This window comes from Rhodamnia argentea, chromosome 7, assembly GCF_020921035.1.
Source record: "Rhodamnia argentea isolate NSW1041297 chromosome 7, ASM2092103v1, whole genome shotgun sequence".
Lineage (NCBI taxonomy): Eukaryota > Viridiplantae > Streptophyta > Magnoliopsida > Myrtales > Myrtaceae > Rhodamnia > Rhodamnia argentea.
Window position 1 is genome coordinate 8617773 of NC_063156.1, and position 142809 is coordinate 8760581.

At 39.5% G+C, this 142809-nt stretch overlaps 11 protein-coding genes, 1 long non-coding RNA gene and 4 pseudogenes across 22 annotated transcripts in view; 8 read left to right on the forward strand and 8 right to left on the reverse strand.

The window, feature by feature from the left end:
* The window catches only part of LOC115752454 (tyrosine decarboxylase 2-like), an 8641-nt gene extending 364 nt beyond the window's left edge, over positions 1-8277 (forward strand). For all 3 annotated transcript variants that reach the window (XM_048283144.1, XM_030690649.2, XM_048283143.1), the window contains exons 2-13: positions 22-145; positions 701-773; positions 1032-1262; positions 2091-2254; positions 3210-3350; positions 4344-4403; positions 5131-5295; positions 6343-6399; positions 7112-7176; positions 7322-7445; positions 7632-7769; positions 7868-8277. In XM_048283144.1, the coding sequence (XP_048139101.1) occupies positions 44-145; positions 701-773; positions 1032-1262; positions 2091-2254; positions 3210-3350; positions 4344-4403; positions 5131-5295; positions 6343-6399; positions 7112-7176; positions 7322-7445; positions 7632-7769; positions 7868-7999 (1452 nt within the window). In that variant the 5' untranslated portion in view covers positions 22-43 and the 3' untranslated portion in view covers positions 8000-8277. The remainder of the gene's footprint in view (positions 1-21; positions 146-700; positions 774-1031; positions 1263-2090; positions 2255-3209; positions 3351-4343; positions 4404-5130; positions 5296-6342; positions 6400-7111; positions 7177-7321; positions 7446-7631; positions 7770-7867) is intronic.
* A 14650-nt stretch (positions 8278-22927) lies between these two features.
* On the forward strand, positions 22928-33274 carry LOC115752542 (ABC transporter C family member 5). 4 transcript variants are annotated; one of them, XM_030690780.2, is made up of 12 exons: positions 22928-23161; positions 23879-26143; positions 26238-26558; positions 26637-26723; positions 27078-27767; positions 27918-28082; positions 28624-28918; positions 29534-29748; positions 30627-30932; positions 31483-31546; positions 31629-31868; positions 32615-33274. In XM_030690780.2, exons 2-12 carry the CDS (start codon positions 24023-24025, stop codon positions 32725-32727), a joined length of 4617 nt encoding a protein of 1538 aa, XP_030546640.1. In that variant the 5' UTR covers positions 22928-23161; positions 23879-24022; the 3' UTR covers positions 32728-33274. The 4 variants fall into 4 exon arrangements, 3 of the variants coding, with proteins under 3 accessions (XP_030546640.1, XP_048139082.1, XP_048139083.1); XM_048283125.1 differs by having other exon boundaries at positions 23900-26143; XR_004016756.2 differs by lacking the exon at positions 22928-23161 and having other exon boundaries at positions 23207-26143; positions 32615-33148; positions 33181-33274.
* Positions 33275-34570: 1296 nt separating this feature from the next.
* Positions 34571-39868, forward strand: LOC115752544 (NADH dehydrogenase [ubiquinone] 1 alpha subcomplex subunit 9, mitochondrial). Its single transcript, XM_030690782.2, has 12 exons — positions 34571-34732; positions 34867-34963; positions 35503-35567; positions 35817-35902; positions 36028-36112; positions 36195-36265; positions 36698-36829; positions 37905-38020; positions 38130-38253; positions 38331-38399; positions 39191-39311; positions 39412-39868. Exons 1-12 carry the CDS (start codon positions 34654-34656, stop codon positions 39549-39551), a joined length of 1185 nt encoding a protein of 394 aa, XP_030546642.2. The 5' UTR covers positions 34571-34653; the 3' UTR covers positions 39552-39868.
* A 410-nt stretch (positions 39869-40278) lies between these two features.
* LOC125316081 lies at positions 40279-40957 on the forward strand. The gene has a single exon (XM_048283186.1). It carries the CDS (start codon positions 40311-40313, stop codon positions 40743-40745), a length of 435 nt encoding a protein of 144 aa, XP_048139143.1. The 5' UTR covers positions 40279-40310; the 3' UTR covers positions 40746-40957.
* Positions 40958-42957: 2000 nt separating this feature from the next.
* LOC115752543 (xyloglucan galactosyltransferase KATAMARI1 homolog) lies at positions 42958-44524 on the forward strand. Its single transcript, XM_030690781.2, is given in 2 exon segments — positions 42958-43701; positions 43703-44524. Coding segments are annotated over 2 exon segments (1566 nt in total).
* Positions 44525-44543: 19 nt separating this feature from the next.
* Positions 44544-47605, reverse strand: LOC115752545 (photosystem II reaction center PSB28 protein, chloroplastic). The gene is made up of 2 exons (XM_030690783.2): positions 47424-47605; positions 44544-45353 (listed from the first exon to the last, which is right to left on the reverse strand). The coding sequence occupies exons 1-2, from the start codon at positions 47497-47499 to the stop codon at positions 44884-44886; spliced, it is 546 nt and encodes a 181-aa protein (XP_030546643.1). The 5' UTR covers positions 47500-47605; the 3' UTR covers positions 44544-44883.
* Positions 47606-56288: 8683 nt separating this feature from the next.
* Positions 56289-60047, forward strand: LOC115752472 (MDIS1-interacting receptor like kinase 1). The gene is made up of 2 exons (XM_030690674.2): positions 56289-59298; positions 59477-60047. Exons 1-2 carry the CDS (start codon positions 56643-56645, stop codon positions 59884-59886), a joined length of 3066 nt encoding a protein of 1021 aa, XP_030546534.2. The 5' UTR covers positions 56289-56642; the 3' UTR covers positions 59887-60047.
* A 660-nt stretch (positions 60048-60707) lies between these two features.
* Positions 60708-65417, reverse strand: LOC115752471 (auxin-responsive protein IAA11). 2 transcript variants are annotated; one of them, XM_030690673.2, is made up of 5 exons: positions 65395-65417; positions 64921-65362; positions 62732-63063; positions 62336-62471; positions 60708-61013 (listed from the first exon to the last, which is right to left on the reverse strand). In XM_030690673.2, the coding sequence occupies exons 2-5, from the start codon at positions 65268-65270 to the stop codon at positions 60914-60916; spliced, it is 918 nt and encodes a 305-aa protein (XP_030546533.1). In that variant the 5' UTR covers positions 65271-65362; positions 65395-65417; the 3' UTR covers positions 60708-60913. The 2 variants fall into 2 exon arrangements, with proteins under 2 accessions (XP_030546533.1, XP_048139129.1); XM_048283172.1 differs by lacking the exon at positions 65395-65417 and having other exon boundaries at positions 64921-65381.
* Positions 65418-69643: 4226 nt separating this feature from the next.
* Positions 69644-71225, reverse strand: LOC115752470. The gene is made up of 2 exons (XM_048283188.1): positions 70880-71225; positions 69644-69774 (listed from the first exon to the last, which is right to left on the reverse strand). The coding sequence occupies exons 1-2, from the start codon at positions 71216-71218 to the stop codon at positions 69748-69750; spliced, it is 366 nt and encodes a 121-aa protein (XP_048139145.1). The 5' UTR covers positions 71219-71225; the 3' UTR covers positions 69644-69747.
* Positions 71226-73011: 1786 nt separating this feature from the next.
* LOC115752476 lies at positions 73012-76603 on the reverse strand (annotated as a pseudogene).
* Positions 76604-99603: 23000 nt separating this feature from the next.
* LOC115731685 lies at positions 99604-102280 on the forward strand (annotated as a pseudogene).
* On the reverse strand, positions 102265-103281 carry LOC115731684 (annotated as a pseudogene).
* Positions 103282-105314: 2033 nt separating this feature from the next.
* On the forward strand, positions 105315-123716 carry LOC115728150. 5 transcript variants are annotated; one of them, XM_048283181.1, is made up of 7 exons: positions 105315-105437; positions 105645-105856; positions 106426-106524; positions 106809-106901; positions 121670-121774; positions 122307-122378; positions 123536-123716. In XM_048283181.1, the coding sequence occupies exons 2-7, from the start codon at positions 105827-105829 to the stop codon at positions 123662-123664; spliced, it is 528 nt and encodes a 175-aa protein (XP_048139138.1). In that variant the 5' UTR covers positions 105315-105437; positions 105645-105826; the 3' UTR covers positions 123665-123716. The 5 variants fall into 5 exon arrangements, with proteins under 5 accessions (XP_048139138.1, XP_030514345.2, XP_048139139.1 ...); XM_030658485.2 differs by lacking the exons at positions 121670-121774; positions 122307-122378; positions 123536-123716 and adding exons at positions 107733-107807; positions 108016-108321; XM_030658489.2 differs by lacking the exons at positions 105315-105437; positions 105645-105856; positions 106426-106524; positions 106809-106901; positions 121670-121774 and adding exons at positions 119415-119926; positions 120123-120333; positions 120903-120995; positions 121249-121353.
* Positions 111070-115541, reverse strand: LOC115728151 (annotated as a pseudogene).
* Positions 123717-133247: 9531 nt separating the features above from the next.
* LOC125316083 lies at positions 133248-134114 on the reverse strand. Its single transcript, XR_007199402.1, has 2 exons — positions 133827-134114; positions 133248-133463 (listed from the first exon to the last, which is right to left on the reverse strand). It is a non-coding gene; the product is annotated as an uncharacterized LOC125316083 (long non-coding RNA).
* Positions 134115-134509: 395 nt separating this feature from the next.
* LOC115728156 (disease resistance protein RUN1-like) lies at positions 134510-138306 on the reverse strand. The gene is made up of 4 exons (XM_048282583.1): positions 137810-138306; positions 135947-137048; positions 135634-135837; positions 134510-135510 (listed from the first exon to the last, which is right to left on the reverse strand). The coding sequence occupies exons 1-4, from the start codon at positions 138292-138294 to the stop codon at positions 134542-134544; spliced, it is 2760 nt and encodes a 919-aa protein (XP_048138540.1). The 5' UTR covers positions 138295-138306; the 3' UTR covers positions 134510-134541.
* Positions 138307-142809: the final 4503 nt, after the last annotated feature.

Here is a 142809-nt window from a genome sequence, read left to right on the forward strand (position 1 = left end):
TCTGGTTGTTGCGAAATGCAGGGATGGAGGAGGTTTGAAGCCAATGGATGCGGAGCAACTGAGAGAGAATGCGCACAGGATGGTCGATTTCATTGCCGATTACTACAAGTCCATCGAGAGCTTCCCCGTCCTCAGCCAAGTCGAGGTTTTTGGCTCATTCCCCTTCTCCTTGAGTTTGCATTTCCATATGATAACTGATTGGACACAGTGTGTGTGGGAGATAGAGATATGGTTACTACACCTGTGGAGTTTTTACTGTAATTGTATGAGCATCTTTTAGTTTTCATAAATGGTGCTGGTGACAGATGGACTTCTACATGAGTGATAGCGGTCCCTGAGCTTTAAGTCAAAAGCAAGGCGCTTGCAAAATCTTTGCCTAGAAGTATGAAAGGATGAGATATATGATTCTTTTTGCTTTTCCTTAGCATCAACAGACTTTGAAGCAGAGCCAGGGGGCGGGTGCAGGGGAGGGGAGTTACCCTTCCTGGACCCCATGTATACATCGAATGTTAATCCGGTGCAGTGAAGGAGTGACCCTTTCTTAAATTGAAATGCCTATGACTCATTTATCTACACCATGAGTTGGGATAGAATTTTCCCACAGGCGGTGTAACAGAAAAAAAAAGGAACTTTCCTTTCACTTCTTTCTCTAAGCACGTCGGAGTAATACTAAGAAAGTCAATCTGGCTCCTCCATGCAGCCTGGCTACTTACGTAAACTTCTTCCAGATTCTGCGCCTGACCATCCTGAATCATTGCAACAAGTTCTTGAAGGTGAGGTTCTCCTACTGCTCTTATTTATAAGATCAAGAGGGGGCATTTTTTGGATGGATTCTTTACTAACGCTTGCAGAAGTATTTGTCACTTCAAATCCCAGATTACATAATCCATAAAATTTCAAATGGGTATTTGCGGTTTATAATGTGTGTAGATGCAAACGGAGAGAACATGCAACACTTGCCAACAAGAAAAGTTAGTTAAAGTGGCTGTTGATCTAAATTAAGCATCTTTCTCTGTATAATGTCATTGCAGATGTACAGGCAAACATATTACCTGGGGTGACCCATTGGCAGAGTCCAAATTATTTTGCATATTATCCTTCTAACAGCAGTATTGCGGGTTTTATGGGAGAGATGCTCAGCGCTGGCCTCAACATAGTTGGCTTCAGTTGGATTACTTCTCCTGCTGCAACAGAACTTGAAATTATAGTTCTGGATTGGCTCGCTAAACTTCTCAATCTGCCTGATGACTTCCTCTCAACAGGTCAGTTTGTATGCTAACAATCTTGATGGCATTAAATGGCCCGGTTTTTATTAAATTACAAACGACATGAAAACAAAAATGTACTTCTCACCATTTAACCAGTCAGTAGAAGAATCTTTTTATCTCACTCATGATGATTGCTGAAGGAGAAATCAAACAAACTATTTCATCTTTTTTTTTTTCGTTGTTACGGCATGAATAGTTTTCATTTGACATGTGAAGTGTGCAATATTGTCGGAAGTTTTATGACGTGGTCTACATACAATAACAAAAAAGACATTCCCTGCCATTCCTTATTCCAATGCGCTCAATGAGAAGCTAGAATTCCATGCCTTTTCTTTTCTCTGTGACGAGCTTACTTAGCATGAGCGCTATAGTAAAAATATGGGTTATCAGAGAGTTATGTGAATAATCTGAATCCTGTTTGGTAATGTCTTGGGACCACTATTAAATTGAATGACATTTACTATTTTTCTTTATAATTATTTGACTTGATGAATACATTAAAGAGTCACATATTACTTTGTGATTGTAAATGGCACTGGCAGAATTCCAGTATCTAGTGGCTTGCATTTTAATTGATGATTTCGCTTTCAGAATAAAGTGTCATCTTTTCAAGTTCTTCCAATTGATAACAATAGTAGAATGGGTCACTAACTTGTCATGCAGTACTAATGCTAAACTTTGAAAATCTTTGCATTTAAACTGTTTTGTTAATTTTTTCTAAGACAGGCGCCAAATATTTCAAAGCCTTCAGAAATCCTCTTTCCAAAAGTCCAAAAAGTACGTGCGATATTGGATAGCTTACTGTCAAGTATGATGATGCAGGACCAGGTGGTGGAGTAATACAGGGTACTGCAAGTGAAGCTGTTCTAGTAGTTCTATTGGCTGCTCGAGATAAGTTTTTAAGCAGAATAGGGAAAAGTTCCCTCAATAAGCTTGTTGTTTATTCTTCTGACCAGACACACTCAGCCTTGCAAAAAGCATGTCAGGTACTCTTGCATGCACTCTCTCGTATATACCTGGGGAAGTTTTGAGACCACAATTTCCACATGAAAGAAGCCAGTGGCTAGTTCACCTAGGAGGACCTAATCTTTTTAGTTCATTCACTAATTAAAGTATTTTATTTACTAATGTTTTAAGGACCTACTTCTGGTCTTCAGCTGGTATTTGATATTACAACACAGGATAGGATGCTTTAGTGCTGAAACATGAATTGGTCAAACCAGAAGAGTAGATCTGCGAGCCACATTATACTGGATTTGGTTAAATCTTTACGAGGATATCTTGTCATTGGATTTAACAGGGAGGCTGAGAATGTAGGGTTCAGTATTTATGATGGAAAGGATAATGGGTTTTTCCAAGACTTCTGAGAGGAGTTTTGCAGAAAACTTTACTTTTTTAGTCTCTAGTATTGGTATTAAACCGTTATACTTTTCTCTCAAAAAGTACGCTCAGTTTTATCAATTTGATGTACTGGCTTGAATTTATAGAAAGTTAAACAAGAATATTATCTATGAAAGGAAGCATTCTATGACCAAAAAAAAAGGAAGCATTCTTAAGTTTCTACTGGATAGGATGATTTTCTGCATTTCTGTAAGGAGAGCTTTATAGATTTGAGATATTCCATTTGATTCAACAAATTTATCCCTTTTTAAAGTGCTGGATATCTGTCCTCGAATGATGCCCTCAAATATTTCACCTAAACGTTTCTCCTTCCCTCCTTATGCTTTTTAGATCTTTTATTAATCTTTCATTGGCAAATGAAACACTGTCGTTGTGAGTGCTGATGCATAAGACAGAATGCATCTTATGCCGCAGCACACACTAAGAAATGGTAGAAGATGCAAGAACGATTCTCTAGATCATCTATTTTCCTTACAGAAGAATAGTTAGTGGACAGTCTATGAACTTGTAGTTCATTGAGCATTTTGTTTCTCATGGCAGATAGGAGGTATCTATCCTGAGAACTGCAGGGTTCTAAAAACAGATGCTTCTACCAATTACGCACTCTCTCCTGATTTACTTAATGAAGTGATTTCTCAGGACATATCCACTGGTTTAGTTCCCTTCCTTTTATGTGCTACAGTAAGTAAGAAGCTTGAGATTAGTTCTCATTTTGCTTTTGTCCTTTGGCTTCTCGATGCAGCCAGTGTACTGTGGACTGAGTTTCTATAGGGCTGGTCAAGATAGTAGAAACATAACTTGAAAAAATTGCTTTGTGTAACCTAATTAGGTCAATATTTTTAAAAAGCATGCTTTTCATAGGCACAAATTGCTTTTATGGGCACAAATTGTATTGGGCAGGCATACACCATGTACAGTATCACCATGAATTTGCAATGGTGTTACGTGTTTGTTAATTGAACTATCAGTAGATGCAAAGATGAGTGTTTTAGTGTGGAAGATTTAATGGACTCTTCTTGTCCCTTGAGTAGACTTGGTCTGCTGAAGTCTTTTTGGATAAATCTTAGCTGTAAGTTTTTATAATAGTGACATGACCAAGGATAGACAAGTTCTCCACTGGGCCTTCTTTGTTAAAGAAAGTAGTGCGGTAACTGCTAGATTTAGTATTCAAGGATGCATTTGTTATAAGTGAAAATTGTCTAAAATAAACATAATGAGCAATTATCTAAAGTTTCAAAATGTCAAATTGCCATACTAGGTTATGGTAGACTATCAGATGGACTGTTTAGAATTCATCTCAAACAGGAAAACAATTGAAAAGACGTATACATGGAGTGAGATAAATCCCTTTGAATCTCAACATTTCTTTTAAAATGCTTCCTTTTAGTTTTTTAGTTCCTTTGCATCCAATTTTTTTTTTCTCTCTAAGATTATGATATCAAGTTTCAGACATGCTAAAGAAGCTAAGATTATCCTTTACTTCAGATCGACAGGTGGTGAATTCACAAAAGGAACAAGCTCTTTCATTTAGTCTAACTGGTTTTAGTTTCTATCCTTTACCAAACAAAATTTCATTTTTTGATTTTGGCTAGCGAATGTTATCTAGTTGTGAATTTATTTCCTGCAAATACACTAAAATGTCCATCCAGTTGAGAATCTTCAATTCATATTCAGGTTGGTACTACTTCTTCAACAGCAGTCGATCCCTTACCTGCACTAGGAACAGTTGCTAAGGTGATGCATCTAACTTTGTATGGTTATGTGCCTCTTATGAAGGTCTTAATTTTGGCTCAAATTGTTAAACCTGGTTTGAAATGTCTTAAGGATTTGTCCAGTACTATACCTTAAATTTATTGCTCAAAGTTGACCCCGTCATGCAACCTGTCTTCTAGTATATGATGCAATTGAGAGCTAGCTTTTCAAAAACTTCTGGGCTCCATGAACTTATGCTGTATTGGATGGCTTCAATGGATAATTGAATCCTGTTTAGTTAGACTAATACAATTAGCTGGTTTGTGATCATGATGAGCCACTTTTGGGCGAAAAATATGCTTTTTGGACAAACGCCATTTCTTTATCCAGCTTTTAACCTGGGATACTCTGCATCTCCTTTCTCAATTTGAGTTTTTGCCTCATAACAAAGTAAGAAATTTTCTGTTGATTGCAATTGCTTCTTTACTAAAGAATGCACCCAGGACACGATAAGGTGGTGCACTCCTTCACTCTTGTTAACCTTTAGGATACTTAACCCTCGTTAGTTGAGGTAGCCAGTATCAAATATATACTCCCAAGTTTCACCGTATTTTTGCTCTTATAATCAACTATGCATTTATCAAACATAAGTTTAGTGTTCTTGTGTAGCATGAGAGCTGAATAGATCAGGCTTTTATTGAGCAATGTTTTGATTCATTCATTGTGTGGCAAGCGCATATGTGAAGAGGAATTTTATGAATTTTTTCAGAGAAATGGAATGTGGTTCCATATTGATGCTGCATATGCTGGAAGTGCTTGTATTTGTCCTGAATATCGGCCTTTCATTGACGGTGTTGAAGAAGCTGATTCATTCAACATGAATGCACACAAGTGGCTTCTGACAAATTTCGATTGCTCGGCACTCTGGATAAAAGTAAGCCATATATGCTTTCTTAATTCTCTTCTGTTTAAGATTGTTGCTCCTTATCCTTGTTTTCGTCATGACCCTCCAACATGTTTATATCTTCATTTACACTGCCCTATTCTGTTTTATTATTTTAAACAAATCAGGCATGTCTGAATCCTGTACTCAAAGTGAACTTGTCATGCTCCAATTGTCTTCCCTTAAGATTCTTTGGGAGACGTCCTTTGATATTGTCCATGTTACTGCTTTAATGCAAAATTAGATGGCACTGAACAAGTCTTTTGCATCTTGATCAGTGGCTAACCTGTGACAAGATAGAGCATGGAACTCTTTGAGAACAATGTCGAACTTATATCCTTTTTCTTCAACTACATGTTCTACGGACTACTGAGTTTTCCACTCAAATGATCAGTCAAAATTATAAATAGTGACAGGATTGAAATAGAGTTTTTTCTTTGTTTGTCTTTCCAGTTGGGAAGATATTTATTTATTTCTTTTTTAGCATGAGCTTTCGAGCTCCCCTGAGATTTAGAATTCGCTATCTCATCTGTTTTCTATATGGATTTCTTTGAATAGTTTCTCATTGCAATGCAATACCACAACTGAGATTGATCTATTTTATGGGTGAACATATTCTCGAAGTTCATCGGCAACTATGGCATCTATGGAGCCACCCATTCCTTTTTTATATAGTCGTATGTGCATCATCTGAATAGATAGATCTGCCCCATTAGGGAAGGGAAAGCATTAGTAGCATCTTGCCTTCATCCCCCCTACAGATATAATCAAGCACTTTAAACTGATTGAAGTTGACATACTCTGTACGAAACTCTGCCAAAGAGAGGAAAGTTATACGAGATAATGATGGGGAGCATGCTGGTAAACATTGTTAACAAATAAGAGGCTTGTTTGTCTTGGCATGGTTCACCTCAGGAAGATGACCGGCTGTGCTTTTATGTAGGTGGTATAATTTTGTTATAAGCATTGAGGAATAATGCAGTTGCATGTCATTTGCCTTTATCTTTTCTTTCAAATGCTTTTTGTTTTCTTTATCAGGACAGAAAGGCATTGATTCAGGCCCTTTCTACCAATCCAGAGTTCCTAAGGAACAAGGTAACCTTTCATGGTGATTGATGTGTTACGATGTCCTTGAAGTTTCATGGAAAAGTAGATATATGATTAGTCTATCAGTCCCTCTTTTCACTATTGCGTTCTCCTTTATGCCGCAACTGTTTTCAGAACTTTTTCCACCAACGTTAAGACACAAATGCAAAGATTCACAGCATGTGGTCTACACGTTATATCTTGGCTTATTTTTTACATTTCATTTGTCATGCAAGAAAGGGAAAGTGATCTTTACTCCAGAAGAAATTGCATTTTCACCATTTATACTTGGGAAAGTTTTAACGAGTAAGGTACAGATCAAGAGGTTCTGCAATCCTTCTAGAACTAATTCGATTGAATAGCTCTTAGATAGTTTTTATTCACTACATTTTCCTCGTGAGTTTTTGAAGCAACTATCATACATCTTATGAGACACTAAAGAGGTTAGGTCTTTTCTTATATCAACACTAAGACAATGGCATTCAGTGCGTTTTGCAAGTATAAATTCATTTAGTCTTGTCTTTTCCTGATTTCAGTAGAATCCACATTCCTCTGGAACTGTTGTGCTCACTACAAGATGGATAAGACGGTCCTGGGCATGTCTTATCGCTATTGTGCGGTCCATCTTTAATGCTAGTAGTGCTGCATAGAATGAATTCGAACTGGAAAATGTGGAAGCATCTTCTTTGTCCTGTTTTACAGCAGACAAGACTATCTGCAGGCGTCACAAGCAAACATGGTTGTGGACTACAGAGACTGGCAAATTCCTCTTGGGCGCCGTTTTAGGTGGATTTTCTCGACATTTTATCAACTAGTCCTTAGTTGTGTGATGTGCCCATGGCACTACAAGGATCGTTCACTAAATATTTTCTTAGTTTTTTGCCTACTAGTTTGTGTGTTACATTGTATCGATTTCTTTTGTCCTTCATAGATCACTGAAACTATGGATGGTTTTACGGCTTTATGGCATACAACACCTTCAGCAGTACATCAGAAACCACATTGAGCTGGCCAGACAGTTTGAAGATCTTGTCAGCCAAGACCATAGATTTGAGGTAATTGTTTGTCTGGTTAATGTTTTTCTCGTAGAGTGTGATTTACGTTCCTTGACTGATCTGATACCGGCTACGCATGTCCAAAGCCAGACCTCAATATGTGTACATATAGGCGCACAAGCAGTATTATCTCTGAGGCTTAATGTTTTACAATCATAAAATTTCAATATTACAATGTACAAGCAGGTTGTCACCCCTCGAGTATTTTCATTGGTCTGTTTCCGTCTTCTCTCTCCTGACGACGATGGAGATAAAGGGAACAAATTGAACCATGATCTATTAGATGCAGTAAACTCAACTGGGAAAATCTTCATTTCTCACACTGTAAGTTCATCGGTTCCGTAGCACCATCATCAAAGATAAAAACGCCCTCCAGCATTTATTTTTCCAAGTTACACATCTCACGTATCATGCGGATGCAGGTTCTCTCGGGTACATATGTCTTACGCTTCGCAGTCGGGGCTCCGTTGACAGAAGAGAGACATGTTAATGAAGCATGGAAGGTTCTGCAAGACGAGGCATCTAAGCTGCTGGCTAGTGTTCAAAATAACTAAGATGTGTTTGTGCCCATATGTAATCTCAGTATTGACTCCATTTTTGCAGAGGCCACTAGGCTTCTCTTTAACTGGGAGAAAATTCATCAGTCAATTTTCCTAGACATGATACACCCCGGTTGAGGTCCTGCAGGTGGCCAAAATTGCAAGAGAAAGAGTAGTATTTCATTGAAACAGGATCCAGGATCAGGGCATGAAGTGCATAGCTTCAAATAGTACAATCATTATCCCCATTAAGGATGTGGATTATTAGGGAAAGAAGTTATAGTTTGATTGTCCAGTCAGGTTCAATCTCTGAGTTAGGCCTCGAAAGCCGATCTTCACAACATTTCTTAGGCTCCGTTTGTTTCGGGAAAAGCAACTTTCAGGAATTTTTTTGGAATTTTTGACATTTGGTTCCCGGAAAATAAGCTAACTTAGGAAAACATTTTCCACAACTATTAATTTATTTATATCATCCTCTTTTAATAAAAAAAATCCTAAATAAAAATTTATTAAAAATTTTGATTTTTTAAAAAAGAAAAAGATTTTCCACATTACCAATCCTCGTGCAACATCAGCAATTTTCGACCAAAAGACAACGTAAAAAATCAAATTAGATTTTCCTTACAAACGAACAAAGATATTTTTTAATTCATTTTCAGGTTTCAACCAAACACTGTAAAAATAGTCATTTTCCTGAAAATTGATTTTCTAGAAAATATTTTTCAGAAACGACTCATTCTTCGCCAAAAAAAGCCTGGAGCCTTAGTATAGAAAATTCTACAATCCTAGGAAAAAGAATCATGGAAAAGAGGGACAGGCAGAAGAGACAATAAGCAAATAAATGAAATTCTATTCTCACAAAAATGAAGTAGAGATTTCTATTCCTGATGGGCTGGATTTGCCCATATCTGCATTTCCCTCTCTAGGCTCGATTAAAAAGGAAAAAAAAAATAACTCAGGCCTAGTTGGCCCGACCAAGATGAACTCTCTTTTTGTCTGGATCGAACGAACAATGGATCTCTTCCATCATATCATAGTCGAATGAGAAGGTTATGAGTCGAGTAATGCTATGGATACTAAGACAACAAGATACAATTTGCTTTCTTTCCATCAAATGAGTCGGAAGACCAAAATTTTTCCCGCGCAGAAAGTTCCTTTTTATGGCATAAGCAAAGTAAGACGGTTAAGACAATCGAATCTTTGACATGTACCGTCACTATCGTGCAACAAGCGATACTTAAACAGTTTACCTGATATAAGAATCCTTTCTTTGTTAGGGTAAAAATCACGTCTCGACGATTGCAAATTTCACAATTGTACTTCCCCAATGATTGTATTCAATTGACGAGACAAATATGTGAAATGTGAAAGCTTTTCCTCCATTCACTCAATTTTGGGGGATGGGGGACTCTTTACTCTAGACTTGCAGTTGAATTTGGCCCTTTCTGAGATGCCATGTCGTACCTTCTTTGTTGCCTTTCATTTGGGAGGGCATCGCTGGACAAAATTTTGTCAGTGAATGAGAGTTGTCGCATGTGGAAAAACAAAGAACTCCCCTTGAATTTGGAAGCTTATGTTTGGTTGGTGGCATTTGCATATTGCCCCAAAATCCGTCTTCATCAAGCGTCATGTACGAAATATCAAAATTGGATGGCCCTCGAGATTGGAAAATGTACCACAGCTTACGTCGAGCAGAAATTATTTATCCACTACCATTGTGTCGTGTCCAAACTACTGTGGACACATTTTTGTGATTGCTAGAATCAAGCGATGGAGACTTGTCTGTAAGACAGACAAAGGCTCTGCGAAATGAAGTGTCAATAGGAGGGAACCGAAAGCAAAACGTGGCTGATGGTGACAAGGGATATATCTAAAGCGAAAGATGAGGGGGAGATTTTCTAAAAAGTCTTGAATCTTTCGCATTTTTATCAATTTAATCATAAACTTTCTAATTGTGTTAATTGAATCTATCACCTTCATTTGGAGAGGGCATCGGAGGACAAAATTTTGTCAGTGAACGAGAGTTGTCGCATGTGGAAAAACCAAGAACTGCCCTTGAATTTGAAAGCTTATGTTTAAATTCGTCTTCACCAAGCATCATGTATGAAATATCAAAATTGGATGGCCCTCGAAATTGGAAAATGTACCACAGCTTACATCGAGTAGAAATTATTTATCCACTGCCATTGTGTCGTGTCCAAACTACTGTGGACACATTTTTATGATTGCTAGAATCAAGCAATGGAGACTTGTCTGTAAGACAGACAAAGGCTCTGCGAAATGAAGTGTCGATAGGAGGGAACCGAAAGCAAAACATGGTTGATGGTAGGGGTGAGCGATTCCGGGTTCCACCTAGAACCTTGAACCTACCTGTTGAAATAGGTTCCTCATTTTTTGAAATTTGGAACATACCCGTCATACCTTAGAACCTGGAACTTACCATATCACGGGTTCTAGGGTCGGTTCCAAGGTACCCGAGAACCTATTAATTTTTTTATTTTATTTTCTTTTTTCATTTTTAGTTAACCAAAATAAGAGTGAATGGTACAACATCTAAGAGAAAATAGAGGTGAGTGGTTTTAGGTTCCATACATATTACATTTAGAACCCGAAACCAATCCATTGCAACACGTTTATCATTTTTTGAAACTTGAAACCTAAAAGTTTATTTGGCTTCGGATTATACACTCAGTATCGGACGCAATAGAACATTGCGGGATCGTGCAAAAACATATACCAAGAAAAATATAAAAATTTATTTCATGATCTAGGGTCTAGGTTCCGGGTATTGGAACTTGAAACCTACCCATTCGAACAAGTTCCTCGATTTTTGAAACGTGGAACCTACCCTACATACCTTAGAATCTGGAACCGGACCGGATTCTGCAAGTTCCGATTCCAGGTTCTTGGTTCTACCCCGGAACCATGCTCACCCCTAGTTGATTTGGTTCGACTAGGGATAAGTATGGTCTCCATGGTAGAACCGAGAACCGGAATCGAAACCGTAGGATCCGGTCTAATTCCAGGTTCCAAGGTATGTAGGGTAGGTTTCAGGTTTCAAAAATTAAGGAACTTGTTCTATTTAGTAGGTTTCGGGTTCCACTATTTAGAACCTGGAACTGGACACTAGATCCCGAAATAAATTTTTATATTTTTCTTGGTATGTGTTTTTGCACAATCCTGCAATGTTCTATTGCATCCGATGCTGAGTGTATAATTTGGAGCCAAACAAACTTTTAGGTTTCGGGTTTCCAAAAATGACAAACGTGTTCTAATGGATTGGTTTCATGTTCTAAATGTAATATGTACGGAACCTAAAACCACTCACCTCTACTTTCTCTTACATGTTGTACCGTTCACTCTTATTTTGGTTAGCTAAAAATGAAAAAAGAAAAGAAAATAAAAAAATTGATAGGTTCTCGGGTATCCTCGAACCGACCCTAGAACCTGTGATAGGGTAGGTTCCAGGTTTCAAAGTATGACGGGTAGGTTCCAGGTTCCAAAAAATGAGGAACCTGTTCCGACGGGTAGGTTCCAGGTTCTAGGTGAAACATGTAAGGAACATGGAACCGATCATCCGTAATGGTGACCAGAGATGAATCTAAAGTGAAAGATGAGGGGAAGATTTTCTAAAAAGTCTTAAATCTATCGTATTTTTGTCAATTCAATCATAAATCTTCTAATTGTGTTGATTGAGTTTAATGTTGTGGTGAGAAATCATTTTCGTGAATGCCGGATGTCCTACGAGGCACAATCAACGCTTACGTGGTCAAATTTTAACAATATTTTAGATTATTTCTTTTCTTCTCCTTTACTTATTTAATTTTTTTATTTTTATTTTATTTTATTTTATGTTTTCCTTTTTCCCTCTACCGGCCATCACCGAGCCTCGTAGGCCATTGACAAGGCCCAATGATGGCTGACCGAGGGAAAAAAAGGAAAGAGAGAAAAGAAAAGAAAAGAAAAGATAAAAAAAAAAGAAAAATAAATAAATATACAATACAACTTTCAATACCGGTTGTGTCACGTAAGATGACCGACGTGCACATCGATTACTTCCGATCAAAATTAGTTAGATGGACTCAATTACCAAAACATGAATAGGTTTATGACTCAATTAATATAATTAAAAAATTTATGATTGAATTGACAAAAATATAATAGGCTTAGGATTTTTTTGGATAACTTTCCCATCATTGAGTGGAAGCCAAAAAGTTGTTTTTATTCTCATGAATGAAGTGGAGCGCCAAGAGAATAAATGCATGGCAAATAAAAAAAACAGAATATTATCCCAATGTCAGGAACAAAGCCAAGAAGAAGCCTCCGAGTATATTCTTCTTTTTTTGCATTCCTTGATCTCGTGAGATTCTGAAATTGGACCCTCCTTCCACAAAAGAGGCAGCCATGCATCCATGCAAAATCGCATAAGTATCATTCCTTCGAAGCTTGCTCTTTAGCTTTATTCAAGATATTTTCTTTGATAAAAAAGTACGACTGATCTCATCGATGACGTATTCGATAGTGATCGTGTCGCTGTCGTAAGCATCGGAAGATAATGCGACGTAGGACGATCTGCGCTGCTTTGGCATAGTTCCGAAATGACATTTGCATGGAATAACTTTTCCATTAATACGTGCCATATTCACCTGTAGACGTGGCCAAACCACAATGCAATTGATTCTTGGGTCTTCCGAGCATAACTTTTTGGGCTGCCCGCGATCAATCATAATCATCAATCACACGGTTATCGGAAGATAAAAGCGAGATTCGAGAACGAGATCACGGCGAGGGCCTAAAAAATATCTAAGGCAGACGAAATTGGTGTTGCCAAGCTATGGATATTGAGATCCGATGTACTAAGAACTGTGCGAGGGAATCTATGTTATCCACTAGTAATTGCACTAGGATGGATGTTGTGGGTGTTTGTTTTGCTTGTCTTCCTCGAAGGTGGCAAAGAGGATATTGTGTAATAAAGAAGATCAGTGAAATATACCAAGGATGTGCTGTTGGCATATATGCTTTTTCCAAGTCCTAAGGAATAGTATGATGCATACATGGCCCAGGGAGAATCTAGTTCTGATTCATGGTCAGGGTGAGCATATGTTTGTGTATTGGGTTCTGAGGATATACCAAGTAGCTGCCTTGTGAAGAAGAGACCATCATCCGTCTCTCTTCCACTAGGTACATATACGTATGTATTGGACAGAATTGATTGTTTTTTGGTATATTTTATTGGAAAGATTATTCGAAGAGTCCCAAACCTTTTTATTTTGTTAATTGAGTTATAAACATTTTTCACGTTTTGTTAATTGAGTTCATTCGATTAATGTTGGCGAAAAAAATGGCGTGGATGCCAGTCATTTTGCTGGGCATAGCCGGCGCCGATATGGACAATTTCATATTATATTTTAATATTTTTTTAATAGTTTAATATTGGAAGTGGCTGGCGAGGGTCGTTTGTCCCTTGCCGGCAACTAGGCGAGGGTCTTTGCCCTCACCGGCCAATGGGGTCATCGAAAGGCTTATCGACCCTCTCGGTGTAGACATTGGAGGTTGGGCGGTATGTGCAGCTTGTCCATGAGATAGAGTTGTGTAGCTCAAGATTGAGGCAACTAACACGGCGGGCTCTCGGCCTCCGACACTGTTCGACTTGTACGTTGTGGCCAATGAGGTCGCATGTCCCTTGCAAGCCACAGGGCGAGGGTCGTCGGGCCCACGCCGGCCAATGGGATCATCAAAAGCCTTATCGACCCACTCGGCATAGAGATTGGCGGTTGGGCGGTATGCGCAGCGTGTCCATGAGATAGAGTTGTACACTTCAAGATTGAGGCAACTACTAACACGACGTGCTCTCGGCCTTCAACACTGTTCGGCTTGTAGACGTTATGCCAAAACGAGAATTTTTCTATGGATCAAAAACTTAATAATTCGTATCTGAGTTCATAAAATTATCAGAGGTGAACAGTTCCATACCCGTTAGAACCGGTTCATGCATACCTTAGTTTTTATAATATGACCGATTCCCACCTGTCCGATTATTTAATTTTCAGTTCTATTCTAAAATAATGCTCACCTTTATAAATTATTTAAAGAAATAAATAACAAGAAGAAAACTCGCTGAGTCTCGCAAAAAAACAAAAAAACAAAAATTTCGCAAATGCTATATGGTGGGACCAACTCTATCCGTCATGTCAAACATATGATCGGTGGGTGCAACACTGATCCATAATCATCCAAATTTGTATATTTTCTTAGCTAACTAACGTGGTTAAGAGCCTCTTAAGGGCGAAATGCGAATTACGCGGTAGCAACCGAATGATTGTCATGCGTGCTTGGAGTTAATAAGCACTGATTCGATCGTCGCACCGGCATCATACAGAATAAAAAATAGCATCATCTTAGCAAAATAAAAATAAAAATAATAACCATATACGTGTTGCTATAATTGAAAGAGATTACAAAATCGCAAAACGAATGGCCACGTAGAAGAGGAATGGGACCGCCATGGACGCTTGCATGTTGAGCACATGCATGCATCCGTCGCACCAAAGTGTCTTGGACAGCCGTCACGTGAGCTGACTTGGACGTACGCGTTTGGAACGGCATGCCGTCCCTCTTGCCGACGCTGGTGGAGCGCGTTTGACATGAGAACGTTTTGCACAGAAACGACAACAACGGGGCACCGCCCACCATCTCCTATACCTATCACAAAGTGTGCTTTTTTTTGTCCTCTCGCCCGTCATTGCCACCACTACAAACTGGCATGCATTCATGAATAAAGAAAAATACTTTCCTAATAATACTATCAGAAACGATATAATCTTAATCGTAAATTCACACGTTATCATTGCATATTTTGCATAATACACTCATTATTTGATCTGAACGGTTGTTTGTATTCCCTTCTTTATTCATTTTTGAGAGATCGCATGGTAAAAAATAATTGACAAGATTATCAGATTGTTAGGTTAGCAGCTCCCATAAATATTATAGGGTTTAAGTTAATTTGTGGCGTTTATGGATGGTAAATTTTCTTTAGAAATTGAATAGGTTTTTTTTTTCCTTATTTTTGCCATGGTAATATTTGCTTCACTTTTATTTATTTTTATGTCAATAGTCGGGGAAATTACGGAGACTGCCCGTATAGTTCACGTGCAAGGCTCGTGCAGACAGATGTGCAAAGTCCGTGCAGACGTGACTCTTAAAAAGTCTAACAAATGAATTTAAATTGAGAGGGGGATAATATGTTGTGCATGTAAAGAGCATATGAATTTCGTAAACGAATGATGTTGGATATTTCAACAAGAAAATTTAATATCCGTGATAGAAATATGATCCGCCGAATTCTTTCTAGTTTTTTTACCAGCTATCTGATGTCTACATCTGATAGATTTTATCAATATAATTTTGATTTTGGAATTTAACGTGGATACCTAAATGACAAGCCAAGTCCAGCAAAGCTCACGCAATGTCTTTGTCACTAAGTCAAAAGTTGTGTCCTTTTTTCTGTGAATAGTCCAGAGTTTTTATTAATAAGGCCCATGAAGACATATGATCTAAGATCAGCCAATTTTTTTGTTAAGATCACAGGAAATTGTAACCCTCCGGTTAAAGTTATCATGTGTTTAATCTAAGCTATTTCAACATTGCACACGTCATGCTGAGTCATCAGTGGACCGGCTTTTTTTGAAAAGTTCCTCCTTTTCGATGGGGTATCCCACAAAAAAGGTAAGCGATTATCAAATAATATCTCGCATATGCTGTCCAGCATGCATGGCTTTAACCTTAGTGTAAAATAAAAATAAAAAAAAAAAAAAGCTTTATTCTTGTCTGGAATACTCAACAAGTTCCTTCATCACCAAGCAACTTCACAACTCTTGTCGGTCTGAATCACAAGCCCAAAGAGAATTTCATTTATGTCTACATTTAATCTATACATCCAGATAAAAAAGGAAAAAATAATAATAATACTCGGCATTATTCTGAATATATTATATTATTCCATGGTTGAATGATGATATGCTATTTATCTGGAAACCAACTTGTCCCAATATGCTTTTGGAGTGTGTTCATCCGACATGGGATATCCACAAGACAAAGGCACACAAATCTCTGTGAAAATCAGAGAAGCATCATCATAGGTTTCGTAGAATTTGTGATAAGGTCATGATTTGGTTTATCGTGTGCTTTTTATATTCTTTTCGATAAGGGGGCATCTTTTGGATTCACAATAATGATGGTGTCACCCATTTTTCTGGTTTGATACCCGACCGAGGCTATTGGTTACTTACCAACTTTGAGACACGCTCAATACCCAAAAACAAGAAAAATTGCCTCGCATGGTTTATAGATTTTGGTTCAATAAGCAATAGGAGTGAGTATGGTCTAGGTGGGCGGTTCCCACCCCACTAAGGGCCGATTCCGAAAAATTGAAATCGAAAACCGATGGTTGGTTCCATGGATCCATCCCGGAGCCAAACCGCTAATTCACTCCAGCCTTCGAGTGGCTCTATGGAATCGGTCTCACTAAGCAAATGGAAGCAACCAGTCATGAGTCGATGGGAGTTCAAAATTGAGGCCGTGAGTTGATGGGAGTCGAGGTTGTGAGTTGAGAGATGGAGATAGGGAGACTAAGGTGAGAATAAGAGTTTGAGATGAGATGAACAAGCTTCAAATAAGAGATTTAAATTTTTTTATTTTTTAAAAATAAATAATATATATTATAAATTACCCGTCTAGGTGGGCGGGTGGGAGGTTCCACACTTGGGGCGGAGAACAAATTAGAATCGGAACCGAACCTTTTGCCTTAGGAACAGCTGGTTCCAAGCCGATTCGGTCCGATTCCGAGTGATCCAGGTGGTTCTTAATTTCTTTGCATACCCTTAACCTACAATACCATTCCCGAACTTTTATGTCGTTCAATGTGGTCCCTGAATTATTGGTAAATGTTCAATCTATTCCTTAAACTATTTGAAAATGTTGAATGCCATCCTTTTGTTAATTCAAGTTAACACAATCTACTTCCAATTCTTTAAGTTTGAACGGTGGTCAAAAAAAGAAGTTGCACGTGGATTGTCTACGTAAGATATTTATCTCAAATTAGGAAAAAAAATCTCCACATGGAATATTTGAAGTCCCTAATTTATTTCCTTCCTTTTGTAAAGTAGATGGGATAAAAAAAATGGAGATGTTGACTTTTTTTTTTTTTTCGAAATACAGTTATGTACATAATAATCCACATCATCGGATAACGTTCAATTTGTAGTTTAAGCAAACGAAATGACTATGTTGAATATTTACCAATAGGTTATGGACTATATTGGGCAAATTAAAAATCTATGGATGACATTGCACATTTGATCAAAGTTTGTGGACTAAGTTGAATAAATTTAAAAATTCAGGAATGACATCACACATTAAATCAAAGTTCATATACGATTTGCATCGTTTTTCCTAAAGAATAATTGTTCAGGAGTGCCTTGAGCACATCCTTAAACATAGATTTTCAATCATTGCATGGGAATGCATGCAAACTAGATTAAAGTTGCCTCCCTAGGTTGGTCAAATTTAGGCCATTTACACTGAAACTAGATCCTCCATCACGAATGAATCTTCGGTGGCCCGGAGCGGAATTAAATTTGAGTGCTAACGCCTTAATTAATGAGAAAAAAATGCTAAGTCTCCGTTTATTTGGTTGAAAATAAATGATTGAAAAGTATATTTTCAAAAATAATTGCTTGGATAGTTGAAAATAATTAGTCAATGAAAAATGTTTCCATTATCGACATCAATTTTATGTTTAAACATTTTGTGGACAATGGCAATATTTTTCTTTCATTAATTTTTACAATTGATACAAATGATTATTTTTAAAAAAATATTTCTCAAATTATTTATTTTTTGAGAAACATTAATTCAACAAGAACCCCATTTATTTTCACTAAAAAGCACCTAGTACAACTGAAAGAAAGTTTGACAAGTTACTAAGAAAAGTTAAGTTTTCCTTTATAATTTAGGACCACAGAAATACCATAAGGCCTATGAAGAACCCTGCAAGCCCTATAAACCAGCTTAGTTTAAATATTTGACTTGTGAAAATACCCCTAACATAAAGTAGTTTGCATGTGACTGGTAGAATTCGCACAGACGACCGTCAGTTCGTGGCTTGCATATTTCTCAAAATAGGCCAATCCTTGAGATTGTAATTTAAGATTGCGTTAATCTCGCAAAAAAAAAGTCTAAAGTTTGCCCTTGCTAGATGCCAATACCCAAATTCTTTCTCGTTCACCAACATTCAAAACTTGTACTAGTAATTGAAAAATACCTTTAGTCACGCTTCTGTCCGTGATAACTATATGAAATCATACTACGGCTATTACGAACGAAACTGTTGTGAAAGTTATTTTTAGGTCATTAATACAAGTTTGGGATATTGGTATCCGGCGAATAAGACAGTAGGATGATTTTTCTTTTTGTGGGTTTTCCATTTAAGATTTGATGAGTTGTCATTTGCCAAATGATTAGCTTCCAAATTATAGAATATAAGCTAAAATTCCTCCACTTTCTAGTCAATGTTTTTCAGCTCGAGCTACCTATCCTTTGTGAAACACCCCCCCCAACACACACCCACCCCCCCCCCACCACACACAAAAACAAAAAAAAGCTACCTATCCTTCGCCACCCATCTGCCATCTTTAATTTCTATTTTTTCTTGAGTACCTCTTTGTCATTAATCATAATTAACAATACTATCATGATCCGGGTTCTCCCGTTACATCGAGATCGCTCTCCAATGTGACAGCAGGTAATAAGTTTTGCAAATTGAGCTAACTTACCTTTCCATAAGCCCCATTACCAAAGATGGCATCGAATCACCGTTTAGCTCACACCTCATACTTCTTGAGATGGAAAACCCTAATCAACTTACCTACAAATCCAGTGGCTATAGTTTGCATTTCTTTTCCGAGTATAGAACGGTAGGTTTGTCGGCCGGCGTATGGTCACATTGCAATTCTATCCATTCAAATCGAGACGGTGAAAGCCGACCACATTTCCCGTTTACGTTAAATTTTGGATTGTTCTGCCATCTTTTGGCTCATAGATGGTACTCAATATATTTCTTTTCAATAGAAAATTAAGAAAATCTCCGCCATATTGGATACTTGCACAAATTATCAGATAGATAGACTGGACTTTTTTTTTTTTTTTGGTCAAACAATATTCTAGAGGTGAATAGCATGAGAATCTCTCCATCATTTTCCCATGCAAAGAGAGCGACTGCTTGCTGGTCTGATTCATGGCCGCATCAGATCGATAGTGACAGTTAAACCTACCAATCCTGAGTGACTGGAACCTCTCCGGACAGCGAGATTTTCCTAATTTTTTTTTTTTTTTTTGTTTTACCATCCTAAACTTTTCCTAGAGAAGAAGAAAAAAAAGAAATGAGAAAAAAAGTCAAAAGGATGTCAAGACCGGAGGTTGAGATCGGGTGGGGAATCAAATAACAAATTAGCTTCTGTTAATTATCCATTAGGGACGCATATAGGTCAAGATCACGTCTTCTTCGTGGAGTATTTTGACTTTTTAGTGGAAATTCTCTTTCCTCTTTTCGAGATTTTGGTTTTGATTATGCCAATTTATTCTTATACAAAGTCGTGGTCTCGAATGTTTGAGATTATTCTCAAACGGAATGAATTGAATCATAACTCAAATAAATTCCAATCTCGAAAAAGCAAAGTAAAACTAATTTCATTCCTTCCCTATTTCAACACATGTTAATTGTTGGGTTAATACCACAACAATACATATGTGACAAATTTACCTCAAACTAATTTGGTGATCATCAAAAACCTCAAATTAGTATGCTTATGACAAATTTATCCTCCGTTAGTTTCTATTAAATTGGACTAATCCAACAAAAAAACCCAACATAGTATATTTGTGACAAACGGATGGTAAAAATCATAAATTGGTATACCCGTCAACTTAGCAATTTAACAAAAAAAAATTTAACGGATGGTAAATTTCTCACTGGATGTACCAATTAAAAAATTTTTGTGATCAAAAAATTAATTTTAGATAAATTTATTGCATTATAGTAGTTTATGATTTTTTATGTTATTAACCGTTATTGTTGCCTGAAAAGGCTCATGAACCCGATCCTTCATAATTGCAATTTTGTCACCAAAGCGGAGTTCCCAAGAAAATTCTGTATTTTTTTATCCTCGAATGTTGATGTCATTGCTTGACAAGATATAGTTAAGTAAGGCCATCCTCGTCATCATGTCCATAAACCCACTTGATTTTGCTTCTTACCTTTAAGGTAAGTTTTGTCAGTGATTAAATGGGGAAGGGAAGCGGTTCGGTCCTACTCTTAAACTTTTAAGCTAATTAATGTAACCTCGAACTTTACTTACATGAAAAGTCCAATGATTTATTTGTTCATGCTGCTTCCAATACTTGTATGTTTAAAAGACATGCTACAGATCCCTAGAATCTCTTATTCCAGTCTTAATTTTTCACAGCCAAAGTAACTTTTTTTTCCTTTTAACTTTGTGAGCTAGTTTAGTGACTAAGAAATAGAGACATATATGTGGATTAAGCACATGGCTAGAGTTCGATTATTCACAAGTGTGTTCCACATGTGTTTCGGATCAGTAAGATATTTCGTCCCAATTTGAGAATTACCTTCACAAGAAGAGTTTTCTTTGAGAAAAACGAATTGGGAAGTATGCGCTTAAAGTCCAAAAACTTGTATCCAAAAAACGCAATCACATAATAAAAGCTTTCAACTAATGGAATCAAATATTGATACTTGTATAATTTTGCGACAAATTCCTTCTGTTAGCTCTATCTATTTCGTTTAACATGCAAAATTCTATAACCTGCTTATTTTAATCGTTTCTCTCTCGTATATGGTCGTCAGAAATTGACCTGGTCACGAGCTTAGCGCCTCGCTGGGCTCGCTCGAGCCACAAGTCTAGGTGAACAATTTCTTTCTTGGCCCCCTTTGCCAGCATAGGGTCTCTCCCTTTGCCCCCTCCACGGAACGATCATTTTATGAGTGAATTCTAATGTTTCTTTCCATCAGGGATGGAACGGATCAATGACTTGCAAACACGGGGATCAGACCCGACCGGCGAACCGATCGGGTCGAGCCAGAACGAACTAGTGCCTCCCGCATTATTCATCAAACAAACACACGGCACTTGTCCTTCTCTCTTTTTTGGCCAAAGGCATACGTAACTTAGGTTGCCAAAAGGCAAAACCTAAAAGACAGGTCGTGACTCATGATGTCCCCCACACTCTTTTCTTTTTTTTTTTTTGCGCTTTTGTTTTATGTTTGGTGTCGCGTAGACAATGCCAAAGATGGGGGTTGATAAGTGGGGTAACGAATCGTAATGGCTGGGCGGTGATTTTAACCTGCTTTTCTTCAGTGGGGATGGAGTCCATGCATCGCACCGACGTACCATTTTGAAATGACTTGCTGCTGATTTGGCCCTCACTGGCCTAATGACGCACTCCCCCCTTCCCTTTTCAACCACACACACAAAAAAAAAAAAATTGAAATTCCACGATATTTGAAATTTTTAAAAATTAAAATGGTAGAAGAGTAAATACAAGGGTGATTTTTTACTGGTGAAGTGACCCTCAAAAGGCAAGAGAGCCATAATGGCTTCGGGCTCGTCTATTCTCCACCGATTCCCTCGCCCCCGTTATCCAAGCACCTTTGAAAACGAAGACCCTGCCTAGAGAAGGCACCGGAATATGATTCCCAAGATTATTTTTCTACAAACAAAGATCGGAATTTCGACACGATCGCGAATACAATTGATTGGAATTCCCATGATTTGACACGTCCTGACTAATTGATCATGGAAATTTAATTTAATCATGCAAAAGAATCGGTTAATGTATTTTCTTATATACGTATGAATTTTGCTTCTTGTTTAACGTAATTCATGAACTCAATGGTATATCTCATGACATGAGGTTTACTCAAAAGTAATATTCCTCCTTGATTAAAAGAACTTCATTACGTGAATCGGTTTTAACACGTCGTGAATATGTGGATTACCTATAAGAACATGAGAAGATTGAGAGAGTATTTACTTCAACTCTTTATTTATGCCTAGGCACCTACTTCGGTGGGAAACGGGTCAGCAGCGTATGCATTCCATATCATTTAACGCCTTTTCATCTATTTTTCTAATTACGACTTACGACTCCATGAAATTAGACATTATGAGGTCGTTCATGATGGCTTGTGATGTAGCGACAACAAACCAACCTCGGATTAATGCGCACACACGAGAGATTGATTTGAGGAATTACAATATTTCGAGTGTGTTTCTCCAATAAGGGCATCGCCGTTTTACTCATGCAACTCTACGCACCTTGCATCCCTCTTGTATCACTCAACTTCATGCGATATATATAGGCTTAAGTCCAAACCGCCAATAAAAATATGGGTTCAAATTATAAAAGCTCGATGGTGTCTAGGGCTGCAACCTTTTTGTAGATCTCCACTGGGATGGCTTCCATAAATTCTTATCTACTTATCAAGGAGCGGGACCCTGTGTGTCCTTGTCGATGAAGAGTATGAATCCAATCCAAACATATTCTTTCGTGATCCGACGATCATGGGTACAAGGGTCGGATTCTCGGGTTATTTATAGAATGTCCATTCCCCATCAACCCTTTTCCTCACATGGGCAATACAAATACTAAAAACAACCAGCACCGACCGCCATTCCATAAAATGGAATATTTCGTGTTCAAGACACTCTTGGGACATCGCATTCACATCGCAATCACCAAAACGATATGGGAAATTGAATGTGGAAATAATATTTTCCTCTGCATCTTGGATATCTTGCCAACATGCGCAGAACAGAAGTTATTCCCTCTCGACTGTCCATCAGGCATGGCCCCTATATAAATTCTATTCGAACTGGGGTGAAGATGAGTTGCACCCGAGCTCAAATAAAGAAAACCCAAGAGAGGAAAAAAAAATTTGAACTTTATGTTATTTTTATGTATGCGGAAAGAAGAAGAAGGAGGAGGAAGTCTTCAACTTCCCTTCAGCGCAACTACCCTTCCATGGTAGGAGGGATATAGCGAAGCGTCGCATTATCACACGGAAGTGGGCAGGGACTTTACATCGCATTGCGTAAGGTAAAGCAAGCAAATTTAGCAAATTATATCGCATAATATCAAGTATAATGCAACAATATTGCGCTCTCTCTCTCCTCTCTCCTCTCGCTTCTCTCTCTCCCCTCTATCGTATGCATTCGGCGAGGGAGAGTTTGGCCTGCTTATTGTCGTCATTCTCGTCTCTCCGTCGAGCTTTCAAACGACGTTGTAACTTTTTATAGTGCAGCTGGAGAAAGCTTCTTCCTGTCTGCAACATATGAACAATAAGCTGACCCCCCCCGTCTTTTTTCTTTTTGGGTGGTGGGTTTATTGCGTTTCGCGTTTCTGTCGCAAGCTTCGGTCGCCAGAATCACCCCTTTCTTCTGCGAGTTGGGGAGATTCAAATTTCACTCATTATCAGGAATCGGGTCATTTCCTTCGTAAATTTCTTCGCTTTTGTGATTCGTTTCGGTTGTTTCTGTGACGGGTTCTCTCCGGATTTTGATTTTGCCGAGTCGCGTTTGTCTCCTTCCCCTCTTGCGTCTGGCAGTAATATTGCGAGATAGAGGAGAATCAGAGAGAGAGAGAGAGAGAGAGAGAGAGGCAATTTGCTTTGTTTTCTCTTTCTCTGACCATCTTTCTTCTTCGTGTTCGGTGCTGATAAAAATCTGTTGGCATCTTCTGCTTTTCATGTGCAATGTGTCTTGAGATTCTATCACCATGTAACGCACTTGTTTCTCCTTCTCTGAAACCCCTCAGATGGTGAAATGCCCTTCTCAGACCGATTCACTCCTCGTCCTCATTGCTTAAGTCGCCAACACAACAACCCCCACCGAACTAATATTACTACGATAGCTGCTGCTCCTGCATTCAATTCTCTTCACTGCGGACAGAGCTTTTTCAATGATGGGTGTTCCCTTTTGGCTCCATAAATTGGCTTCTTTATCATCAGCTGTCACCCTGAGGTCGCCTCATGGTAATAATGCCCTTTTGAGGACCATCCGTGGTTTGCCCGTGTGGGAGTTGTCTTCAGTTTGCATCAATTTGACACTCTGTCTGGTGTTCCTCTTTGTCGTGTCGGTGAGGCAGATATCGGTCTGCATAGGCCGGATACGGATTGCCAAGGATGACTCTATCGCAGGTTCGAGCCCGATCAGGCGTAGCTTCGATGGGGAGATCTTTGTGGTTAAGATAGGTAACGGGTTCAAGCTATCAGTGCTTAGCTGTTTCTATGTGCTGTTTGTGCAAGTTCTGGTGTTGGGTTTTGATGGGACTGGTTTGATCAGAGAAGCCTCAAGTGGAAAGTCTGTGGATTGGTCTAGTCTCTGCTTGCCTGCGGCTCATTGTTTAGCTTGGTTCTTACTGAGCTTCTCGGCTTTCCATTGTAAATTGAACGTGCCTGAGAAATTCCCTCTGTTGTTGAGAGTATGGTGGTTGGTCTCATTTTTTATTTGTTTGTTGACTCTGCATGCTGATGTGAGAGCATTCTTGTTAGAGGGCTCTGGGCATTGGAGTTCACATGTCGTCGCAAACTTCGCTTGTGCCCCTGCTCTCGCTTTCCTTTGTTACGTTGCAGCAAAGGGTGATACTGGAGTGCAAACTTGTAGAAACTCTGATATTCAGGAGCCATTGCTTCTTGAGGAAGAAGCTGGGTCTGCAAAAGTTACCCCGTACAGTGATGCTGGCTTGTTTAGTTTGGCCACTCTTTCTTGGCTGAACCCACTTCTTTCTATTGGTGCCAAGAGGCCACTTGAGCTTAGGGACATCCCCCTTCTTGCTCCAAAGGACCGAGCCAAGACCAATTATAAGGTGTTAAAATCAAACTGGGAGAAACTGAAGGCTGAGAATCCTTCGAAGCAGCCCTCCTTGGCTTGGGCAATACTCAGGTCATTTTGGAGAGAAGCAGCATGTAATGCCATTTTTGCTGGCTTGAACACTCTAGTTTCATACGTCGGTCCATTCTTGATAAGCTACTTTGTGGATTACCTTGTTGGACAGGAGACCTTCCCTCATGAAGGTTACATTCTGGCTGGAATCTTCTTCGGTGCGAAGCTAGTGGAGACTTTAACGACCCGGCAATGGTATCTTGGGGTTGATATCCTGGGAATGCATGTAAGATCAGCTTTAACAGCAATGGTGTACAGAAAGGGCCTTCGGCTCTCTAGTGCTGCGAAGCACAGCCATACCAGTGGGGAAATCGTTAATTACATGGCAGTAGATGTCCAGAGAGTCGGGGACTTCTCATGGTATCTCCATGACATATGGATGCTTCCAATGCAAATTGCTCTTGCCTTAGCTATTTTATATAAGAATGTTGGAATTGCTTCTGTTGCTGCTCTGGTTGCCACCATTGTGTCCATCATCGTCACCGTCCCAGTGGCTAAGATCCAAGAAGATTATCAAGATAAACTCATGGCTACCAAGGATGACAGAATGAGGAAAACATCAGAATGTCTTAGGAACATGAGGATTCTCAAATTGCAGGCTTGGGAGGACAGATATCGAGATAAGCTTGAGGAGATTAGGAATGTCGAGTTTAAGTGGCTCCGCAAAGCACTCTACTCTCAAGCTTTTATCACATTTATATTTTGGAGCTCTCCCATATTTGTTGGTGCTGTCACTTTTGGAACTTCCATATTGATGTCCCATCAGCTCACTGCTGGGAGTGTTCTTTCTGCATTGGCGACACTCAGGATTCTCCAAGACCCTCTTAGAAATTTTCCTGACTTGGTGTCAATGATGGCTCAGACGAAAGTTTCACTTGACAGGATTTCTGGGTTCCTCCAGGAGGAAGAATTGCAGGAGGACGCAACTATAGTCCTTCCACAAAGTTCCACTAAGATTGCAGTGGAAATAAAAGATGGCGAATTCTGCTGGGACCCATCTTCTGCAAGACCAACTCTATCAGGAATTCAATTGAAAGTGGAGTCAGGGATGCGGGTGGCTGTCTGTGGCATGGTTGGCTCTGGAAAGTCAAGTTTTCTCTCCTGCATCCTTGGAGAGATTCCCAAAGTTGCCGGTGAAGTATGTCTAGCTACTGATGTTTCTAAGATTCTTTCAAATGCTCACATTGTAATGGAACCTTTTTGCTAATTGTTGCATGATGGATGATTTTCAGGTCAGAATTTGTGGTTCTGCAGCTTATGTCTCTCAGTCAGCTTGGATACAATCTGGAAATATCGAAGAAAACATTCTCTTCGGTAGCCCTATGGATAAAGCGAGATATAAAAATGTGATCCATGCTTGTTCACTAAAGAAGGATTTGGAGCTCTTCTCCCATGGAGATCAGACCATTATTGGCGACAGAGGCATAAATTTGAGCGGTGGGCAGAAGCAGCGAGTACAGCTTGCTCGGGCACTCTATCAAGATGCAGACATTTATTTACTTGATGATCCATTCAGTGCGGTTGATGCACATACAGGATCAGAGTTGTTTAAGGTTGAAATTCTCTAGTGCATTGCCTTTCCTTTGCTTTAAACCGATGGATCTTTATTAATCATGCTGACCTCATTGCAGGAATACGTTTTAACAGCACTAGCTACAAAGACTGTGATATTTGTGACCCATCAAGTTGAATTCTTGCCTGCTGCAGATATGATACTGGTAAGAAATTGTTGTTCGACTTTGTGGGTCCCTTCTTAAGGTTTTACACTTAACTTTGTTACTGTAGAAAATTGCTTTAAACTACTTTTAACATGTAAATTGTTTTACATGATGCAACAAGCTTTTTTTCCTGTGAGTGGGTTAAAACATCTTTACCGTTGAGTAAAAAATACTTGATTTGTGATTTCCCTTTCCGTATTGGGAAGGAGCAGTAATGGTTTGTCATCACCGAAGAAGGTTTGTTGAAGCACTTCCTGCACTTGCTGGAAACGACATGGTTATTAGCATTTTATACATGAAAGGATGTGAATGCTTGATGTATCTCATTTCTATGTCCGTCTTCCTTTTCTGCAGGTCCTAAAGGAGGGGCGCATCATTCAAGCTGGAAAATATGATGATCTTCTACAAGCAGGAACTGATTTTGAAACACTGGTCTCAGCTCACCATGAAGCAATTGGAGCATTAGACATTCCAAACCACTCATCAGAAGATTCAGATGAGAATTTGCCTGGCTCTGTCATACTTGGGAAAAAATGCAATGCAGGAGGTAGTGACATCGACATTTTGGCAAAAGAAGTGCATGAGGGTATAGCAGCTCCTGAACAGAAAGCAATCAAAGAGAAAAAGAAAGCAAAGCGGTCAAGAAAAAAGCAGCTTGTTCAGGAAGAGGAGAGAGAGCGGGGACGTGTCAGTATGACAGTTTATTTCTCATATATGGCTGCTGCATATAAAGGCTTACTAATTCCACTTATAATTATTGCTCAAATGTTATTTCAATTTCTTCAAATTGGTAGTAATTGGTGGATGGCCTGGGCAAATCCCCAAACAGAAGGAGACCAACCAAAAGTCAGTCCCATGGCGCTCCTGATCGTTTATATAGCACTTGCTTTTGGGAGTTCTTGGTTTATATTTGTGAGGGCTGTTCTTGTGGCTACATTTGGGCTTGCTGCAGCTCAGAAGCTCTTCTTGAGGATGCTGACAAGTGTGTTTCATGCTCCAATGTCTTTCTTTGACTCTACACCAGCCGGAAGGATTTTGAATCGTGTATGTTTCGTTTTCTTACAAGTAACTTGCATGCCCATTAACTGTTGTTATGAATATTCTAGAGAGTCAGACCTTGAGAGACTCTCCTGCTTGGTTATATCCGTTCGGTATATTGCTGACTGATGAATGGGATTCATACTCTTTTTCTAGGTGTCGGTTGATCAAAGTGTCGTGGATCTTGACATTCCCTTTAGACTTGGTGGTTTTGCATCGACAACCATACAGCTTATTGGCATTGTATGCGTAATGGCTAAAGTTACCTGGCAAGTGGTTCTTCTTGTCATCCCAATGGCGATGGCTTGCTTGTGGATGCAGGTGACTTTGAGTTCTGCTTTAACATATTACTTACAGTCTTATTTTTTGAGTACCAAACAGCGGAACGTGAAGTTATTTATATATGCTAGTCCAGTGGCCCTAAGAATTTGATGGCAAGAGATTTTCAAGGCCTTAAAGAAATTGGATTTGATAAAGTTGTCTCATGAAGGCATGAAAGCTAAACAATATGTCAAACTAGGCCTTGCTGGCATTGATCGACTTAACAGTTTGTTCTTTCCTGCTAAGTCCTAACGCTGTTGCACATTTTTGTGTTCTGAACATAAGCGAATGACATTGAGCTCATTTATACGATCTTTTATAAGAGAGGGAAGTCGTGAGTAAATAACAGAAGCAGGTGAATTTTCCCTTCTTGTTGCTGTGATTATAATAGATAGGTTCAGATTGGTCTGGCACCCCCTTTGTGCCAATTTGAGTAGAAGTTCTTGTTCTTTTGAAGGAACAAGATCGATGCACTGGATTACTTAATGAGCACATGATAGATCAATTGATGTCTCTTTAACTGAAGAGTATTTTAATGCAGAAATACTACATGGCTTCGTCAAGGGAACTTGTCCGTATTGTAAGCATCCAGAAATCCCCAATCATGCATTTGTTTGGGGAATCAATTGCTGGAGCCGCCACAATAAGAGGTTTCGGGCAAGAAAAGAGATTTATGAAGAGGAATCTTCATCTTCTCGACTGTTTTGGTCGCCCATTCTTTTATAGTATTGCAGCAATAGAGTGGCTTTGCCTTCGCATGGAATTACTTTCCACTTTTGTGTTCGCTTTTTGCATGATTCTACTAATCAGCTTTCCGCATGGAAGTATTGATCCAAGTAAGTATCGAATTTTTCTTCTTATCCCCAATCAATCTCACGTAGTTTTTGAAGATTTTCTTTTGAAGCATGTGTAGATCAGACAAAACAATGCATTACAAGTGGTAGCTTGAGCACATTTTTAGCATCAACTTGTAAACCCTGTGGTGTCTTTGAACCAGTTAATCATCTTGAGATTGATTAAGTTCTCTGTAGATTTTGGTTTGGCTGATTTTCTTCTTATCCCCAATCAATCTCACGTAGTTTTTGAAGATTTTCTTTTGAAGCATGTGTAGATCAGACAAAACAATGCATTACAAGTGGTAGCTTGAGCACATTTTTAGCATCAACTTGTAAACCCTGTGGTGTCTTTGAACCAGTTAATCATCTTGAGATTGATTAAGTTCTCTGTAGATTTTGGTTTGGCTGATTTTCGGTGGGTTTTCAATTTTGATTAAAAAGTTTCCTTTTGTGTATCCTTTAGTCCCATCAATCCAATGCTGTTAGAGAAAAAGGGTTTTTACTGCTGGGATAACTATTATGCACTCTCATGTTGGGTGGCTTAAATGGAATTATAATAGGTAGGATAGGACTTTGGGAAGTTGACATACTTTTGCTTCTCTATTATTTTCATAGGCATGGCTGGCCTTGCTGTCACTTACGGTCTCAACTTGAATGCCCGCCTTTCAAGATGGATACTTAGCTTTTGCAAGCTTGAGAACAAAATAATATCCATTGAAAGAATATACCAGTACTGTCAAATCCCAAGTGAAGCTCCGCCAGTTATTGAGGACTCTCGCCCTCCATCTACTTGGCCAGAGTGTGGGATGATTGAACTAATTGATTTGAAGGTATACTGAACTTTTTTACTTGTTAACGTTCTATTTTCAGAGTTTTGAGTTTTTATCTGCTGCTGTTTGGTCGGCCTATATGCACTATTTTCATCAACCAACTGGCCATCAGCCCGGTTGGTGGGGGTTTGTGCTGCTTGCACAAAGGCTGGGTCCAAATCCAAAAAAAAAAAAAAATAAAATTTCCATTCCTGTCAGTTTGTGTCTAAATGTCTCATAAAACAGGTTATAAATAGGCCTAACATGAGTATGTAAAATTAATTTATTGCGGGATTGGTCCTACGTGTACCCTGAAGAGAAGCTTGGCAATATGCAGTTCTAAATATTACTGCTTGCTCTATTCCTATTTGATCAGCTAATATCGAAAGACTTACAAGACAGGTTTGACCAACAGGCAATAGCTTGTGAGGGCCACTGGCCACCATTGCTTGTAAATATAATTACACCTAGACTGCCATTGCATTTAGTCTGTATTTTATTGTGACCAACAAGCAGTCTATAATTTAAGAAGACCTACTTGTTGATATTATATTATAATTTGCTTGTAGAATCTTTATTCGAAGCTTGTCTCAACAAAGATAAAAAAGATGGTTTCAGTTGCCTTTACCCTTTTATTGTGGTTATTTGGCGATACATGTAGAATAGGTTCTTGCTTTCAATCTGACTGCTAATATTAGACTTACGTGTCTTTGAAATATTTACCAAAATGTGACCGTCTTGATGTTATACTGGATAGTGTTAGAGGAGAGTGAGTGGGGAAGGTGTCCACTAGTGGAATTTTCTAGCTTAAAAGGTTTTAACTTCTTAAACTAGGTGCTTTTAACTTCTAAGTTTCCTAATGTCGATCACAAGATGCTGATTGTTCCAACTTTCTGCAGATACGTTACAAGGAGAGTCTCCCCTTGGTGCTCCATGACATAAACTGCACATTTCCTGGGGGAAAAAGGATCGGCATTGTCGGGCGTACTGGAAGTGGCAAATCAACCTTAATTCAGGCCCTGTTTCGCTTGATTGAGCCATCTAGTGGGAGAATTGTTATAGACAAGATCGACATATCTAAAATAGGGCTCCATGACCTTCGAAGTCGGTTGAGTATCATACCCCAGGATCCTACATTATTTGAAGGAACTATAAGGGGCAATCTCGATCCCCTTGAGGAGCATTCAGATGTTGAAATTTGGCAGGTTCTGTTCCTTTTGCTTGCTCCATTTCATTTTTAGGTTAATGTCATGTCTGCATGCCCCGTATTTTATCATTGTGAATGTTAAGCTCTGAAGTTTTCCTGTAAACAGATGGCACCATTTTACTTGATGCTTATGACTTTGGTTGTTGAATTTTACTCATATGATTGGTAGCAATGACTGTCATCTGAAACCCTGATGGGAAACTGACATAGCTTGGAAGTGGGCACATAGGTAAGGTGCCACATTACATCTCAATTAGATCGGAGTGACCTCATTGTAACATCAAATAGTTGCTTGCGATAAATGATGCCAATTGATGTCGCTTCCATGAATTTCTGTTCTATTTTCTATGCTCATGTAGTAGCTAAGGCTCATGGTCATAATTCTGACTGCAAGCACTTGTTTGTAATTTGTGTGTCCATCCATTCGTCAGTCAATTTGAGTTTTGGATCTGATATTATATGCTTGTGAAGCATTAACACGCCAATAATCTTTGAACTTTAACTTCCGAGGCTTGAGTTAATAATCCTTAAACTTTGATTGAGTGCAGGCCTTGGATAAATCTCAGCTTGGGGAGATAGTGCGTGAGAAAGAGCTAAAGCTTGATACTCCAGGTGGGTAGCCACTATAGAAATATTTGCAACTTCTTCGTTTTGATTTGTTTTGAGATGCTTAATCTGCTCAATCTCAATTCAGTTCTTGAAAATGGAGATAATTGGAGTGTGGGGCAACGGCAATTAGTTTCTCTCGGTCGGGCTTTGCTCAAGCAGGCAAGGATATTGGTTCTTGATGAAGCTACTGCTTCAGTCGACACTGCCACTGATAACCTCATCCAGGGAATTCTCCGGACAGAGTTTAAGGATTGCACGGTGTGCACCATAGCACATCGTATTCCAACAGTTATTGACAGTGATCTGGTTTTAGTCCTCAGTGATGGTATGTCCAGTTCTCTCAAAGCCCTTTTTTCATTCTTTTTTCCCCTCTTAATTTTATACTACAAGGAAAAATAAGGCAAGAACGAATGGGAAATACATAGGAAAGAGAAAGTCACCACATCTTATGAGCATTGCTTAACCTATTTTAAGATATCAACTTTTATACTTCAAGTTAAGAGGCCAGAGGATGCTCAAAGCTTTAACTGTGTATATATGTTTCTAAGGAACCGTTAAAAGCATGTTCGCATTTACGACCACGTAGAAGGGTTTCACATCTGAGTTGTGGCACTTTGACAGAGAGTCATGAGCATCCTATGCTCATGCCTATCGATATTGTGGGAGTCAATTTCTCAAGGGATAGCAAAATCCTACCACACGGTTCTACTCATTGATGTCTCCACTGAACCGATCCCACCAAGTTGAATCCCCTCAACATAGCAAAGTAGAAGATCGGGAAACAAGGATGCTATGACATTGAGACTTACCAACACTTGTTGCCCACAATTGTGATCCCCCTTTGCTCTGAATAATCAAGAATGAACTGTTATATTTCGACAAGGACCTCTAATCAGTAATTTATTACTGGGAAACATGAAGGCATCTGACCTTTATTTTCCTTTTTTGGGTGTTGGGGTTTCTCTCTATCAGGACATGCATGCACAATTGAAATCATTAGTGGACCATAAGCAAGATAATCGTTAGCAGTGTCTCCGCAGTTCTGTACTTACCTTCTGAGATTTTCTCCAGGTCGAGTAGCAGAGTTCGACACTCCTGCGCGACTACTAGAGGACAGATCATCTATGTTTCTAAAGTTGGTAACCGAGTATTCATCAAGGTCAAGTGGCATACCCGATTTTTAGTTTGTGCGGCATGCCTGGGAGGCCTTAAAGGGCTCGGAGCACCAAAAATGTTGATCCAGACTGACTCACCCGATTCTTCTCCATTCGGCACTGCTTCATTCAGCCTATAAGAAAATGGATACGAGAAGGATCGAAATGAGGGAGTTTTCTGGTTCCAACTCATCACAAGTAGCCAGGAAAGATCATACGAAAGTCATTCTTTGGAGTGCCAGCGTGGGGAAGTTCGTGCAGGCTCATTTCAATGGCTACCGGAATAAGAAGGATCAGTCAGAGGCGGGGTAATAATCTAGGACAGAATAGGAGGGAGGTAATGATTCGGATTTTTCGCAATAAAAGTAGATTGTAAATTGGTGCATGTCGTCGTTCCAATATCGCAACGAAATTTTGTAGGGCTGTTATAGTCATTGTGAATACACTTAGGGTCCAGTGGCCAAAAACCCATTTTGTGGGTAGTACAGTACAGGTTTTTTTTTTCGGTCTTTCTGATCTTTTGCCCTGCTTAATGTGCTTCGGTATGGTAACAAGCAGGTCCGCTTTTTTCCTTCCCAATCTTTCGCGTCCAAGACGTTGCCATCGTTTCATGGGGGTGACTATTCTTCTTGCCTAGTTTCTGTGTTTTAAGTTATGCAGGTACGTCATAAGGCGGCCGATTGCCCGACGGCAACTTCAAGCCGAGGGTACTGTGAAATCCAGCATCTGCATCTTTATTACAGCCGAAGGAAGTTGGCTTGACCGGCTAACTTAACAGGACTCAATGTACTAGATAGGTGCAGAGAGAGAGAGAGAGAGAGAGTCAATCCACCCAAACAAGGCGTACCCTACCCTTGGTACGTTCGGCGGGATGGGACGGACCGGGGCGAACAATTAAGCCTGGTGGCATTTCGATTCCCGCATCTGACGTTCGTAAGGAAAGCATTAACAAGCATGAATCGCCAACTATCGAGTAGGGAAAGGGACGTCGTTCTTGCTAGTATTCACATTCCCCCCCGTGCACCAAACATCCAAATAGAATGGCGCTGCAGTGGCTGATCTGGGTGGATAAAAACGTGATTCGTGACGGACCGGTCGTTCGGGGCTGGAACGCTCCCCACACGGCAAGAAATGCAAAAGAGAAAATCCGAATCTGACACGACACGTTATATTTGACTCACATAGACGACGTGAGTTAAAAGTAATGTCAAGTTTCGATATAAACACAGTTACGATCTTCCGTCACGAATTTCGTGAGTATCTAAAAAAAGGGCGAAAGCGACCAAAAGGTCCAAACTATACCTATCGTGACACATTTACTTTAAGCACTTTTTTTTTCGTGACATCAAAAGTTCCAAACTTATATTCATGTGACACATTTACCCTCATCCGTCAATGAGGACCTCTAAAAATCTGCCCAAGGGCCGGCATGAATGGCGGGAAGCAGGCGCTATAGACATGGTGCTCACGTGGTTTAAGTGAAACGTCATTTTTTTGGCTGAAGAATTATCCGACGGAATATTAATAGAGAGTAAACGTGCATCGTAACTACAAGTTTAGAATTTTTTAATGTAAGAAGAAAAAATTTAGGGTAAATATGTTGCGGATGGCATAGTTTGAGATCTGTGACGGCATAAAAGAGGTAAATATTTATTGGTAGTGTACTCATTGTACCACAGTAGGCATAGTTTGAATTTTTTTTTTTTGGGGGTGTTTTTTTTCCCCCTAAAAACAATCATTTCTTTCTTTGCTTAAGTCGGAGGCCCATTCCATTGAAGTAAGCTTTGTAACTTGCAGGCCCAATCTCAAATCCGAACCGGCCCAAATCCAACCCCCCCTCGATTCTGAGCTTCTCGCTTTGGTCTGCCTCGCTCTCAGACAGCTCTCTCTCTCTCTCTCTCTCTCTCTCTCTCTCTCTGCCTTCCATTTCTGCAGTCACGCTGTGGCAGAAGCACGATGCAGGCCATCTCGAGGCGCTTAGGGCACCAATCCTCCGTCCACTCGCTCAAATCAGTCTACCCTCTCTCCAGTCACTGTAAGAATCCGCTTCCTCTTCTTCTTCCTCGCTGCCCGCGAGCCCGATTTCTGGCTCTTCCTCCGGTTCTTCGATCTTCGCCGTCGGCGTGGAATCTTGAAGTTGCTAGATCGGGAATTTGGTTTGTTTCGCAGATTATGGAGCTGATAACGAGCGGTATGTGTCCACGCTTGCGACCAAGGGCGTGGGGCACCTGGTGCGTAAGGGAACTGGTGGGAGATCTTCCGTCAGGTGATTGCTCTTTCCTCTGGTTGTGCTCTTCTTCGTTTTCTGTTTGGTTTTGAAGATAATGTGTGAAATTGGGGTGGGGCGGAGGAGGATGTTGAGCTTTGGGCTACTGCAAATGGGATTGTCAATACTGATTATTGTGCTGCTGACATTGATGGGAGCGTGCATTTTCTCCTTGGCTTTTAATTGATTTCTTGAGAAACCGTGGATTACTATAGAATTTATTCCTTTATGTTAAGTGCTTTGCACTAAATCCACCATGTCCAGCAAATGAGGCGCGGCACAAACTCAAGTTTTGTCAATTTCATGAATGGAAAGATAAAGAGTTGATTCTTCCTTGGCACATTACTTAAGTTCATAAAAGAAGTGTTCACAGCATACGATATATGAATTATGACCATGATCAGATTGCGGAATTCTTTAAGGTCTTGTAGTAAGACAATCTTCTGTTGCCGTAAGCATACGTTTTTACCATGCTCCATCGTCATTATATTTACTCAATGGGTTGAAGCAGTTGCTCATTTAACCTGGAACTTTTGCAGTGGCATTGTAGCTACGGTTTTTGGAGCAACCGGCTTTCTTGGTCGTTATGTTGTGCAACAACTTGGTGAGTTCACGAAAAAGAGCAGCTTCTAAGACAGTTTATGTTAAGTAAAATGTTTTCTGGCGCTGGGTATGCTGCATTATTTTGCCTTCATTTGCATGGTTGAAGCAGTCAACATTGATTGGTTTCAAATTCAAAATAGGGTTAGCTAGGAATTGGCCATTACATTCTGTTAAAGTTTCTCGGTGGACGTGCTTATCTATGACAGTTTTCTGGAGTTTCATAGGTGTTAAATATATCTCTTTTTTCCAGCAAAAATGGGGTCACAAGTGTTGGTCCCTTTTCGTGGCTCTGAGGATTCTCATCGTCATCTCAAGTTGATGGGTGATTTGGGTCAGGTACACACTGATAATTTATCTTCAAAGTTAACATTGTTTGGTCTTATGTGGTTATTAACATTTTTCTTCTCTTTGTCCATCTCAGATATTGAAACTTTTATATCTTTTGTATTTGATTTGCTCAGATAGTGCCGATGCAATTCAATCCAAGAGACGAAAGCTCTATCAAGGCAGTTATGGCAAAAGCTAACGTCGTGATAAATCTCATTGGTACTTGCGCATTGTTGTTTCTTTGCCTTGTGATAATGGATATTCTGGGGTTTCTGTTACGTATTAATCTTCCATTTGGCAGGAAGGGAATACGAGACAAGAAATTATAGTTTTGAAGAAGTGAACCATTCTATGGCTGAAGTACTAGCAACGGTAAGCTCTCAAATTACATTATGAGGGTTCTGGTGTGAGAGTTTAGTCCGGTGACAAGGCAATTTATTGGTATGATTTCCCTGTCAACTTACCGGATGTTGATGTATTGTGGCAGTGCTTGAATTCTGTTCAAAACTTCTATCCTTTGTGCCACAGCTTTCCTAAGAGTTCTGATTTATTCCCTTAATCTTCCTCCTACTCCTGAACTTATTCTTGCACAGAGTGTGAGGGTGTATTTCCAGGGATTGTAAGTTTGCCATGAACAACATGTCAGAGTTGTGATTTCAACCCCACTTCTGATGATTCGACCCTAATGCAGAACTTTGCAAAACCAACCCTCCCTCCCCCAGTCGCTCTGTGTGCGTGTGTAGTTTGTAATTGTTTCATGGAACTTTTCCAGCTTCTGGATATTCTCTGCTTTATGCGCTGCAGATCGCTAAACAACATGGTGGTATTTTGAGATATATTCAAGTCTCTTGCTTGGGGGCATCATCTTCCTCCCCATCAAAACTTCTTCAGACTAAAGCTGCTGGTGAGGCAGCTGTTTTGAGAGAGCTACCTGAGGTGAGCTGACCGTTTCCTATTCGAACAACCTGCTGCATTAATACATGCCCAAGATTTATTTTCTTTTTGTAAGTCTGTTGTGCAGTTTTCTAATACATTTGGTTATCTATTTGAATGATACAACCAAGAATTGAATTTTAGAGTGGATATTTTCGACATCTTTTCTTGCGCAGGGCAATTGCTGATAGACGCTATTGTGCACTGAAATTTTCCATTAGTATGCTATGTTGAAGGATACTGGCAGAGTTTGACAATTGAATTCACTTCTGCTCAGTCATTGTTGCTTTTGAAAATATAAATGGGTTGCACTTGGGGAGAGTCAACCCTCCTTGTATGTGGAGGATGTGTCTCCTTGTCATTGCTGGGCCTAATACTTGTCATTCTGAAATCAACTTTTTCATGATGGTGTCAAGTAAAATGAAACTTATGCCCAACAAAATGAATAAATAAGTAAAACTGACTGGTTAATTGCCTATCATGATTCGACCAAAAAAAAAAAAAAAAAATTGCTGTCATGACCAATCCTGTTAGGTCTTTGAGATGGTTGTGAAACTTTTGGACATTCTCTTAACCTTTTGGCTGGGATTTTTGGCCTCCCTTAAATAGTTTACAATGTTGTAGGACATAATTTTTGCTTTGAAATGTTGGGAAATGCTTGCAAGACCCTCAGAGTCAATGAGAGATGACGGTGTCTAATTTCTTGAGGAATCAAAAACTGCTTTGGAATGTTCCACTATGAGGAGCCGTTGTCGTTTCCTCCTTTCTCCTTTCTTTATATTTTCTAGTTTTGGAACTTCTTTCCAATACATTTTGTTTCTTGTCAAAAGAAAAAAATAATTATATACCTCAAGTCGCCGTGGGTTATATTGGTCGGAATACTTGTTTATTAATTGAAGCTATGCACATTTTGATGCTTCGCAATAATTTTCTATTCCCAGAAAAAAATAACGTTAGCTTCAGGGTTGTTGAATGATGTTTTTACAGTCCTCACTATGCTCTTTCTTGTTTACAGATGTACTCCATAGAATAAATAAAGCTTATTTTTTTATCAGTAGATCTGAGATTTGATCTGCAGGCAACAATTTTGAGACCTGCTGTTATGATCGGCACAGAGGATCGTATTTTGAATACTTGGGCACATTTTGCTAAAAATTACAGCTTTCTTCCACTTATTGGGGGTGGATCTACCAAGTAAGACTTGATTGTAGTGATCTATTCACTCATGATACACTGCCTTGCAAAAAAAATTCTGGATATGTACTTTAAATCTGATTTTACTACTGGTCCTTTGCTTTTGCAGAATTCAACCTGTATATGTTGTTGATGTGGCTGCTGCTGTTGTTTCGGCCTTGAAAGATGATGGTGGTAGCATGGGCAAGATATATGAGCTTGGTGGGCCCGAGGTTTTTACTGTTCATGAACTGGTAATCTCTCCCCATTTTTCTGCAGTTATTAGATTTGAGAATGCTTGCTCATTTACTGAAAGTCAAGCACCCTGCAGGCGGAGCTAATGTATGATATGATCCGTGAATGGCCTCGTTATGTATCAGTTCCTTTCCCCATTGCTAAGGTACTACCGCAGAATAACCAGTTCCTTAATGTTGTATCTCGACAACGAAATGCATAGAACAAGAACTACATATAACACTCGTTTCCTATTTGTTACATCAGAATGTATGTGCGTGTTAACATGGATGCATGAATAAATCAGTACCGATTATTTGCAAGTCCACTATGTTTCAATCATTTCTACCAGATTATGTTCTCAAATGCATGAAATAAATGCTTCACAAGGTCCCATTTGCACAGTAAAAGTACATTCCTAGCTAAAATAAACACACACATATATATTCTCTTTTTGTATCTTATCCTTGCATTTTTCATGACAAGCAATCTGCTGTGTTCCATTAATGCTGAAGTAAGCATAAATCCATCGATGAGAGTTTTTTATGCGTTCTGAATTACTTAACAACTTTGTTTATGACAAATGGTAGGAACTGGTTACTTCTGATAATGTGCTTTTTAGCATTGTTATGGCATGGTTCTATTTTCAGCTGCAGATATTTGGCACTGATGATGCCTTATTTAAGTGGTCTCTCTTTGGATCTTTTAGCCATATTGGCGCATTGATGTAACTTCTGCAGATTTGATAGAAGAAAATAAGATGTATAATTGACTGTCGTGCAGAGTTTCACCAGATTGATGTTTATTTTGTTATGCCATCCAAATGATTTCTATGGCTTACTGTACAAGAAAGAGGACTCGTTTCTGGCCTTTAATTATGCTCTTTTCATTCTTTGTTTGTGGTGCTAATCAATTAATTTGACTTAATTCTAACTCTTGGCATCTTCATTGTTTCAGGCCCTTGCGACGCCTCGAGAACTACTACTGAAAAAAGTTCCATTTCCTTTGCCTAATCCTGACATCTTCAATTTAGATCAAATAAATGCCCTCACTGAGGATACAGTTGTATCCAAAGATGGTTAGTCCTCTAAGCATCTAGTATCATTCATTGTGTGCCAGAGTAACTTCTTTCATTGCTTAATGTATGTGTTATAATCATGTGTCGGCGGATCTTGCAGCTCTGACTTTCAGTGATCTCGGAATTGTGCCGCACAAGCTGAAAGGATACCCTGTTGAGTTTCTTATCTCGTACCGTAAGGGTGGCCCAAATTTTGGCTCTACTGTCAGTGAAAGAGTATCTCCAGATGCATACCCTTGAGGCATTTTCTCTGTACTACTTCTGAATCTTTCTCTTGCCAACAACCCGGCAGAAATCATTCAACAGTTTTTTTCCACCTCAATTTCTTCATAAGAGCAGAGAGATTCTGATTGGAAGAACACTACCCGTCTCCCGCAATCAAAAGATGATGTGTTAATAAGATATTGGGGAACATGATGTCTGAACCTCATTTTAGTCGTTGATTTTGTAAAGTATGGAAGACATTGAGGCCTTTTCTAGTTTTGATCCTTTATTGGGTACTAATCTGCCGCTTCGTCTTTCCTACCACTTCAGTGAGCATACTTTAAGTTCGTATAGTGGCTCTTTGGGACATTGGGGCAAAGTTTCTCATGATAATGTGGGGAGATTTACGTCTACACGTTTTAACAATGAATTTGATAATTTGTTTGGTTCAACGGATGGAGAGAGAGGCAACAGTTTCAAAGAGAAGAAAATTGTTGAGAATGAGCAACTGAAGTTTAAACCGCTGATGGAAACAGTAAAAGAGGATAAATCATAAACACAAAGAGACGTTTGTATGAACTTGTAAAATCTGGGACAGCTAGTTAAGGCGCAATTTGAGCCCGATCTGCCCTCTCCATCTGACGAGCTTTTGTTTTGGTCGCCAATCTCTTGGCTCATCTTCTGGTGCTATATGTTTTGGAGCAAGAGTGTGCTCCAAGTCATTCAAACAAGCATCAGGCTTTCCTTGTAATTGGAGCAAAGTAAAATTGCACTAGACTAGTTGCCTTCTGCAAGATGAGTATAAAGAGAAACCAGACACTGAGCTATCGATGGGGAAGCGAGTTCAACTCTTGTGCGATCTGGAGAACTCCAGTGATGGCATCGGAGATGAGCCGTGCTTCTTTCGACCATGTCAAATTGGAAGAAACGGGTTTCGGGGCAGCAATGTTTGTGCGGCGTGGCTGTGCAGGTGAGTCCAAAGACAGCTGCTGCATCAACATTTACATAAACAGCAACGTTCAGGGGGTGAGCAACTCCATATTGGTCGGGAGCGAGGTGAGAATGGCCGATCCCGGCGTTTCTCTGTACTTTGGAGACATAAAGCTGGCGAATGCGCACAAGAGGAGGAGGAGACATCAGAGAAATAAGTGGAGCTTTGGGCTCGTTAGTCTTGCGATCTCGTTACTAGTGTTTGCACTGCTGCTCTTGTTGCTGCTCCTGATATTGTAGTCTACACTTTCACCACAAAAGAAGAAAGAACTATTCGTTCTCAATTTTTGTTTCTCCTCCTTTTCGGTTTCTCATTGCATTCTCAGTTTCTTCTCTCTATGTTGAATGGCGTTTCGTCGCCATTGAGAGTCGAGACCGCCTCTCCAGGCTGCATTTGTTCATATTGAAATCACAGTCTAGGAAAGGAAGTACCTCGAGGCTACATACATGAAGAACGGCGGTGCACCTGCTTCTAGCGGGCTATTGGAGGAAGTACCTTTTTTTTTAGGTGCAGTCTGACGTTTGAGTCTTAAACAACTTGGCCGATCCTTGAGATGATTAGAAAAAAAGAAAAAAATAAGCCTTGCTTTCAATAGATCGGTTGTGAGAGTCATAAAAACATGAAAATGCGATGTGCAAGTCTGTTTTGCGAACCAAATCTCGAGAGCTCATAGATTGCTTTTCTCAAATAATGAATGGGATCCTACCATCAAGGCGTGCAATGAAGAAGGGCATTGTGCGCCAACTCTGCAAGGCGTAGCCGAACATATAGGGGAGGGCACGGCAAATATTTGGCGAAAAGTGGATTGCTCCGACGAAAGGGGATCCAAGTTCAATCCATTACATTGAAGTCACCAATTCCGAATCTGAATAATGTTTAATCTAGTGTTGAATCTAGCAATATCACCTAAAAGGGGGAGGGTGGTGAATAGGTGATTCTGAATAAATTTGATAATAATTTGCGAAATTAAATGAAACAAGTCAAATAAGTTGCCAATTCAGAATCCGACCAATGTTCAAGATCTAATTCGGAACGAGAATGTGCAATATTTAAACATGGCAGAAGGAGTTTAGAATCTGAGAGAATTGCACACAAGGTTCATAGTGGTTTGTCTATATCCACATGAACCAACAAGCCCTCAAGCATGGATCGAGCAAAGCCGAATAAGTGATTCTCTCTCCGTGGATACATTGACTCGGACTTCTTTATACCTCATAATCTCCATCTATCATTGTGAATACTTCATTTCGTCTCACGATCTTGTCTTGTGTTGAAAGTACACATTGTATTGGTTGATTGCTGTTGTCTTGTAAAGTCTTTTAAAATAATGTAGAAAGTACCTCAAGAAAGCTTTGGACTTAATACCATCACCTTTGACATGGAGGATTTCGAATCATAGACCCGAATCATCGCCCGGTAATGTCTCGTTTTACTTTTAGGGTCTGTTTGATAACAATGATGTTTTCAGAAACAATATCTAAGTAAAAATGATTTTTCTCTAATTCCATTCTCGGAAAGATAGAGAAGTAGATTTTTATTTTCTTTTTTGCTTCTTGTTTTTGTTCCAAATATGTTCCTTGGCTAATGATCTGTTCTTCGAACATAAAAAATTAACCGACGTTATCAAATATATTTATGTTCTTTTATTGTTCCCGGTAAAAGCACAAAAAAAGTCTTAAATCTATTACTTTTGTACTGATTCAGTCCATCTAGCTAATTCTGATCGGAAAACACCGACGTGGACGCCGACCATCTTACATGGCACGTCCGGCGCTCACGTCAAGACATTTCTTAATAAAATTTTAAGTTTTTTTTTTTATAAATATTTTTTAAGTTGGACTCGCGTGGTTTTGTACGGTAAAGCCCTCCACTTCTGCCCATTTGTCTCCAATGCCTGGAAAGGCCAAAAAAAAAAAAAAACAAATGAAAATTGACCAAAATCAAGTTGCCGCTGAATAACTCCGGCATCAACACTCCCTCTTTGACCCATCGTCACTGCGCCACGTGTCGAGCCCACAACGACGCGACAGTCTCATTCCTCCACTCTCTCTGCCCGAATCCAAACACACATCTATTACATAAACAAGCGACCAGGAAATGAGACACCGCGGTCGTGCAAACCAGGAAAAAAAAAAGTATTTGATGTGTTTGGGGATACGTACAATACATGAGTCGAAATGCATCTGGACCGTTAGCCCCGACAACGGGTCGCGAGCAGCGCCGCTCCGTCTATTGGAGAGAGGCGAAGCAACCGCATCTCCTTCGGACCCGAGTGTTATGACCTTGTTATGAATCCGATTCTGGAAATGTATCCATTGGTACTGTGATGGATGATGCGTAGAAATTGTTTGTTTCGCACTTTTGTTCACTCTCCCACAACCTTCTTCTTCTATTTAACTTGAGACACAAGGCACCTAGACCATCTTATAATCTCCCTCTCTCTATGATGAGATGGCGAAGTCGATGGCTAACCGGGACGGACAAATTGCCCGCTTCTGTCTCGTAGCTTCCTTCTCCGCTCTTTTCTGGGCTTCGCTTCTCTGCTTCCGTTCCCAACTCCTCGGCGGTCCATCCGCCGGTGACAACAGACTACAACCACTCACATTCCCTGTCCCTGCAGCTCACAGCAGTGTCCCTCTATCTGATGACAACAAGGGCCGTGGCGACACCGACGTAGATGATGACAAGTTTCCGTTCATGAAAGCTCTGAGGACAGCTGAAAACAAGACCGACCCTTGCGGCGGTCGCTACATATACGTCCACAGCTTGCCTCCGAGGTTCAACAGCGACATACTCAGGGACTGCAGGAACTTGAGCCCCTGGACCGACATGTGCAAGTTCATCGCCCACTCCGGTCTCGGACCTCCCATGGTGGACAGCTCTGAAAGCGTCTTCTCTGGTGCCGCCGGATGGTATGCGACAAACCAGTTCGCAGCCGACGTCATCTTCGATGCCCGGATGAAACAGTATGAATGCCTGACTGACGACTCCTCTGTTGCGGCTGCTGTTTTCGTGCCATTCTATGCAGGGTTTGACGTTGCCAGGCACCTATGGGGCAGCGGCAATGTGGCGGTCCGTGACGCCGCTGCGCTTGATTTGGTGGAGTGGCTAGCGAAGAGGAAGGAGTGGAGAATCATGGGAGGGAAGGACCACTTCCTCGTCGCAGGACGAACCGCATGGGACTTCCGGCGCCTCGACGGACAAGGACTCGGACTGGGGGAACAAGCTCCTGCTCCTGCCGGCTGTCAGGAACATGTCAGCGCTAGTTATCGAGTCCAGCCCGTGGGACTCAAACGACTTTGCGATACCTTACCCAACCTACTTCCACCCCAAGAAAGACCGTGACGTCCTCGCCTGGCAGGAGAGGATGAGGAAGTCCGAGAGGAAGTGGCTGTTCTCGTTTGCAGGCGGGCCCCGTCCCGGGAGCCCGAGGTCCATCCGGGCACGGATCATCGACCAGTGTGATGGCTCGCAGCATTGCAAGCTCATGCAATGCAGCCTTGGGCTCAGCAACCTCCAATGCCATTCGCCGAGCACCGTCATGAGGGTCTTCCAGGGCTCGCGGTTCTGCCTGCACCCTCAGGGTGATTCCTACACCTGAAGGTCGGCCTTCGACTCTATCCTGGCAGGTTGTATACCCGTCTTTTTCCATCCCGGGTCTGCCTACACTCAATACACATGGCACCTGCCGAAAGAATATACCAGGTACTCTGTTTTCATCCCCGAGGACGACATAAGGAAGAAGAATGCAAGCATCGAGGACAGGCTCGGCCAGATTCCACCTGAGAAGGTGGAACAAATGAGGGAGGAAGTGATCAGCCTTATCCCAAGGATAGTGTACGCGGATCCGAGGGCGAAGTTGGAGTCCGTAAAGGACGCATTCGACGTTGCTGTGGAGGCAGTGATTGAGAGAGTGACAAGGCTGAGAAGGAACATGGTTGTTGGACTCAATAAGTCCGATGATTTCCTGGAGGGGAACAAGCAATGGGATGCCTTTTTCTCAGAGCCCAGGGACTGAGAATTGCAGATTCTGAGGAATTTCAAGCTTCCATCTTGCAACATCAGGGTTCAATTTAGGACTGCACAACCTTACTAACAAAAATTCATCAGTTGATTCCTCATCATCTCGCCCTCGATTCGAGTCTACTCGAGAGATCTTACGTCAATTGCTACCAATCTAAGGAGAGGAGTTTCTGATGCACGGCGAAATCAAATACACTGCAGCATGCAAGGAAATCGTACATTCAGGATATTGCTTTTGCAAGAGCCAATATGAAGGGAAACAAATTTCTTGAACTATTGCCTTGACAACACTACCAAAAAAGGGGACGCCGAATGGAGACGAATGGGGCCGCTGGAGAGAAGAAATGAGGAGCTTCACTTTTTGATAAATTGCAATCCGTTCTCATTGGAGTATCGCTCCATGAATCTCATGAATCTGTCCCATTCTCTAGGCGACCGCATTATGTACTTAGCCTCAATCCCTGCTGGTTTCCCGTTGACAAATTTGGCACTGACATCGACTGACTGAAGAACCCCTTCCTCGTCAATCATGTAAAAGCCAGTGATCTCACCGACATCACCGGATGAGTCGAAGACAGAGGGCTGCTCAAACCTGAATATAGCAACACCATTCGTGCCGTCTCTTGATTTGGTCAGCCTAACATCTGGAATCGTTTGCTCGTCTGTCCCTTGAATGAACTGAATCGTGGGTTTTACCATCATAACAACAGGTCGAGAAATCTTTGCATTCGCTTTTACAGAGGCCCGTTGAGTGTGAGACAGGTGCAACGTCCGGCCATGGAATGAGGAGCTCGCACATCGATGAAGAGGCGAAGATATGAAACCTAGAGAACAAAGCAGAACATCATTGGAATTATAGCATCCATGACATATTGCAAATATTTTTTTAACAATTCAATCCCCAAACTTTACATTGCTCAAAACATCGAGAAAGTTAAGACTGAGCTGGTAAGGTACGATCCAGAGAATACCCTGTTTCAGGTTTTTAACTTATTGATCTTCAAGCATAAAAACTTATCAGGGTACTCTACATTCCCTTCTCATGCTTATTGGAGTATCTATCGGCTAATTCCATTACATTGTATGCATTAAGTTTGTATAATAGTTCTCTGATCCCACCAAATGTATGTCATGTAATACAGAAGAGAAAGAACTGCCATACCAAATGCAACACGGCTTAAAGAAGATTGAGATAAGGACCAAAGCATGACTCTGTCAGACTTAAGTCAGTCACGAAGGAACTGTCATAACATCTTTTGCTATCAATAATGACAAATTGGAGAGCAGGATTTCGAAACCAAACTGATTAAAGCCCGTTTCAGCCAAGAATTGCAGCGGCCTTGTCTTTTAGGATTCTTGGGGAAAGTGGATCCATTAGTTAGGGATACAATGCAACTTCACCATAAAGTACTTCTACAACTTTCAAAAGTAAAAACAGAAAAAGCCTAGGTGAAAGTCCAACAATGAAAATGAGTAGATCATGTTAGGAGTCCCCAATGTCGGGTAAACACCAAGTACAACCAACAGGTGCTTTACTCCTCAGAGAGGTGGAGGTATAAAAACGACTCATGGCCATACCCTCGAGACTGATCAATCGATGAGGATTGATGATCGACCACAGAAAATGGACAATGATCTGTCAAGAAAAGCAACTCCATTTTAACAGTCACAACTTCTATCAGTTGTTTATACTTTGCGGTATATTCAATTTGCCCTTTCTCTAGGCACTTGCCATCCACCATTCAAAAAACTTCTAACCTTCCTGAGATCTCAATTTCATATCAATCAAAATTTACAGCCATCGTGCAAATCTATAGTCAAGGAGGCTTAGGATATGCACGAATTCACATACGTTTTAAGCAATATTGGTCAGAAGTAGTTCTCAATATGAGAATATATGTTATTTAAAAGTTCGGTTTTACAGTTAACCTATTTCTACCCCTTGAGGTGAGGGGAAAATTTTTTCCAAACATAATGCTTTGTATAATGCTTCACTGTCATTATTGTTTCTTATGTTTGAGCAATGATTTTTTTTTTTTTTTTTTCCCATAAGTATGTTTGAGAAATGTCAATACTCTAAAAAAAGCAACGTGTGTGTTGGCAGGCTCCGTGTTGGTGCATCGAACTGCTTCCCTCACTTTCGATCAAGTTTTGCTCCATGAGCTAATGTGGATGCAAAAGGAGGGTTCCCATGATGCATACCCTATTGCGACGGAAATTTGTGCCTATAATTGTCGCTTTCAACGTGACATCCTCTTTGGGTGCTCGGTTGGACTAGATAATGGGGCTTGTGTTCCCCGAACATCTCATTTGAGATGTTCGGATGGACCGCGAGTGCTTACTTGTTCTCTCGGATGCGGAACTTTCTTCATGGGTGTTGGGTCATTGCCCGTGTTTGCAATCTATTGCAGCCGCATTACATTTGCACGATATTTCTTTCAGAAGCACCCAGAGTCCTTTCTTAACCACTATATCCTCGACAAAAATGCGAAATTCTCATTCAGCTAACACCTTAAGCGCTTCTGACCAAAAAATAAATTAAAAAAAACACCTTAAGCACTGACATTTCTCAGTTCACAGCACATCTAGAGGCCCCTGTTATATTGAGTTGAAACAGTGCATGCGACGCCTAAAGCTTGAACTGTAAATGAAAAGGCAATACAGAACATCTTCTCAGATGAGTAGATATCTTATTCCTTTAATGGAAAAATGCACATCACATAAGCATTGAACCCCATTGATTGGTTATCAGATACTGAACACAGAAGGACAAATATGCTCATAGAAGATAAAGGGTACACTCCAAATCACTTTGAGAAAGCTGCACTACCACATTTGGCACTCAAATCTTCACAACAGGAAGTGAAGTGCAGCAAGAAGAGTGAAGAATCTACCTGAGTGGGTGCGTGGCTGTTGCTGATGGTAGTGAGAGACTGGGGAAGAGAAAGAAAGAGATTGAAGAGATGCCATTGATATGGAGAGAGAGAGAGAGATGGGTCTGAAAAGGGTGTGGTATTTTGGGGGAATTGTCTTGTTGTAGAATTGTCAACCATTCACTCACTTCAAAGACGTTCTTAGCTTTTGGATAGATTGAGTGGAGAAGATAACAAGTTGGCCACAGGGATTCTCTGTTCTGTGTGCACCCATGCAATGCCCGGAAAAACAATGGGCTTGTCGGATTTGGGCCATCTCATTGGGCCTGTAAAATTTCAGGAGTCCCATGTTGGCCCAAAATTCTTGTCAGAACACGGCCAGCCAACCAGGGACTAACATTTTGTAACATGCGCAATAAATATTAGCAAATTATTAGAACAGTTGGAGATTGCGGAACATTAGTAACTAGCTCAAATAAATGTAGGTAATTTCATGTAAGTTGAAACTAGACGGCAATTTGATCCGTGAAGAATTGGTAAATCCCTCAAATTAATATTGGCAATGTGCTGAAAGAGACGATAACTTTAATACGATGGTACTTTAACAAATAAATATTGGCAAGTTCTTCTAAGAAATGATAATTTTCAAACAGTCGCATAAAAGTTGGTGAATGACTCAAATAAGGACTGGTAATTTTCTAAAGTATTAGTAACTTTAATACATTGATAAACTGCGCAAGTAAATATCCGTGATTTACTATAATAGTTGGCAATATGAAATAGTCAAATGGTTGTCGGTACTACTCCCACAAAAGGATGACAACTTACTGACATACTATATATTAAATTAATTTTTAACTTCCATAAAATTGTTTATAACTTACTCAAATGTTACATGTTAGATAAGTTACTGGTCAAAATCTAATTCACCAACAAGGGAGAAAGTTACCAAAACAATCTCAAACCTATTGCAATTGTGTCAATTTAGTCCTAAATTTTTTTTTTAGTCAATTGAGTTCCTAAATGTTTTGCATTTGTACCAATCCAGTCCATTGAGTCGGTGGCGTGATGTGGCGCTGATGTGGCCAATTTTGATAGTACTTTAATAGTATTTTCTTAATTTCTTAATTTTTACTATTTTATGAATTTTTTTAAATAAAATTTTTTATTTCTATTTTCTTTTTTTTCTTCTTTGCTTTTGATTGTGGCTAGCAAGAGTCACTAGAGTTGCCTGCCGTCGACGAGGATCGTCGCCCTCGCCTTGCCTTGCCTCGCGACCCATCATGGCCCAGATATTGTCGAGGCCGGCCTTACCCACGACCTTACGAGCCTTGCCCGGTGGGTGAGGCCGGCAAGCTCCGCCTACCCTCGTCGGCCACAAACAGAAGGCAAAGAAGGAAGAACAAAAAATAAATAAAATTAAAAATTAAAAAAATTAAAAAATTAAGAAATACTATTAAAAATTTTCATATCAATCCCGTCAAGCTAAATGGAATGAATTGGAATAAATGCAAAAAGTTCACTCAATTGACAAAAAAAAAAAAAAAAAGAGGTTTATGACTAAATTGGTACAATTGCAATAGGATTAATACTGTTTTGATAATTATCCCCTAATAGGGTTTAGAAATGTCCCGACGCTTTTAAGGAATTACCACAACGAAATAGTTTGACATATTTTTATGCAGAGGACGCTAGAATTCTGCATTTTGATAGGAACATTAGGTGGATATAAGATCAAGCGAATCAAGTATATGGTTATGTTCCAATTTGCAGAATTATGGTGGATGGTTTCAGATCAGCCAGTTTCCTAATTTTTTATGCGCTTGGTCTAGGGCTTATTGGGATGTCTACACCCCTGCCTTAGAGTTGGGTTGGTAGCAGTCTACAAATCAGTCCCTCTCTAATCCAACCAATCCTCTTTCTTTTAGGGATAATTATCCAAAAAGTCATAAACCCGTTGTATGGCAGCCAATTGAGTCCTAAACTTTGCAATTGTGTCAATTGAGTCATAAAATTTTTTAGCAATTTTTCAATTCATTCGTAAACCTTTTGACAATTTGCCAATTTAGTCCTCAACCTTTTGATAAATTGCTAATATAGTCTTAAACCTATTATACGGCAGACAATTCAGTTCTTAAACCTTTCAATTGTGCTAATTGAGTCATAAACCTTTTAACCATCATCCCCTCTCTGTTAACTCCATGAACCTCTCTTCTAAATTCTTCAGAGAAGTTGGGGAACTTTGGAGGGTTTTCACTCACGGAGATACTTAGAAAAGGTTTTGAAACAGCAACTTCCACATATTTCAAAATCAAGAGATACCATGTTCATCAAGGAATATATCCCCGTGATGGAATCGTTCTCGTTTTCAGATGCTGGACCAAACTTTTCTGTCATAAACATGTAAATGGCATGGAGGCCTCTCTTGCTTGGTAGAATTTGAATCCTAGAGACAAACATTTGTTATTACTCTGGAGAAAAAGCGTTAGATTGTCCCAATTTTTTTTGGATTCAGTTTCTCAAATTCTTCACCGTGCCAACTCAGGAGCCGGCTTTGTCTCGATAAAGTTAGTATAGCCGAGATTCAAACGGATGCAAAAACCTCCGGAGCGCTCCACTGGAAAAATATCAATATCTTTTAACATAGTTAAAAGTTAAGTACTTGAATAAATGACGGCAGATTCATTTGAGACAGTTCATCTGGATTATAAATCCCAATACCATACAGAGAAATCTCGAGTGACAATCAGTAGAAAAATGAGCACGTATCGAGAAATCTCTCATTGCAACCCCAACTCAAGTCCAGTAGCCATATGATCCAGACGTCTAATGCAAGAAGAGATTTGCCAATGCAGATGTAGAGTTTTACAGACAATGGTTTCCAACACATGAAGGACAAACCAAAAAATAGGACAAGAAGGCCCTTGTTCCTCAAATCTGATCAAATCCTACCAGTGTGATATGAAGCCAGTCAGTTCCTTCCTTTGCATGTGAGTCCCCTCTCTCTCTCTCTGATGTGGTGAGAACATGAACATCCAACCAAAGCACAAAATATCTTTTTGTCCTACGATCATGAAAGGCTTTCTCGAGTACTAAAAGGCCTGGTCGTGGGCATAAAGCCATGTGTGGAAGCACATCACGCGGGGGGTTGTTGTTGTTTCAATGTTCATGGCTAACTCTTCTTTCTTTCCCCCTATTATTCTTGATTTACAAATACAATCATAAGTTGTAAAATAACAGGAAAAAAGAAGGTGGCGAAACTGTTAATATGTGTAGTGAATGTCAGATTAAAGAGTCTCTCTCCAATAATAGGAATTGCAGAAAATGTTGATCAAGCTGTGGCTTCACATGGCCCCCATCCACTCCATTGCACAACCAAAAAATTAATTCACATATTTAATTGTGGCTGCACTAACCCACATGTGCGCATGTGAATCTCAATCCTTTGCTTAAAAAAACAAGAAAAGGAACATCCTTTGTCACCCACTTTCTTAGAACTAACATTGGAGAAGATGGATGTTGGTGGGTAGGCATCACTTTCTCCATTTCTTTCCCCTCTTTCTTTATTGTGCATTTACTTAGCTAATTTTTCAGCAAAATGAAGAGAAACTGGAAGCTTACTTTCCTGTTTTCTGCTGCCTTCTACTTCAAGAACAAACCTGAGATTAGATTTCTCAGTAATCCTATCCCTCTAGGTGCCTTTAGCTGCCAGTTTATGTTGAACTAGCATTGCCTAAGTCAGTGCCCCACCCTAGCTAATAAACACTATACTTACTAAATGCACACTAAATTAATCAATCTTAAAAAAAAAAAGGATGTGTTTGTTAGAGTTTCCCCCCTTTTAACCTTACTAAATAGGCCAATAAGCATGCAGCCTTGGTAAAGAGATTGGGAGGTGATGACGTTAATATCTTAGGTGTAGGGTTCGACTCCCACGCTTTGTAAAGAGACAAAGCAAAAGTCAAAAAGAGAAAAGTTACATATAGGATAGACAAAAATATATATATATATATATATATATATGTCATATTAAATCAAATAAAAATACCATCTTTACATATCGGTGACGGGTGAGAAATGCCATGCACTTTTTCATTTTTTCCCCCAACAAAAGCATACAAAACCTTGCTATTTAATGTCTCATTTTCTAGATTCTCCTTCATAATGTGTAATCACATAGGTTACTAGACGGCGCTCCTCTAAAACCAATTAATTAGCATTTTAAAAGGAGGCTCGATTACAGTCAGAGTGCATGAAAAGACAACAGTGGAAATTATAAAAGTGGGTTTTTCTCCTGTTGTGGGTTTTGCCAGTGTCACATGGATAGATTCCCATCTTTTGCCAGACAGCTATAGAATGATAATCAAACAAAAGTCTCCCTTTTTTTCATTTCTATTTATTTTTTGAAGCTGATTTAAACAGTACTTAAAAGGTTGTGGCTCTGATCTGCGCCAATTAAAATAATCTCAGCACAACATGGGGATTTCAATCAGTGACTGAGAGTCTTCTTGTTTTCGGTGGAATTATTGACATTTGAAGATAAGGCTCCATTTTCTTTTAATTTAATATATAAAAAAAAGTTATGAAAATCAAAGCCCCTCCAATTATTTTAATGGGAATGTTAGATCTGTGTCTAATGATTCCTAAATGAAATCCTTGTCATACTTAGAAGTTACCCTTTGACAGGTGAGAGAAGTTCTTGAAACATTAAAAAAACAACAGTAAACCTTTAATCATTTGGTCACGCAGCTCTGCTTGGATGTTGGAATTCCTTGTTTGCACAAATGTCTACGGTGTCTGAAAGGAGCATAAGAACAATCTTCTGTTGAATGTTGCAGTCTTTGAAGTAGCTATTTCTTTGCTTGACAATGACACCAGTTAGAAAATGTTATTTTTCATTTTATCTGTTTTTTGCCAGAATAGAAAATGGTATTACTTGCTTGAGAATGACACCTAGACACTAGCAGTTTTTGTTAGGGTTGCTACACCCTGCTCGACCCGTTCTAGACTTCATATGAATGATCTGCTTTTGATTGGATCAAAGAGATAAATTTTAATTTTGTGTGAGAGACTTACTAACAAAATACTATTACCATCTAACGACGACGAGATGACCTAGGGGGCATGGATACTCGCCTCTACGTCCGTGTCAGATGCATATAGTGACTTGTGACTCGTGTCGGACACATGCTCCGCCTAGCGATTGACACGTGATCAACAGATGTGAGAGATGTCCGACATGATCATCGCTTCGAAATAATGAATGATACTAACAAATAGTGGATTAATGTTTTTAGTGTAAATTCATTCTAGGCTCTTTTCTTATTATTTATTTATTTATTTGTGAGTTTGAATTAAATTAATTTGATTGAAATAATCATAAAAATGATAATTTATCATGTGTATATGAAAATATATATTTCATATACAACATGTCGAAATTTCCTATTTTTCTAGTCAACGTGTCATGTCATATCATGTCGCTATTGCGTGTCGGTGCTACTTAGGAGACAACAACAACAACAAAAAGGCGCTAACATAATTAGGGTAAGTACAGTATAAGTACCATAACTTTTATATGACGATCACTTGAGTGCCACAACTTTTTTTTTCGATCACTGAGTACCACAACTTTTAAATATTGACCACTTAAGTGCCATCGGCGATTTGGGTCATCAGAAAATCCTACGTGGCATTAAAATAATGTAAATCCAACCTACGTGGATCGCCGGAAAGCTGAATCAGCAAATAAAAATGGAAACGACGTCGCATGCTTCAGATTGAACGAGACAAATCAATTGCTTCAACAATTGGGGCAAAATCACTTGAACCCTAACCCTACCGAGGTCTTTCAACAAATGGGGGAAAATCAAATTCTTGCAAAAGGAATCTAAAGAACCCTAATCCTATTGAGCCGAACTCAACAAAATCAAAATTTTCAAATTGCCCAAAATCAAATCGTCAAAGTCGCGATGGGAAGTAGAAGTAGGGCAAGTGGCTCTCGAGTGTACGAGCAAAGCCAAGATGCAGCTCTACACTTTTTCTATTGTGGGCTGCGAAGTCCAACAAGAAAGGCTTGGACAAGAGATAATCCTTGGAGAAGGTTCCATGGATGCACCAATTATAGTGCAGACTTCAATTGTGGATATTTTAGGTCCCTAATCTCTGTTTTGCTGATCTATCAAATTTTTCGATGTCTTTAGCGTTAACATGTTTTGGATTAAGGGTTTATTTGCTCGATTTTAAGGGGATATCTTACTGTGCTTTACCCTACTAATGCAACAAGCATAAACAAAATTGTGTACTAACTTTCTTGTAGGTGGGTTGACTTGAAATTCTCAAACCGAGCAACGGAGGTTATCTTGGAGCTACTTCAAAAACAAGATGAAGGTCGACCTGTATTGACAAATGAGTTAGACGATGGGGACTCAATGGAAGCAGAGATAAAGGGTCTGCAATATTTGCTAAACCATTGGAAGAAAGAATTTTCAAAGATGAAAAATCAAAGAGATATTTATCGAATGATTGTTATGATGTTATTGTTGGTGGGCTTGTTCTGACTTATGGACATATGTAACCCTACTAAAGATAAGGTTTTTTTTTAGTCTACCGTAGTTGAGGAACAATGATATGATGATATAGTACATGAACGTGATATTGTTCTTATGCCAAGAATTGTTGTTACAATTCTGTGAGTTTTGAAGATGCCAACACAAGAATGCAATGGTGCAAATGCAATGCCAAAATGAAGTGCAGCAAGATCGGAAGCATCATCCTCAGTTTTTTTGTAAAGGTGTTCGTGATGGAATGAGCTCCAACAAGCCATCGAATGATCGTTTGAGTGCCATAGATTTAGTTAAATCGACCACTTAAGTTACTGAACTTTCACAAAGTGGCAAAGACACGACAGCTTCAGCACTCGGTCCCCACTACCCCATCACATTTAGTAAGCAACAATCGTTGTCGGTCAGTGGACACAAAACAACATAAGGTACAACTCAGAAAATGAAACTCACCATTATACTATGCCAGTGAGACCCTAATTTTTCCCTCCAACAGATCGCCTTTCTTGCCTTTTCTTTCGCTATCACTTCACACAAACAAAAAATCACTTACCTTTGCTTGTGTCGACCCCGGTTCGTCACACGACAAACACTTCATCTCGCCTTCGAAACTCCGACATGAATCACAAGAATAGAGTAGGGCCTTCGATCGATTTGCTTGAGACACTAAAGATTGATGAAGATCGGAGCCCCAATTTGATTTTGCGAGCGTCGAATCTATCGGATAGAAATCGATTTGCGAGAGGGAAGGTTTGGAGCCCCAATTTTGGTCGACCCAATTTTGACCATTCTCTCTCTCGATCTCAAAGGCAAGTTAAAGACATGATAGAGCAGCGTCGTTTTCTCTTTAAGGACACACTAGAGAAGAATTTCCACGATGGACTTGTAATTCTTTTTTTAATTTCCACATCACAATAAAACATTAAGTAAAAAGTCCACGTAGGATGTTTTGCCGGAGATGGCACTCAAGTGATCCCTTTTGCTCCGATTTGGTACCCAGGTGATCGAAAAAGAAGTTGTGGCACTCAAGTGATCACCATATAAAAGTTATGGCACTTGTATTATACTTACCCTAACGGAATTCTTTCGAAAACCCAAGAACAAACCAAAGTCACCAATATTGTTTATTGTTTTTTGTTTTTTTTTTCATAATTGTTGTTTATTGATTGAAGTCCACTTTTAGTCCTCTCAAATATTTTCTTTTTTTTTTATCTTATTATTTAGTCCCTCTAATTTTTATTTAGAAATTTTCAAATGTTTGAAGTGCCCTTATTTTTTTAAATAAAACTCTGAAGCGGGCCTTATTTAAAATAAGGGTCCGAAATGGCCATTTCAGTCTTAAAAAAGGGCCTAACCTCGCTGGTCGAAAGGACACTTTCATCCTTTTACTTTTTAAATTTTTTATTTTTTATTTATATTTTTTCCTCTTCTCTCTACCGGTAGCTTGAGTCCGACTCTCACCCGCCTAGTCAAGGGGCCTCGGCAGATGTGGCGAGGGCAAGGCTAGCCTAATGAGGATGAGGGTTGCGACCCTTGCCCGGGCGGGCGAGAGCCGTCCTCACGTAGGCTGGCGAGGGCGGGGCCCTCACCTAGGCTAGGCGGGCAAGGACAACCCTTGCCCTCGCCAGCCCAGGCGAGGACGACCGTTGATGGGTGGCTATGGCTAGGGTGGGAAGGAGAAAAAGAACAAAGAAAAGAAAGGTAAAAAATTAAGAAAATTATATACTTAGAACTATTTTTTACTAAAACACCACTTCTCCAAAGGTCGGAATAATCACATGCTTATCGGCCGGTCAAAAGTCCTTATTTGACACTATTTAGCTACATCCGGTTCTTATTTAAAACAAAATTCACTCAATACCTTTATTTGAGAAAACAATAACGCATCAAGCTCTCTTTCAAAAATTTCCCTTTCTATTTCGTACAATGAAGTTCACTAAAAGCGGAATTAAGTAGTTTTCCATATCTATTCAATCACTTCGTCCATATTTAGTGAACATATATTGAATTTCGTTTCAGTAGAAAAAACATGGTAAGATCATTCATCTGATTTTATTAGTAGGACAAGCACTAGCACTTCCTTCTGATATTTTATATGGCTCTTGTCTATTCAACTTGGGAAAATAACCACAGCATGGGCAGAACAGAGCATTTCATTATTGCCATTTCAATGAGTTGACTAATTACCATGGCAGAGGAAGCAGAAGAAGAAGAATAATAAGAAGGTGGTGTTGGTTGAAAAGGACAGAGCATTCAGTGGTAAGAAAGAACACATTCTCCACCCATGTTTAATGGTCGGGGAAGCTTCAAATGAGTCCAAAAAATCTTCCTCGGTCCATTATTTGCACATGAACAGCCTGTTTGCTGCACAACCCGAGACCTCACGAGCTCTCTGTGTGTGTGTGCATTAAAACTAATCAGTCGCCATTATCGTCTCCTCACATTCTTGATCCCGACATACCATCATCATATGCTTTAAGCAACGTCTTCTTCCCTTCCGAACTAAGCTTCAAACACACTCTGCTGATCACTCCCAGTCCTCTCGCCTCCACTTCTCAGTCCTCCTTCACTAGCTTCTTCACCAAAAACATCCAACCGTTATGGTAGAATCTGATTAAGCAGTGGGAGTTTTGAGAAAGTGCAGTTAGCAGCAAAAAAAAAAAAAAAGGGAACAAAAATGCAGATAAAGGGTCGGTTCTTTCAGCCGCTCCTCTTCTGCTGCTGCTGCATTCTCTTCTCTTGTTCAGGTTCTGCCTCCACTGACGAAGCAGCCGCCCTGTTATCGATAAAAGCCAGCCTCACCGATCCGTCGAACAGTCTTCGAGATTGGGAATTGCCCAACAATTCGGCTGGCAACAGTGCAGTTTACTACTGTAACTGGACTGGTGTCCACTGCAACTGGAATGGAGCCGTGGAAGGACTTGATCTGTCACGGATGAATCTGAGCGGGAACATCTCGGACAACATACAGAGACTTCAGAGTCTTTCCCTCCTCAACGTTTCTTGCAATAGCTTCTCTCTGTTCCCGGAGTCTGTGACGAATCTTTCATCACTGAAGATCATTGATATCAGCCAGAATTTCTTCATCACTAGCTTTCCGGCTGGTTTCGGAAGAATAGCTGGATTGACAATGGTCAATGCCTCGAGCAACAACTTCTCGGGATTGATTCCCGAGGATCTGGGCAATGCGAGCACATTGCAAAGCTTAGATCTCAGGGGGAACTTCTTTCAAGGGTCGATACCGAAGTCGTTCAAGAACCTGCAGAAGCTGAAGTTTCTTGGCCTTTCGGGGAACAATCTCACTGGCCAGATTCCAGGAGAGCTCGGCCAACTCACTTCTCTAGAGAGCATAATTCTTGGGTACAACGAATTCACCGGTGGAATCCCGGAAGAGTTCGGCAATCTCACGAATTTAAAATATCTCGATTTGGCAGTCGGGAATCTTGGCGGTCAGGTTCGTGCCGCGTTGGGGCAGCTTAAGCAGCTAGAAACTATGTTCTTGTACAACAACAATTTCGAAGGTAGTATCCCGCCGGAGATTGGAAGCATTGCATCATTGCAATTGCTTGATCTCTCGGACAACCTGTTATCGGGAGAAGTTCCAGCTGAAATTGCTCTACTGAAGAACTTAGAGCTCTTGAACCTCATGTGCAACAACTTGTCTGGGCCAGTGCCCCCGGGGATAGGTGGGTTGACACAATTGAAGGTTCTTGAGCTCTGGAACAATTCTCTGTCTGGTCCATTGCCGAGTGATCTTGGCAAGAACTCGCCCTTGCAGTGGCTGGACATCTCGTCCAACTCTTTCTCAGGCAAGATGCCAGAAAACTTGTGCAGCAGAGGGAATCTCACCAAACTCATCCTCTTCAACAATGCCCTGTCGGGTCCGATCCCAGTTAGCCTTTCGAGTTGCGCCTCCCTTGTTCGGGTTCGAATGCAGAACAATCTTCTTTCAGGGACAATTCCAGGAGGATTAGGAAAGCTAGAGAAGCTTCAAAGGTTGGAGCTGGCAAATAACAGTCTTACAGGTCAAGTACCTAACGACATCGCCTCTTCGACATCGCTTTCTTTCATTGATCTCTCCTGGAACAATTTCCATTCTTACTTACCCTCTACAATTCTCTCCCTCCCCAATCTCCAAAGCTTCATGGCCTCGCACAACTATTTCGAGGGAGAAATCCCAGACCAGTTCCAAGATTGCCCTTCACTTTCGGAGCTGGATCTCTCTTCAAACCAGTTATCTGGCACCATCCCTTCAAGCATCGCTTCCTGTGAAAGGTTGGTCAAGTTGAACCTGAGGAACAACCGATTAACTGGAGAGATCCCGACCGCCATCGCAATGATGCCCACTTTGGCAGTTTTAGATCTATCAAACAACTCTTTGACCGGCAGAATACCCAAGAATTTCGGGATGTCACCCGCCTTGGAAGTGTTGAATGTTTCCTACAACCAGTTAGAAGGTCCTGTTCCGGCAAATGGCTTGTTAAGGACCATAAATCCTGAAGATCTTGTGGGAAATGCCGGTCTATGTGGTGGGGTCCTCCCTCCTTGCTCAGGAAGTTTGGCATTGACTTCGAATCGAAGGAGCTCACACAAAAAGCACATCATTGCTGGATGGATCGTCGGTATCTCAACAGCTATGGCGATTGTCATAGCTCTTTTTGGCGCGAGAACTCTCTATAGAAGGTGGTACCTGTCAAAAGGAAGTTGCTTTGAGGAAAAGCTTGAGGCGGAGAGCGGAGAGTGGCCATGGCGACTATTGGCATTCCAAAGGCTCGGGTTCATGAGTACTGACATCCTAGCCAGCCTTAAGGAGTCAAACATCATCGGGGCCGGAGCCACTGGAACAGTTTACAAGGCCGAGATACCGAGGTCTAACATTGTTGTGGCAGTTAAAAAGCTCTGGAGATCGGGAACAGATATCGAAGAAGCAACTGACGATGATCTTGTTGGGGAAGTGAAACTCCTTGGGAGATTGAGGCACCGGAACATAGTACGTTTGCTCGGGTTTCTTCACAACAAGACCGATATGATGATCTTGTATGAGTTCATGCAAAATGGAAATCTTGGAGAAGCATTGCACGGGAAACAAGCAGCGAATCTACTCGTGGATTGGGTCTCAAGGTACAATATAGCGCTTGGTGTTGCCCAAGGGCTTGCTTATCTTCACCATGATTGCCGTCCGCCTATCATTCATCGAGATGTCAAGGCAACCAATATTTTGCTCGATGCGAACCTAGAAGCCAGAATTGCAGATTTCGGGTTGGCAAGAATGATGCTCCGGAAGAATGAAACAGTATCGGTAGTGGCAGGGTCCTATGGATACATTGCGCCTGGTGAGTTGATTATTAACCCCTTAATCTTCGATCGAATTGATCAAGTGTCCCGGTTAAAAATCATATTCCCCAACAAAAAAGCTACTAATCAATGCTAAAAGGTGATGAAAATATCACATATGCTCTTGACATTTCCTCTAGCTAACAATGCTGCAATTTTGTTTTTATTCCCTGACAGAGTACGGCTACACCATGAAGGTTGACGAAAAGATAGACATATACAGCTTCGGTGTCGTGCTGTTGGAGCTCATCACGGGCAAAACACCCCTAGATCCCGAGTTCGGAGAATGCGTTGACATTGTCGAGTGGATATGGAGGAAAATCAGGGACAACAGAGCTCTGGAAGAGGCTCTAGACCCCAATGTAGGAAACTGCAAGCATGTTCAGGAAGAGATGCTTCTGGTCCTCAGAATAGCGCTCCTCTGTACAGCAAAGCTACCGAGAGATAGGCCCTCCATGAGGGATGTCATAACAATGCTCGGAGAGGCAAAGCCTCGGAGGAAAAGCGGTAGCAATGGCGCCGCAATGTATGAAGCTGGCAAAGACAAGCCGGTTTTCAGCACGTCACCTGTAAATGGCCTTCTCTAGGGACTGAGTTCTGAGTATTTGAGTTCCTTTTGGCTAATAGTTTCTTCAATTTTTCTCTGTATGTAGAATTTCTTAATTGAATGCTTGTAGCTACTGGTTCCGATATCTGTAGAAGTCCCTGGTAGTACCTTTTCTGCAAATAAAACTTCATTTGCAGTATATGTCCATGTCCGGAATCATTGCAACAGTATATTTTTAGAGCATCAACTTTTGTTCTTATTTTGTTTTCTTGGTGAGATTCACCCAAAAAGCAAAGGCTATCAAGATGCTCGTATCAGTTTAAGAGGTTCTGATTGGTAATAGCATTGTAAAAAGAACACATTCTTAATTTCTGAGGAAAAACATTGCATGACATATAAAACATGTAGGCCAAGCTCATCTGGACCACTGATCTACATCATATAATTAATGTTAGAAACTTCTGCTAAAAATCCAGGTACATGTGAATCAGTTTTCAACCCGAAAACTAGACTACTGGCCTTTCACATGCCAAATCTCATGTCATTCATAATTCCAATTTGATGTGAATAATCACATCGCTACATTGTTAGTAATTCAAGTGGGCTCGATAAAAAAGACTCCTCATATGAAATCTCATTTCTTCGCGGAGGATATGAAGAATCAATAACAAAGAATAGTGTCCATCTATCTCTCTCAAACCGGAAGGAGAACCAACAAGAAGTTGCGAGAAGGATATGCATAGAGTACATATATCGGACATTCCATAGTTTGATTTAGCTGTACGGCGGACAACAGCAGTGACAAAAGTTGGGAAAGGGTCATGTCACATCACCAAAAATAGAAAAGGGACACCAAGTGGAGCAGCCATGATTTTCAAAATGCTCCATTTATCCAGTCTCTCATTTCCTCAACCGTATGGCTATGGGCAAGCTATACACACGTTCACTCAAAAGTTCGCAACCACGCTCTACAGGGACCTGGATAGCTTCAGAGCACCCAGCTTTAGGTTAGCACTCATTCTCAACAATGTTTTCAATATCATGATCATACAAAACCATGTACATGATCAAGTCTCGGAAAACTGACTATATAATTCAGTACTACCAAGTCCATTAGCCTCAGAAGTCCTCATAATTCGAAGCCTCTTCACAGAATTCAGGAACATCCTGATATAAAAGTAAAATTCCAGAATCAGATGGAAAGTATGGCATGCATAAAGAGAACTTAACAGAGAGCATATACTAGACATTAATTTGTCGAGCATTTTTCCCTTGTTCCTGAATACTTCTGTCACAACATTGCCCAGTCAGTGCTCTTATAATATCATGCACCAACCACTTTTGTCCACACAACCCCAAATATCATAGAAGAAAAGCCATAAAGGTATTAAAATAATGGTTCTCATCTTCTCTTAATCTATGAGGTGATGTGGAAAACAGAAGCTAATCCTGAGGTTGATTTGTCACTACTTTTGCTAGAACTTTGTCGGATTAATCAACATTTATGCACCATGAATCCCTTTCTAGATGGAGAAAGGAAGGAAGCAGCTGATATCGGCATCAAATTGGTTACGAAAACAACCGACAGCATCAGAACTACTGGTAAAAGTCTAAGTTTTGCATAACTGCAGGATAGCAAGTAAATTCCAGGCAAGTACCGTACGAACACTGGAGCCAGGAAAGTATCTATAGGTTATAAAACTCTCTTTCTTTTCTTGTATGTATGTGGCACCAATCAATCCTCAATAATGCTTTGCCAAAGTACTAATAATCCAAACCAACTAGTCGTTTCTCAATTGTGCTTTGCGAAAGTACTCATAATGATGTGATAGGGGTAACGACTTAAAGACTACATTTACAGAATTAGCTCCAACAAACCACTTATTGGGAAGGCCACAACTTTCATGGTCAAAGAACTGTTCTTGACACAAATCTTAACATGCTAAGAGTTGCAATTTGCCGCAAAAGAGTATAGAAATGCAAGTTGTGCTTATCAATCATCCACTTATTTTACCCTAGATTAATTTGGGCACTCGATCTAATATGAAGAATCTGAGTAAGATGATAAATAATTCCTGACTACTTCTCTTTCCTAGGATTTAACCCGTTGACTCATATGAAGGCTTAAGCCCCTTGCAAAAGAAACAAAAATTACACGCACCAACATATGCCAGGTTAGTATGAAAATAAAGGTGCAAAAAAGAACGTAGGCATAGTGCCAACAAAATAAGATCAAAGTATCTGCACAAGAAAAAAAAAGAGAGCAAAATCCAGAATTCTCTATGTTCAATCAACTTAATTTGTTCATAAAGCACTTCTGGCAATGTTTCCAACGTGGCATGGTCCCAGCAAGAGAGATTGAATATTTCCACTTGGGCTTCAAAGCTTAAAAATGTAAAATGCCACATGCTTAAATAAATTGGTGCAGGACTTGTATACAGTAACACACAATAAAACAATCACAATGAAAGTACCACCGTGGTACATACCTCCAAGGAACATCTCCAATAAGCATCCAATCTCCATCTTTGTCCTCATAAGTAAGAACATATCCAGATGAACCATCCAGCAATTTTGAGGCTCTTGTTGCTCCTGCTGATCCGTGATGCGTCAACCTATTTGATCCTATAATCCAAAGAGACCACATTCACACAGGTTGCACACGATATATTTTATAAGTCCATGTAGTTCTGATCGAGGATCTTCAAAGGGTCTATAACCCCAAACTCCAATTGAATTCATTATATTGGCTGTTGTTGAGGCCCAATCATGGCACAATGGATCACACGGAAAGTATTGATACTTCAAAATAATTTAAATAGGAAGACCATAAAATGATAGCCACTAACAATTGAAGATCACCAAGCTACAGAAGAAAAACTCACGAGTTGCATTGACTTTTGTAGTGGGATGATCAAACATATCCTCCAATGTCTCTGCTAATCTCTCATAGCATTGATGTGCATTCAGATCTACCTTCCTTCCAATTGCAACTCCGTCCATAGTGACCTTTACAAAGAGAGAGGTTTTCGGGCACAATACCTTCATGGAGTTACCGCTTTCATCATGTCTGACATTATTGATCTTCTCCAATGCAGCAAGCTTGCTATCATTTTTCTCAATTATGGGGTCGAATTCTCCAGTTGAAGTAGATTTTGCAGTGTTAACCAAGATGTTCATTCTGTGAGATTTTATAGGAGGCCATCCCACTACCTGACTGCTCAGCAATTGTGTAACAGCAGGAAACATACATACATTAGTGATAGAACTGTGCACAATATCAAACTCCAACAAAACGGTCAACTAAATATGCAAGAATATTCTCTCTAGTGTAAATGAAAAATGCAAAGATCATCCATTCATCTAACTCTCAACATTCATACATGGCCAAGAAGGAGAACCTATGTGGCGATTTTATGGACTCTGCCCTATTGGCAAGGGCGAAAATGTTTTCAGGGAAAACAAGTAGAACAAAGGGGTAAGGAAGCTTGCGTGAACCACTCAAACACACTAGTTCAAGTGCTGGATCAGATCACCACTTTAAATATGTCGAAAGAACATTTCATGGTCTGCGATAGTCATCAGCTATCGCAACTAAAATGCAGCGATGAAAACATGACGAAGACCAAAATAATGATAAGATGTCCCTGTAGTTATTTAGGCCAGTAATATATCACCATTTTCCCTGGTCAAGAATTTGATTCTCACAAATGAATGAGCTACTTCCTATTGCATTTCTTAGTTTCAATTTTGCGAACTGAAGCAACGAAAGAAAATTAATTGACGAGCTAGATCGAGATGTGCCTCGATGGGATTGGAGCCTCTCTACTGTCTCTGCCGCGTGGCAGTGAATGAGAACATGTTAGTCCTCTACTTGGCAACTCTGTGGCAAAGTCAAACGAAACAAAAACAAAACAAAATAAAATAATATAAAATAAACATAGACCCTAGTACCAAATCCCTCATAAATAAGCTTATATTTCACTCTCAGAATTAGTAGAAGGGAAGGTATGCTGATTTCTATGTGCAGAGTATTGGTTAACAAACTCAACGCTGGTGGTTCTAGCCTTCCTTCGTCGTTTCCTTTCCGAATTTCACATAAAAAATACAGAAGAAGAAAAGGAAGGATAAGAGTGGAAATGTGTTTTCATCTCTCGTTTCCCTTGCAGCTTAAGTACCGAAAAATAGTTCCTTTTTTTTTTCCCTTTCCTTGAACATCCCCTGGTCCAAACGCAATTTTCTACAAACTTCAGCGGAAAATATTATACTAAAATTATCGGATTAATCTTTCCATAACATCAATTTCCGTTTTCTGTTATCTACTTAATTATATCTAAAGTTGCAGAAGGAAGTGAACAAAAATTATAAAACCATTTGATCTGGCCTTTCCAGCAACCGAAGCTATAACTGTTATAGACAAGGCATAAGCAGCTGCGATCTCTCATTTTGAGGGTATGTCTGGGGTGCTAAAGAAATATTTCCACTTGGATGATCTTCCAACTTCTTTAAACCAAGCACAGAGACATGGGTGATAAGTAACAAAGACTCGCTAACCCCAACAAAAACTTTTTTTCTTCTCCTCACGAGGAGCCTATGAAAATCAGAGAAAGAAAACCAATTCCCTATGACACCTGGTGTCCTTTCACGACATCATGACAGTTGCCTGTCCCACAACAATCAGGTGCGAAGTGAGGTCCCTTCGCTAGAACTCGAATAGATGAACTCGCTACCTGAACGCAGCATAATCCTGATTTGTGACCAACTAGCCTTGAGTCCCAGTTCCTTCATGGCTCATATGACAGAAAATAGGCAGGGTTGCCACAAGGAAAACGAAAAAGAAATGTGAAATCACAACGCATAAGATCATCTCATCAAAGATCATATGTAACATGCCAAAACCAAAACCAAAACACACAACCATCAGCTCGATGAAACGCACTACAAGTGGAAAAGATCGGCAAGTATACTGCAAAAATCCATACAAACCAAATCCAAATTCCAAAGCTCCAGGCACAACATGCCGAGGGTTCGCACAGATTGTCCAATACACGCGTCGAAAGTAGCACGGAAGTACCTGGAAGCAGTAGGAGCAGCCACGGAATCCGCACCCCTCTTGGTCCCGGCCCCACCCTCGGCTCGACTGAGCGTAGACGAAGAAGACGACGACGATGACGCCGACAGCGGTGGCGGTGGCGGCGGCGGCGAGGAGGAAGCGCGGACGAAAGAAGGCAAGTCCTTGGCCGTCAAGATGACGGGGCCGGCTCGCGGGGACTTGAAGAGGCGGGAATCGCCGACCCCGAGGGTCAGCCCGAGGGCCAGCTCGTCCGGGGTCGAAGAATCCTCAGACGAGGAAGCGAGGTAGTCGTCCTTTGACGCGGTCAACTCCGCCGACGACCCCGTCTCCCCTGCGCTCTCTCCCTGCATTTTTTTCCTCCGTTCGAAGCGGCGAAGGAGGGGGGAAGAGAGAGAGATAGAAACGACAGAGATGTCGAGAAGAAGGTGTTTAGAGAGAGAAGGATAGAGAGCGAGAGAGACCAAGAGAGAGAAGTGGATTCGAAGGCAAGTTATGAGTGACGAGGAGGAGGAGGAGGAAGAAGAAGAAGCAACGAAGCAGCTGACAGACAGGAGAGAAACCACGGGCGATGAAAACGAATTTGGAGAATTCTTCCTTCTTCGCTATGTCTAATTTAAAAAAAAAAAGGGATTTTCTATAATATAGAATAAGAAAGCGATTATATTTCAAATATATTTGTTTCTTCAGTTATTTTGGTCACGTATTAAATCTTTCATATAAAAAGCATTAAGAGAAATTATTCGGCGAATATATTTTTTTCGAGTGAAGAGATTATTTATAAGAGTCTTGAAAAGGAGAAAAAGATTTCATTATATGGAAATTAATATCGAGAGAGAGGAGATCGCTAACCCTGCTCCCACCTAAGCAAAGTTGCCAAAAAGTTGGAGCTCTAATATTTGTTCATGCCACTAAATTGGTATAAAATGCTTACTAAGATTCTCATTAATGGGTCAGAGTTTCGCATCCCACGAGTTTGATAATAAAAAAAAAAGAGCTTACTCTAAGTTCGATGAAGTCATGTTGTAGAATATACTCGTTTAGGAAGACTTATTCGTTAGGTCAAGCTATCATTTTGATGCACGGCAAAATCGATAGCGAGTAACGTGACATTTGCTTTCATGTTACGTGTACAGTCTTATCGCAATTCCGTTTGGTTTGTTTATGATCGAATACATCGATCGGCCGTTGAAATTGTTCGGACGGACAAGTAACGCGAACTTATAAAACTTGTCCGGCTGTTTTTATGAGTAACATTTAAATTAAGTAAGAAAAAAAATAAAAGAACATATGTGGGGAGATTTAAATTAAAGGTGAAAAAAAAAGCGAAGGTTAAATTGATTTGGGAAAGAGAAAGTTAGGTAGAGAGAGAGGGTTGGGAGGAGAGATTGATGGGTGATGTTGGAGGGGAGTGGGGCCTCCTTGTCTCCCCAATGCGCCTCCAATCGATTGGAGGTTTGGCCCTCTTCATAATATTATTTTATTAAAGGGTATTCTCTGAACTTTACAAATTAAATACTTATTTAACTATTTTAACAATAAAAAAAATGTATTCTAATTCCGAGAATAAGAATACTTGCTACATGTTTCTCAACGATCTCAAGCATCCATTCGTGCAACGTTTTAATATAAATATTGGAAAGTTTTCGGATTAAATTAATCGAAAACAATGTCGAAAGGAAAAGTAAAAGCCACCCATAACTATAATTCGATGTGATTCGGCTCGTTTGTTGAGATCGAATCCCACTTATTCTCGAAGGAGGGCGAGCACCTCGACGCCGCTGAATTCAGCATCGCGTTTCTGATTCGGGTATTTTCTTGGACGGGCGATGGGTATGGAATTCTAACGTATTGGAAATCAAAACTTCGATGAAATTAGGATGGAATTAGTTTTTTTGATTTTTCGATCTAGCTTTGATCCTTTTGCGATGTTTTTATTTTGGTAAATGGAAATAATGGTCTATGATTGAAAAAAAAAAGAAAATGGAAAAGACAAATGATGAAACCTTGGAGGAGCTCCCATTTGTAATCATATGTCGTGATGAAGTGGGAGCATCTAGAAGATGCCAAAAATAGGGACGGATTGGGAAGTTGGGACCAGCAGGCAACCAGCATTTGAACGTGATTCCACCTACAACCCGACAAGGCGGGGCCTCCCATTTCTCGCGATTCGACACGTCAAAGATGACAATCGATGATTTTACCGATTCCATCTTAACCATTAGATCGTGTGAATTTTATTAAAAAAAAAACTAATTATGATCATAGTTATTGCCATATTGTCCGTATATGATCTATAATTTATGCAATAACTTTTCGTCGGTGTCGTTTTTTCACATGAATAAAGTTTTTTTTTTATCGGAACTAGTGCTGCTGTATAAAAACTTGCTGGTCACATGAGCATCACTTGATCATGAAACAAAAGGTACATTATTAATTGACGAATGTACAATTGTTAAGACCACATTTATTTCATGAAAAACTCGAGATTTGAAAGACATTTTTAAAAAAAATGAGAGCTTGTATATTACTTACAAAATTGAATGAATGAAAAATACTTCCATCACCTACGAAAATAGTTAAATCATAAATTGTTGTTTATAATGAAAATATTTTCTGTTGACAAATTTTTTTAAGCAGCGTAATCAATTATTTTTCAAAAAATGTTTTCCAAATCCTGAATCTTCCGTGAAACAAAAACACCCTAAGTATAGAAACTGATCACATGCACTGCTATCTTGACCTAGCTCGGTTCTTCCGTGCACCCTGTCTACATGTGAAACAGAAAGTTCCGAATTCGGTTGCTGTTAGGAAAGACATAAAGGTCTTTCTCATATGGAAAGGAAAAAAAAACACTATTTATAAGTGACGAAGGGAACACTCGTTAATAAGATCCTAATAAGATCCTCGTTAATTACAATGGCTAACATAAGTAACTTTGAGTGCAAAATACAGATCTCATGTTTCACCTACCTTTGAGTCTCTTTACATTCTGTCTCTTTTGTTCATTTTTTTGTCGTTTTAACTTATAAATGTGTGTAAAGTTCCATCAATGATCCGCTCTGGACAGCACCATCCAGATGATGCAAAGAATTCTGAAACTCCATAACTCACTTTGATAATCTATAACAACTCCATCTGTATGCAACCACGTGATATCAACAGTTCTCCAAGCTAGTTTACACTGAAAATGGTGCTTGGCCTCCAGGATGCTTACTACCCAAACAGCATCAGTTGAAAAGAAATTGCATATACGGGTTTGCAGATTCGAACCTCTTAGCTTCTTTCGTCGCCGACCCAGTTGTTCTTTTCTGTCTTCGCCAGAAAGCTTGACTGGAAGCTTGTCAAATATCTACACCGCCCAGCATCCCAACGTAACCGGCAAAGATTTGATTGTCTTGTCTAGCTTGGTTCTTGAATCGTAGGTGACGGTCAGACCCCATTTAATCACATTTTGCAACCAGGAAGGCTCACCGACGACGCCATCTCCTAGATATTCGGCAGCAACCATCTCATAGCTGGTGCTTGAGTCCACTTTAAAATCACTCCGAGCTGCATTGTTCCTTATCCCGATGCCAAGCTTTTCGATCCCTGAATGTAGGTTCCGGGGACGAGGGTAGCTAGCGTGCCCACTTTTCGATGAGTAAACTGCCCCTCTGTTTCCATCTATGAATTCCAAATCACATGCATCCACCCACTGGCCACCGCTGTGCTGGGAGAAGTAGATGCTCCACAGCTCTCCGGTGAAGTTGCTTATCCGGAGAGTAAAATGTTCCCAGTCACCTACATGCTGTCCAATGCTCAGAGGAATACTCATGCCAACTTTGAGAGTGGCTGGCCCATTAAAGGGGCAAAAGACCCACGTCACAATGTCCGTAAATGTACCGCCCAAAGCTGGCTTCACATGAACATAAAGTTTAGCCGAATCCAGGTTCCCATTCTTGATGCTATCTTTCCACCCATCACTAGGCAAATCAATCCAATACCCCCCATCGTTCTTCCCACCGCCAGGTAAGTTTGAACCACTTATGTCTATGGGCTCCCCTACAGGATCTCCTTTACTGTATAGTTGCGATCCATTTTCGAAGAACCATGAAACAGAAGACGGCAAGAACACCTTATCTGGGTGAAAGAACACAGTTGGCCCATAGTGATTAATGAGTGCGCGGACCTGATCAAGGTTTTGGCATTGCATTCAGCGCAGGGTTGCAGCTCTTTAGACATGAAATACATTGTTCACCACCAGAAATCCAGAAGCTACTGCAGAAAAAAGTCCTAAGTGAGACACCTCTCCCCAGCATTCCTCTATGAGTTGGTCTAGTGCTACATACAGTAAATGGTAGTTGTGGATATTTTGAAATTAAGCTGAGAATCACACGATGATTTTCGCATGTATCAGTCAAGTCAGACCAAACAACTCTGACTTCCTCCAATGCAGGCTTAGCTGGCTGGTTAGTGACCAAAAGTCCCATAGGCTTGTACCCCTCAGGTGCCTGAGGTAGCCAGAAAAAACCACCTTTGGCCCCATCTTCACTGCTGTCATCTGAACTCCAAACAAGCGTGTAGTCGACTGGCTCCTCCAGAGCCAGTGATTTACCAGATGTCCATTGATCAGGAGATTCTATACCAGAAGAAATAACTTCCCTTGCCACTAGTACAAAACCTCGCAAAGGTCAATCATTTGATTGGCAATAGTGCCCCAGACAAAAAAATCCATCAGGTGTTGCCGCAGGCCTATAGAAACTGAACCTTTTCTCTCATCCCTTGACAGATTCCAACCCCAGACATATTCAAACCTGTGGACTTTACAGACTTCAATTTCCCCAAGATTTATCCTTCCACTGGCAAATCCTTGACCTGGGATCATAAGCAAAACATGGAGAGAAGAAACGGAAATAAGTAAAGGTTGAGCTCTTTTGTCAATAAGCTAGAATGTCATAAGACGTGCGATAACAATGCAACAATATTCTGCAGTAATTGATATGCAGAGAGCGACGCACCACCTTTAGCATCATCCGAGAACCAACTTCTCGAGCACGACAAGAACATCAAAATAGCTAAACCAGAAACTAGCGGCCTTCTTCATACTGCATGGCAATAACTAACCAGCAAACAAGCAAGCAAATTAATAAAAAGGATTTGGGAAAGGACATACATTTAGGTTCTTGGAAATTAAATCATGTGTGGAATATAGCAATGGGCAGGGAAAGCGAAGAATCTGCAGATTCTAGCTATACACACAAGCATGTTGGCATTGACATTTGACAGGCAGTCTCGCGATGGTCTTACATTGAACCAGGAACTCTTGACATTTGCTTGCTCTTGTTTCAGTAAAACGCTTTACTCGTTGACCCAAAAAAGCCATCAAACTCCATAATCTAGAAGTTCAAGGAAGTTTTTCACATTATGGAATGGACAACATGTCCAAAATAATTCTGCAGTGACTCCACATTTCGCCTCCAACGATGCAATGTTGCATTTTAGCAGTGACACCATTAACTCACTCAAGGTTTGGTTCCTAAGAATACTTAACATTTGAGTTTTAATGCTAAATGGCGCCAATACGTCCTAGTTTCCCTTGTTTCATGCGCAATTCAATTCATTCATGACTTCTTCAGTGTTCTCTAGGCCTGTCGGGAGCTGCTCATTATCTGGGCCTCTCGCCCAAGGATCACATCCGGCTTCCCCGTCGGACCTTTTACATTAGCGAATAGCAATCAGCAAAAATGACCGCCCACCCACCAAATCCAGCAAAAAGCTAAGAGGCCACCGGAGCTTCGCCCATGACCGGACCAAGGGAAAAAAGAAAAAGAGAAAGAACCAACAATGCAACCACGTACGAGCAAAAGACGGAACGGAGAACGAGGCGATCATTCGTTCATCTCCATCCACATCACGAGACAAAAAAACGCGTCGGAGTTTCAACATCCAACCAAACAGAGCAAAAAGACTTGCGACCAACCCGGCGGCCATTGGGGGATCGGAACGGGCACAGAGAAGGGCTCGGGCTGAGGATGGGGACGACCGGCGATCCCATTCCAAGACAAGCACTTGCATCCGAACATCCCTCCCTCTCTTTCGCGCAGCGCATCGGATCAAGAACGGGTCTCTCTGCCTCGATCTCCGCCGGAGAAAAGTAGGAGAGAAGAAGGAGAAGAGAAGATGGGCTTAAAGGGTAACGCGCGCCATCGTAGTCGGCGAGGCTGTGCAGCATTCTTGGCAGGGGCCTCTCGTTGTTGTTGCAGCAGCACCATCGTCTTTCGTCGACATGGTAGAGAAAAGTGGGGTCGGGTTTGACCATGGAAAAAATGGTTAAGAGAGGAAAATGCCGGAAGGATTCGATTCCCTCGCATGATTACTGTTATACCACTGTGAATTTTCAGCTCCGCTGTTGGTCCAGTGATGCCAAATAATGAGCAGCGCTGTTTTGAAAATATACAGATACCGGTAAGTAACGGTGAAACTGATTCTCATTTCGCAAAAAATGAAATGATTCCGAAAATATTTTTTTATATTTTTCTAAAAGCGATCATTCATATCACTTAAAAAAATCAATCAATAAAAAACATTTTTATTATCAACAACAATTTATATCAAAATATTTTTTGTGAACGATGAAAAATAAATTTTATTTATTCATTTTAATAAGCGATGTAAGATATTATTATTGTTCGGGAAAAGTCTTTCAAATCATTCATTTTTTGCAAAACAAACATAGTTCAACTCTAAATTAATTTTCATCTTACAAATAGTCTAGAAATCAACCACGATCTAATTTCTACCTTACGAAAATTCCCAAACTAGTACTCCTAGCCCGAATCTACCTTCCGTTAAAATTTATGCATGTCAACTATCTTGCACTTAGGTGCCACTTGCTTTTTTTTTTTTTTGGTCAATACCACTTGCGTTGATGCATATGCATTTTAAGTAGATATTGGACAAGATGCTAACTACCTAGGAAAATTATCAAAAAAGTCCTAAACTTTTCACACTTTTGCCAATTCATTCACACACTTTTTAAGTTTGCCAATTCAGTCCTAAAATTTTTCACTTTATGTCGATTCAATCCTATTTGTCGATGTGAACGCCGACGGCAATTTTTTTTTAATTTTTGGCTTTGTCGACTTTAAGGCCGGCGACTCCCGCAAGATTAGGACCAAGGCGACCCTTGCCCGATGGGCAAGGACCAAAAGGCGTAGCAAGCACCTGAGCGAGAGCCTAATGAATCGGATATGGAGAGCTATGATTACAATGGTATGGCAAAGCTGTGTTTTTTATTTTCTATGTACCGTTCGGAAAATCCTTTTGGATTGTTTAATGATCTTATTCTAGCATCATTTGTTAGTTCTGTCCAATCTTTCATGAGAAAAAAGCCAATGTAGTATTTCGGTGCACCCGCATAGGACTTCCTGTGTAGTGTTTTTAAAGTTTTCACTCATCTTTCTATGTCTCAAGAGCCAGCAATGATTATATATATGACTACTATACAGTAAACAATAACATAGACATGTGGAAGGATGATTCTTTAAGCAAATTTCCGCTGTAAGTATTGCATGTGACGATTTGTATTAGCAACTACCCGTCTTATCATTATACATTTTCTCACTTTTGGATTGAAAGTAAAGAATCTTGATTCAAAGTGCAAGTGGATGAGGATGATTTTTATGATGAGCCCGATGAATCGGATATGGAGAGCTATGATTCCAATGGTATGACAGACCTATGTTTTTTATTTTCTATGTACCGTTTAGAAAACTCTTTTGGATTGTTTAATAATCTTATTCTTGGCATCCTTTAGCCGAGAATAATCCTTTAAATGACTATCCCGAGGAGGAATCTGAAGAGGAAATCAAGAGTGAAGATTCTGATGGTCAATAGCTCTCAGGAATAGGATTTTGTACTGCGTTGTTCATCAGTTATGGATGCTTCATTTAAAGATGTGATAGGGTTTAACGACTATGTTCATGATCACGAGGAGGGTGAGGGTGTCGCGGCCCTCGCCCGCCCTCCCCATGGCCAGATCCGGGCCGGCACGGGTCACCATGGCCGGACCTGGCCACGGCAAGGGCAAGGGTCGCAACCCCTTGCCTTCGGCTACGAGGGGTTCGCGGCCCTTGCCCAGGGACCCACGGGGGTCGGCCCCCTCGTTGTAGTGACCATCTCCGCACCCTCACCCTCCTCGTGATCGTGATCAAGAACGTAGTCGTCAAACCCCATCACATCTTTAAATGAAGCATCCATAACTGACAAACAACGCAGATCAAAATCCTCAAATTCTAGAGAGCTATTGACCATCAGAATCATAGCTCTCCATATCTGATTCATCGGCTAAAATTCATCGGGCTCATCATAAAAATCATCCTCATCCACTTGCACTTTGTATCAAGATTCTTTACTTTCAGTCCAAAAGTGAGAAAATGTATAACGATAAGACGGACAATTGCTAATACAAATCGTCACATGCAATACTTACATCGGAAATTTGCTTAAAGAATCCTCCTTCCACATGTCTACGTTATTGTTTACTGCATAGTCATATATAATCATTGTTGGCTCTTGAGACATAGAAAGATGAGTGAAAACTTTAAAAACACTGCACAGGAAGTCCTATGCGGGTGCACTAAAATACTACACTGGCTTTTTTCTCATGAAAGATTGGACAAAACTAACAAATGATGCTAGAAAGCAAGAACACTAATAAGCACAACTATTTATGAAGTATAACCTTGTTTTGACTTGTAGGCCTTCAAATCGGATTCAATCTCAGCTGCAGCACTTGGAATGACTTCTCTCGACATAGGTAGATAACTAGATAACATCCTCTGATCGTCCAACGATAAATCTCTGCATCAAAATGATAAGAGTCTCCAACGTTGTTGAAGGCTTGTTGTATTCGAGCAAGAGCTTACTCTTCCTTTTGGACCGTACTGGTTTTTTCTTCGCCATCAACACGAACATCATCATAAAACTGATACATGTCATGAAGAGCTTTGCTGTTCGTGCTCCCTTCGCTTCCTTTTCGTGTACTCCATATTTGCTCAAAGTGAGCATTTTTGGCAATTGTCTACAACCAATTAAACTAGAATAGTAAATCACACAAGCCTCGTGCTCTTGATGTAGGACTCCTTTACATGATGTCAGCTGCCAAATCACCAGTACTGAATTTCCGATAAGGCCAAAAAATAAATTGCATAAAGCTCCATTTTTAGATATTATTTAAAAGGAAATTTCATGGAAAGGTTAAACTTCAGCTCCTTATTAGAACTTTTATTGTGAAAATGTCTTTGACAACTAACCACAAATAACTTAGCAGACAGATTAAATGGGCCTTAGTAGGAAGCCCTTCAATTTTGCACCTACAGATAAGGCAATGGGGGAGATCAAATAGAAATAAATTATCCAATTCTAAAGTGCATCTGTCGTCCATAAAAATAGTTCTAAACCAAATATAGAGCCAAGCAGAATAGCCTAAAATTTACAAACCTTACACATGATATTTCGATGGACTCTGCACAAAGTTAATTGCACTACTGCTCCGTAAACCACAAATTCCAAGGAAATATATGATCGTCAGACAGAATACAATTGCATACAGCTCAATGTTCAGTCATGAATATCAATATTTTTCTCAAAGTACAAAACCACACAGAGATGGAAAGGGACAAACAGAATACCAAGTGACCACCCTTACTGCAGCTTAGGCAGGCCCAAATAAAGCATACTGAAGTTCCAGTAATTATGTATATACCTCTTTCTCATCAAAGTAATAGCAGGAAACACTGCGTAATATTAAGTACGTCTGTTTCATCTCCTTATCTCTGTGAATTCACTTAGTAACTTAATTCAAGTGAAGCACCATAATTTCTACAGCCCCTCAAGTATGAGAGGAAGCACCCAATGCACCGTCTTTCAAATGAAAATGATAACCTAAATGTACTTGGAGTATTATATATTGCAGACAAAAATTATCGTTCATGTATTAATCTGTGCATGATAAATCTCTTGATGACTTGCAGAAAAGTGAACATTTGTCTCTTTTTTTTTGCCCCCTCAGTGAAAGCATCCTTGAATTCGAAACAGAGCAGAAAAGCCAGTGGATTTCAAATCCTAGACTGTAGAGAAAATCAATCCAATGGTATCAGCTATGCAAAATACCTCTTTTGCCTCTCTCGCTTTAGACAGCAACTCCTCTTGTATCTGCAGCCAAAAAATACATGAGTGTGAAATATATGGTGAGATCATGCCTTGAGATGGTAATCTTTGAAAATCCTGCTTCAACTCAGCCTCTCCTCCTACCTAATAAATTTCTACCCAATAACTTCTAATAGATATCAAAAACTTCCTCTCCAAGTATTTTTCCTGCCCAGGAAGAGAGAGAGAGAGAGAGAGGGGTATCTTACGTTGTCCTTTTTAAATGCACGTCTTCTTTCCTCCATTACTGTATTAGATCCAGACACTTCAGCAGATCTAGGCTGTTCAACAAAATAACCTCGACAATTCACTTAGGATGGAAGAAAGTGAATTAAAAACATGTCAGTAAAATGAACGTGATGAAAGTCCTCAAAGCATTTCCACATTGCATATGCTCGAATATGAGGGTTCTGACCAGAAATGATTGCAATAAATCAAGGTCAGCTCATGTTTGCGCTTTCAACATGTTTCACTAACACCCTTTTAATCTTCAACTCATTCTCTGCAAATACAAATTTCGACAACGCAACATGTTAGGGCAACAAAGAAGAACTAAAGAATTGAAAAAGAAAGCATTATAACAAATTCAAAAACACAAAACCGCAGCAACGTTGGGGGCAAATAAACCGACAGAACAAGTGTTTGTTTCGTTTAAAGTTACAAAAGTCAATGAAACACATTTATCAAGCATTCTGTCCAAAACTCCACCAGTTAGAAGCTAGATTTTCGAATTAGGAGCATTGTTGATCATGGCAGCCCAGTCCCCATACTAACACAGAGATATCCACATAAACATTTGATCCAACCAGATGACACACCCGCCACTATAGATTCTCAAGTAGTAGAGCACCCATTGCATGGATTTCCATCCCAAGAATGGAGCAACCATCGAGAAAAGGTCTCTTCAGCGGCCTCTCGTTGATTTCCTAATGCCCTCAGAAGATAAAACAAGTACTTGCTTCCTAATGCCCTCGGAAGATAAAACAAGTACCTTTTACAGAAGCGTCTGAGATAGACAATTTCTTAAAATCGAGAAAAGGTCTCTTCAGCGGCCTCTCGTTGATTTCCAACCCTGCCAAACCCATTTCAGCCGCGTCAACATATCGCAAAAGAGAAGTGAGAAACAAGAGACCGGTCGTTAAACAAAGTTCTTTTTTTTTTTTTTTTTTTTGCAGGGAACCAGCCATCAAAGGAAGCCGAGAAAGTCTCGGACAGAGAGCGGAACTCACAGAAAGCGTCGACAGGAGAGTGGGAGGCCTTGCGCTCGACCCGAACGATCAATGGCCTCCCATCGTCGTCATCGGACTTGGGACGGCTCAAAGAGCTCTCTCCAATGGCTTCCATCGCCAACTTTCCGAGTAAGAAATCAAGGGTTTAGGGTTTAGTGCGCTCGCCGATAGCAATTCGATCATTCAAATTCACCGGCAAAGACGTTCGCTCGTCTCTTATAGCACTCGGATGTCAACTTTTCGTATGGCGGAACAATTGCCTTATAAAACTTGAGTAAAATTTCAAATAAGGGCTTAGGAGTGAATTTTGTTTTAAATAAGCGCCTTTATTATTTCAAAAAATAGCTATATAACGACGTTTTTGCCATTTCTCCTTTTTTAAAATTTTTTCTTCTCTTTTTTTCCCTTTCTTTTTTTACTTTTGGCCCTTTTTTTTACCCCTAGCTTCCTCGCTTGGGCCTCGCCCGGGCAAGGCAAGGCCGCCCTCCCTCCATTGTCTTCTTCTTTACGTTCTTGCATTCCACTTCTGTTGTTCCATTTTGTATTCGTCTTAAGAGGGTGTTCGTCCATTTTGTATTCGTCACCGCCCTCTACCTCGACGCTGGCGGCCTTTCTGTCGCGACCTAAAAGTTAATTTAGGTTAATGGATTATTAGGTTAATTAGATGAATTAACTAACCTAATACAGACTCTCCCAAGCCCTACCAATTCGCAACTTAGGTTTGATTTTTAATTTAGGAGCCGCCACTAATCTTTTTTGGTAGGTAGATTAGATACCTAAATAAAGTACGGGAGAATACTTTATTTTCTGCTAACCAGAGATTTAGGGTTCGGGGACTTGATTATGTTAATTCTTAATTAACACCCTTTGGTACCAAATTTCATGAAAATGCCTTTTCCGATTGATGATTTGTGATTTTGATTTCCTTTCTTTTTTAATTTTCGGATTTTCCTTTTTTTATTTTTGAATTTTCCATTTTTTATTTTTTGAATTTTTGAATTGAAACGGATGAATTTGAACAAAATTAAACAAAAATGCCCATAATATACCTTTAAATCCGATTTTCCGATAAATCTTCTCATTCCGAAGATCGGGCCGAGCGAGATTTTATCCGCTACATCCTCGAAGATTCGAGCCGGTATGCGGATAATATATAGAAATACAACATCCCTTCTCGCCAAAGGGCGAATACAATTTCTATATTTAAATCACCATCCCATTCCACGAGATCGTGGCTAAGGCGTGTGATTTAATTTTCTGGGGACTAGGCACCGGGGAGCATACGTTATAGGCGGTTTTGTTTAAAGATGTGCAAATATTTATTGAATTTTTTAAAATCCTTAAGGGATTCTGAAATTTTCAAGGAGATAAGCTCCTATCCACAAAGGATTTCATATCTTTTAAAAATTGGAAAGATTATCTTCTGAAAATTTTCAAAGTATATCGGATAATTTCCCGAATTTTAAAAATGCGCTCAATATCTAAAAAAATTAGATTGGATCTTGAGTTATTTGAATATTTCGAAAATATATCAATATTTTACAAGATATGATTGCCTCAAAATCCAATGTGATCTTATTCTGCAAGATTTTATTTTTTCGAATTTTCGAATTTTCCAAATCAGATTAGGGACAAATCCGAAAAACAAGGGATATACTTCAATTCGGAAACAAACGGATATCCGAAAATTCCCCTCGTCCACAAACATTCAAATCAAACAAATAATTTCCAGCCCAAGCATGGCAATTTGCACGAATTTGATGAACAATTTCGAGCAATCCGACGAATCTATGCATAATAACATAACAAAACGCTTGAGCTCCGTCTAGAGGACATGGAACATGCAAAACAACTAAAAAAAACGTGCAAACAATGCATGACAACAACACAAAGCAGCAATTTCGATTCTATCAAAAACGTGACAGATTAGCGATCATGAAAACAACGAACGCAGGCGTGTTTTTTTTTTTTTGCCTTGAATCAAACGTGCACATGGAAACATCATCAAAAACAGCATGAATCACGTGTAGAACAGCATCTAAAAACAATCAAAGACTCACCTTTTAGCTCCCGCAAATTCCTACATGAATTAGTTGTCACAGAGCATGCGAAAGCAAATATTTTCAAACCAAACAGCATGCCATAGTAACAGAAACAGCATTAAAACAGCAAACAAATCACCCAGAAAACATGCTTATTTCAACCCTAAAAGTGCGCGAGAGTTACCTTGATTCGTTGGACGAAACTCGAGCTAATTTGATGCGAAAAACTCCACCGGACAGCAGCGAAGTAAACCCAAACAGCAGTGTATTATCCTTGGACAGCAGCAGATATTTTTGAATTGAACAGCCGCACGTCGTGAGGTTGAGCAGAAACCAGTAGAGCAACGGGATCGGACTCACAACAACGTCGTTTTAGCCTTTTGGAATTGTTGAGCTCCTTCCCTCTCTCTTTTCTCACGTGAATGCTTTTTTGTGTGAGCAGAAAAATTGCCGACCCCTTTAACCCTAGGCATCAAGATGTATTTATATAGAAGAGTAGGGCTTTGAGTTGCGGGGTTTATTTAAACCGTTAGATTGCAAGCTCCAATTATATGTCGATCGTTAGATCGAAAATTCTGAGCTTGAGGAGTCCTATTGGACTTAGACTCTTACAATTTTCGGCCAAATGAATGAGGAGGGAGAAATGGGCTATTTTTCCATGTTTTATGGGCTCGTTTTGTGATTCCGGACTCACCTAGACCTTAACTAATAAAATGGGTAATTAATTAAGGCCTTTTTGCAATTTTAAGATCTCAAACGGGCTGTTTTGAGTCCAAAATCATAGTAAAAAAATTCCGCACCCTCCCTAATAACTTTCGGGTCAATTTTAACTCGGTCGTCCGTTGGAATCATGCTCAATTGACTCATCTTTGGACCTACCTGACATGACGAAAATTAAATATGCAATGCATGAAAATTTATTTTTTGTGAGAATTATGAATAACTCTCATTTTTATGAATGATTTTCTAAAAATCAAAATTTAGGTGTCAACACTCTCCGACTCCCCGGTCCTCACAGGCTCCCTCTCCCCGTCCCTCGCCCACCTCATCGAGCTCACCCAGCTGATCATCTCCTCCGGCATCGTCAACGGCCCGATCCCCCCACGGCTCGGCCGCCTCCGTATCCTCTCCCTCACCAACAGCCGCCTCACTAGCCGGATCCCAGCTTCCCCTCGCCGCGCTCCCGGGCCTCCACACTCTCGACCTAAGCTACAACCAGCTCGCCGGGCCTATCCCGCCCGGCCTCCCCACCGTGCCAAGGCTCAAAGTCCCGATCTTGGCGTCGAACCGGCTCTCCGGCCGGGTGCTACCCATCTCGGCGCGGCTCCTCCACTTGGACCTGAGGAAAAACAGGCTCTTCGGCCCAGTGCCGCAGCTGCCACCCACGCTCCGATACCTGTCGCTCTGCGGGAACGCGATGTGGGGCCCACTAAACAGCCTTGCATCACTCTCGGAGTTAGTCACTTATGCAGGATGCATATTGCTATGAAGAGAAGGATAATAAGGTGTAATTGAATCCATCAATCCAATATCAGTTTCATTTCTAACACTAAATAACAACTTTATCTCTGTATATACTACTGTATCTAGAAGACCAATCACCCTTAGGTTTGCCACAAAACCTGACAAACTTCCTTGATAGCAAAATGTCCAAAGTATTTCTAAACACTTTGACCTGGACGGCCACAGGTAATCTGTCCTTTGTCTGGAATTTTGGCCCTGAATTCCTTTTACCACAAGCAGGTGATGTTCATCGAGGGATATTCCGCAGAGATAATTCTAGGCCAAGCCTCAAGAAATAAGTACTTGAACAAAAAATCACTTTAAGGTGTTGACTTGAGACACGATCACTACCAAAATTAAACTCTTCCTTACAAATGTTCCAGAAGGGGTATTTACGCTTTGATACACCGAACTGCTGCTTCCCATAAAGGGCAAAGACTATAAGTAACATATGCACTTTAACAGATAAAGCCACAAGACTTGTGCATTTCTCACTTCTTACCAGTTAAAACTGCTGAAGATAAACGTCCACAAGCAATAAAAATGACATGCTCATGAGCTAATGCCTCGAACTATAAGAACTTTCTGACTCTGGATAGAAAAATGGTCTAACTGACCATGTCCACCGTGACCCCAGGAGAAAACCTTTCCATCATCTCATACAATGTATGATGAACATCTATCAGAATCAGAAGAAAAGAGGACTTATTTCCATGAAGAAACTCTGTAACTGTTTACCCCATAAAGAAAGCGAATTTTATCCACCACTGGCTATTTGAATGGTGCGAACATGTTCGGATGGGTTTTGGTTCCCAGCCAGCAGCTTTGTTACCCCTTCTAAGTTCATAATTTGAGTTAGCTAAAAAGCACAAAGAACATTCCATCAGTATGACAAAGGACTCAACTTTCTCATAACAATGTGCATAAAAGCATGTGTACGTGGTTCAATTCTTTTTTCTCTCTCTTTATTTTTTTTCCCCCAAAGGCGAAGTGTTTGTTTTTTTGTTTTTTTTTTTTTGGGGTGGGGAGTGGGGGTTTGTTTTGTGTTGAGGGAGGAAGGGAATCGATCTCTTCCAAGTCACCAATATTAGTTCATACGGAAGGCAAAAGAAGATAAAACAATCATGGGGAACATAAAACAATCATGGCAGGAACTCATTTATCCAAATTGAGATTGCGTTTTCCCTGTAAAATTGAACTTCTTACAAGAAAAATTTGAAAATCTGTGATGAAAAATGAGTAACATTCTGAGATGCAAGTTACCTTGCTTAAACTATTAGAATGACCCCATATCTTATAAAATATAATCCCTACAAAAATTTTTAAAATTTTTCCAACCTATTGTAAAATCCTCCAAACAAAGAACCATAAACACCGAGAATGACCGTAACTTAAATCCACTGTTAATATATGATAAGTTCCACTACCATCATACCACCATGAACCGCCGCAATCGTAGTCAAACAAGTGTAAGGACCACAATTACTAGACCATGACTTGTCGACATAGGCTATGGCATTGCAATTTTGCCTTAAGTAAAATATGAATACATCATGGCTCTTTTCTACTCTACACCGGCTACGTCTTGCTTTTCTCCTCGTCTTCTCCTCTTAATATCTTTCATATTCGCTTGAGGTGGTACCAACCTACCACAGAAGAAGCGGAAGCACAAAACAGTATGATGTCGGTTTCGATGTTTTAAGCTATAATCCTAAACCCACCAAACATAACAAATTAAACGATAAAATCAAAAATATCAAATAAAAGTAACAAATTGAATCGATACTTACGCATCTCTTTGATGGATATAAATCATCATCATATTTGGAAACATCGATTCTAGATAAGAGGCATAAAATTTTGTAGCCAACCTTGACCATCAACTATCTTCAAACTTTGTCTCTATTTAAAAAACAAAAATCCCAGTCAAACTGCTCATCCTCTAGTACTTGAGAAAGTTTTGTTTGGAACACCAGTAATTGTGGAATAAATATAAAAAAAGAATAACAACACTCATTAACAAAAAATAAAGTGTCATACACTCTTCAGCTCATTGCCGAACATCAAGCTTCCGCGATATTTGCAGGATTCCAACCAAATGATCGTAATCTCACAGTCTCTCCAAGATTTTGAATCTCTCGCAACAAATTTTCGTGAATATCACTTTAGGATGGAATGTCCCAAAGACCGCTTTAACAAACATCCAATCGCGCTAAGTGAAAAATGATATAATTCAAGCCCACAAAAATAATATCAAATATAAAATAAAATAAAAAGTCGGATAGAAAATTCATATTTTGGACGGGAAAGAAAATCGAATTACACAAAATACCGGTATATAATGCTCAACTCCAATTAAGTGCATAATGCGGCTTCCGCAACTAATGACCGTCACTATATCTTCTTTTATTTCCAATGTTCAACTCCAATTAAGTGAATAACGTGGATTACTCAACTTCAATTCCAATTAATTGGAGTTGAGAAATAAAAGAACAATTAAGTGCATAGTGTGTATTACTCAACTCCAATTCCAATTAATTGGAGTTGAGAAATAAAAGAACAATTAAGTGCATAGTGTGTATTACTCAACTCCAATTCCAATTAATTGGAGTTGAGAAATAAAGGAAGATAAAATAGCGACCATTAATTGTCGAAACTAATGAAGAGCAATCACTAATTGTCGAAACTGTATTATACACTTAATTGGAATTGAGCATTACACATCGATACATTATTTAATTCAGATTTTCTTTCCGTCGAGAATACAAATTTTCTATTGCACTTTATTTTACATATATTATTTTTTTGGCTTTAAATTGTGTCTTTTCTTTCTCTCGGCGCGAATGCATACTAGTTAAAGCAGTAATATGGACATAACATCCTCAAGTGACATTCATAAAAATTTCTTGTGAGAAATTCAAAATCTTGAAGAAGCGAGAAGACTGCGAGATGACGGTCGCTTGATTGGAATCCCGCAAATATCGCGGAACTTCATGCTCGGCGATGAGCCAGAGAGTGTAAGACATTTTTGTTCTTTATTAATAAGTGTTGTTATTCTTTTCTTATATTTGTACCATAATTTCAGGTGCTTCAAGCAAAACTTTCTCAAGTACCAAAGGATTAGCAATTGGACTCGGATTTTTTTTCCAAAAAGAGACAAAGCTCGAAGATAGTTCGTGGTCAAGGTTGACTACTGAACTCCAAACCTCTTATCCGGAATTAAGATTTCCAAACATGAGGATTTATATTTATCGAAGAGACGCCTAAGTATCGGCTCAATTTATTACTTTTATTTGATATTTTTAATTTTATTGATTTAATTTGTTATATTTGGTGAATTTAGGATTATGCATTAAAACATCGAAACGGATATCATATTATTTATGTTTCAATTATTGCTGTAGTAGATTGATACCACCTCAAGAGAATATTAAAGATACTAAGACAAGGAAACGGGGAGAAAAGCGGCGATGAGCGGGCGCAGAGCACAAAAGAACAAAATTGCAAGACCAGAGCCTAAATCGACAAGTCACGATCCAGTGATTGTAGTCCATAAACTTATTTAGCTAAGACTCTCCTTGCGGCAGTTTATGGAAAAGGAATTTATTTGTTTTTATGATAGTAGTGGAACTTACTATACATTATCAATGGGTTTGAGTTACGGTCATATTAGGCCTTTATGGTTCTTTATTTGGGGGATTTTGCAACGGGATAGAGAAATTTTTAAAATTTTTGCGGGGACTAAATTTTGTAAGATAAGTGACCATTTTAATAGTTTTAGCAAAATATATCCCAAAATGTTCTACTCATTTTCCATCACAGTAAATAGATACATTCTCAAGTTTTTTTTTTTTGTAAAAAGTTAAATTTTACAGAGGAAATGCAATCTCAACTTTGATAAATAGAGCGTGAATTAAATGATGTTGAATTATCCGAAGCATCGTAATGAATTATGCGAAACTTATGTGAATTCTCGATCTCGATACCCATCACGATGTTTTGGATAATTCATCACCATTACAATGTACCGGATAATTTAACACCAATTAATTCATGCTCCATTTATCCGAGTTGATCGCGTTTCCCTCTAAAATTGAACTTTTTGCAAGAAAAATTTGAGAATCCATCTACTTACAGTCATTGGTATATACCTTGCTAAAACTATTAAAATAGCCACTTATCTTACAAAATAGTCCTTCCAAAAATTTTAGAAATATCTCTATTCTTTGCAAAATACCCCAAACAAAAAACCATAAATGCCCAAGATGACCGTAACTTAAACTCATTGTTAATGTATGGTAAATTCCACTACAACCATACCACCATAGAAACAAATAAACCTATATACCATCAACTTTCGCAATGAAAGTCTTAGCTAAATAAGTGTAAGAACTACAATCGTTGGATAATTACATGTTGACTCGGGCTCTGACCTTGCACTTTTGTCCTAAGCCAAATATGCATCATGACTCTTCTCTACTTTATGCCGGCTCCGCACTACTTTTTTCCTCGTCTCCTCCTCGTAGTATCTTTGATATTCCCTCAAAGTAGTACCAACCTACCACAATAATAGCCGAAGCATAAAACGATATGATATCGATTTTTATGTTTTAAACCACAATCCTAAATTTACCAAATATAGCAAATTAAACGATAAAATAAAAAACATCAAATAAAAGTAACAAATTATATCAATACTTGCGCGTCTCTTTGATAGATATAAATTATATCATGTTTGGAAACCCGAATTCCAAATAAGAGGCTTGAAGTTCCGTAGTCAACCTTAACCACCAACCATCTTCGGGTTTTATCTCTAGTTTAAAAAAAAAGTCTCAATCAAAATGTTTATCCTCTAGTACTTAAGAAAGTTTTTCTTGAAACAACCGAAATTGTGGAATAAATATAAAAAGAATAACAACACTCATTAACAAAGAATAAAAATGTCTTATTCTCCCGCTTATCGCCTAGCATAAAGCTTCCGCGACAGTTGCGGAATTCCAACCAAGCAACTGTTATCTCGCAGTTTCCTAGCATCTTCAAGATTTCAAATCTCTCATGACAAATTTTCGTAAATGTCACTTTATGATGAAATATCCCCAAGATCGCTTTAACAAGCATACAATCGCACTAGGAGAAAGAGAAAACATAATTCAAGCCCGAAAAAATAATATAAAATAAAAAGTAATAAAATTCATATTTTAGGCAAAAAAAACATTTGAATTAAACAAAGTATTGGTATGTAATTCTCAACTCCAATTAAATGCATAGTGCGGCTTTCGTAACGAATGACCCCCAATCTATATTCTTTTATTACCTCATCACCGGTGTGTAATGTTCAACTTCAATTAATTATATAGTACGGCTTTCGTAACTAATGACCGCCAATCTATCTTCTTTTATTTCCTCAATACTGGGGTGTAATGCCCAACTCTAATTAAGTATATAGTGCGGCTTCCGCATCCGTAACTAATAACCATCAATCTATCTTCTTTTATTTTTCCAATTAAATGCATAGTGCAACTTACGTAACTAGTGACCGTCAATCTATCTTCTTGGCGCGTAATGCTCAACTCCAATTAAATGCATAGTGCAAGATCCGAGTTAAGCATTACACCCCAAGAAGATAAATTGACGGTCACTAGTTGTTCGCTATGCATTTATTGAAATAAAGAAGATGATTGTGGTTATCCGTAACTAATAACCATCAATCTATCTTCTTTTATTTTTCCAATTAAATGCATAGTGCGGCTTTGTAACTAGTGACCGTCATCTATCTTCTTGGCGTAATGCTCAACTCCAATTAAATGCATAGTGCAGGATCCAAGTTAAGCATTACACGCCAAGAAGATAAATTGACGGTCACTAGTTGCAGAAGCTTTACTATGCATTTAATTGGAAAAATAAAAGAAGATAGATTGATGGTTATTAGTTACGGATGCGGAAGTCGCACTATATACTTAATTAGAGTTGGGCATTACACCCCAAGATTGAGGAAATAAAAGAAAATAGATTGGCGGTCATTAGTTACGAAAGCCGCACTATATAATTAATTGAAGTTAAACATTACACACCGGTATCGAGGAAATAAAAGAATATAGATTGGGGGTCATTCGCTGATAAAGCCGCACTATGCACATAATTGGAATTGAGCATTACACATCGATACTTCATTCAATTCAAATTTTATTTCTACCTAAAATATGAATTATCACTTCTATATATATATTAATTTTTTAGGCTTGAATTGTATCTTCTCTTTCTATCAACGCAATTGCATGCTTGTTAAAGCAATCTTGGGAAAATTACATCCTGAAGTGACATTCGCGAAAATTTATCGCGATGCATTTGAAATCTTGAAAACACAAGAAAACTGCGAGATGACAATCACTTCGTTGGAATCCCGCATATATAGCGAAAGCTTCATGCTCGGTAATGAGTTAGAGAGTGTAAGACATTTTTATTCTTTATTAATGAGTATTGTTATTCTTTTCTTATATTTGTTCCACAATTTCAGTTATTCCAAGCAAAACTCTCTCAAGTACCAAAAGATGAGCACTTCGACGGGGACCTTTTTTTCAAATAGAAACAAATCTTGAAGATGGCTAATGGTCAACGTTAACTACAGAACTTCAAGTTTCTTATTTGGAATCGAGGTTTCCAAACATGATTTATATCTATTAAAGAGACGCGTAAATATTGATTCAATTTATTACTTTTATTTGATATTTTTTATTTTATTGTTTAATTTGCTATATTTGGTGAATTCGGGATTATGACTCAAAACATCAAAATCGACGTCATACCGTTTATGCTTCAACTGCTGCTGTGGTAGGTTGCTACCACCTCAAAGGGATATCAAAGATATCAAGAGAAGAAGATGATGAGAAAAGCAGCGCGAAGACGGCGCATAACATAGAAGAACCATGATGTATGCATATTTTGTTTAGGAGAAAATTGAAAGGTTAAAGCCTGAATCGACAAATCATAGTCCAATGATTGTAATCCTTACCCTCATTTAGCTAACACTCATTGCGGCAGTTCATGGCAGAGGGGTTCATTTATTTTTATGGTGGTATGGTGGTAGTAAAACTTACCATACATGGGCTTTTATTGTTCTTTGTTTAGGGGAATTTTCAACAAGATAAAGAAATTTCTAAAATTTTTGCAAGGACTAAATTTTGTAAAATAAGTGGCAATTGTAATAGTTTCAGCAAGGTACATTCCAAAATGTTCTACTCATTTTCCATCACAGTAAATATGGATTCATAAGTTTTTTTTGTAAGAAGTTCAATTTCATAAGAAAAACACGACCTCAATTTGGATAAATGGAGCGTGAATTAAATGGTGTTGAATTATCCGAAACATTGTAATTAAATAGAGCGTGAATTATATGGTGTTGAATTATCCGAAGTATCGTAATGAATTATGCGGAACTTATGTGAATTTCCAATCTCGATCCCCATCACCACGTTTCGAATAATTCAACGAATTATTCGAAACTTATGTGAATTCCCGATCCCCATCACGATGTTTCCAAAAATTCAATACCATTTAATTCACATAAGTTTCGCATAATTCATTACATCAAACATTAAATATTCACCATCATTAGCAGCAATACAAAGAGGAAGAGGAGTTTGTCTAGCTAAGTCCATGATTTTCCATATCATGGTAAGTCTACTCAAATTTCCATTCCAAGGGTATTCACAGAAGTCTTTCGAAATATATCTATATTCAATCGGGACTAATGGCAAGCACAATTATTAGTCTAAAATAAAGTAATAGCATTGCCTCATGCAGGGTAATCAAATCAAAATGCACAAAATGAAGTAAATATGTTGCTTATGAGAGCAGTGGGTTTCCATGCCAAAACCCTACAATTTTAATCTAAAATGCTTTCCTCTTAATTAGCTAGTCCATGAAAAGAGAAGGCATAGATATCAGCTAGATACACTATAAGACTTCACACCAAAATCCAAGTAGTGGAACAAAAGAAGACTTGAAAGAATGAAAACCTAGAATTACGACAAGACAGTGAAAAACTAAACCTGAGCCTCAAGTAAAACAATACGAGAAATTCAAACGAAAATATACGGAAGGAGGGCACCCCGTGGAGTCACATTAGGATCCCCCAAAACATCGCGCGCACACACAAAGAGGGTAATGAAGTTAGATAATACAGACCAATCTAAGATCACCGCCCTAGGAAAGTCATTTTTTGCTATCTTATTTCTATCATTCTACTTCAATTTTTTCATGCTTCATGTCAAAAAAGAGTCACTTCACAGCCCTACAACCCATATTAAGGGCATGCATGAAAACTATTCTAATTCTCTAATATTGTTCCCAAGAACAAAAAAAGATGAGAACAATGTTTGGTAAAGTAAATGATTCTGATTCGATTCCCAAAATCAATTTTAGAAAATCAAAATTAATTTTAGAGCAAAATCCAAAACAAAAAAAAAAATTGATTCCGGAAAAAAAAAATCACTTTTGAGAATCACAAAATAAAATGAAATCGCACATCTCACTTTTCCCTTTAGGCTCTCTCGTCACTTTTCTCTCAACCTAATAAAAATAAAAATAAAAACTTCTAGAAAAAAATTGAATTTAAAAAAAAATACAAAAAATTTAGAAAACCCCTAAAAATAGAAGCAGCTTAGGTAAGGATAGTTTGACCTCATTTTCATAAATTTGAACCAAAATTCTCGATTTTATAGATTTCACTCTTACGCCAAAAATGTCGCCAAAAATGAGAACATCCAACATGCGAATGATAACATATATATTCATAACCGTGCGTCATAAATGTGATCATCTACACGTGGAGTTGGAGCCAAAGCACCCACATCAATTTAGGACAAAAGCTGCAAAATGATAGTGAAGGACTTGGCACTTCGTATCATGGAGGATAATTTGATTTTTTTTTTAATGGATAATTTGATTATTCAGCTATTATGTTTGTATGTATTTTGGACAACGCAACATTTAAAGACAAAAATGAGTTCTTAATATGAGAACTGTCTCATGCTTCAATCGAACTTCAAGCGTCGTGTACTAAAATTTGTGTTTCATTTATGACATGCTAAAAAAAATAATATATTTTAAATTAATTTAGTGTGCATTTGAAATTAGTCTTCAATTTAAGATGAAATTTTACAAAATAACTACATAGTTATTTGACTTATATGAAAAAAATTACAAAGTCTTTTGAAACAAAAATTGTGTAGTTATCAAACGTGTTTATATTTCAAGAACAGAAATTTTGGACAGTTATTAAACGAGTTCTCATTCTCAAAAACTCATTCAAGAACAGAATAAAAAAAAAGTCATTTTAATCAGAATTAGTTTTCCAAAACAGAATGATTACCATGCGCAGCCCAATCGTAATTCGTGCCGAAAATGCTTTTATACTTGATGAAAGACATCTAAGATCCACCTGTAATCAGCAAGGATCAGACCTTTGTCAGGATCACCGAGACCAACCAAAGCAAGAAAGCTTGGATCTTTCAGAAAATGCAAACAGGGTGGTGGTGGTGCCCCTTCAATCACCAACTATGGCCTCATGCAATCTCTCCCCCATCTCTTCGCGCGTCCAGATCTAATTATACTTTTTTTGGATTTTCTTTTTTGCGCCTTTTTATTTATGGCTTCATTTTTATTTTTTAAAAAAAAAACTTTGCCTTTTTTCTGACGTGGCAAACATTTGGCGCCACATCAGTGCCTCATGTTATCAAATATGTTAACAATGCTAGATCAACATTTTCTACTCAAATTGGATGGAGTTAGCAAGATTAAGCAAATACTCGGGTGACCAAATTGGACAAGTTTAGGACTTGATTGCATTATCTGAAAATTTAGAACTCGATTACACTTTTGGATTCCTAATGCACTCGTCCATTATATTGAAGGATTGTCAACAACAATTTCTTCTACTTGCTCAAACTTATTAGCTTTCTCTGCTACTATATGGTAGTTACTCAAGTATAAGCTAAGAAATGAAATACTCGTTGACCTAATAGAAGATAGGTGAGATATAGGTTGAATCAACCTCGTGAACTACAGTGAATTCCTTTAGACTAAATAAATATCATAATCTAAAAACAAATAGGAGCAAGAACCACCAAATACCAAATAGTAAAGGGATTTTAGAAGCCTAGAAGGTTACTATAATAAAACAAGAACCACCGAATACCAAATACCAAAGGGGGAGTCACATTTTCACAGGTCAAATGTACAGCAATTCACGCGCCCGAGCGCACATAGAGAAAATCACTTTCCAAATTCGCTATTTCCCTAAAAAGCAGCTGGTTACTGTTATTCTTAAGAACGTATAGTAAGCTATCGAAGTTTTTTTCTTTAAAAACTTCTGTGATTTAGGGAACAAATTAAATTCCTTGATCATATGACTCAATAATATATTTTGAATCTTTGTCAAACTTGTAATCCGCCATGACCACCTCTTATAAATCCATCAGGACCTTTACCTAATTAAAGATACTATTTTCTTGACACACAAGCTATAGTAAACCTGCAATCTCTCATGTAGTTGTTATCTCTTAAGCTCTCCTCGAAATTCATTTCTCTAACATAGTTGAGTGTTTGCCAATCTAACGTGACAACAAAAAAACTTGTAGAAATAATTAAGTGGTAAGAATCTTATGTTACAAACCCCACAATCTCTACAAATTAGTCATCTTCAATTTTACTTTAATCATTACGTTTCACAAAACATATATAAATAAAATCTCCGATAAATATGAAGTCAAGGATATACAGTTGACACAATAGTAGAAATCAATGTCAGGGAAAAAAATATGCACAAAGGGCATTACCATCTGAGCAACAAATATATTCAACCCTGTGGAAGTTTCCAGCAACCCTTTGCACATCCAGAACTCCATAAACCTGGAAGAAGTGTCAAGGTAATGAATTAGCCATCACATTTTTGGAGCACAAACTACCAGCAACTCAACGTTTGTCAACTTTGAAACTAGAGGCACTTGATTAACTCAACACTCGGGTAAAATTCAAGGTGAGGACTCAAAGTACCCGACAGCCTTCTCCATTTGCCAATGCTTGCTTCACCTTCTTAATCATGTTCTCTGCAGTCTCATCAAAGCCATGGCCATGAGTCTTTTTCACTTGATTCCTCATGATCCTTACCATCCTCTGGTCAAAGTTTTCCAGATGTTACAATCGTACACCCTCTTGATACAGATTAATATTAGAATAAAAAGGAAGCTTTTAAGAGCTGCAATGAGAATAATCTTAAAAAGAAAAGGCCTATTCAGCAAAATTTGAAGTCAATGAAATTGTGTAGTGGGATCGTGTCTAGATTTCTTCAAATAGACTACTCTTACAACCAACTTTCCTGGAACCTAATGAAAGAAAATAAACCAAGAGTATTGTTCCGATAGATAACCCTCCGATTTCCTCAAATAGACTACTTTTACAACCAACTTTCCCGGAACCTAATGAAAGAAAATAAACCAAGAGTATTGTTCCGATAGATAACTCTCCGATTTCTTCAAATAGACTACTCTTGTCACAACCAACATTCCTAGAACCTAATGAAAGAAAATAAACCTAGTCTTTTCTATATCAAAAGTAAACCCATTCTCTATACGAGGACTGTAAATAAGCTACTTTATCCAATAAAAAGAACTAATCAATTGAAAGAGTGTCAGCTTAATACTTTTAAACTTGCTCCTAATGAAGTCTACCACCTTCTAGATACCTCACAAGTAGCTAACCTACGAACAAGCCCACAGACAATTAACTTTTATTAGCCTAACTAAGGACATCTGATTTTGAAATTGTGATTATTTGAGTAATCTCTCGATAACTTCACAATCAGTGGTCTCATAAACTCATTAATCACTTGTGGTGAGCCAACATCAATCATGCAGGAAAGAAATAAATAAAAATGCCTCAAAACGATGATATGAGAATTCAACCTTGAGAGCAACCTATGCTCTGAAAGCTTTTCTTTAATACTTGTATGTTGAAATTTTCTTTGCCTATCTTCCTATCTCGGTTCCTAGTTCCCTCACTCCCATTTTTGGGCAAAAGTCCAATTTCAGTCCTTCGGTAAAGTTTGTTTGCTGTTCCCATGTCTTCTTTCATATTTTCTGCCTCTCAAATCAAGCTAATCAGGTAAATAGTACATTTCCTATTGTTGCTCCAACTTTCTTCGTAAATGAGGCAATGCAAACAAAGTTTCTTAGGGTAAATCATGAAACTGGAAGATGAAACATATGGTCAATGGGGCACAATGAAAGATAAAATCATTTGCTTAAGCCCAGGGATTCATCTACAATGAAAGGATTTGTTGATGCCAGCAGTTCATAGTGCAACCGAAGAAGAAAATTTGGCCATTGGTATCTATGATTAACCGCCATTGTATATACTGCTGCTTAATCCTCCTGGTACGTCATTTGATACTCTTATACCGTAGATATGTGCAGTGAAGCACAACACAGAATACTAGTTAATAATACACTATTGAGAGGGACCGACCTATATATGACCTCCTATACATCCACAAAACAGAGCTGCAGCTCAGAGGCATGCCCAGCAAACAGTACTTAAAAATAAGTGACAACTGATGCCACCTTAGGACTTGTTACAAAAGGAACAGCTAAAAACTCAATATTGCGCCCACAAAATGTTTACACCAGGGATTATACCATGCTCATGATGTTCATGCCCCTTCTCCACAAGGTCTGACAAATACTCCGTACCAATAATCTGGCCATATTTGTTCAGTCGAAGCTGCAAATCATGGGAAACAGAACCATATGAATACGGGTGAAGAGTATATTTACGCTCTCCACAGCAAACACAAATCACCACACACAAAAACAACTTTTTGCAACTGCATTTTGAACTTTCAGATATAAGAACCAATTTGAAATTTGAAGCTTCTCAAATTTTTTTCACTGCAATGAGATAAAATTCACCAATACTTGTGCCGCCAGCAGAGCTATAGCTTATTGGTGCACTGAGAACATCATTCTGAAACCCTGAGTAAACTTTGATATTCGAGGACCAATACTCTATGCTCTTCAGCTCCTTCTACACTCACTTTGTGTCCTTTATGTTTGAGAAAATAGCAATAGAGGAACGTACAAGAGAAAATAACAGATTGGTGAAGCCTAATCAACAACTTATCAATGGCTCAAAGAGGAGTTTTTCTTTTATCAGAAACCCATAGTAGAAGTGAATTGACTAATAAACTCCATGCCCTACAAATCCAAAACTGCTCCAAAAGCATCTTTAAAACCACTAAATCTCTATCGGAAAGAATTCACAAAAGACAGATGCAGAGAGGAAGTTGCATTAAGCCAATAAATGGCCCTCAAATCTCAGCAATTACTCCCCCCCTAATTCAAGCAACACCCTCCAGGACCCTCCCAAGCGAGAAGCCGGCATTGAAAGATAGGCCCCAGGCAAATCACCCTCCAACACAATCCCAAATACCCTGACAATCTCTATCAGGAAGTGCTCATTTGCGACCCACCAGTCATAAATAAACCTTGAAGCAAAAAAGCATCCACAAAACCATCACCGCCAACAGAGAACAACACGAAGCGCAAGCAAATCAAGAGAAAACCAAAGGCAACGACTTACCGAGAGCTCCGAACTGCGTCTTCTGCAACAAGGGCTCCTCAGCATGTGGAAACGCATCAAGGCTCTTCAGAGCTTGCCTAACCCCCATGGTTCCTCGCTCTTTCACCTCGATTCAGCAAAGAAAGATCCACGGATTCACCACCTGAAACACCCAATCACAAGATGCTTCATCATCGGCCATTCAATACCAAAAGAGAGAGGACAAATATCGAGCAGGACATTGATAGAATTGATGCAACCGGAAAGCATGAGCTCGTACCCGATGAATCAGGGTCGTGATGACAGGCAGGCAAATAGAGAGAGGGAGGGAGGGAGGGAAATCACAACGCAGAAAGATAGGTGAATTGGGTCAACCAGCTGCAGACCGAATCCAGAAATTTCTAATCGGCAATTATATTTAGGAAAACAATTGCTTTCTCTTTTTGCAATTTTTTCAATTATCACTACTGCAATTTTTGTTTAATTTCTCTATGACCTCGTTAATTTTTATATCTACTGTTAAATTTAAACTTTCGTGAGAATGATCTCCTAACAACCATACAAGACAAATTGAGTCACGAAAGTATTTTGTTTCTCAAGATTTCGATAGTAAAAAATGAAAGTCTTCCATAATTCAACTCTCCGATCGATCTTAATTTTTACAACACGAAAATAAATTAATCATGCAATAAGGATTTATACCGCAATTCATTTTAAATAGTTGACTTTATCATTCAGTGGTTGGCTAATTTTCTTATTTCCGTATTAGTTATTACATCCTTGCAAAGCAAACATGAGTTTAAGAACATGTCTCAAATCAAGAGGAATAGTGGCAGAAATTGCTCGGAAACGACTAAAAAACCCACCTTTACCGTTCATATCGAGGGTTTTTTTCCAAAATAATTTTTTAAAATAATATTTACAATTATTTTTTAAAAAAAATATTTACCGTTGGCCCGCGCATTCACCGGGAGCCGCGGGCGGGCGTCCACCCCCCTTTTTTTTTCGTATTTTTTAATTATTGTCTTTTTTTTTTATTTTTTTTTTCTTGTTTTTATTTCAATCAAGGAATAGATGGAGAAATTAAAACATGAAAAGATTAAAGAAAAAAAGATAAAAACACCGATTTTTTTTTACCGTTCATATCGGACGGATATTGGAAGGGTTTTTTTGTTTTTATTTTCTCCATCCCTGAAGCCACATGAATTATCATAAAATCTATTTTTTATTTATTTACTAATTTTATTTTATGAATATTTTAATTGATTACATAATTACAACATTATTTATTAATTATAGATCTTAATAAATTTTTTTTATTTTTGCTATTATGTTATAAAGAGAAGCTTTACAAGAAAAATTATAAATAAAATAAATATAAACATGTTAAAAATACGAAATAAAATAAATATTATAAATATAAAAATAAGAAATATAAATAAATATTATGAAATTTAAAAAAAAAAAAGGAAGCCCCCGCTCGGCAGCTGGGCTGGTGGTTACCGGCAGCCAGTTGCCGGGGCGTGAGACCGGGCGGGCCTGCTCGGCAGCCCAATGCCGAAGCCTTGCTCGGCAGTTGGGAAATATTTATTTTTAAAAATTATTTTGAAAAATATCGACGGAAAGGAGCGAGCGGCCTGGTTACTCCGTAACTATGAAGCACCGACACGCGGAGGGAGTTGCCGAGTCGGTGTCGGACACTTGTCGGACACGGACACGCGTCTGACACGCTCGGACACCCGTCCGACACGCGGTCAAAGCGTGTCGAAGGTCCGACACTTGGTCAACGCGCGCGACCCGCCGTGCACACGCGAGTCGGCGAGGAAGGAGGGCAGGGATGGCGGAGATCTGGAGGGCAGAGGTCGGGGGAGAAGGGAGGAGTTGTCTGCGTCTTGGGCTAAGAGAGAGATGAAGGAGAGAGCCAGAGAACTCCCGGCGAGCGCCCGAGCAGAGAATGGGGTTCGGGTGCGCCGGAAGTAGAGAGCGACGACTGCCGGAGTATAGAGCGAGAGAGCCTCGAAAGAGAGATGAGGTAGCCATGGCGGTCGTCGGTTCCTTCGCGAGAGAGAGAGGAGGGACTTAGGTAGGGACAGGGAAGTGAGGCAGAGATTTTATCAAAAAGTAGAAAAAGTAAAGAGAGAGGGGAGGTTGATAAGATGCCAGACAGAGAGCAGAGAAAGCGTCTTCTGTGACTTCTGTCCAGTCTGTTGTGCACTGGCCAGCGCACACCTATTTTTTTTTTAATTAATAGGAGAGAGAAAAAAAAAAGATTTTGGAAAATCTATTTTGGGCTCGCTCGATGCCAAACATTTTTTAAAAAAATAAACTGGCGTTCGATTTTTTTTTTCCTCGTCAAGTGTCTAGACTCTGCATCAAATTACGGATGTACCCATGAAAGACAATTTATTCTCCATATTTGTAAAAAATTATAGAAATAATAATTATATATTTAATATATAACGTGTCCCCAACGTGTCGAAAATTTATATTTTTTAGAAATAACGTGTCGGCGTATCGTGTCGTGTCGTGTGTCGTGTCTCCGTGTCCATGCTACTTAGGTTACGAGTGATAAGCGAGGAGGAGGAGGAAGAAGAAGAAGAAGAAGCAAAGCAGCTGACAGGAAGGAGAGAAACGACAGGCGATGAAAACTAATTTGGAGAATTCTTCCTTCTTTGATCTCTCTCTCTCTCTCTCTTTTGAATTTTGTCACAAATTTCTAATAGAGAAAAAATATTTTCTATAAAATAGAATAAGAAAGCGATTAATTTCTTAAATTATTTTGGTCATAAAAAGATAGTCGTGTGGAAATTAATTTCGAGAGAGAGGAGACCGCTAACACTGTTCCTATCTAAGCAAAATTGCCAAAAAGTTAGAGCTCTAATATTTGCTCCATTAATTGATTGTTTTACGTTACATATACATGCCACCAAATTGATATACAATGCTCACTAAGAAAAATATTATGATTAGCACAGTCATAATTTCAAATTTCACTAGTCCAATACAAAAAAAGAAAAAGGAGTTACTCTTAGGTTCAATAAAGTCCTACCGTAAAATAGAGACTCGTTTAGAAAGACTTATTCGTTAGGTCAAGCTACCACTTTGATGCACCGCAAATTGATAGCAGGTTTGATCCAAAAAAAAAGATCGATAGCGGGCAACTTAACGTTTGCTTTCATGTTTTGTGTGTAGCGTCACAACAATACTATTTGGTTTGTTTATGATCGAATACATGGATGGATCGTTGAAATTGTTCGGACCGATAAGTAATGCGACTTATAAAACTTGTTGGACTGTTTTTTTTTATTAGTAACACTTAAATTAAGTAAGAAAAACACAGAACATACGTGGGGAGATTTAAATTAAAGGACAAAAAAAAAAACAAAGGAGAAACAATGAAGGTTAAATTGATTTGGGAAAGAGAAAGTTAGGTAGAGAGGGGGGTTGGAGGAGAGATTGATGGGCGATGCTGGGGGGGAGTGGGCCCTCCTTGTCTCCTCAATGCGCCCCCAATCGATTGCCGGTTTGGCCCTCTTTCCTTTTCTTCATAATATTATTTTATTAACGGGGTATTCTCTACACTTTACAAATTAAATTACTTATTTAACCATCTTAACAATAATAAAAAAAATTATTCTAATTTCGAGCACAAGAATGGTTGCTGCATGTTTCTCAACGATGTTAAGCGTCCCATGTGTGCATCGCTTACTATAAATACTGAAAAGTGGTCGGATTAAATTAATAAAAAAAATTTCGAAAGGGAAAATAAAAAAAAAAGTTATCCATAACGATGTTGGAGTTAGATTCGACTCAATTTATCGAGATCGAATCCTGACTTACTCACCGAGAAGGACGAGCACCTCGCACGCCGCCGCCAAATTCAACATCGCATTTTCGTGCAATCCCCTTTTTCTCTCGTCGAATTACGGGGACGCTTGTTATGCAGGCATTGTCTTGAGCGGGTGATGGGCATGGGGATGCCGATGAATTGGAACCAAAACTCGATGAAACTGGCATGGAATTGCTTTTTGATTTTTCGATCTAGCTTTCGATCCTTTGCGATGTTTTCATTTGGTAAATGGAAATTGTGGTCTATAATTGAAAAAGAAGAAAATGGAAAAGACAAAATGATGAAACCTTGGAGGAGCTCCCATTTGTAATCATATGTCGTGATGAAGTGGAGCATCTGGAAGATGCCAAAAATAGGGACGGAAGAGAGAGTTGGGACCAACAGGGCTACCACCAGCATTTGAACGTGATTCCACCTATAACCCGACAAGGCGGGGCCTCCCATTTCTCGCGATTCGACACGTCAAAGATGACAGACCGACGATTTTGCCGACTCCATCTTAACCATTAGATCATGTAGATCTCGCAATAAAAAAAATTAATTGTTATAATAGTTATTGTCGAATTATCCGTGTATAATCTATAATTTGTCGTGTGAGTAACTCTTGATCATGAAACACAGGATACATTATTAATTAACGAATGTACAGTTGTTCAAAGTACATTTATTTCATGGAAAATTCAAGATTTGGAAAGCATTTTTTAAAAAAAAATACTTTCATCACCCATGAAAATAATTAATCATAAATTATTGTTCATAATGATAATATTTTCCATCGACTAATTTTTTTAAGCGATATAAATCAATTATTTTTCAGAAAATATTTTATAAATCCTAAATCTTCCGTTGAAATAAACACACCCTCGGTATAGAAACTAATCTTATGCGCTGCTATCTTGACCAAGCTCGGTTCTTCCATGCGCCCTGCCTTCATGTGAGGAAATCGATCCCCTAACATTGCCAATTCAATGTTAGGGGTGACATTAATCAAATCTGATCATCCAAATCAAAATGGATGGTCCGATTTGATCCATGTCACCTTTTAAAATGGAGGGGAAAATTTTGGATGGGAAATTTTAAAAATTTTGAAGAGATGATATGGATCAAATTAGGCCGTCCATTTTGATTTAGGCAGCCCGATTTGATCAATGTCACCCATAACATTGCAATGTTAGGAGATCCGGATCCTTCATGTGAAACAGAAAGTTCTGAATTTGGCTGCCGTTAGGAAAGACGTAAAGATCTTCTCATAGAGAGAGAGAAAAAAAAAAAAAAAAGGAAACACTATCTGAAATGAGATCATCTCGTCATATTGCATCTCGCGAAAACTACACGGTACTCTAGCTGAGCTGATTATGTGCAATGCTTTTTCCTTCTGGGCATTTGAAGTTGGTATAACAATTGACTTCATCCCCAATTCTTAACTCAACGTGCTTGAACAAGTTTCGAGAGACAACTCTTAATGGCAAGAATCCAGTTCAAATCTGAAAGATCAAGGTGCTTAAATAGACCCGTGACCTCCTCATCCATCTCCGAAGCACGTCTCGAGGGCGGCTGCTGCTTGTTCGGTGTTCTCCATTTCCTCGATAAGCCAACAATGTTGATACTGATGCAGCAAATTTTGCAGGGTTGATTCTCCTACAAGGAGTCCCCAAATCTAGTACAGTGCAATGGAACTTCAGGCTTCTCAAGTCCCAAAGCCTCACTAACCCTAGGTCCATACATAAAGCAGCAGAATATACACGGACTTACTAATGCTTCAACTCCATTTACGCACCCGGAGAAGGGAAACTCATTTACGCAGCCTTCCAAGGCACTACTTCTCAAAGTTTGTTTTCTCTGTCACTCACTCGAGAAAGACCTAGCCAACGGTGAGATCCATCGGGATAGGTTGGCGTATGGCACTTTGGGTTAATATCGTCAAAAATCCCGACCTAGTATATATGCAGTAAATTTACTTCAAATTAATTTTTTCCACAACAAAAAATCCCAAATTAATTTTTCGACTACAGAAAACCCTAAGCTGATGCACTTATGACAAATTTACTCTCCATTAATTTTTACTAAGTTAGGTTAGTGCCACGAACAACTCCAAAATTGGTACATTTGTGATAAATGGAGAGTAAAAACTCCAAATCGATATCTCGTCACCTGTCCCACATGCCATCTAACTCAGCAATTTAGCCGGAAATTAACAGAAATTAAAGATGTACCGGTTTGATGTTGAATTCAATATGGGTTTGCTTGCTGAAACTGGTTCAATTTATGTTCCTGGTCTGGGGGGCCAGCATGTCGTGGTCAGGTGGCAGGATTGCATATAACACCTGCATTATATGCGGTCTCTCTTAGCAAAGAAAATTCAGAAATGACAAGTAACCAATGGCTCCACTGATCCCATGTAACTTCAGCAGCGAGGCTGTGGTTGGAGCCTTCGACGACGTAGCCTTCTTTGAACGGGGTGTTCTCCACGTTCGAACATGACTCGTAGATGTCAGAGGAGGTGTCTGCAGGTTCGAGTCAAATGCCCGTTTAGTGTCCGATGCGTGGAGCTCTCAGCTTCCAGGCAGCTACGGTTTCTCGTTGCCTCGACTTCAAAATCTGAAATTGTACCAGAAGTCTCATCTTCCAATGGAGAGCTATTTGGCAAAATAGTACCCAGATAACAAAACACTGAAAAAGCTGCATTCCAAGGTATTCGGTGATCAAGTCCTACGGGCGGACCTGTCTCTTGGCGTCAAACCAATGCGAGCTTACGCTGCTTGCGGCAAACCGGGGACCGCCGGCCACGTATTCGATGAAGTTTGTGACAGGAACATGATTATTTACAATGTCATGATCAGGAGCTATATGAACAACTGCCAGTATGTGATGCACTGTTGCTTTTCGAAGACATGTTGGGCTGTGGATATGTTCCCGATAATTACATACCTTTGTCATGCTCCCGGTCATAATAAGGTGGCCGCTTATTCTACTCTGTTGTTTTTTTTGGGAGCTTAGTTGCAGAGATGTACGGGAAATGCGGTTGTCTAGCGGAAGCACATCGAGTTCTTGATGAGATGCCCAGAAGAGATGTAGCTCCGTGAAACTCAATGGTTGCTGGTTACGCACAGAATGGTCAGTTTGACAATGCCTTGAGTGTTTGTAGGGAAATGGAATTATTAAAGGTAGGGTACCATTCTGGAACAATGGCTAGCCTCTTGCCGGCTGTGAGTAACGCATCGCCGGTAAGTGCTGAGTATGTGGAGAAGATATTCTTGAAGATGGATAAAAGTAACTTGATCTCTTGGAATGTCATAATTGTTGTCTATGTGAATAATTCGATGCCCACCAAAGCTGTCGATCTCTTTTCACGGATGGAAGTGCATAAAGCTGGGCCAGATGTCACTAACTTTTGCTAGTATTCTTCCAGCTAGTGGAGATCTCTCTGCTCTATCATTAGGAAAGAAAATTCATGTGTGTGTGGAAAGGAAGAAGCTAGGACCAAATTTGTTGTTAGAGAATGCTTTATGTATGCTAAGTGTGGTTGTTTGTCTGATGCAAGGCAAGCGTTTGACAAATTAATTGTACGAGAAGTCATTTTGTGGACTTCAACGATCTCCGCAGATGGCATAAGCGGGCTTGGTCATGATGCAGTGGCTCTTTTTTCGAGAATGCGAAATTCAGGTCTTGATCCAGATTCCATTGCTTTTGTGTCTTTTCTGTCCGCTTGCAGTCACGCAGGACTGCTGGACGAGGGGCATCATTACTTTAATCTAATGATCGAGGAGTATGAGATAGAACCACGTTTAGAACACTTCTCTTGCATGGTTGACTTGTTGGGACGTGCTAGGAAAGTAGATGAGGCATGTAATCTCATCCAGAAAATGCCGATGGAGCCTAATGAAAGAGTTTGTGGAGCTCTCTTGGGTGCCTGTCGGGTCTACTCAAACATGAAAATTCGGCTTCTGGCTGCTGATTGTCTCTTTCAATTGGTTCCGGAGCAGTCGGGTTATTATGTTCTTTTGTCCAACATATATGCAAAAAGCTGGTAGATGGCAAGATGTAGCAAAGGTTAGATCAACCATGAAGAGTAAAGGAATCGACAAAGCACCTGGTGTTAGTAATTTGAGCTTAACAACATAGTCCACACCTTTCTTGCTGGTGATCAATCTCATCCAGAGTCCATAGGAATCGACGAAAAATTAGACATACTAGTGGGGAACAATGAGAGAGCTCGGTTATGTCCTGAGACAATTTCAACACTTCATGATGCAGAGGATGAAGATAAGGATGGTCATCTAGCAGTTCACTGTGACAAGCTGGCGATTGTGTTTGCTATCCTAATTCTGAGCCAGGGATACCGATTAAAATTACCAAAAATCTTCTTGGGGATTGCCATACTGCATCCAGGCTAATATCTAAAATCACACAGCGTGACATAATCATCAGAGACAACAATAGATTTCACAATTTTGCAAATGGAGTCTGGATCTTGTGGAGATCATTGGTGAGATTCCACATGATTTCTCTTCCTTTCATCACCAGGGAGTACTGATATGAGGAGAAGTTTTGGAGGCGCAGAAAGAAGGATACATCCTGACCATATCAAGTAATGATCCTGTCGAAGGTGTTTAAGGAGATCCTCTCGAAGATACTGAAGGAGGCGATTACTTCATGAGTTCAACGTTATAATTCGCATGATTGCAATGACTGTCAGCCTTCAATAATTATATCAGTTCATTTTTCTTTTGCTTTTTCTGGTACATGAAACTAACAAAAGCACCGGCATAATAATCCAAACACCCGTGAACCGATGTGCTCGTGTGATTTCAGAATAAGCAATAGGCTCTGCAATGTTTGGAAACAGAAAGAAGTGGCAAGCTTCACACTTGACTAGTGTTCCTTGCCAGAGGTCAGAATTTTTGGACTAATGGAACAGTTATCTCCTGTTTGGAACATCGGTTGCTCCAACTTTACTTGGATCCAACAAATTACATGCTACTTCAATGGTACCATCACCATGAAGGAGTGCCATGGCTTTCACTGACGGAAGTCCGCCTCCTCATCAACTTACTTGTTTTGCGATTCTTCGGATAGTGGCTATATCACTAGAATAGACAGGGACATTGAAGTTATCTACCCATCAAGTCACTCTGATCACAATGACTCTCCTTCCTTGGGCTGCTCGAGGTGGACCTTCCTCTGGCTTCAGGGGCAAGAACTACGAATTTTGGCCGCCTATCCACAGGTTTCCACTCTCATTAGGCTTGAAATGCCCCAACTCTCGTCTGATTGAATCGAGTGTCCTTCCATCTTCATGAGCCGCTCCATACAGAAACGCAGGTACTGCAGGTATAAAAACATTAACCCTGATGCAGAGCGAAGAAATGGTCGTCTCTTCAAGTGCTATGGAGTCCAAAGGACTTCTTGATGAAGTACATGTAGAAATACCAGAGAACAACAATGCAAAAAAAGCCAGACTAAAATCTTTCCGATTTGTTGTCTCTAAACAAATACTTTTCGCTTTAGCAAGCTATCAGATGAGAGTACACAAACCTTGAAGACCAGAGCCAATGTCAACTTCCAAGGACTTTGCAATGGCAAGCTATCAGACGAGAGTACACAAACCTTGAAGACCAGAGCCAATGTCAACTGCCAAGGACTTTGCAATGGCGGCCACTTGGTCCAGAGACGTCTGACCCAAGGGATGGAAGCAGATATGTTCAACAACCCCAAGCGAATACAGCACTTCTCAAGGGACATGAATCTGCGGGTGACTTCTGAGCCAATCTAGACACAACCGTGTAGCTGACTCTATTGTAGATTTCATCTTCAAACCTGTTGAGCACTGCTGCTTCTGGAAATAGTTTAGCAGCTTGTTCAGCCTCAAGTGCAGACCTGTTTCGGCTTTCAGAGATGTACACCTTTTGCAGCAGGCAAGCTTCATTTTCAACATCTTTCGCAGCTTCACTTGCCTTCAAAAGCTGCGCAAACAGAAAAAAACCAGTGACTAAACTTTCCGAAAACGTAACAATGGCGATACCCCTTAATATATCTCAATACAGATTCTTTCCACAAAGGAAAATCTAAATATTTCAGACAGCAAATCAACATTGCTGACCCGGCAAAGAAAGAGAACTTGAAAATCTCCTCTTCAACTCAATTACATCACTTTTCCCATAACAAGATTGATTGACATGATCAACATGAAAATACCGCCGATTCAGAATCTTGTATTGATTTCCGTTGCTCAGCGCCTGCCCGCACTGCCCTAGCATTCAGCATAAAGCCCCTCGAAAAAACTTACCAAATACCTCAAATTTTCCCCAAAGTAAAGCCTCTTAAGAAAACTGAACCAAACACATCCTAAATCGTTGCGCTCATGTTGCATAGGCTAGAAAAATATGTTTCAAACGTTTTCCTTTACTCGGTCACATGGAATTGATCTTGACCCTTTTCCACTGGCCAACTTCGATGAATACTTTTTTTAAACAGGAACTAACATCAGGAGGAACGTCATTGCTTCGCATGTCGATCCTTCCTCATAGCGATGAGTCAATGAAATGATTCTGTAATCCATCTTTCCATGTCCTTCCACACAAAAGCCTCAACTTTTCAGAGCGCAGGAATCATGCACGATTCATGGATCATTCTCATGTTAACCTACACATCATCACCTACCTGCTTTAATCTTGCGATATTCTTATCATGCGCTGAGTTTACTTCCATATGTTGCGAGGAAAAAGATGCAAGGACTGACGGATCTATGAGGGACTATTGTTAGGCTCGAGCATCCAAAATCAGACGCCTTGAATCTTCTACGCAGCTTAATAGACATTGTACCGTCAGGCTAAATAGATATTAGTCTCCTACTGAAGAGTGGAGACGCATGCTTCCTGCATTTGAGGCATGTTCAAGCTCCAAAACCAGAGAAAATCCATGAAATATTTGGCATAATGTAAGATGCTCCTAATATCTATATGCAATTTAAATGATTTTTTTTTTTAGGGGGTGAGCTCTATCCCAAATTTTCTATGCTATAAATAACTAAATGGGGTGTCAAAATTTAAGTATCAATAGTTGATGAAGTTATTCCACAACGGGGAAAAAGAACGGGAAGATGAAAATGAAAGTAGCCCACATAAGTGGCATGATGTGGAGAAATGCCACGGAAGAGTTCAAGGCTTTGCGTGGGTATGATTCCTTCCTTATTGCAGGGCTATGTGGGAAGAAATGGGACCCTGGCCAGAGTTGGGCGAGGATCGCCAGCCTCTACCTAGCCAGTGGCCAACTCCCACCAACAATGGCCGGCGACAGCCTTTGCTTTTGTGTTGCTCTTTTATTTTTTTTATGAATTGATTAAAATAAAAGTTATATTAAAAATCAAATTTGGACCAAGTTATCGCTACGTAATAGAGAGAAAATATTCAAAAAAAAATTAGGTCAGTACTTTTCGTTATAAATTTTAGGATTACAGGATATGAACCGATAAAAAATGAATAAATTTGCGCTAACGATATAAAGGGGTATGTTCTCTCTCTTCCTCTCACCATATAACAGGCTGATCTAGGGCTTTTTATATTTTTTCTTTGGTGCTCTTCTCTGTTTCCCGCCTCACTCTCCCTCCCTCTATCTCTCTTTAAGAGTCTGCTCTTTTCTTCTTCTTCTCTTTTGCTAATTCATCATCAAGCTCCATCATTCACACACGCAATGTTGCGAAAACCTTTCCATGCTTGGAGGATCAAGCAAGAAATCCAGAAATTGACAGCCGTTCGCACGCCTCCAGTTCGTGAATCGCCTGGCTCGCCCACTCGCCCCACTCCACTCGCCTCGCTCTCTCCACTCCCGCCTCTCTTCTTCTACTGCCAGAACTTCCCACCCACGTCTCACTTTCGTTTTACCCACCAAAGTCTCTCCACCTCTGCGGCTTACTACTACTCTCGTGCGCCAGAGCCCAAGACCGAGCCCAATACCCACCTCGAGGATCCGAATCTCGGCGAGGGATTCTGTCGCGGGAGGACGCCACCTGAGGAACGCGTCTCGATCTTCACGTGCCTGGGTGAGTACGGCAAGTGCTCCGTGTTCTGTTTCTGGACCAAACATAACTCTCGGGTGAGTTTTGTGAGCTCCAAATTTTGGATTTGGAATGAAGTCTGAATGAAAATTGACATGATACTTGGATTTTGGCTTGATGATCTGTTTGGTTGCCCACAAAATTATCAGGGTATAACCTGGGTATACTCTGCAAAGTATCCGTTTAAAGTTATTGCGGCAAGGCAAGTTCACGCGGTAAATGTAATGATGTGGCTTTGGTTGCAGGAATTGTCTAGAGAAGAAGCCATGGTGTTCAATTACGCGGGACCAAATGTAATTGAGGGTTTTATTGATGCTAAATGATGGGTTTTTCCTGTTTTGTGCATTGTTTTATGCTTGAGAACGAACGCTGGGTTTCTGTTTGAGTGCAGGTGGCATCTTTGGAGCTATTGCCGTGCCATCTGGGAATGATTGAACGGCAGAAGCGGAATCCGAAGGTGTGTCTTTTTTGAATGTTTAACGTGTTCCTCCCCCAAGCAAGAAGTTTGGTGACACTCACAAGCATTGACAAATTAGTGGATGACAATAGTTTTTCATAGGTTGTGCGATACTGGAACTGCCTGCACAATATCTTACCTTTTTACCCATAGATTCTCTACCTTAATGCTGTAATTCTAATTCACATCTTGTTGGTTTTCCTTTTGACGAAGCACCAGTATATCGAGTGTAGCTTGACATATATTTTGTGGCAAATTTTTGTCATGGAAGTGAATTAGTGTACATTAAATGCTCTTTTGATCATCATTTGATACAAATCTAAAGGATCAATTTCAATTTGCCTCCACCTGTGGGTGGTTTCTAATGGTGGATCCAACCCAACCACTATCCTTTATGACGCGTCATGATTCAAGGCATGTTTTTCTGCAATCTCTTTCCAGTTTTAATTGCCATAACTTATGAGGTGTCTGGTTTAGACCAACTTTTATGTCAGCATTAGTCTGTTTGCTGTATCCTTTTGCATCTCTTTTAGCTGGACTCAACATGTGTCCGTTCTGAAATTTATCAGGTTCTTAATAGGCTTGAGGTATATCCCAGAGATGTGTATCATGTAGCAATGGAAGAACTAAAGACGTATGGTGGCAAGGTTATGCTTTTCCCACAACAAGTATTGCCCTCTTTTCCCTTCTTTTCTAAGGTGTTCTGTTGCTGTTCTAAGCAATGGCTGCAAGAGATGCTTATATGTAATAGTTAGGGTGTAATTCATCCTACATGCATGTACTTCCAAGGAAACGCAACACTATCCTTTTGAGCAGCTGAGCGTAACCACTTCATTCTGAAGGAACCATGTCGATTTCCTACACTAGAGGAGGGCTAAGAATCAAAAAGTCAATTTAACTCACATATATCCTTCTGGATCTCACTTCTGTTATTTATTATGTTCCTAATAAGCTTGAGGTCTATCTGGGACGTCGGTTTCGTGTAGCATATGAAGAAGCAATGAAGTATGGCGTCGAGGTTATAATGCGTCATTTCACACTACAAGTATTGCCTCTTTTCCCTTCCTTCTCTTAGGTATTTTGTTGCTGTTCTAAGTGATGGCTGTGGAGAGCGTTTGGCTTCAACGATTGATACTCAGAAATTGACTTGAGAGTCACTTGTTATGTAATAGTTGGCTGAGAATCCAAAAGTGAATCCAACCCACTTATGTTGTTGCATTTTCAATAGTTGATCGACTTTTGTGGACATTGTGAATCTTCATAGATGATTACCATATTTGACTTCTATTTGGATTACCCTTAGTTGCAATCTGGAATTGCAGTTTTTTGATGCTCCAGATATTCAAAGCATTATTCATCGATTTACTTTAGTTCGTGCTCTTTAAATTCCTTTCACTTAGGTGTGGGTCTTTTGTCGAAATTAAATGGCTTTCCTTTTTTCCTTTTATTTATTATTTCTTGTTAAGGGTATTCAAATTTATATTATCAGTTAGAAAAGGCTATATAATAATTTATGGTTGGAATAGTAAAATGAAGTATTCAGATTCCGTTTAGAAAAAAACCCCAATTGGTAATATATTTATGATTACTACTTATATTGTAGATTATAACATCTTTTTTTTATAATAAGAGAGTAATCTTAAATTTTTAATCAGCGAGTAATATGAGAAATACGTCGTCGAGTAATCTTAAACTTTTTTTCTTTTCAACCAAAAAAAAAAAAAAAACATCGTCGAATATTTGGCATTGGTAGAAGACATGAATTGAATTGAAAAAGAAGTAAAGTCGTGGGAAAAAGACGTAGTATTAGTGTCATTTGTCCTGTATATGCTGCTTCCCTATTCTCTAGTATGACTTTGCTCTATGATTATCACAGGTTGTCCTGTGTGATAAAATGCCACTCAAGCGAAAGATATATAGATTGGAAGATTCACTACTTTGGTTTGACGATGTAAGATTTATCGCGTTAGATCTCATTCCGTTGCAAGTGCTTCTTGTATGTGGTATTGTGGACCATTAGAAGTTTTTCCACGTTGCATGTGGCGGTTAGTTTTAATATTTGATGGTTTATACATGCTAAATCGTGTCATGAGTATTCTTTTTTTTTTTTTCTTGTCTGATGTTTATTTATGTTTAACTTGTTTTGTTGCTTCTGTCAGTGTGGGAGTGTGCTTCTAGCTGGTCCTTGGAAAATACAGACCATTCCGTCAAAATGCTCTCGTCTGTGGTGTCTTTGTGTGTTGCAGTTGCTGGATTGGATCCAATCTTGGATGAAGAAATGAAAGGAGAGATGATTCTGTTGGATGACGTTTGGGGACGGTCAAGGTAGGCGTGATGAAGGTAGATCACATAGGGATCGGTACGTAACTGTATTGTATTTGTAGTAGATGAAGTACTGTTGAACAGCTCAGCTTGTTCAAAATTGTGTGATGAGAACACAAATTCTCTATTAAATTTACGAAAGACAACCAAGGACTTCTATCAAAAGCTTTTGTCTGCATAGGGTGAAGATGTGGAATGTACTGCATATTTAAGATCACCGTGCCTACTGGTTTTGCTGCTATGGTTGTGTCGTTATTTTTATCCCTTAACCAAGTTAGTACCCCCTTCTAGTCTTCTAATGGAAAAAAGTGCAGTCTGTGCTCTTCACTCTCTTTGTTTTGTCCCTCGTTGAATTTTCCGCTTCTATTAAAGCTCAGGTTGAACCCATTAGCTCTTGCAAAACAGCATATTCTTTCGCTCCGGGTAGTGCTTTTGAGCTCAATTTGATTCGTACTCTCTTTTCACTTGCGGTACTATTGGCAAAGACCTAATGTGATATATGGCCTAATAGTGTAGAGATTATATGAACCAGTGAATATGTCAAACTTGTGCTGATACTGGTCAAATTCGCCAGATCTATAGCAACCAAAATCCCCTTGAAGTAGTAGTCACCAAACCCATGAATTTTCATCGAAATGCGTACAGGTACCACGGGCATGCTAGTAATGCTTGTTGGACTTTTGAATTTTCCTTGAATTTAGGCTTTGATCCCCTTTTTATAGTTTTCGAGCTCTAATAGTCTAAGATCTTAAGGGCCTGTATGGTAACACTCCTTGAAAAGTGTTTATTTCAAAAGTGTTTCTGGAACACTTTCGGAACAAAGACGCATATGGTTGAAAAATATTTCAAAAGTGTTTTGGGGAACACTTTTGAAAAAAGAAACACTTTTGAAGCCAAAAAAAGAAACAAAAAAAATTTGTTTCTGGGTTTTGGAATACTTTTTAGAAACAACTCAAGGGCGAGCTCGTGCAAGCCACCTTCGCACACCATCGTTGCGGAGGATCCGAAGCGGCCGCCGGTCGCCGCCCGCCAACGTCGCCGCCGGCCATTGGTTGCAGATCCTTCCTTTTGATAAAAAAAGTATTTTTTTTTTGTACTTGCCAAACGCGTTTCTATTCCCAAAAATCGTAATCGGGAACAGAAACACAAAAAATGTTTCTGTTCTAAATATGTTCTCAAGAACAGAAACGTTACCATACACAGCTTAAGTTTTCAGCTTTAAATAGCTAGAACGCAAGAAGCTTTGTTGCTTCACGTTCGTCAGATTCTTCACCACGTCTCATTAACTGATTAAGCTACAAGAACAATAACTATAGGAGAAAATCTCCTTTAGGTTAAGCGGGTACCACACCACCAAAGCTCAAAGGTTCATGATATGATCTCAACAGCCAAGTCACTCACCAAAGAACAGACTTTTAGGCTGCGCATGGTAACCATTCTGTTTCGGAAAATTGATTTTGATTAAAGTGACTTTTTTTTTTATTCTGTTCCCGGATGAGTTTTAGAGAATCGGGATGCGTTTGATAACTGTCCAAAATTTACGTTCCTGGAATAGAAATACATTTGATAACTACATAAAATTTATGTTTCTTTTCCTAATTTTTTTTATTTAAGTCAACTACTTTGTAAAATTCCATCCTAAATTGAAGACTAATTTCCAATGCACACTAAAATAATTTAAAATACATTATTTTTTTAGCATGTCATAAATGAAATACAAATTTTAATACATTATGTTTGAAGTTCGATTGAAGCATGAGACAGTTCCCATATTAAAAACTCATTTTTTTTCTTTAAATGTTGCATTGTCCAAAATACATACAAACATAACAGTCGAATAATCAAATTATCCACCGACAAAAAATAAATAAATTATCCTCCTTGATACAAAGTACAAGTCCTTCACTATCATTTTGCAGCTTGTGTCCTAAATTCAAGTGAGTGTTAGCTTCGGCTCCACGTGCAGATGTTTCGTTTAAAAAACGAAATGATGCCGTTTTCCGCAAAACCAAAGCAACGCTGCTCGCCACCTGCCCGTGCTACCCTAGCTTTCGGCATAAAGCCCCTCGAAAAAATTTATGAAATACCTCAAATTTTTCCCAAAGTAAAATCCCATAGGAAAACTGAACCAAACACATCCTAAATTGTTGCGCTTGTGTTGCATACGCTAGAAAAATATGTTTCAAACATTTTCCTTTACTCGGTCACATGGAATTGGCCAACTTCGATGAATACCCCTTTTTTTCTTTTAAAGGAATTAACATCCGGAAGAACGTCATTGCTTCGCATGCCGAGCCTTCCTCATAGCGATGAGTCAATGAAATGATTCTGTAATCCATCTTTCCATGTCCTTCCACACAAAAGCCTCAACTTTTCAGAGCGCAGGGAATCGTGCACGATTCATGGATCATTCTCATGTTAACCTACATATCTTGCGATATTGTTATCATGCGCCGAGTTTACTTCCATATGTCGCGAGGAAAAAGATGCAAGGACTGACGGATCTATGAGGGACTATTGTTGGGCTCGAGCATCCAAAATCAGACGCCTTGAATCTTCTACGCAGCTTAATAGACATTGTACCGTTAGGCAAAATAGACATTAGTCTCCTACTGGAGAGTGGAGACGCATGCTTCCAGCATTTGAGGCATGTTCAAGCTCCAAAACCAGAGAAAATCCATGAAATATCTAGCATAATGTAAGAAATCACGTTCGCTTTTATGAGAAAAATGTTGGAACCATCATAATTAATCCAAAATTTTGCCATTTTTCATATTTGGCAATTTTCTGGATGTTAAATACCATTTGTCATGCAATTGAATTTCTTTATTTTATTACGATTGTATCTACATATCCTAATTTTTTTTTTTCGGGTTGCTAACTCAACGGTAAAATTTCCATCTTTTCTCTCCTCCCCCGCCTCTCCTACCTGTAGATCTGCTCTTCTCCCTACGCCCCACAAAGTAGAAGCTAATGGACTTGAAATATCATGACATTGTAATGTTTTTGTTCACAGTCCAGACCGTCAGGTTGAACATCTGCCAAATAAAATCCTCTCGACTACATGGACTTGCAAGGCATACGCTGGATCTATGGCTTTAACTCCTGGATACTCAAGAAGCGAAAGACCTGAAAACACCCACCAAGCATAAAATAGATTTAACTAGCAATATGCCGAGAGATAACTCTAGTGGAGGAAAGTATATCGAGAGGCACGAAATAAACTCCTTCCCAACAAAAGAACAGAAGAATGTAGAAGGGAAAAGGAAAAGAAAAGCAAGAGGGAGAAAACAACCGAATTGACACTAATATTTGCATTCTTGATCAATTAAAACTACCTGATCTTCTTCCTTAACAAGAGCATCGTGTTGAACTGTAGGCAATGGAGGTTATAACATAGTTGATATCGCATTGAGTGTTGCCAAGGTTCATGCCAAGATCTAACTACTAATTACCTGCCACTCCAAAATACATACGGTATGCATCTACAGCATCGTCTGGTCTATCAGATAATCCACCATTTTCCGTGTCCTGAAATCACAAAGCCACCAGATCAAAAGAGTTCTCTGAATATCTAAACATAAGACAGGAACTCTATGTCCTGAAAGATTTCCAGTACTATATGCATCCTAGGATGGACATTCAAATAAAAACCTGACAGTCCAAGATGAATTTGATGAGCTTTTCTTTGTCAATCCAGGGAACTCTGTCAATCATAATCAAGCTAGAAAGGACCCACCAGGAGCAGCAGACCTGTGATAGTGCAAAAGATGAGTACAGACTTGACAAGAATATTCACATGGAATAGCTTAAACATTAGTTCTGGTGGCCACATCTGGAAGTTTCTCCGGGCGGGGATTCAACCCTCCGGATTTCACTTGGCGCTCACATAACCACCAACCGAGAAGGTCCTTGTCAATGTGATGGAGTGAACCCGTGATAGCCAGAGCACCCACACAACAAAATACTGCAGGAATGGCCATTGTGAATCTCTCTTCGATTCATACGCTTAAATCCACAAAGATAAAAGTGAAAATCAACACTGACTTCTTTTTCAGCCTACTGGCTTCTCCATCAACTAGTATTTCGCATCAGAAGCCAACAAAATCCAAGTAAAAGCAAGTAGCAGAATAAAAATCGGGGGCTGCTCTCTCTATTTTCCACTTCTTGCTTCTAGGTTTTAAATTGAGCGAATCCATGTAAAAAGTGGCATGTTTACATGCTATAGGGCGACCACGTGCAAATATGACTCACAAACATTTTTATCATATGTCGAGTAAAGGTTGCAGAAACCAATTGCACAATTACGACTTCAATTACTAAACGTGAGAAAAGTCGCAACCATTATTAAGAGGCAAAAGCCACAGCTAAAGATAATTTGAAATTTACCCTGACTGTTGAGGAGCACCAAAAGCGCCCATCGACTTGACATGAAAAAGAACAATAAAACTCAAATCAATTTTCCAGTAGCCATCTCTCTCTTAAACAAGTAATCAGGCAACTAATCTTCCTTAAACTCTATACACACTATTCTCTGACCCGTGATTTTCAAATTGCCATCTCTCCTGCACTCCTGTCAGTCTCATGTTGCTATGCTCCATCCCCTGGGGCGACAATACAAATTTTGTAGCAGACAATCACGGATTGCCACCATTTCAAAGGAAAAGCCACCGAACTTAGTTGGGAATCAAGTCCAAGCCAGCTTGTCCTGTTTTAAAAAGTCCTATAAAAATGAATTCCACCTATTCTTAGCGACCGCCCTGCTCATATCGTCATTGACCAAAGCCCAGGTTTTCATCTCTCTCTCTCTCTCTCTCTCTAAACAACCCATAAGATGGTTGGCTGGAAAGTGAGATATAATTTTTCGAGTATGACATAGTACATCAATAGAAGCAGGAGATACGCCAAACCAAATGTTCATCCCGAAATGCATCCAAATTATTTTGTCACATAAGCTAGAGGTACTGCTTGGCTTGGAAGTATAATGGATGAGCGGAAAGATTTACCATTGTGTGATTGAAAAGTTGCAAGTGATTATAGGATTCAGAATCGAGCAAACTAAAAGCGCTTCAAACATTCTCTTGACCACCTAATTTTGATGATAGAACAGTATTTTTCAACCACAGAAAGAGGCTACCCTACGCATACACAAATATTTGACTCCCAAAGCACCTATCAGAAAGTAAAATCAATGAAAGAGTTCCAGGGTACAGTTATGACATACTTTGCACCGCATGGAATTCTCCACCAGGAGTGCAACCAAACCCGCCATCCAAAGTTTTGCAACTCACAACGTACTTCACAGCCTTCTCCACATCCATCAAATCCAAGCATTGTAGTACTGAAAGACAGCATATGGCAATGTACGAGAATATCTGAAGAGAAAAAAATTGTGAAATGAATTTTGAGTGCTCAAGTGACATCCTTAAGAAGCACGAAAATCTCAAAGGTCAACGACAAGGACCATACCGAGTATCAATTTCTCCTATATATCCCCTGGATAGGATCCATCTTCTTTTTGCAGTGATGTGACATCTGAATTTTAGGCACAACAATATAAAAGCTTTCATGCCAGAAATTATCCCACACTAAGATATCAATCTCAGAGAGAGCTTCCTCATATATGTTTGGCTGGCCATATATAGACAAAGCACTAAGATTAACAAAAGCTCTATAACATCCAAAAGTAGACGAATTTGTTGACCACTTCAAAAGAAACACAGACAATAAGGATTCACCAGTTCGTCCTCTATAAGTTAATACTAGATGACATCCAGAACTGAAAAGCAGAACAACATGAACTCTTCATCCATGACAAGAGTTCATATTATACAATGCTCTATTCCAAAGGAATGAAGGATACAACCAGTCGCCTTATTGATATCAAGAACATCTAACTTACAGCAGATGCGGATCATGTCCAATGTTTCCACCAAAGCCGCCTGCAAAAAGAGCCCTGACAGATGCTCAAACTTGTTCTTTCAACTAGAGTTCTAAAGAGAATACAGCAACACCACCATTCATCACTTGTAATAAACTGTCATTATTAGATGGAGTCACAGTATCCTAGCCCCAAAAAAGGAAAGTTTAAACAGATAGGTAGCTCAAGTTTGGGACTATACTAAAAGATGAACTATTTAAGATGTTAGTTTCTGTTAGGTGCCCCTTTAATGTGGGTAAGCACAAGAAAGAAGCCAAGAGATCAAAAGATTCGTACAAACCAGATTCGTGTTGGCATTTCATGATCCATGAAACAACGTCCTCTGAATCCACGGTGTCAAGTTTTCCAAGAAGATCCAGTGTGGTCAGTCTCCAATAAGCTCCATTCATTCTCAAATACTCCATAAGCACAGAATGGAAATGATCTTTCCTCTGACCACGAGATGACCAAAAAATTAAATCAGTAAAATACTGAAACTGGATAGCAGACCTCAATGTGCATTTATATATATCGGTAGGAAACACAAGAAGGGGGTTGTCTATTGATACCCTTTCAACTGATAACATGTACTCGACATGTTTATTGCCAACAAGCTCCCCCATCTGTCAGCATTCAGACATAAATTTTCAGATGCAACATTACAATTCCATACCCCAAGGGCAAGAGTTCATATTCCTAATTAGAATCTACTTCCCGTAGCATCAAAATCAAACACATGGATTCAGTCACAACATCATTTGAACCTTAGCACCTGTTCCTTTTAGTTGCAGATATTAATAAAATACATGTCTACAAAGTCAAACCAGTAAAAGGAAGCAACGATATATTCCTACCTACTGTTCTCTTAGATTTTAAGATTCTACGCCCACAATATATCCCATGCGAATCTCATTCAGCTGATAAGCTTCAGTTTGATCTTTACAGTTTTCTTGATGCTCACATAGTGAGAAGAAAAAGAGCAGACAAAGAAACATCTACAACCTCTCTAACTACCCCAAGCTAGAATTTTTAGATGCTAATTTGCCCAAAAGCTTTAAGTGAATTGCTTGATAAGAAGTCACGCCCAAGATTGAACCCTAAACATATTTCCAGCACCATTTCTTACATGCGGGCATTCATAAATCAATTGAGTTATACATGAGAGGTATCCTGAATGTAAAATGTAACAGCTTAATAGACAGTATCATAACCGATCAACACAAAAATAAGGGGAATAGGGTGGCAACCACTATTCAAACCAAGAACCATAATCTAGTCATGTCAAGTAACAAAAAGCCCCTAACAACTGTTGAACTATAAATTTTTATCATGGCTGAAAGAACACAAGATAACGGAGAGTAGGGCAAATGTGACCGGGTGAGTGAGTGCTGCTCGAGTCAAAGCACGGGAAATACTTGCAGGAAGTCCTCTGGGAATCTCATCGACCAGTTAGAGTTCAATATCTAGTTGAAACAAACCCCCAATCCCGCCTATTGAGAGTAGTTTCTGTCCCAAGAACCAAGAACTCCAATCACTCTACGCAATCAATTTGCTCGATCAAGCGACCAACGAATAAAGGAAATTGTCCAAACAGATTGCTTCGACGATGATTGACAAGATGGCTGCTTTGGATTACGAAAGCGGAGGGAGATTGAAAGCTGGTGAGTGGAATCGAGAGCTTACCCATCAAAGCGATCGGCTCCCTGCCACGGCCCTTGATAAACTGATTGTCTCACGTTAATAATAATAATAAAATTTAAAAAAAAATGGGGGAGACTCTTTTGAACTCAACGGGCGTTACAGTCAAGTCCCGTTTGCTTAGCAGCGAAGTGATGGCCACCTCCTTCTCTTCCCCTGGATTTTCAATTTTCGGAGATGGTCTACAATAAGTCTTCCAAACTGTAGCCTTTGTCCTCTAAGTCGGAGCTACTTAGACTTTGTTTGGCAGTGATTCTGTTCCCAAAAAATAATTCTGATCAAAGTCGCTTTTTTTTATTACGTTCCATGCATGATTTTTTGAGAATCGAAACGCGTTTAGTAACTGTTTAAAATTTTTGTTCCTGGAACATAAACGCGTTTGGTAGTTGCACAAAATTTTCGTTCTCAATTTGTCATTTAAATCAAATAATTATATAATCACATTTGATGGCATAGAATAGGGAAAATAATCAAATAGTGATTATGGAGCAAAAAAAAAAGAAAAAGCAACAAAATTTGAAAATAATCAAATAGTGATTATAGAGCAAAAAAAAAAAGAAAAAGCAACAAAATTTCCGTTCCCAATTCGTTTGTCGATTTGTCATGAGTATGCGATCGTTTATATTGTTTGAAAAGTAATTCGTATTACATTTACAAAATTTGTCAAAATCATCGCCATCGGCGATGATTCCGATCCTCTGTTTCTGTTCCTAGAAACAAAAAAGTATCAGAAACATGTTTGATAATGAAAAAAAAAAATGATTTTGATTCTGGTCCTGGGAACACTTTTGGACCACTTTTCAGAAGCAAAAAAAAAGATGATTATGATGTTTTGGAACACTTTTGGGGATCACTTTTTTGCACGATATACTTATGACTTATCCTTCATACTTATAATTATTTTTTTTAATATAAAATGGTATTATTTAAAAAAAAAAAGTCCACGTGGATTTTCAACTTTGCATAAATTAAAATTCAATTTTAAAAATTGCCAAAAACTAATTTTTTTTAAATTAAAAATTTTATTTAAGGTAAATTTAATAAAAAAATTTAAAAATTTAAGAAATGGGGGAAATAAAAAATATTTGGATTTTTAATTTAATAATTAAAAAATAATTAAAAAAGCTAAAATTTTGAAAAAAAAAATTCTCGTCAGCATATTCTTCCCCTCCCCTTTGTTTTTTAAATTAATTTTTTTTGTAAAATTTTAAGCCTATTTTTAAATTCAATTTAAATTTATATTTATATTTATATTTATATTTAAAAATTTAGTTTTTAGAAAATTTTTAAATCTAATTTATTTTTTTATATTAAGGGACCTCTAATACACATGTTTTTTTTTCGATTTTTTAGCTATTTTATTTTTTATTCTAATTAAGTTTGTATTTTTTATTTCCTATTATGTTTTTTCAACTTTTATGTTTTTTTTTATTAAAGACTAGACCCAACACTCCACGTCGCGAACTAAATCTCCATTTTTTCTCCATTTTTCGAGCCGCACAAAAAAAATTGTCAAGTTGGGTGAAAAAAATCAATGTAGTTGAGTTGCGGGTCTTGTAAGCTTGTACGATGTGTAATTACAAGAGTGCAAAACTATAGACGGTTGCACAATAAGAAGCTTTTCTTTCTTTTTTTTTTTGGTAATCAATTTAAAAGTCACAAGAAATAATAACAAACAAATGATTTTGACAAATTCTGTAAATGTACTGCGAATTACTTTTCAAACAATACAAACAACTGCATACTCGTGACAAATTGACAAACGAATTGGGAACAGAAATTTTGTTGCTTTTTTTTTTTTTTTTTTTGCTCCATAATCACTATTTGATTATTTTCCCTATTCTTTGCCATCAAATGTGATTATATAATTATTTTATTTAAATAAAAAATTGGGAACGGAAATTTTGTACGACTACCAAACGCGTTTATGTTCTAAGAACAAAAATTTTAAACAGTTACCAAACGCGTTCTGATTCTCAAAAAATCATCCAAGGAATAGAATAAAGAAAAGTGATTTTGATCGGAATCATTTTTTGGTATGAGAATCACTACCAAACAGAGCCTTAACGTCTGATTGCTTTAGATATTAATCACGGCGTCTATTTTTCTATTTTTTGTTTCAAAAAACACATTTAGAACATAAATTCATTTGCTATAGTAATTTTATTTTTCTGTTTCAAAATCCCACAGCCCTCTTGGTCTCGGAAAAGATGCAAATGGGAGAAAAGAGCACCTAGAGAGAGGATACGGCAAGGGGAACAAGAACCTGCTAAGAAGGAGTCGCGAGGGAGAGAGCGAGCGAGGAGCGGTCGAGCAAGCAAGAGGCAAACGTTGAAGTGAAGTGAGTGACCATCGGGTTTGTTCTTTTAAAGGGGGCAAACTTGCACTTTTATTAAGTTTTTGAAGGCAAAAGGAATTTGTTGACTAGAAGTCCTAAAACTTGTAACGAAAATATAATCGAGTCCTAAAACTTGCAAAACGTGCAAAAAAGGTATTAAAACTTGTCAACTTGATACATCCAATTTGGCTAACAATGACGTGGCTTTTTTTTTAATATTTTGTCTTTTTTACGTGATGATAACGTGACTAAAATGATGTCATAAAAAATAAGCATTAAAAAAAAGAACGCAGAAGCAAAACCAACGGCAAGGGACAAGCCTCCCTCATCGCCACCGCTGCTGGTGGAAAGGACTGACATTGGAGTGGAAGTGGACGGTGGGGATCGCCGCTTAGGAGCCGACGAGATCATGACGATAAAGCAAACCTCGACCTCTCTCTACATCTATAAAGGCATTGGAGCAGAAGTGACCTCTCTCGACTTTTTTGGTTTTTTTTTCCTTTTCCTTTCTTTCGGTTGGAGTTAGGAGTATATTGAGCATGTGAGACACCTCGGTTTGATATGTCTAAGTTGATTGTTGATGAATTTATTCCACACGATGATACTCTTCGGATAGGAAATGTCAATGAAGTTGATGAAAATGGTTCATTCCTTCCCCATCGTTTGGAACTCTGATGCATTCGATCGCTCTTTTCATTCACTAAAAAAGCTAAAACAACGGGGGAAAAGAACGGGAAGATGAAAATGAAAGTAGCCGCATAAGTGGCATGACGTGGAGAAATGCCATGGAAGAGTTTAAGGTTTTTGCGTGGATATGATTCCTTCCTTATTTGCGGGGCTATGTGGGAATAAACGGGGCTCTGGCCGGAGTTGGGCGAGGATTGCCGATCTCTGCCTGACCAGTGGCCAACCCCCACCAACAATGGCCGGCGACAGCCTTTGCTTTTGTGTTGCTTTTTTGTTTTTTTATGAATTGATTTAAATAAAATTTATATTAAAAATCAAATTTGGACCAAGTCATCGCTACGTAATAGAGAGAAAATATTTAAAAAATTAGGTAAGTACTTTTCGTTATAAATTTTAGGATTACACGATATGAACCGATAAAAAAATGAGAAAATTTGCGCTCACGATGAAAAGGGAATTTTAGGATTACAAGATTTGGAATGATAAAAAAATGAATAAATTTACGCCGCACGATAAAAGGGATATGTTCTCTCTCTTCCTCTCACCATAAAACAGGCTGATCTAGGGCTTTTTATTTTTCACTTTGGAGCTCCTCTGTTTGCCTTCTCACTCTCCCTCCCTGTATCTCTCTCTAAGAATCTGCTCTTTATTTTCTTCTTCTCTTTTGCGAATTCATCATCAAGCTCCATCATTCACACACGCAATGTTGCGAAAACCTTTCCATGCTTGGAGGATCAAGCAAGAAATCCAGAAATTGACAGCCGTTCGCACGCCTCCAGTCCGTGAATCACCCGGCTCGCCCACTCGCCCCACTCCACTCACCTCGCTCTCTCCTCTCCCGCCTCTCTTCTTCTACTGCCAAAACTTCCCACCCACGTCTCACTTTCGTTTTACCCACCAAAGTCTCTCCACCTCTGCGGCTTACTACTACTCTCGTGCGCCAGAGCCCGAGCCCGAGCCCATTACCCACCTCGAGGATCCGATTCTCGGCGAGGGATTCTGTCGCGGGAGGACGCCACCTGAGGAACGCGTGTCGATCTTCACGTGCCTGGGTGAGTACGGCAAGTGCTCCGTGTTCTGTTTCTGGACCAAACATAACTCTCTGGTGAGTTTTGTGAGCTCCAAATTTTGGATTTGGAATGAAGTCTGAATGAAAATTGACATGATACTTGGATTTTGGCTTGATGGTCTGTTTGGTTGCCCACAAAATTATCAGGGTATACTTTGCAAAGTATCCGTTTAAAGTTATTGCGGCAAGGCAAGTTCACGCGGTAAATGTAATGATGTGGCGTTGGTTGCAGGAATTGTCTAGAGAAGAAGCCATGGTGTTCAATTACGCGGGACCAAATGTAATTGAGGGTTTTATTGATGCTAAATGATGGGTTTTCCTGTTTTGTGCATTGTTTTATGCTTGAGAACGAACGCTGGGTTTCTGTTTGAGTGCAGGTGGCATCTTTGGAGCTATTGCCGTGCCATCTGGGAATGATTGAATGGCAGAAGCGGAATCCGAAGGTGTGTCTTTTTTGAACGTTTAACGTGTTCCTCCCCCAAGCAAGAAGTTTGGTGACACTCATAAGCATTGACGAATTAGTGGATGATAATAGTTTTTCATAGGTTGTGCAATACTGGAATTGCCTTCACAATATCTTACCTTTTTATCCATAGATTCTCTACCTTAATGCTGTAATTCTAATTCACATCTTGTTGGTTTTCCTTTTGACGAAGCACCAGTATATCGAGCGTAGCTTGACATATATTTTGTGGCAAATTTTTGTCATGGAAGTGAATTAGTGTGCATTAAATGCTTTTTTGATCATCATTTGATACAAATCTAAAGGATCAATTTCAATTTGCCTCCAACTGTGGGTGGTTTCTAATGGTGGATTCAACCCAACCTCTATCCTTTATGACGCGTCATGATTCAAGGCATGTTTTTCTGCAATCTGTTTCCAGTTGCGATCGCCATAACTTGTGAGGTGTCTGGTTTAGACCAACTTTTATGTCAGCATTAGTCTGTTTGCTGTATCCTTTTGCATCTCTTTTAGCTGGACTCAACATGTATCCTTTCTGAAATTTATCAGGTTCTTAATAGGCTTGAGGTATATCCCAGAGATGTGTATGATGCAGCGATGGAAGAACTAAAGAAGTATCACAGAAAGCCTGCCAAGAAACCAGTATTGCCTTCTTTTCCCTTCTTCTCTAAGGTGTTCTAAGCGATGGCTGTAGAGAGTAATCGGCTAATATGTGAGATGCTTATATATAATAGTCAGGGTGTAATTCATTCACCATGCATTTACTTCCATGGAAACACAACGCAATATCCTTTTGAGCAGCATAGCATAACCACTTCATTCTGAAGGCTAAGAATCCAAAAGTCAATTTAACTCAACATATATCTTTCTGGATCTCACTTCTGTTATTTATTAGGTTGGTAATAAGCTTGATGTCATCAGACGTCGGTTTCGTGTGGCATATGAAGAAGCAATGAAGTATGGAGTCGGGGCTATGATGAATAGTCGTTTCCCAGTATTAGTATTGCCTCCTTGCCCTTTTCCTTTCCTTCTCTAAGGTGTTTTGTTGCTTTTCTAAGTGATGGCCGTAGAGAGTATCTATGATTCCTTCTACTTAATTGGCTTCAATGTTTGATATTTTGATATCAACGTGAGCATTGCTTATTATGTAATTGGTAGGGATGTAATTCATTCTCTATGCACTTATTTCAATGGAAACACAACGCAATATCCTTTTGAGCAGGAGAGCATAACCACTTCATTCTGAAGGCTAAGAATCCAAAAGTTAATTTAACTCAACATATATCTTTCTGGATCTCACTTCTGTTATTTATTAGGTTGGTAATAAGCTTGAGGTTCTCGGACGTCGGTTTCGTGTGGCATATGACGAAGCAATGAAGTATGGAGTCGGGGTTATGATGAATCGTCGTTTCCCAATACTAGTATTGCCTCCTTGCCCTTTTCCTTTCCTTCTCTAAGGTGTTCTGTTGCTTTTCTAAGTGATGTCCGTAGAGAGTATCTATGATTCCTTCTACTTAATTGGCTTCAATGTTTGATATTTTGATATCAACATGAGCATTGCTTGTTATGTAATTGGTAGGGGTGTAATTCATTTTCCATGCACTTATTTCAATGGAAATGCAGCACAATATCCTTTTGCCCAACCATGTTGATTTTCGACCCTAGAGGATGGCTAAGAATCCAAAAGTCAATTCAACCCATTTATGTTGTTGCATTTTTAGTTGTTGATAAGACTTTTGTGGACATTGTGAATCTTCATAGATTATCATATTTGACTTCTATGGATTAACTTAGTTGCAATCTTGAATAGCAGTTTTTAGATGCTCCGAATATACAAAGCATTATTTATCGGTTTACGTCGTGCTCTTTAAATTCCATTGCTTTGACCCAACAAAAAAAAAAAATGCCATTGCTTCTCTCCTCTAGTGTGACTTTGCTCTATGATTGCCACAGGTTGCCCTGTGTGATGGAAGGCCACTCGAGGAAAAGATAGCTTTTATGAGAGCAACGATTGAGTATAATAATGTAAGATTTATTGCATTAGATCTCATTATTTGCAAGTGCTTCTTGCATGTTGTATAGTGACAATCAGAGCGAAATCATTCCACATGTTTTAATATTGGGAAAAATCCAAAAAAGCCCCAAAGTCCTCATATTTTCTCAAATAAGGGTTTCAAGTGAATTGTGTTTCAAATAAGGGCCTGAAATGCCATCATTTTCTCAAATAAAAGCCTGAAGTGAATATTGTTTCAAATAAAGGCTTGAAATGATCATAAAATCTCAAAAAGGGCTTGATTTGAGGGGCATTTTAGTCTTTTTACTTATTTGATTCTTTTTTCTTTTTTATTATAAAATTTTTTATCTGTTTCTCAAAAATGAAAAAATAAAAAATAAAAATAAAAAGTGGACGTACATAGGAAAGAGGGGCGGGCCTCCCACTTGTGGTCACCGTCGGAGGGCGGTAGGTGGGCGTGGCAAAGGTTGGAGGGGTCGCCGGCGCCTCGGCTAGGGCCGGCGACCCACCCAACCAAAAGTGAGGGCCTGCGGCCCTCGCCAAAATCGGGAGAGGGTCGGGCCTTCTCTCGAATTTGGGTGAGGGCCGGCGGTCCCCGCCCAGATCGGGGGGCTGTCGACTAGGCGACCCCCCATCGGCGATTAGGCTACGGTCGGTGGCCCTCGATGTGGGCGGGGATTGTCGGCCTTCACCCGGATCCGGGAGAGGACCCGACCCTCTCTCGATTTTGGCGAGGGCCAGAGGCTTCCCACTTTGACCGGGTGGGTCGCCGAGGTCTCCGGCGACCCCCCACCTGGGGTGGGCCGGCGGCCACAGGGGGAGGGGCAGCCCTGCCGCCTGTGTGTGGGCTTTTTTTTTTTTTAATTGGGGAGAAGGAAAAAATAAATAAATTAAAATGTGAAATGACAAAAACATCCTTCAGGCCAGACCTATTTTTGAAATATTATGACCACTTCGGGCCCTTAATTGAAATGTATTATGTCACTTTGGGCCCTTATTTGAAATAAAGTTCATTTTGAGCCCTTATTTGAAAAAATAAGAGGACTTCAGGCCATTTTTTGAATTTTTCCCTTTAATATTTGATGGTTTATACATGCTAAATGGTGTCATGACTATTCTTTTTTTGCATCTGATATTTATGTGTAACTTGTTTTGTTGCTTTTGTCAGTGTCCTCTTCGGATTGGTCTTCGGAGAGAACGGTTCTGTCAGGCAAGATCCTCTCGTCTGTGGCGTCTTTGCGTGTTGCAGTTGCTGATGTGGATCCAATCTGGTGCTTACTTTGGATGGAAGAAATGAAATGGGACAATTCTGTCGGATAACCTTTGGGGATGGTCAAGGTAGGCATAATGAAGAGATCACATAGGGATTGGTAATTAACTAATGTATTTGTAGTGGCTTCCCCTCAATGAAGGAAGAGCGTCATTGTTTGTTTGTTTTCATAAGTATAAACACTTCTGTCATTATCTTTCTCCTTTTTCAGTATATGATTCTTTAGGTAAAAGTAACTTTCATTTCTTTTCTTGTCCATGCCTCTTGTAACTATCAATTGGTGGGGTTCAAACAGAGAAAAATGGATGTCACAATGAGAAAAATGGAACCGTAACATCAGGAGTGCTATCGTATGGGATCAGCGTTTGTGATCAGCTAGAGGGTTCAGCTGCGCCGCCAGATTCTCATGAGCTAATTAATCCGACGGGCTTCGAGGTCCTCCCACCACCCCTATGCACCCTCACGGTCGTCATGAAAAAGGGACTACCCTGCCACCATCGTCCAAAAACGTGCCTGTGCTGTTTACCCCTCCATCTCTGACGTCTACTACTGACCAGTCACTGCTGGTGCTACTGGTACGACTACTTGCACCATAGTGGGAAGAGAGCGGCCCAAACCTCGAACATAGACAACAAAGAAATAATACGCCTCCCAGCCAATTGGAGGCCCTAAGTCTATGACTCCAACGCATATAGTTCCCATAGGCATGATGAACAATTGGAATTGGAATTGAAGATGTTGGCATATTATGGATCTGAACAATTAGTTTAAACCACAAGGAATGAGTATAGAACTCAGCAAACAGTACATCTAACCAAACGATTAAATAACCCATTTATCATTGGATCAGGCAGAATTTCACAAATAACACAAATCAAACATAAGTGCTTCAATCAAACCTTTCGCCAGTCAATCTCCTCTCGGCTCGAACATGTAAAGCAATTTCGTTCACAATATGTACGTACAAATTCATCCAATGGCGTAAACAAGATACCCATAGCTACAAGATGTCTGTCAGATTTCACATGCCAGCCACACAACTCTGTAAACAATTCCTCAATGCTCATGGCCGAAGACCCTTGGAGGTCCACACTCAACTCGCTCCAACTCGATGGTAAACAAGACGATCAGACCTCATCTTCTAGTTACCATGATCGTAAGTCACGAAACCAAGCAAAAATTTAGATATGCAGAGCCAAATTCCCCACCATGCACTCCTACTAGACCCGGCCGAACCTCCCCTTCAAATCGACTCCAATTCATACCAAATCAATGACAAAAGGAATGATCAGCTCTTGAATCCGGGTCACCCAGAGTCTCACGACCTTAATTCAACCAACAAAACCGACATGCAAGACTGTTTGCCTATCCATGCAAACCAATAATCCATTCGGCGTACCCACATTCAGTGACAACATTCCACGCTAAATCGAACGATCATGGAACAATCTAATGGTAAGGCTAGAAGTCTACTTGCTTTAGGTTCGAACTCGGAGAAAACGGAAGTCAGTTTGTAACAAAGACGAGGTCGGGTTGGCTCCTCCTCCTTCGGCGTGTCGCGGATCATTGAGGAGGAAAGGGAGAGCGAGCATTGAGGACGGGGAAAGGTGAGCTGAAGTCTTCGGAGGATGAGGGCTCGAGCTGGTGTCGCCGACGCTGCTAGGGAGTCGCCCTCGTCGGGGCTAGGCGGAGCGGGAGAGGTCACGTGTAAGTGAGAGAGCCGAGAGAAATGAGAGTCTTGGGGGTGAGTGGGTGCTCACAAATGAGCAAGAGAGAGAAATCTTGGGCCTTTGATAGATGGGGAGGGGTAAGTCGTTTGAGTGGGGTTTCTGAAGCAAGTTTCACACTCAAATTCAATGGACTGGCTTAACAAGACTGTTGGGTTATTTAATGGTTATGGGCCGCCCACGTGGGCCAAGCCCATAACCTTCGTACAGTCCATGGAGAAAGGAGTTCCCTTTTAATAAAAGGAAACGCCGTCTTCCATAATTAGACGGCAGTTCTCCCGAGAGAAGTAAAAAATGACGTTATCCCCACACACAGATTCTCTTGATGAACTCTCCTCCAACGAAGTGTTGATGGATCTGTTTCAGAGATTGCAAAGGTGACATTTAGTCCGTGACCAATAAGGTACACTCCGAATTACATGACGTACTCTTTGATCAGTGTTTCAACTATCCTAGGCATGTTCTTCTGTTGCGATTTCTTAAGAATTAGTTTCCTTCATTGGTATAAGAGTATAGAGTTGTTGATTCCTGATTGCATGATCTTGTTTGCATTGAATTTCTTTGCTGAAAATGAAAATGGGCCGGAGTATAATTTCGAAGTTACTGTTCATGCGGTTTTTTGTGCCATAGACGAAAGAAAATTTTGATTTTGATAAGATAGATTCGAAGTGCTCATCGATACGAAAATTTTGGTATATTATGGGTCTTGAACGGAGGTCGAATGCGGCTGCAGCGGTGGCCGGAAACTGCTGGTCACATGGATGCCGACGGCGGTTTCCAATTTTGAAATAAAAGAAAAGGCAAGGAGCGTCGGTTAGGGAGGGTCAGGTACGTGCACGGCACGCACTTGTATAACCTTCCGTGGGCGTGGCCCGGGCTCCGGGCCTAGGCCCAAGGGCCGAGCGTGAGGTGGGCGCAAGCTCGCACGCGCGGGGCTTTGTCTTGGGGTGGTACGGGTCAAGGCCCGGCCCGACGCACCACACTCAAGGCCCAACGTGGCGCGCCAAGCCACAATCCCAAGCCCAGCTGAGCCGCCACCTTTTTATATTATTTTTAAAATATATATGATAAAATTTAAATTAAATTAATTTGACTGATCTAGTTGACTTTAACTCGATTGTTGACTTTGACCCGACCTTTGACCGCTGACTCGTTGAATGTTGACCCTTTGACCATTGACCCGTTGACTATTGACCTGTTGAATTGTTGGTTCATTGATCGTTGACAAAAAAAATATTTAAATTTTTTTTTCTTCGATCAATCTATAGGGGCTTGTATGATGTTTGATTTGCGTGTCTTTGATTATGATATGTATCGAATTATTATATGATTGATGGATTTTAGTAATCCACTTTGTTCTGCATTCGTTGTAAAAACAATATCATCGAGGCCGAGGCCTAAGAAAGAATGGAAGGTGTGAAATGCAAAAATACCTTTAAGGGTAAAGAAATTACCCAATACCATACATTAATGCTTTCAGAATATCACAATCAGATTCAAATTAAACATTACATATTTATCATAGTTCTCCTTTGGGAGATCCTATGATACATCAACATATATTAAACCATAATGATGCTAACAACTTTTATTTGGTAATTACGAATATGTCTCATTAAAATTTATTTGTTATCTTTGGATAGACAAATAAATCTAATAAGACATTTGAATTACCAACCATTACGTTCATAAATTATAAGAAATTAATTAACCTTTGGGTTAATTCCCAAGTTTTTATAATAAATGAACTTCAACATATTTATGATACTAATAGAGATATTTAAAATATCAATTTCAATCATAGCATCAAATAATCATGGATAATTGAATAAAATACTATAACTTTCAAAAACTCAAGAAACTTAAGGTTCGGCCACTTTGATGACTAACAAATCCTTAATTTCCCAAGCTTTATTAAATTCATGTGCCCAAGGGCAAAATCGTAAATTCAGCATCCAAGGGCAAAATAGAAATTTACGTGTCAAGGGCAAAATCTGTAAAAAAAAATTGCAAAAGGAAAATATTGGGGTAAAACTGTAATTTTTGAAAAAAGACAAAACAGCAGAAAAAGACAAAACGGCAGGGAGCAAACTGAAAATTCACCCCTGGGTGTGTGCCAATCACGCACCTAAGGCCCAACGAGCAGCTGTGGCACACGTGCCCTTTCTTCGTCGCGCAAGTAGCCCTTCTTTCGCGCAAACAGACGTAATTATTTCGCGCTCCGCCAGTTGTCTTCGCCTGGGTCTCCTCTGATAGCCCACGTTCAACAAAAATAATTTGTGGGTTTTGGATACCACTCCAGCACGATCACACAGGTCCAAGAAATTGCGAAAACAATCGAGAAATTGGCTAGAATCGAGCGAAATTTCCTTGAACGTGAAAACCCTAATACCCAAACCTTCCGCCTCTCAATCATCCTCCGAAGACCACCATTAATCCGAATTGATTGAGGGCTTTTATCGCTCATGATGGTGCGACCCTACTGTACAAATTTTGGGTGATGGGTGCCCAGAACACGGCCGGAAGCAGCGTTTTCTTTCTCCACCAGAATTGCCTTAATTTTTTAATTCATTGAAAACCCCCACGAAAATTCATCCATAAACATTAACATAAATGTATCAAGCATTCCCACACATATAGAACTTGATACATGCTTTATATAATCAGAAAATCATTAGATCCTAAACTTTGCTCTGATACCAACTTTTTCCATAATGATTCTTCAAGCGTTGGTTGTTTCATCATAAAACCAGAGACGATGAAGACTAGAGACGATGAAGACTAGGTTTCTCTTCTTAACCCTTTGTCCTCTTACGTATTCAAACAATGTAGAATAGAATTCAGTTTACGTTACATTAAAACGTCGTTATCAATAGGATGGAGAGAGGATCACTTTTTTTAAACTTGAAATGTTATCAAGAAGTGCCTCTTCAAGACGTGCTTCCCATCAAAGCACTTAATTGCGCCGTTTCATAACTTAACAGATTTTAGCATTGATTAATTATTAAATCATCAATAATAATATCATGCGGGTCACATTATTCTTACACATGGTCATGACCACTATTTGAATCACAACAAGCTAAAATAATTGGATGAAGTTAGAACTGACTATCAACGTCAACTCTCTCCAAGAGGCCTAAAATGGACAAAATCCCTGAAAGCTTAAAACTTGTTATGCTATTTTGAGTGATTTACGGCTATAAGAATGCAGTGATTACCAAGCAAGATTGTCGAATATCTTCTCCAAAGGAAGTAATTGAAGAGTAAGAATATGACCACCACTACAACAGCACCAGGAATGACAGTAGCAATGATGATTGTTTTAGTGTCACTTCTTGCATGATCATGTATATTATTGGTAACTGTTTTGGTTTCCCCAGCTTGAAGTGGTTGGTTAGGCATCCAAAGGTCTTCTATTGAAAGAAATTTGCTCACAGTTATCAGATAATACATACTAGTAGAGATCACCAAAGAGTAGACACTGTTACGACAGAAGACGAACATGAAATACATGAGTGAACTTTTTGAGAAGAATCTTGCTTACTATCCTAACTTGTTGGACAAACCTATTTTTCCTTGACCACAATCGATAATTATTAACGTGTAATGTTGTGGAGCTCCGTAACTTGAAGCAAGTTTCAACCACCTCATCGGACAAGCACATCGCTTAGCTTACATATTTATTGGGAAATGTGATAGATATATGAATTGCTGTTCAAGAAATATGACTAACTCCCTAATTAGGAAATAAAATATAATAACAGTGAGATGCATTCCTTGGAGCAATTTGCTGCAAGTGGCTATTATTTGTTTAGGAGAATATTCCACTCACCATGACAGCTTCTCGAAGGCGACCGATGTGGAGGAGTAGGAGTAGGCTGTCATGGTGATGGCAAATAATACAAAGCAAATGGATATATCTTGTATAAGAGACGGCAACTGAGAACCTAACATCCTAAGACCCTGTTTTCCAAGACAGAAGGCTGGAATGCAACTAGCAAGGTTTCGCAAGCATGCAAAGCAGCATGTGATATCATCGTAAGATGAGCTCCCATGTGCCAATCTAGATGACTTGCTACAGTCATAGATGAAGACTTTTTTCTTTTTTTGGTCGAACAACAGATGAGACGTTATTAAGTAGCTTTTGTTGAACACTATTAAAAAGAGGTTGCCAATCTAAGACTATTATCTGCGAGTGAGACCAAGGTTGAGAACTGCGAAAAGTCTATATCAGGTCATATACAGATCTTGCCTTTACGAATTGGGGCTGATCCATGTCCGAATGACAATAAAAGTCTCTTCTTTAGTGAGTGACTTGGCTGTCAAGATCATATCATGAGCCTTCGAGCTTTGGTGGTGTGGTACCCGCTTAACCTAAAGGAGATTTTCTCCTATAGTTGTTGTTGCTGTGGCTCAATCACTTAACGAGGCGTGGTGAAGAATCTGACGAACGTGATGCAGCAAAGCTTCATGCATTTTCTTGTGTTCTAGCTATTTCTAAAGCTGAAAACTTCAGATCTTAGATGATTAGAGCTCGAAAACTATAAAAACAGGATCAAAGCCTAAATTCAAGGAAAATTCAAAAGTCCAACAGGCATTACTAGCATGCCCGTTGTACCTGTATGCGTTTTGGTGAAAATTCGTGAGTTTGGTGACTGCTACTCAAAGGGGATTTTAGTTGCTACAGATATGGCAAGTTTGACCGGTATCAACACAAGTTTGACATATTCACTGGCTCATATAATCTCTACACTCTATTAGGCCATATACCACATTAGGGTCTTTGCTAATAGTACCGCAAGTGAAAGGAGAGTACGAATCAAATTGAGCTCAAAAGCACTACCCGGTGCGAAAGAATATGCTGTTTTGCAAGAGCTATTGGGTTCAACCCGAGCTTTAGTAGAAGCGGAAAATTCAACAAGGGACAAAACAAAGAGAGTGAAGAGAGTGAAGGGACAAAACGAAGAGAGTGAAGAGCACAGACTGCACTTTTTTCCATTAGAAGACTAGAAGGGGGTACTAACTTGGTTAAGGGATAAAAGTAGCGACACGACCATAGCAGCAAAACCAATAGGCACGGCGATCTTAAATATGCAGTACATTCCACATCTTCACCCTACGCAGACAAAAGCTTGTGATAGAATTCCTTGGTTGTCTTTTGTAAATTTAATAGAGAATTTGTGTTCTCACCACACAATTTTGAACAAGCTGAGCTGTTCAACAGTACTTCATCTACTAGAAATACATTACAGTTACGTACCCGATCCCTATGTGATCTATCTTCATCATGCCCACCTTGACCGTCCCCAAATGTCATCCAACAGAATCGTCTCTCCTTTCATTTCTTCGTCCAAGATTGGATCCAATCCAGCAACTGCAACACGCAAAGACACCACAGACGAGAGCATTTTGACGGAACGGTCTGTATTTTCCAGGACCAGCCAGAAGCATACGCCCACACTGACAGAAGCAACAATACAAGTTAAACATAAATAAACATCAGATGCAAAAAAAAAAGGAATACTCACGACACGATTTAGCATGTATAAACCATCAAATGTTAAACTAACCGCCACATGCAACATGGAAAAACTTCTCTCTAATGGTCCACAATACCACATGCAAGAAGCACTTGCAATGGAATGAGATCTAACGCAGAAAATCTTACCTTGTCAAACCAAAGTAGTGAATCTTCCAATGTAAATATCTTTCGCTTGAGTGACATTTTATCACACAGGACAACCTGTGGCAATCATAGAGCAAAGTCATGCTAGAGAATAGGGAAGCGACATATACAGGACAAATGACACTAATACTGCATCTTTTTCCCATGACTTTACTTCTTTTTCAATTCAATTCATGTCTTCTACCAGTGCCAAATATTCGACGACGTATTTTTTCTTTTTGGACGAAAAAAAAAAAGTTTAAGATTACTCGACGGCGTATTTATCATGTTACTCGCTTGATTAAAAATTTAAGATTACTCTCTCATTATGAAAAAAAAAACAAAAGATGTTATAATCTACAATATAAGTAGTAATCATATATATATTACCAATTGGGCTTTTTTCTAAACGGAATCTTAATACTTCATTTTATTGTTCCAACCATAAATTATTATATACTTTTCTAACTGATAATATAAATTTGAATACCCTTAACAAGAAATAATAAATAAAAGGAAAAAAGGAAAGCCATTTAATTTCGATGAAAGACCCACACCCAAGTGAAAGGAATTTAAAGAGCTCGAACTAAAGTAAATTGATGAATAATGCTTTGAATATCCGGAGCATCAAAAAACTGCAATTCCAGATTACAACTAAGGGTAATCCAGATAGAAGTCAAATATGGTAATCATCTATGAAGATTCACAATGTCCACAAAAGTCGATCAACTACTGAAAATGCAACAACATAAGTGGGTTGGATTGACTTTTGGATTCTCAGCCAACTATTACATAATAAGCGACTCTCAAGTCGATTTCTGAGTATCAATCGTTGAAGCCAAATGCTCTCCACGGCCATCACTTCGAACAGCAACAAAATACCTTAGAGAAGGAAGGGAAAAGGGAAAATGGAAAAGAGGCAATACTTGTCGTGTGAAATGACGGATCATAACCTCGACGCCTTACTTCATTGCTTCTTCATATGCTACACGAAACCGACGTCCCAGATAGACCTCAAGCTTATTACCAACATAATAAATAACAGAAGTGAGATCCAGAAGGATATATGTGAGTTAAATTGACTTTTTGATTCTCAGCCCTCCTCTAGTGTAGGAAATCGACATGGTTCCTTCAGAATGAAGTGGTTACGCTCAGCTGCTCAAAAGGATATTGTGTTGCTTTTCCTTGGAAGTAAATGCATGTAGGATGAATTACACCCTAACTATTACATATAAGCATCTCTAGCAGCCATTGCTTAGAGCAGCAACAGAACACCTTAGAGAATAATGGAAAAGAGGGCAATACTTGTTGTGGGAGAAGCATAACCTTGCCACCATACTTCTTTAGTTCTTCCATCGCTACATGATACACATCTCTGGGATATACCTCAAGCCTATTAAGAACCTGATAAATTTCAGAAAGGACACATGTTGAGTCCAGCTAAAAGAGATGCAAAAGGATACAGAAAACAGACTAATGCTGACATAAAAGTTGGTCTAAACTAGACACCTCACAAGTCATGGCGATCAAAACTGGAAACAGATTGCAGAAAAACATGCCTTGAATCATGACGCGTCATAAAGGATAGCGGTTGGGTTGGATCCACCATTAGAAACCACCCACAGATGGAGGCAAATTGAAATTGATCCTTTAGATTTGTATCAAATGATGATCAAAAGAGCATTTAATGTACACTAGTTCCTCAGGTGGTGTCCTCCTGCGACAGAATCCCTCACCGTCGCCGCTATTCTCCCTCCCATCATCGGAGCTCTCTCTAAGGCTCTCCACATTGAGATTCGGATGGGTATTGGGCTCGGGCTCTGGCGCACGAGAGTAGTAGTAAGCCGCAGAGGTGGAGAGACTAATTTTTAAATATTTTCTCACTGACATTATGAGACACGGGATCAAACTAATTCTAATCTCTAAGTATCGCTTGATCTGCAATGAAATTCATTGCTGCTCTCTCCGTGGACGTAGGTCTCTACGATCGAACTACGAATATCCGGTGTTCGATTTATTTTTCTTGTTTTGTACATAATTGAAGCAAATGTGCAAAAGTCTGATCCATATTGGACAATATTAATATAATGCCTTGTTGTTATGCTCGAGGACAAATCCTCGTTTCGCGCAACATTAAATACAATCGCTATTTCCATGAACCGTATGATTTATCCATCTAAATCAAACGCTCGAATGAGTGCTTCGTGGCAAAAAATTTAGTTGTCAACATCCCCCTATAAATTTTGTTAATGTCACAAAAACCGGTGAGCAACCTGCTGCAAGCTCAAAACATTACAGTTCAAAGAAGCCACCAGTTATGACACAAGACTTTGTACCCACCCAATGCAATCTGAATAGCAACAGCAGAGACATTAAGTCATATTCCCTATATAGACCCTTTGATCTTTCAGACAATTAGATTAATACTACCCTAAGGATATAGATTATATTCGATTCAGCAGAACTTACTTTCTCAAAATTTTAGAGTATGAAGCATTGGCATCATTAATTCGACTAAGAGCGGTGACAGAGGTCTATCTGATACATTTCACAGAGCAACTTGGAAGACCATGGCCATTCAACAAGAATCCACATAATTTTGGATTAACACACTCTGCATCACAAATCAAAAGGAAGGAGAGGAGAAAGAAAAGTTCTTCGACCATGTCAGTAGCATGATGCCAAACCTGTTTTCGACAGTGATTCTGAATTTCAATTGGAGGTGCAGAAATTTGAAAATTTCTAGTAGCGATGGAAAAGGGGGAAAAGCAAATGGCATTGGAGTCGAAATCACCAAGTTCGCTTCTCCTAGAATCACGTCCTCGGCAAGTTGTGACCGATTCGAAAGGCATGTTTCGCAAGCCAACACACATAATAGGTTGGTGCGAGTGGATCCCATAGTCTCGCCATAGTTAAGACAATCTTCTCTTCTTTGTCAAAGTTGATCTGCTTCCTCTGCATCTGTTTCACTTGGACTATCTTCTTCCTGAGTGTCCATTGAGTAGTCTTCGACTGAGTCTGTTTCCTCGGGAATCCAATTTGTTTCAATCGGCTGATGGTGTTGGAGGACAACCCTGCGATCATCCTCTGGGCTCTCGCATATTAGACGGGATCCACACTTTTTTAAGCTTCCTCCCCCTGGTGTGAGGCAAACTTGGAATTGGCTCCATTGACCTCGCAAAAGATCCTCTACATACAGCTCACTGCGTGGGAAATATGTAAGCCACATATGATCGGATTCCACTGAATAAAAGCAATGCCGGTCCCGACGCACCCTTTTGCCATTAACAAACAATTGGATCTCACATGAAGCATTGACCACTTTTCCTTCCTCTGGGCCAAGAACAACACAGAGTGCTAGTCCTAAAAACTTGTCATACAAGTCCTGAGCAACCAAGAAACACATGGAACCATCTTCACTGTGCAGAAAACGTTCTGGGATCTCTCCTCCAAGTAGGTAAATGTGGATCCTCTTCTGCAGGAGTCCCTATCATTTCAAGCATTTAAAGTTAGAGAGAGAGAGAGAGAGAGAGAGAGAGAGAGAGAGAGAGTCTGACCTCGGGTAATGATACATCAGCCATCTTCACACCCCTGCGGAATAATTCACAACATGAAGACAAGTCGACTATAAGGTAGTCGGACGAGAGACTCAACAAATCTGGGAGTTTTTGCAGGGATTTGCAACCTTTTGCTACTAGCACACTTATATTTGATGGAAGCTGAGGAATCTCTTGTAGTTGCTGGCATTTCTCCAAAAACAACCAATCTAAAGAATGGTATTTGTTGATGCATGTTGGTAGATGAGTAAATTTGTTTTTTGAAAGATTTAGCTCACGCAATTTGGGAAAACTGGAAGAGCTCTCGAGGAAGTCTGCTTCTGATAGATTGCAGCCATTGAGTTCTAGCGTGTGTAGATTTAGAAATCCTAAATGGCCATCAGGGTCGGTTGAATCCTCCAAGTTCTTTGGAAACATGACGAAATTCGAGCACCTTTCAAGACTTAGATCCTCGAGATTCTGCAACTTATAAATGCTCAACGGAAGCCTTGTGAGGTTTTTGCACCATCTTAAATCCATCTTCTTCACAGAGACAAGATTTCCAATTGATGTCGGGAGTTCTTCGATAGCCGTCCCTCTCAGCCCAAGAACTTCTAGATGTTCCATCATTTCCGGAATATCAGGGAACTTCTCGAGTTTTGAGCAACCATTGAGATAAAGGGTTTGAAGAGATTTTGCCGTGAGTTTGTTGGGAAAGATAATAAGATTAGAGCACATTTCTAGTGTCAAAAATTTTAACTTGCCAAGATATCCGACAGATTGGTGAACTTCTACCAAGCTTTTGCAATCACTAAGAATCAAGCTCTCCAGATTTAAAGCCGACGAAAGGTCAGGAACACTAGTCAGGGACTCGCATTTCCAGAAATTAATGAACTTCAGCATTTCAAAATTCTGCAAGAACATACCCATGCAGTCATTAAGCTACGCAAATATTTATAGCTATAAGAAGGGAAAGCCAATCATCACAAGAGCTTACCATAAATTTGCATCTAACTTGTTTGATACGACTTTTCTGCACATCAAGTCTAACAAGTTTCTCTGAACCAGAGCCAAATTCCAGATCCGGGGCATTGGCCATATAAGCAATCCTAGCTGGTTAGGGAGACATACGGGACCTTGTGAAGAGATATGCAGTACAGGCAAAATGAGCATCCTCAACCTTTTCATGTTTGTAAAAGCATGAGGGCTAATAGTTATCTCTCTGGGTTCGGGCAAGTCCAATACTATGGCCTTTATTGCATTTGTTCCCTATCCATAAGAAAGCAAATTCAGTGGTCACAGAAAACTTCCATAGCTGTTCAAATTAGAGTAAAAAAAAAAACTGGGCTGTAGAAACAGTGGCATAAGTAAAATTTACCGTTTCTCCACGTAGAATGTCTCGAACATCTTCAAAACGCCAAAATCTACTGCGCTTCTCAGGATCATTGGAGCCTTCTTGATTAACAATATCCTGCCCCATCAACTGAATTAAATCATGCATTTGCAGGGTCCCGTGCTCATTTGTTATCAAGGACCGCTCGATGAGAACTTCTATTCCTATAGTTGATTCAAAACCGCAGCTGTCAAGGACTTCCTTGATGTATTCTATTCTTTTCCCCTTAAAGAAGCAAGCAATATCGAGGAAAATCTCCTTTGCATTGTCGTTCAATCCATCGAAGCTTGTCTTGAGAACTCGATTGATTTTCTGGTCAGGACTTTTGGAGAGGTCATGCAGTGCACTTTCCCATGCAGGTTCCTCTCTTCCACATAAGAATGAGCCGAACACTCGGAGGGCTAACGGAAGGCCGTTCGCGTAATGCACTGCTCTATCTATGAGATCCCTTCTTATCTCAACTTTCTTGCTATTTTTGAAGGCATACCGACCAAAAAGGTCCCGTGCTTCATCATCATATAAAGTTTTAACGTCATAAACACAATTTATGCCATGAGAAGTCAGCAAATGTTTATCTCTTGATGTAACAATAATTCTACTTCCTTTGCCAAACCAATGGCCTTCTCCAGCTAACGCATTCAGTTGATCCAACTCGTCCACATCATCAAGAACCAGAAGAACCTTCTTGCAACGAAGTCTTTCCTGTATCAAAGGAATTCCTCCGTCCACATTATATACCGTTAATTTTCCACAAGGAAAGATCTGTGAAAGAAGTTCCTGTTGCAAAGAAACTAGACCATTGCTTTTGTTTGAAGTTTCTCTTACTTGCTCCAAAAAACAGGTACCCTGAAAATCTTTCTCAATATAATTATATAGGGCTTTAGCAATTGTGGTCTTCCCTATGCCTCCAGGTCCCCATAGACCTACCATGAGAACATCACCATCACCCGTCTCATTTTCTGACAATGATATCACTTGCTGGACTCGGGAATCTATTCCGACCGGATATGTAGCAACTTGTAAGGGTTTACGCTGTAGATGAATTGATAGTTCCTTTACGATGCGTTTTATGAGCTCTGCTTCATCTCTGATAAGCACTCAAACGAAAGAGAAATATGTTTTAGCATGTCAAAGCCATGGCAGGAATTCGACCTCTGACGTCATAAGGAAAATATTACAAGAGGATAAGCTAATAATGAGATGAAAAGAAATGCCACATTTGGGTGAACCTGTGCCTAGATCTGTAAAAGGAAAATTGCGAAGAACCTGCGCTTCAAGACAATGATGACTCGAGTACTATGAACCACACTTTTTATCTAAGACAAAATTTCCCATTATGTACGACAGCAAGACAGCAAGAATCGAATTCAAAGAATCTGCTGGCTTGAAGTTTTGGTTATTTGATTTTTGTGTCTACTGCCAAGTGTGTCTCCGCTTCGTGTCTTCAATCAAGAGACCGGTTTGGCAATATCCGTGTCTTTTCTATTCTCGGGCAATTAAGTTAATTATAGCATCTGTAATTAGTTTCTAAAATCAACATTTAGGGGCATGAAAGATGTTGATGTCTCGAATTTTTGGCAAGAGCAAACATGTGCAAATAGGTTTGTGAAAAGTTTGGAACCCGGAGGATCAGTTGGACAATACAAGGCTTTCGTGGCGGGATTAGAGGTGCCTGGTCTCCAGACCAGGCAAGATTGCCAGCCACTGGCCTGTAATGGCTACTGGCCTCGTACCCAGCCAGACAAGGCCGGAGACGATAAAAAAAAAACGAAATAAAAAGAAGGCATGAGAATGAGACCAGTTAAAAGGGATATATTGAGTTCATCAAAAGGAAAAAAACATGCTTACCCCTTATGGAATTCCCACCCGGACAAGCCACCGGCATTGAGGAGAGCCTTCTTCCATCTCTTCACTTTCCCCGAATCCTTCCCAAACTTGGACTCATGCGTAGCCATGGCTTTTCTACAACTCTTTCTTGGTGTTCTCACTTCTCTGGGTACCACTTTGTAAAACACGGGAAAGACCTTAAGGTCTCTTTGCTCCTTGCACTCCATAATTTTGGCTAACTCTTCCAAACACCATGGCGAGGAAGCATAGTTCTCGGTGAAAACGATAACCGCGATGCGCGATTCCTCAATCGCTTTCATAAGCGCCGGGAATATTTGCTCTCCTTTCCTCAGCTCCTCGTTGTCCATGAAAGTGTGTATTCCTCTTTGATCGAGACCCGCATAGAGGTGACTGAGAAAGCTGTCACGGACATCCGTGCCTCTGAAGCTCAGGAACACATGGTAATACCTTTTCAGATTTGAAGAAGAAGAAGAAGAAGAAGCCATCGAAAGAGCTAATGGTTGATATGCTTCCGCAGATGTTTGCTATCTGATCGGGGTTCCCAACTCTAGCTCTCCTGTACGTATTTATTTGTTCTTGGACTTAAAGACTTTCTGGAATCACGTGGGCCATTTGGTGGATGCCATCTCACTACCCTTTTGCTTTAATTACTTTTTCTCCCTTTTCCTGTTTCTCTCTTTCGCGGGTAAACTTGGATTTTTCCTGGAAATTTCGGTATAGCTGGAATGGTGGTGATTTCGTTGGGATGAGTTTTGTTGCGATGCGAATACCAAGTATCTGTGGCGCCCTAATATTCAAAACATTGCGGTAAAGGTAAAGACCGACGATAGCATATTCTCGATAGGTTTAGGACTAAAAGGAAATGCTTAGTATCATTAGAGACTGTACAATCTCAACCGTAGATCCACATATCGTAATTGCATATTTGGGATAAAGCACTCATCGATTAAAAATTGTGCGGTAAAAATAAGTGATCTTGTCAAACAGTTAGGATAGCGGCTCACAGGACTAAATTGACACAATTAAAAATTTTAGGACTAAATTGGTACTAATACTATTTTTGACTTTTCTAATGCTTTATGAATATCTATAGCACCTAATATTTATAAAATTGAAAAAAAAAAAAGGGAAAAGACCAACGATAGCATCTTCTGGATACTAGTGTGTTTGTTGGCTAAAAACAAGTATTGATCCTTTTGTTATTGGTAATATTATTACCTCGGTAAACCAATTCCGATAACTTCCGCAACTTCATATTTCATTTCGTGTCTCACAATGTCAATGGCCAAATTAAAAACCCTAGCAGCGCGACCTCCTCACACAAGAAGAAGATTCCATATGATTTCTAATGGCTAATAATCAACACTAAAATTATATGGAGTTTTTCTAGCATCCACTAGCTCATGGATTACTGCTCACCGTTGGTCGATGTAATAAGTATCTGAAATACTTCCTTGCATTGGTCAATGCTGCATTCATCTATCGAAAATTATCTACGTCGGTGCTGGCCGATCAAAGTTGATCGAAATGATTGAATTAACACGAATCTAATAAATTTAAAATTGGATTAGCATAATTTCAATAAGTTTAAGAAAAAATTCGGATAATTTTTCTTTCATTTATCGTCCTTGGATTCTTTATCGATCACGTGATGTTTGTTCTCGCTTGTGGAATTTGCGTTCCATCTTTTGTCATTTCATACCCAGCGGACTCCCAACTTTTCCCAAAACCTAATGAACATCCGTGGGCCCATTCCTCCTTTATTTGTGCACCTCTTCCACTTCTGTCAATTGCGTGGTAGCTTCGCATCACTCGTCGAGGAAAGAGCCGACCCTTAAACGCGTGAAGGACGAGGCGGACCCCTAGAAGCAAATGAACGAAGAGGGGACTTTGACTTGTTCATGCACCCATGGCCGGTAAAATGAAAGAGGGTAAACATGCCCACTATGGTACATTCGCTCCAAACTTTTTTTTTTTTGTAATACTAAAACTTCAAACTATACCCATTGTGACATATTTACGCTCCGTTACAATTCCATCCAAAATTGCGATAAAAATGTTGACTTGGATCCAACGTGGCACTTTTGACCACAAGTGGCTCTAATGTGGTGCCACGCAAGCGCCACATTGCAAAAGAAAAAGAAAAAAGAAAACAGTTACACCGTTTGTTGTCTTCTCTAGTACTTCATGAAGAACTGTTTGTCGCATTCATCGTCTTCAACCGCTTGGCTAAACTTCTGCGACGCTCTTGCTTCATTGCCCACTACTACTTAGACCTCCGTCTATGCCATTTAAGTGTCATAACTTTCAATCGATCACTTAAATGCCAATTTTTTTTAAAAAAATATTGACTCATGTGCCAAAAATCAAACGTGGCATAACACTTGTAGTTAACATTCTTAAAAAGCTAAATCTAATTTTTCATTACTCTATTATATTCAAAGCAAAGCTCATTTCGGTAGATTTAGATATAGTTCGATCGGGGATAGAATGGCAAGGCACAATTTTGACGGCAGCGAGTCATTTTCTAGCAAGATCTTCGCCCTAATCCTACTTCCTCTCCAACCAATCTAAGAAAATGGAGGACCTATGGGCTTCACTTTGATCCAATTGTGAGAAAAAGTGGAAAGACAGGCTCCGTTTGTTTCACAAAAAAATATGACGTTTACAGAAAATGTTTTTCGGAAAGTCATTTTCCAAGAAAACAATGATATTTTCTGGTGTTTGTTGGATAAAAACAAGTGTTGATTCCTTCGTTATTGGTAAAATTACTGCCTAAGTAAGCCAATTATTGTAACTTGAGCAACTTCATATTTCATCCCGTGTCTCATAATGTCGGTGGGCAAATCAAGGGCCATAGCAGTGCAACCCCATCCGAATCTCAATGTAGAGAGAAAATATTTTCTCATTGCCTGTAATCCTAAAATTTATAACAAAAAATACTGACCTAATTTTTTAAATATTTTCTCACTATTACATGGCAATGATGTGGTCCAAATTTCATTTTTAATATAATTTTTATTTAAATCAATTCATGAAAAAACAAAAGAGCAACACAAAAGCAAGGATTGTCGCCGGCCATTGTTGGTGGGGGTTGGCCACTGGCCAGGCCGGTGATCCTCGCCCAACTCTAGCCAAGGCCCTGTTTCTTCCCACATAGCACTGCAACAAGAAAGGAATCATACCCACGCAAAGCCTTGAACTCTTCCATGGCATTTCTCCACACTAGGCCACTTATGTGGCTACTTTCATTTTCATCTTCCCTTTCTTTTTCCCCGTTGTTTTAGCATTTTTAGTGAATGAAAAGAGCGATCGAATGCATCAGAGTTCCAAACGATGGAATGCACCATTTTCATCAACTTGATTGATATTTCCTATTCGAAGAGTATCATCGTGTGGAATAAGTTCATCAACAATCAGCTCAAACATTTCAAACCGAGGCCTCTCACGTGCTCGATGTACTCCTAACTTCAACCGAAAGAAAGGAAAAAGCAAAAAAAACATTGGAAAAAAAGAAACTAGAAAAGTCGAGAGAGGTCACTTCTGCTCCAATGCCTTTATAGATGTAGAGAGAGATCGAGGTTTACTCTATCGTCATGATCTCGCCGGCTCCTAGTCAGCGACCCCCGCCCGTCCACTTCCATTCCAATGCCAGTTCTTTCCGGCGGGGCTGGGGCGGCAGCGGCGGCGACGAGGAAGGGTTGTCCCTTGCTCCTGGTTTTGCTTCTACGTTCTTCTTTTGTTTTTTTGTAATGCTTATGTTTTATGACATCATTTTAGCCACGTCATCGTTAGCCAAATTGGATGCATCAAGTTAACAAGTTTTAGGACTCCTTTGCATGTTTTGCAAGTTTTAAGATCCAATTGCACTTTTGTAATAAGTTTTGTGACTTCTAATCAACAAGTTCGTTTTGCCTTCAAAAACTTAATAGAAGTGCAAGTTTGCCCCTTTAAAAAAAACAAACCCGATGGTCACTCACTTCACTTCAACGTTTGGAAGACTTACAGTAAACCATCTCCGAAAATTGAAAATCCAGGGGAAGAGGAGGCGGTCTTCACTTCGCTGCTAAGCAAACGGGACTTGACTATAACGTTCGTTGAGTTCAAAAGAGTCCCCTTTTATATTTTTAAAATTTTTAAATATTATTATTATTATTATTAACGTGAGACAGTCAGTTTATCAAGGACCACACTGGATCTTCTTGGAAAACTTGACACCGTGGAGTATTTGAAAATGAATGGAGCTTATTGGAGACTGACCACACTGGATCTTCTTGGAAAACTTGACACCGTGGATTCAGAGGACGTTGTTTCGTGGATCATGAAATGCTAACACGAGTCTGGTTTGTGCGAATCTGTAGATCTCTTGGCTTCTTTCTTGTGCTTACCCACATTAAAGAGGCACCTAACAGAAACTAACATCTTAAATAGTTCATCTTTTAGTATAGTCCCAAACTTGAGCTACGTATCTGTTTAAACTTTCCTTTTTTGGGGCTAGGATACTGTGACTCCATCTAATAATGACAGTTTATTACGAGTGATGAATGGTGGTGTTGCTGTATTCTCTTTAGAACTCTAGTTGAAAGAACAAGTTTGAGCATCTGTCAGGGCTCCTTTTGCAGGCGGCTTTGGTGGAAACATTGGACATGATCCGCATCTGCTGTAAGTTAGATGTTCTTGATATTGATAAGGTGACTGGTTGTATCCTTCATTCCTTTGGAATAGAGAATTGTATAATATGAACTCTTGTCATGGATGAAGAGTTCATGTTGTTCAACTTTTCAGTTCTGGATGTCATCTAGTATTTAACTTATAGAGGACGAACTGGTGAATCCTTATTGTCTCTGTTTCTTTTGAAGTGGTCAACAAATTCGTCTACTTTTGGATGTTACAGAGCTTTTGTTAATCTTAGTGCTTTGTCTATGTATTGCCAGCCAAACATATATGAGGAAGCTCTCTCTGAGATTGATATCTTAGTGTGGGATAATTTCTGGCATGAA

Coding starts and splice junctions, on each gene's coding strand:
- LOC115752542 (XM_030690780.2), top strand. CDS start 24,023: ATGATGGGTGTTCCCTTTTGGCTCCATAAATTGGCTTCTTTATCATCA. Junction 26,559..26,636: donor CAGGATCAGAGTTGTTTAAG/GTTGAAATTCTC, acceptor ACCTCATTGCAG/GAATACGTTTTAACAGCACT. Junction 31,869..32,614: donor GGTTTTAGTCCTCAGTGATG/GTATGTCCAGTT, acceptor GATTTTCTCCAG/GTCGAGTAGCAGAGTTCGAC.
- LOC115752470 (XM_048283188.1), bottom strand. CDS start 71,218: ATGGTCAAACCCGACCCCACTTTTCTCTACCATGTCGACGAAAGACGA. Junction 69,775..70,879: donor GATCCCCCAATGGCCGCCGG/GTTGGTCGCAAG, acceptor TTATGATCCCAG/GTCAAGGATTTGCCAGTGGA.
- LOC115728150 (XM_048283181.1), top strand. CDS start 105,827: ATGATTGAACGGCAGAAGCGGAATCCGAAG. Junction 106,902..121,669: donor TGCGTCATTTCACACTACAA/GTATTGCCTCTT, acceptor GTTATTTATTAG/GTTGGTAATAAGCTTGAGGT. Junction 121,775..122,306: donor ATCGTCGTTTCCCAATACTA/GTATTGCCTCCT, acceptor TGATTGCCACAG/GTTGCCCTGTGTGATGGAAG.
- LOC115728156 (XM_048282583.1), bottom strand. CDS start 138,294: ATGGCTTCTTCTTCTTCTTCTTCTTCAAATCTGAAAAGGTATTACCAT. Junction 135,838..135,946: donor ACATTCTACGTGGAGAAACG/GTAAATTTTACT, acceptor TCTTATGGATAG/GGAACAAATGCAATAAAGGC. Junction 135,511..135,633: donor GGATCTGGAATTTGGCTCTG/GTTCAGAGAAAC, acceptor ATATTTGCGTAG/CTTAATGACTGCATGGGTAT.
- LOC115752471 (XM_030690673.2), bottom strand. CDS start 65,270: ATGCAGGGAGAGAGCGCAGGGGAGACGGGGTCGTCGGCGGAGTTGACC. Junction 63,064..64,920: donor GCTGCTCCTACTGCTTCCAG/GTACTTCCGTGC, acceptor ATTGCTGAGCAG/TCAGGTAGTGGGATGGCCTC. Junction 61,014..62,335: donor ATTGGAGATGTTCCTTGGAG/GTATGTACCACG, acceptor CTTTTATATCAG/GATGTTCCTGAATTCTGTGA.
- LOC115752544 (XM_030690782.2), top strand. CDS start 34,654: ATGCAGGCCATCTCGAGGCGCTTAGGGCACCAATCCTCCGTCCACTCG. Junction 34,733..34,866: donor CTACCCTCTCTCCAGTCACT/GTAAGAATCCGC, acceptor TTTGTTTCGCAG/ATTATGGAGCTGATAACGAG. Junction 39,312..39,411: donor TACAGTTGTATCCAAAGATG/GTTAGTCCTCTA, acceptor CGGATCTTGCAG/CTCTGACTTTCAGTGATCTC.
- LOC115752545 (XM_030690783.2), bottom strand. CDS start 47,499: ATGGCATCTCTTCAATCTCTTTCTTTCTCTTCCCCAGTCTCTCACTAC. Junction 45,354..47,423: donor ACAGCCACGCACCCACTCAG/GTAGATTCTTCA, acceptor TTTGTTCTCTAG/GTTTCATATCTTCGCCTCTT.
- LOC115752472 (XM_030690674.2), top strand. CDS start 56,643: ATGCAGATAAAGGGTCGGTTCTTTCAGCCGCTCCTCTTCTGCTGCTGC. Junction 59,299..59,476: donor CTATGGATACATTGCGCCTG/GTGAGTTGATTA, acceptor ATTCCCTGACAG/AGTACGGCTACACCATGAAG.
- LOC125316081 (XM_048283186.1), top strand. CDS start 40,311: ATGAGTATAAAGAGAAACCAGACACTGAGCTATCGATGGGGAAGCGAG.